At 33.1% G+C, this 144,179-nt stretch overlaps 2 protein-coding genes across 3 annotated transcripts; both read right to left on the bottom strand.

Moving 5' to 3' along the window:
- Positions 1-76,505: 76,505 nt before the first annotated feature.
- On the bottom strand, positions 76,506-116,059 carry LOC143253033 (uncharacterized). Of its 2 annotated transcripts, none has more exons than XM_076506121.1 (4): positions 115,615-116,059; positions 86,294-86,373; positions 82,665-82,835; positions 76,506-79,774 (listed from the first exon to the last, which is right to left on the bottom strand). In XM_076506121.1, the coding sequence occupies exons 2-4, from the start codon at positions 86,346-86,348 to the stop codon at positions 79,578-79,580; spliced, it is 423 nt and encodes a 140-aa protein (XP_076362236.1). In that variant the 5' UTR covers positions 86,349-86,373; positions 115,615-116,059; the 3' UTR covers positions 76,506-79,577. The 2 variants fall into 2 exon arrangements, with proteins under 2 accessions (XP_076362236.1, XP_076362237.1); XM_076506122.1 differs by having other exon boundaries at positions 82,665-82,817.
- A 2,737-nt stretch (positions 116,060-118,796) lies between these two features.
- Positions 118,797-122,337, bottom strand: LOC143251667 (sterile alpha motif domain-containing protein 3-like). The gene is made up of 4 exons (XM_076502923.1): positions 122,192-122,337; positions 121,493-121,654; positions 121,279-121,378; positions 118,797-119,246 (listed from the first exon to the last, which is right to left on the bottom strand). The coding sequence occupies exons 1-4, from the start codon at positions 122,335-122,337 to the stop codon at positions 118,797-118,799; spliced, it is 858 nt and encodes a 285-aa protein (XP_076359038.1).
- Between the last annotated feature and the right edge of the window lie 21,842 nt (positions 122,338-144,179).

The raw sequence follows: 144,179 nt of genomic DNA, 5'->3' as shown, positions 1-144,179 counted from the left end.
ATGCCAGGCCCCGTTATTCCAGGAACACAAAAAGTAGAAAATAAGGCTTCTCATTTAATAGTTGTTTACCAGCTATTGAATATTCCGATAGAAAACTTATAAATTTCATTTGTGTATATTTTGATATTTTTAATTCTTTTTACCAGATATTTCGCTTTTAAAGAAAATATCTGCATTTAAGTAGAAATGCAATTTAAATTAATATGTAAATTTCTATTAGATGTTTAAAAGATGAGCATTGAAGTGTCTGAACGTTTCTAAAGTAGTGATAATGTTTCCCTTAACATTTAGTATTTGTCGTCATTTTTAACGTGACATTTTATGTTTTGAGCTGACACACAATATTGTGGTGCTTTATAAAGTGTCTGTATATAATAGTGTAACATTCACGAAAGTGCGCTGACAGTGCTTGTAACTTCGGTACTTGAGAGAAATTAATGTATTTATAAAATATATATTATTTTTGTTTATTTTACTGAATAATACATGAGTTGGGACATTAAGGATCTGCGAAAGAGCTTACATCATAGAACTAACAAATCAAAATGATTGACCAAACAGCTGCCAAAATGGTATAATAATATATGAAAGATACAGCTTAAAGCCCCCAAACAAACGAGGGTAGTAAACATTAAATGTTTTATAATGAAATATGTCGAACCAAAAATAACTAATTGAAACTATTAAGGAAGCATGGGAACAGCTTACACAGTGACCTAAATATCCGGTCAATTGGCATCGGTGTATATATATATATATATATGACAGTGACAATAAATAGATGCTAACGAACCATAGACCAAACTTTCATTCTACACTTCTTTGACGGTTTCGATAAAATTCCTCTACCTTTTCTTGTTCCTAGGAAGAAAGTATTATTTTCTAATTTCTTATGCCTAAAGTAAGTGGAAAAGACCTATTTTTCTCTTAAAACTTTGCCTTTGTGGTCTGGGAGCGTATAACGAAAACATGATGGGACACTACATTTGAGGGCTGATACGTGAAAGTGATTTACATTACAGTCAAAAATCTCGAAAAACTACTCACTTCTAAACATTTTTGTATAACTTTAGTATAAGTACATGTAAATCTTGATTAATATGTTGTTTTATTCAAACCTTATGTAAATGAAAATGTGCAAATTTGCCCGTTTTTACAAAGAAAATAAGTTAATTTCTAAATATCATTATCCAGGTCACAAAAGCAAAGTTTGAAGGGAATAATGACCATTATCTGTACTTTCACAACATAAGCAATTAAAAAATAACACATACTATCCAAGAATAAAATTTGTGTTACTTAGTATTACAGCTACTGAGAAAATACTAAACCAAGTGTTCGTGAAAGAACTGACAAAAATTACTCAACCAAATATACATGATAGAACTCGTTACCTCTATTGATAAAACGCGATTAAAAGTACACAATATAATTAATCAGAGTTGTTGAAAAAACTCTGAAGCCACGTGAAAATAACCATAGATGTCTGAATTAATAAGAATTACTAATAAATTAGAACTCAAAGCGTACACTAGATACAACAGATTACTTTTGTTGATGAAATAAAAAATAACTGTTTGGATTTGTTTGTTTTTGAATTTCGCGCAAAGCTACTCGAAGGCTATCTGCGCTAGCCGTCCCTAATTTAGCAGTGCAAGACTAGAGGGAAGGCAGCTAGTCATCACCACCCACCGCCAGCTCTTGGACTACTCTTTTACCAACGAATAGCGGGATTGACCGTCACATTATAACGCTCCCACGGTTAAAAGGGCGAACATGTTTGGTGCGACCGAGATTCGAACCCGCGACCGTCGGATTACGAGTCGAATACCCTTAACACGCTTGGCCATGCCAGGCCCGACTATTTGGACAGAATTCTTAAAATCGTAGGATAAGCAGTTAAAGCGTGAACTCTAAGACAGCTGAAAAAATCAGCAACACCGATACTTGGTTACAACTACACCAGCGTTATTATAATTTCATATGTTTGAGCTTCCTGCTCAAGAAAAGAAATATGTGATAAGTTTAGCTTTCCATGTAGTTGCAGTTTATAAATATATTTAAATATGACTGTAGTTAAATATAAAAAAGTAAGTGTCGTTTCTTACAAACATCACATGATTTGCACTGTACTATTTATTTATGTCATTTCGACGTTGGGCTAGATGGATTAGACTGTTAATTGTAAAGTCAAAAACTATCTACGAAATTAGGTATTGGTTTGGTAACATCCATAATATGAAATAATGTTATTTTGGGAAATTTCAGTTGAAAGTTCTTAATGTGGAATGTCTGTGGGCTCACACCACTAGAAATCGGTTTCGAAATCCGTGATGGGCGGAGTACAGAGTAGCTTTGTGCTTAGTTCCAGATGGACGTCGACGTACTCTGTTTTATTATTCTTTATTATCTGAATAATAAACAACCCCAATATTATTTCGTAATTAGTTGCAATAAGGTATATTATTTATTATCCTGGATAGTATGGCAACAATATTAAATGTTTTGAAATCTTTGGTACTTTACAAAACTATGTTCCGATGATTTCAGAAATATACATTATTCATAAATCTTCCGGTTTGTGATAATTATAACTTGACTCTTGAACACAATATTGTTAAAAAACAACAAAAACATGGAGTATGTCAAATGTGTCATTCTCTGGTTTGCATTGGCTTAAGGAAGTAAACTGTGGCTGAGAACTTTTTAAAATTAAAATGTATTTTGAAGCAACTGTTAAAGCGATAAGCTATGCTGTTTCATGGAAAGAATTGCAGTACTTAAGTTTGTGCGTACACTATGTTGCATATAGAATTTATTACCATTCGTTGTTATAAGAAGTGTATTCTTGAGCATTATAGTCCCCACGAACAGGACCTGTAAAATTGTTTGATGTGATGTTTTAACAACATATAACCCGTTTCTAATTTCTGAGTTTTTCAGACAACGAAATGCCAAATTTTCAATCACTATTCTCAAACTAAAATCAAAAGCTCGCTCATTAAATTAACTAGACAGCACACATTATTACAGGAGTTAAATCGATATTAGCTGAATTATTGACCGTAAAGCATTTACAGGATATTTTAAAGAATAAAATAAACACCATTACTTTATATAAACTAATATGCTAAACAAGAAACATATTTAACGATCTACAGAAATAATGCGTAGATAAAGTTCGATAATTTGAATTTATTTTAATCTTCTATTTCAAAATGTAATATTCAATATTTGAATAGAACATGAACAATATTTGACATTTAGTGGAACGAATACAACAACCTAAAGTTAAAATGCTTGGTTAAAGTTAGTGCTCTACTTTAATATCTTCAGAATATTATTATATTTTATCTCATTGTTTATGAAAGAACAGTGAAATGTACAAAACTGGCTGTTGTTAACCATAATACTCCGTTCTCACAGTGTAACTAAAGGATGTTTTACGAAGAACAATATTGATTTGACTTCTGGTAGAGAATAAAGATAGTTCAGGTTCTTCGTTTAAAATTAAACAAAACAGGTATTAAAAAAAGTTAAAAATATCTTGTATTTACATCCCAATGTATTCATCTGGAAGTTCAGGTTCAATACTGGTGCATCTAGGCAAAATTTCTGGGTTTTTTTCTTCTTAAGAGGTCTGTTAATTAAGATGTTCGAGGGTTCGTGGCTCTTCATGTCGTGAGTGGCGAGCACTATAAGAATAACGGACAAACTCTACAATTCGATCTGATAATAGTGGCCCAAGAAATTACGGCTACTGTTGAGCAATTGCCATTTTTATTACCTTTCAGTTCAACACATGTTGCAATGTGACTGATACTATTAGTTACCGTTGGTTTTGGATACACTACGTTCCCAGGTGTGACTTTCCAATACGAAATCAATGAAAAAGAAAGAGCTAAAAACTTCATATATTCACCGTGTCTGCACACACAAAAATGTGGCTCACCTAACAATATAGTCTGAACATTAGCCACAAAAAACAACAACAATGATTTATACTCGCAAAATTATAGAGATACGATTCAGTAACGTTGTAATTTCGTACTTTTATTTTGGCAAATACTCAGCGAGTTCAGAATTTCACTATCAATATATGTAAGACCAAGGAGAATAGAAGCTCATAAACTAAGTGGGTTAGCAACATATATATATATATATATATATTGGTAGATTCGAACGTATGGAAAAGCCGAAACGACACCAGTAACTTTATGTTCGACAGTAATTACAAATATTAGCCAACGTATCTACGTGAAGGGAAAAAGGTTAATTTATCTGTTTAATACTTGCTTTTATCTTCAGCTCGCCCAGTTATATTCAGCTATTAAGTATTATGACAAAATGATATGTAATACCTTTGTATTTAATAAGCTGAAAGTCTTTATATAAAATATCTTGTTTTTAGAGTGGCGTCCTGTAAATATGTGGGAATTTATGCATATCGAATGTAAAACTATGTTAAAATTCAAGTGATCGAATAACCTAATATTTAATAGCGAAAGTTGAGCACGTAGTATGAAAACAATCAAAGAAGAATATTCTTAATACGTTGAACTTACTATTATGAAACTACGAACATTCAATTCACAGTCTTACTAAAATGTTGAAATACATAACTGTACAAAGTTACAAAATAACGCTTACATTCTTGTACCATGGAAAGTAGAAATAGTTGAGAATTATATTGAAAATATTTTGAATAACATAACAATTACAGCGATATGCAGTCGCTGCAGAACAGCATATACCAGAACTACATTTTGACATTGTTTGTGACTTCATCAAAAAAATGATCGCTTTTGAGAAGGCTATGTAACCAACTTTTCAAATGTAAAATGTTTATATGTTCTGATCATAAGAAATGTGTTCAGATGAGGCGTGTATGATTTCAAATATGAAGAAGATATATATAAACTTGGCGTGAAAGAACCACCCAGAAATATACCTGCAACTTGTGTTCTACGCGTGAAATCTTGTAATAAGCGAAAATCCGCGAACAAAAGGTGAATGGCACGAGCCGTTCATGTGTTCACAACATAACCAAGAAACATCTCCGTTTTAAAAGATGGATTAAATTATGTGTATTCAAGCTAGTTCCACATCACATCCCTTCAACCGTCACATCCTCAGTGGCTAGAGAAACATTCATGTTCTTCCACACAAAAACGTACAAGACAAGTCTCTGGATGCAATGCGCATGGCAGTGGTTCCCAAGCAGGGATGCGAGATAGCATTCCAGGGGGTGCGAGATTACATTTTTTTTTCCAAATGTTTCGTTTTTGTTTATATATCATTAATAACTAATTATAAAAATTTGTTTTGGCCACCTTCACCTTTATTCTTAAATAAATAATTACTGTGAGGGATGCGAGAACATATTAAAATTTTTTACAGGTGCAGGGCATAAAAAAGGTTGGGAACCACTGTATTGATTCTCAAGTAATGGAATGTTTTGAGTGATTGTTGGTACACTATCATTAACGTACATCAGATGAAGTATGAAGTTGTAGGGATATGTGGTATGCTTCGGAGATGACAAACGTATGGCATAGCCTTTTACAAAGAAAATTATGCTGCAGGGCTATTTTGGTGATTCTCAGTCGTTTCATCATCTTTATAGCATAGACATTTTTGTATAAAGACAGTTGAGTGTGAAGGGAGTCTTACGAAAGAGAATTACAGATTTAAGCTTTAGAAATGACACGGAAACTTAAAATGGAAAAAAGCTCTTTTTTCAGAAGATAGACTCAATATGTAAAAAAAAAAAATCAAAAATCTACAGGGAGTCTTTTTTTAAAGAAAGCATCGGAAGTGACATAGTCGGTCTTTTGTGAGGTTATAGTTTGTATAGTATGTTTCAGGACACCAGTGAGTCATCATAACGTCATAACTTCTACCTTTGAACATAGCAGGTGGTCTATCAAAGGATAATGAAACTAAACTTATTCGAAATTACGAACAATGGAGTCAGATCAAAGTCAAGTTCATTAGACACCAGCTTCTATCTCAACAAATTAAATATTAAAAAAAAGACGAAAACATAAATGGAAAATAACGCAACTTTGACAGACTTCCGATATATTTCATCTTTAAAAATAATGAGAATACATATTAAAAGAATTTGGCGATCATTGTGACCTACAGTTTGGTTTAAAAAGAGATACTCTCACGACAAGCTAGAAGGAGTCGTATGCTAATTGGAGTTTAGAGAAGAAAATATTGCTTATAGAGTAATTAAAAATAAAATCCAGAAAAAGAAAACTTCAGTTGTATCTAATGAGAATAGCAAATGTAGTTATTATAGTATAAGGGTTATCAGAAACAACCATTTGTGTAGACATTCAAAAACCATGAGACTTTTTAAATAAAGCGAAACAATCAGGTCGCAATGCAAAGTTGGTCTAAATGTCAGAGATCAACGAAAATCTTCTTGAGCAATTAAAACGGAAAAAAATGCAAAAAATGTATGAAGAACTGTTCAAGAATTCTTGAACAATTACAAGAATATTTGTAACTGATTAAGAGAAAGTTGTGTCTTAGAACACATCAATGAAGGTGATTAATAATTAATAAATGTTTGTCTAGTAACTGTTTGATCTGCGTGCCATAATCGTTGACGTCTAGGATGACTATACTGTTTCTTTGTCTGCTGCCAGAATCTTGATGTTGTTGCCTCGTTTTAGACGGTTCAGTACGCTGTATTCGTGTTTAATGATGTTCAGTTTTGCTTTCTTGGCCTTCCTGAGGACGGTGTAACTTTGATATCAAAGAATAAAAATATATTATAAATTCAAAGAATGATTAACAGTTAAGGGCCGTACATTGTTATGAGGAGACTGTTGATATAAAAGAATTATTAATATTACTGAGCATAAGAAAGCTTGAACAACCAAATACATTAAAACACTGTTACTTTGAGGTGAGATATAAAAAGGAAATATATAGTTGTCAATCTGTATACACATATTAATGTCTTCGATTCATGCAACAGGTGCCTTAGATAAAACAGTCAGGGGTCAATAAATTAATACTGTTATTCTAATAAGCATAAGCTATTAGTTGACAGTTTCGAAAACGTCACTAAATTCAAACAATTCAGTAATACCACGGAACTGAAGACATGATCAATCGTTCTTATGCAAGTGGGGCAGCAGTAATCCAGTCAATTGTTTGGTGAATATTGTTCTTCAGTAAAACCGTCAGTGACCTGAAAATTAATGTACATACATATACGTAATCAAATTGACATATCAGGAGTAGTAATAATGAGTGGTTACTTAGAATACAGATATCCTGAAACTAAATAAAATGTTCAAACTAAATGGATAATGCAAGAGCTGTCTTGTAAAGAATTCTTAGAGAAATTATTTCCAACATTTCACAATCTACTGTTTTCTAAAACATAAGCATACTTTGTAACTGCTCAATTTAACCTAATGATCTTAAATCCGATGAGTGTATGTCTAAACAAATTATTGGGTAAAGAATTAAGATTGTTTTCGTTCAAAGATGATTATCAAACATTACCTTAGCGTCTTTATACAATAAGAATTAAACCTTTTTTTTTTTTTTTAGTTTTCTTTAAAAGCTTTATAGTTTATACAATTAATCAACCCCCTTTGGAAAATTTGGGACTGAGCAAATATCTTACAAAAATAACTCTGATTAATATTCATAAATCCAAAGTAATACAGTTTGGACAAAAATCTATAATCTTTGGAGAGTTATGTTTGGAAGTCAATTTTTCATTCAAACTTGGTATTGTGCCAGCCTCAAAAGCGTATAGGTAAGTTAACAAAAATATGATTCATTCCACTCTTCGTTTGAATAGGAGAGAGAAAATACACACAAAATACGCGAAGCTGCAATGCTTCACGTACGAATGTCAGATGTTAGGTTATGTTCGCTAATTGTCAATTAAAGACCTATACTTCTATATTGTATAAATATATACTGTGTTGAAGTTGTTGGGCTCAGGATTCTTGTACGGTACAAGTTTGTGACTTGTTGGCGATAAATTCAAAGATGAACAAGCAGCACGCTATCCACTTGTTTCCAAAATATTACAGACACTTATATACCAACTAGGTACATGTACATACAACAAATTATTTACATAATAGGTATAAACACTATATGGTTCTCTTCTTGTTGTCAAAAGTCTGCTTAGGCCTATTCAAGTGCTTAAAAATTTAGTTGACAAGCCGAACTACTTTTCTCTATTACTGGCCTAGGCATGCCCAAGCGCGTTAAGGCGTGCAACTCGTAACCTGAGGTTCGCGGGTTCGCATCCCCGTCGCGCCAAACATGCTCGTGTGGGCGTTATAATGTTACAGTCAATCCCACTATTCGTTGGTAAAAGAGTAGCCCAAGAGTTGGAGGTGGGTGGTGATGACTAGCTGCCTTCCCTCTAGTCTTACATTGCTAAATTAGGGACGGCTAGCACAGACAGCCCTCGAGTAGCTTTGTGCGAAATTCAAAAACAAACAAACAAAACCTAAACGCCGCCTTTTTCGTCTTTACGTCTGTTAAATTGAGACCACCTTTGTCTTTCGAAGATACCAAAATTTCCTAACACACTTTATATACTCCACCATTCCATATAAACCGTAAAATATCATGTTTAATTGTCAGATAAATTCTGTTTTCCATCGGCAAGACCATCGGATAATACCAAATAGTACTGGAAGCTAACGAGTTCACAACCATAACTTTGCCTTTCAATGACAGACTCCGATATCTCTAAGCAACCAATATGATTGTTATTCTCTGACACAATACTTCTTAGTTCAGATCATGCATTTCTTCCGCATTTGTATGGAACTGAATACCCAAAATTTTTAAAGACCATTTCCAATAGGTAATTTACTCATTTTTAATTCCTGGTTATCAGCTAATGAGCCCAACCACATACCTTTACTTTTTTCCTAGATTACTTTGCTACCAGATGCCCATTCATAATTGTTACACATTTTCTTGTATGGCGATAAGAGTCAGCATGCATGTATACCAGTGAAGTCGAACAGATTATTGTATTTGAGAGAAATATCTCGAATTTGTGGGTTATGTACCAAGGCTTCTCTGAAAGGTTCCGCACAGAGAACATAGTAATGCATATAAAGGGCATCCCTGTCTTATCTCTCTAGAAATAGTAAATTCCTTTGTCAGATATTCATTACATTTAACGAGACCAGTGATGTTGGTATAACATAATTTTATCCAATTGCAATAATTGGTACCAAATCCCATTCGAGAAAGAACTACAAACATGTATGAATGATCAACTCTATCAACTGCTTGCATTTGATCAACAGAGACTAGAATCCCACACTCTGAATCCAAATATTCCATTATAGAACGTGACGTTAGTGGAGTGGTACTGATATTCCTACCAAGAACACAGCATGTTTGATCTATAGAAACGACATTAGCAATAACACTTGACAAGAGCAAGGCCAGAACACGGGATAGAATTTTGTACAACAAAGTTATGGGTCTCCAGTTTTGTAATCCAGTATTGTCGCCTTACTTAGGGAGCAAAACTATTAACCCTATTCTCATAACTGGTAGCAGCTGGTTTTGCGAGTACATCTGATTTAACAACTTAACATAATCGTCCACTATAAGAGGCATAAAAATCTGGAAAAATTCTGTGGTGAAGCCATCGAGACCGGGAGATTTACCACTCTTCATTCCTTTCAATGTATTTAATACTTCGTCCGATGAAATGGGAGTTTCGCAAAGTTCTCGATCGACGGAAGACAACTTTTTAGATAATTTATACACGAATGTAAACAAAGTCTCTGTCAATATCGCTGCATTTACATAAGTTCCGGTAATAAGAATATACACAGTTTAAAATATCTGTTATAGCTCTACAAGGCACATTATTTTCATCATACAATTTCGAATGTATTTTTTACTCTGTCTATTATTTTCTGTTCGAAAAAAGTACCGTGTACTCCTTTCTCCCTCTTCAAACCATTTAACACGTGCTCGAACTAGGACTCCTTCTATACCGGTTAGCTGTAGATCGTTTATTTGTTCTTCCAAGTAATAGGCATACTTAGGATCACGCTGAGCGTCTTTCGACAAGTAACTGTTCTCCATCCGTAATTTTAACTTTAGTCATGCAAGCTTATACTTACGCTTCTAGTTTTGCATATTTACGGGTAACAAGATAAATATCACTAACTGATCGCACCAAGCAGTTAAATCATTTTTATAAGTTTTTTTGCGTTTACTTCTTTCAATCAGTAATTCAATATTTCTAGTATAGTTCACATTCTCTAGCAATTTATTATTAAACAACCACACACCAGACCCTTTCGGAGCACGAGAAAGATTAACTGTACATTCAACTATATTATGATCACTGTAACGAAATGGAACATGTCAAATTTTCGTAAAGCGGAATAGATTTTGTTGAGACACCACTATTTTATCTATACGAGACTAACACAAATTACCACAGATTATTCTAGACCAAGTGAATTCGCGGTCAGTTGGAAAACTACAACGGTAAAGATCAACTATATCAAATGAATTTAAAACTTCATGTAAACTGTTCTGGGTCTGTCATTAATGTGATGAAATAGGTTTTTATCTAACCTTTTGTTTAAAACACAATTGAAATCACCCATTATAATGAAAAGAAATCAGAAGATATATCAAATTTTAAGTTATTGACAAATGAGCAGCGTTCTACAGAATTTGGTGCGTAAATATTAACCACTGTAAACTTTTTAGCACTATAAGTAAATGATAAAACTATCTTACGACTTACTCCACTAATATATATCATATATAATATATATGATAATTAATATCACTAATATATAAACCTCTGTGAATAAAAATCAAAACACCTTTTCTATATAATTCAGTATGGTCAGAGATAACATCCCCTCCCCACTGTAATTTAACTTGATCAACAAAAGCATACCAAAATGTTTCCTGTAAGCAAATAATATCATACTTTCTCTTTTTAAGGAAAGTTAAAATTTTTTCCACCTTAAACATATCAGATAACCCGTTAATATTAACAATGCATAATTTTAACTGGAAAATTACATTGTGTTAGTAATATCTTTCTGATTATGTTTCCTGCTATTCTTGAGACGAACCTGTTTTACTTTTGTATTTTCTTGTGGTTTATTTTCCTCAATCGATAGCCTTTTTCGTGTTGCATTCGCGTAGTTCATAACATTATCTTCTTTTCCACTTTCGGAAGAAATTATAACTTCTGATTTTGTAACAGTGGCGGGAACAATCTCCAACGGTTTTTGTTGTCTCGTGTTCTCAACAAACGATCGTACGTTAGGAACTTGACTAATTAAAACAGGCGATTCCACTTCTACTTCGGACGCGATAGGAGTGTCGGTGAATTAAAGAAGCTTTTCTTTTTCGATATTAGTACGTTGATTATTATCGTTTTTGCAATCTCGCGCAAAATGTCCGCTCTCCACCTCGACATTTACGTTTAGGACAGCTGCTGTACAAATGATCATCGGCCATACATCTATTACACACTTTTACCTGATAGAATGCAGCCTTTCCAACTGGATATATAAGGCGTATAGCATACGGTATAGATGATACACCTGTTAGTAACTGAACGCGTACATGCCTAATTCCTGTATAGATACCATTAATACGTTTCCACACAATCGGACTTTTAAAGTGCAATCTAGTTCGATTAATTTGTCCTTAATTTGATTATCCGTTATGTATTCTTGTACTTGAAAGAAGGAAACAGTTACAACTTTGTTAGTGACACCAAGTACCAGGGGCGTAGATTTTTTATACCCGATGGGGAGGGATGATTTTTGCAACCACTTGTGTGGACTGTTCAGTTTGCAAATTGGTAATCTTTGATTACGTGAACCTGAAAGCTGTAAACACGCACTCACAGAGTAATATTGTTGCCACGATACTTCAAGGTTTCCATGTAGGTTTGTATAAGTGAGGTGTTGTGAACAGTTTTCAAAATGTTAATAGAATAAAGACAAATGTATCACAATTTAACTGCCACCTGAATTTATTCCTGCACACTGCACAGTATAAAAGATGGCCATTATATTTGACAAGGTTACTAATAACTTTCATTGCATGAATTACGTTTTTAAATATTAATAAAATTAGTAATTACCCTTGATAAGTTTATATCTACTGAAAAACTGTTCATGTTGTTTGAAAAAAATAATTAAAATGTCTTTGTGAACTCTTGAAAATTACACATCAATACAATGTAGAACATAATTATTCATACTTTTCATTGAGTAAGATTCATTTAGTCCTCTTATCTACATGTTCCCAAATGTAGACCTCCTTTGTGATGATCTGTTTATGAATTCTTTCATAAGCTCTTCTATATTTATCTTGTCGACCTCATCTTTGTGTGTGTGACAAACTGCCACATGGTTGAGGCGGCACTGAGACATACTTGACCTTAACTACGTCTTCACCCAGCTTAATGCAGAAAAGCTGCGTTCACATTCGCAGCTGGATACTGGAAGTACAAGCAAAATTTTCATGAGAAAAAACACTTCTCTGCTGTCTTGTTTCATGCATTTTACAGTAAGCATCCTTCGCACCTTTCAGAGATACTGCTTTTGTTGTTCCTTTGAACATGGGCAACTGTAACTCGAGTCGTTGTGCAGAGATTTCTGGATAGAAGTTTATAATCGAGTTGTCAATCTTGCCAGATGTGATCATGTTCTCAAGTGCCAGATATTGCCTCAAGTCATTGTTGTCTGCATTGAATCTAGTGGTCAGATGTTTTATGACTGTATCCACACATTCAAAATATTGGCTTCTGTAGTAATCTTTAGCTGTTGCAGAATGATGTGCTGAACCATCACCTGTGATTCTTCTGGGGGGTCTGCGAATGCGTGGGAGTTCAATAGGTTCCAGATCTAGGGAAGTTACCTTTTCCTCAGCTTCATTAAATATCTTGTTGTAATTTTCATCTGTTCGCAAGACCTGCAATTGCTCAACTGTCATTGCAGATGCTTCAATCATGCTAGATACTGTTACTGATTTTGCTTGGAATGCACGGTTTAGTTCCTCTAATGCAGCTAATGGATGCTGAACCATCAACAATCCTAAAACTGTCTTTCCTTTGTCAAATCTGTCCAGAAGACCTCGTGCTTTCACTACTACATCTGATTTTTCATTTGCTAATTCAGACACAGAATCAACAATGTCACTGTAGTGATTATTAGCACATGTAATTGCAGATAGGCGGCACAACCAGCGTATTGGTCGCAGTGGGCGGATGTATTTAACTGGACCATTGTGGCTGTCTGACGATACAATATTTTCAAAGATTGTCTTGTATTTGCCTGACCTCTGAAGCAAGACACCAAGTTCATGTACCCACTGGAAAGAATCTCGAACACATTCACAAGCTTCAACTGCATGTTGCATAATAATAATAATAATTAGCCTTGTGTGCTGTGCAGTGAAAAACAAAGCTCACGATTGCTTCTCTTTTATTTTTGCCTGACATCCACTGTATGCACCACTCATATTAGCAGCTCCATCATAAATTTGTGCTATGAATCCTGACAATGGTAAATTTAGTCTAGTCAGTACATCAAGTATAGTCAAGAATATTGTTTCACCAGTTGTATTTGAAACACAGTACAAACCAAGAAATGTCTCATGGACGTCAAGGTTCTCATCTACGTATTGTACACATATTGCTTCCTGTTCGGCACCTGTAACATCTTGAGTGCCATCAACCATAAATATTTTACTTTGCTGCACTTCGTGTGCTATGTTTCTTAGTATTTGATGGCTGAACATCTTCATTATTTCATTCTCAGCCTGGGATGATGTGAATGTGGTTTTATTTGACAAGTAGGTCGTCAACTCAGGATCTTCCTCTTCCAGGAGCTTCATTAACTGCATGAAGTTCCCCTCTGTATCAGTATGTCCATGTAATGCTAAACCTTGACGCAGTAAGAAAGGTAAACTTCTGAATATTTTGGCTTGACTTCTTTTGCATTCTTTCTGCTGCTTCTTTTTTCCATCATGTAGCTGGACAGTCACTGGAGTTACATCAAGTGAACCTTCTGCAGATATAGCGAATCTGTGCTGAGAGGAGGATTGGTGTTCGTTGAATTTCTGTTTTGCCTTTTTCCAGTTGCAAAAACCGGTGGATATGAAGGTATACTCCACTGGCCTCTCCAATTTCCCTGTAAAAAGGCCTCTATTTTCCGCCTTGGCACAATGAAAGCATATGATTTTTTGAGTCTGATTGTCGAAGTGCAGCCATGGGAACTCATCAAACCGCTTGCCCTGGAAGTTGATATTTTGAGATTTTGCTTTCTGTCGTGGTATTAGTTGTACGTTTGGATGATATGGCTTTCCATACTGTATCTGAGGAGTGTCAGATTTTTCATTACTGCACAAACTTGTTTCACAACTATCTGGTGGTTCATGATGTGCAATAGTTGCACAAGCATTTTCAGACTCGTCCTTTGATGAACATGATATTTTCTCTGTATGGCAAGTTTCTATTTTTTTTGCTTGAGGTAGTTGGATTATCTGCATCTGCATTGTCACTTGTTGTACTGGTGCAGAACTGTCTAATATCGGAAAGTTTCAGACACTTCCTTGTCATATTTGTAATCTGTTTCCCAGATGACTCAACAGGCTAAAATACAGTCTTTATTGAAAAACTCTAACGTACAACGAACGAAGATAGAACAGAATGAAAGTAGGACTGAACTCTACAATGTATTCAAGTCGAACGCGCCAACCTCACAGTGACTACCGAACCGACTGACCGCCTGGGCATCGCTGGGACAATAATGTGTGCTAGTTACAACATAAGTAATTAAAAGTTTCTCGGAAAATACTTAAACAATCACAAATATATTATATTCCTATTGAAGCTCATCAAAAGGCAAACACGTTGTGATATAATGTCATAAGTACGTCTGTGAAATAAAAACACCTAAACAAAAACTAGCAATACAATTCAAGTAGAGGCTTCAGGCCGTTGAAATCGCTCCTTTTGTGTTCTAATTATACAAGAAAATACAATATTTTTACTATCTATGATAAGAGAATATATTGTTCTTTTACCGTAAAGCACCAGTACTTTATTAGAGGGCGGTGATAATCTGAAATTTCATGGATTAATGAGGGCCACAAATACAGGTCTAATGAGCCCTGTTGTAAAATCGAGGCTCAAGACTATAGGGAGCGGAGGGGGGTGATGTAGGGCGCTTCTGGATCCAAGCGGTCCGAACCTGTCATTAACTGTATACTAAACGTACACTATGGTCAGCGTCTTCGGCAGCTAAGGAGAGTAAGGCGTTCGACAATAAAACCGGCTAGACATGCATAAGAACAAATGGCGTAGGAAAACTGCACAATATACACATAAGATTGATGCAGCTACAAGTTACAAATGGCCTGCCAGATCTAGATCACAGGAGTTTACGCTTGGGAGTAATATTTTCGAATTTCATGCTCTGTTCAATCTGTTGTGATGAAAATTTTACTTAATCATATATTACGTACAAGACGTAGGTAGATTCTGTGATAGTGCTTGCAAGCCTTGCATTATACTTAGGCCTACTGACTGATACTTACAAACTATCACTAAGATCGAAAAGCTTAGAAGCACGCCTATATTAAAGATGTACATTTCGGCTACTGAAAAGCCCACATCTAGGCCTAATTATGTAATTCGATTGGTAAGAACACGAAAATCACAAGAACAAACACACAATTTGTAGGCCTGTGACGCAATAAAACAATTTAACTGGTGACTGCTCTCCAAGGTAAAGAATAATAATAAATTAATTGAAAAATAAGAAAAATAAGGTACTACCACTGGGGATAAGTAAGTTAAATATATATATATATATAAAGAGAGAGAGAGAGAACTTTATTTATGTACTTGGTAACTGTCAAGAATTACCCTTAAAATATGTATTGAGAAGAACCTCTGTTGGTAATCGAAACAATCTTTTCAACTTTTGTGAACTTTTTTACATTAAATATTTCAGTGTCATTTATAGGATATATTGATCTCATTCAGTCATCACAACATTCAATGTCATAAAATCTTGGAAATAACTGGTATATAACACTATGTAACAAAAATTCTGTTTTGGATAGTATGTGTTATTTCTTAATAACTTATGTGACCTGCGTAATGAAATTTAAAAATTAACCTATTTTCAATGTTAAAACGGGCAAATTTACACATTTTCATTTGCATAAGGTCTGAAACAACATAAGAATCAAGATTTACATGTGTTTATAATAGTTATACGAAGTAAGTTAGTAGTTTTTCGAGATTTGCGACTAAAATGTAAATCACCTTTACATATCAGCCCCCAAATATATTCTCCCATCATGTTTTCGTTATATGCTCCTTGGTAACGGCGTTCAAAGTTCAATATATCTTGGTGGAAGCGCTCGCCTTGTTCCTCTGAGTATACTCCCATGTTTTTCTTGAATTTATCAAAATGAGCATCAAGGATAAGGACTTTGAGGAACATCCTGCAGCTCATTTTGTCGTAGTTCTTCACCAGAGTCTCGACCAGTTTCACATAATTTTCAGCCTTGTGATTGCTCAAGAAGCTCCAAACCACTGTGACAAAACTGCCCCAAGCTTTTTTTCCTTCCTACTGAGCTTCTTGGGAAATTTTGTGCACTCCAGAATCTTCTTTATTTCGGTCTAGCGAAGACATCAGCTTTGACCTTTGCCTCAGACAGCTTAGGGAAGAAGTTTTGAAGGTACTTGGAGGCTGCAGACTCTTTATCAAGAGCTGTAACAAATTGTTTCATAGGACCCAATTTTATGTGCAATGGTGGGAACAACACCTTCTGGAGGTTCACTAGTGGCTTACACTAGACATTGTGCTTCCCCACAAAGAACTCGGTCCGTTGTGGCTAGTGCTTCCTGTTGTAGTGCGTTGCGGTGTCCCTGCTGTCCCAAATGCAAAGAAAACAGGTAAACTTGGTAAAACCTCCTCGGAGACCCATCAGGAATGCTACCATTTTGAAGTCTACGATAATCTCCCAGCAATACTCTTCAAGGCTTCTAGCAAGGTCTTGACGCTGTTGTATTCCTATTTGAGGTGCACCGAATGAGGCATGGAAAGAGACAGATACGTATTCCCGTTATGGAGCAGCATATCTTTGAGACTTCTAGATGAGCTATTAATGAAGAGGCGCCACTCGTTCGGTTACAGGCAATTCCACTTGCCTCGCATAGACCGGATACCTTGTGGCAGAAGCAGAGCCCATCTTGACGAGTTAAGTTCTACAACATTATTGAAAATTCTTGTAAGTTCTAATCTGCCAGTGTTAACTCATTTTCTTTCACTTATAATAGTAGCATAACCACATAACGTCATCATAATAAACAAGCTACTCCAAGGTGTATAGACAGAGATTCATAGTGGCAGCTAAAAGGCACTAGAATTCAGCAGTTGCTATGAACGGGCGACCTTATGGACTTTATAGTCCATTACTTTCTAACCAAAGATTAAGATAATTCTTCATATTTCCACCAACATATGATAAATATAACGATAGTATTAATGCATGAGATATTTTTCTTAGCCTATGTTCATAATTTTGAGACATTCATTTTGTCTTCTTACTGTCTCTCAGCTTTCATCATCATCTTTATAGTTTTTGTCATTCTCATCTTGAATGACTTTCTTTAAACAATCAACATTTCATGCGTACATCAATATTATCATATATAGATATTGAAATACACGCTACCTCCTTTACAGTAAGATGATTTTAAAATTTTCGTAGCGTTATATGATATATTTTATTACAAATAACTAAACATAACATTTTCTACGAAACATAAAATAGTTATAAGTGATTAGTGATATGACTACAGCTGGATTACTTACACGAAAAATGTATGTATTAGATGAAATAACTTCCTGAACCATTTTATAAAGTGAATTTTGGCGCAATGTCGATCTTTGTTCTGACTTCGATTGCAGCATCTTAGGCATATAATCGTTAATTTATCGTCTACATAAAAACTTTATGCACCACATTCAAGCTTATAATTTCATTAAAAATAGCCATAAATAAACACAATTTTGAGTGTGTGAAAAAATTATATTTTATTCTCGTCCAATCTTCACAGTAATTGGTCTTCATATTTCGTGATTAACCATGTAGCGAAAAATCGTCAAAGGAATGCGTTATCTTGAAAGAGAGTTTCTTTACAAATATGTTAATTCTTACGTAATTTAAACACCCACTAAACTTATCAAATGGATTAATAGTTAATCAAATATGCTCAGTTGTATTCTTGTATTTTTGATTTAATGCAATCATTTTCGATAAAAATGCGAGAACAAAAGAAAACTAAACATACAGCAGATTGCTGTTACATTTAGCTATTATAGCTTTTGTTACTGCACATTAAAATGCATATCAAATAACGTAATTTTTCAGTATATACTTATAATGTAAAATGAAACTGTTTCAAAAATCACCCACAAAGAGAATCATTACTGACCTGTTTCATAATATACTGGTCCTACATGGAGTATGAAAACCTGGTTTCTCTAGTTGTAAATCCGCAGGAGGATTCCAAATGAGGAAGACTGGCAAGTTGTTTCAAAAGTCTTGTTTCAAAAGTATTTGTGATAGACAATTTGTATCATATATATATATATATGTGTGTGTGTGTGTATTATATATACTCAAAGTTGGAAATACACCTATTGCACGTACATCTACAATTATAGTTAATTACAAGTTTGGTGAAAACGTTTTCATATTTAAATACCTAAAGGACTATGTAGGACGGACAAATGTTTTTAGAATTAGAATAACATTAATTGCTTTGATAATTCAAGATTTGTCTTTACGTATTTGTGCATTTCATGTATATATTTTCAGGTATAGTAGCCTCAATTTTATAAAGCTATGGTCTATAATAATAAATACTGTTAAATCACATTGTTCACCAAACACTAGCTTCTTTAACTGATTCACTATTATTTTTCTCAAACTAGTTTTAATCACCTTTACAGTACTATCCAAAATTAGAGAAACTTCATTGTAACTTGTGACGAATAATTAGGGGATTGCGTGTGATCGTGAAATTTGACCTTTTAAAATATTAGGCTAAAACTTTAGCAAATATTTTTTTCTCCTCAAGTAACAATATATATTTTTTTCAATTATCATAAAATTTTACGAGAAATCAGTATTATTAACCTATATTTTCGAAACCTTTTACACGTCAGAGTACACGTTGTACATTTTTTTGCAGATTCTCATTTATACTTTTTTGATGTTTGAAAAATATTTTCAGGGCTGATTGTGCGCAATTTTAATAGAATACAAACAAAACTATGGTTTAATGTGTGATCTGACATCTATTATATCTATTTCTATATCTCGTTTATTTTATAAATATATTATACTACTTGCATGATTAATAGTAATCTTATTAATATAAGCATATTAATTTCAAAGAGCTAAATACATTATAGAAGTATATAACTGGGTAATCCATTTTTCATATATATAATAATAATAAACAGATAGTATGCTTATGACCAAGTGCAGCTTTTCACTTCCAAAGTCTAAGTTTATTACTTTTAATATTTATTCCATCTACTTCTAATGCTATCATTCATCCATTTAAATATACATGCGAGCTGATTACCTGACTTAAATACAATGAGCAAAACTACTAGAGATAACTGCGCAAGCCATTCTTAGTTCAGAAGTGATAGACGTAAGGGAAGGCAACTACTAAATACCACCCACCGCCATTCCTTGGGCTATTCTAAGCAAATAGTGTGATTGACCAACGTTTATAGTGCCGTCAGGGATGAAGGGACGAATATGTACAGTGGTGGGATTCTTCAAATCTACGACCCGTAGATAGCGAAACACAAAATGGATCATACGTATTTAAATATGTTTTGAGATAACATAACTTTGAGGCCTTATCTAATGGATTTTGTGTTGTAAGCCCATACGAAAAAAATATCTTTCATTAATCATGGTAAGTTTCAAGAATGGGACAAAATTGAAAACATACTCGTCATACAAGTGATCAAAGTAAAAGACTGATAATTAACAACTTACATTTTAAAATGGGTTATTATTTAATATATATTAATAATAATTATTATTACATGTGAGTGTAGTGACCAGAGCCCATCTATATGGACATTATTATTATGAATTTCCAGAGGAGGCTTTGCAAAACATCATCTGTTTTTTCTGCGATAATGATACCTCCACGAGAATAGTAGAGAGAGTACTTGCTATATTTCTTGGGTTTAAATGAAAGCTATTGTCTTTAATGGGCAGTGACCCATGTATATATAACTAATATAGATTTATCTGCAAATATATTGCTCGAACTGCAGACTTCTAATACAAAAGAAAATCCATAACCATCATGAACTGACATCCCTCTCTTTTAGCTCGGTTTGAGCGAGATTAATACACAACAAAAAAACACTAGCCATCGAAATGCTACTTGATGCAACCACAGTAATGTCTCACTCGCTATATCAGCACTTGATAGAAAGCATGGATAAAGCTGTAATAAAAAGTCTAAAAGTCGGTATAGTAATAGGAGTGAAGTGTTGGCGAAAGTATGTGAAAATATAGAAGCTACTTCTAACCCATTGAATTGGCATTATTTTTATAGCTTTAAAGAGATTACTGGAGGAAAAAGAGTCCAGCTAAAGCCTTCCAGTATATGAAAGTGACTATATGAAAATCATTGTCGTTATCTAGTTTTTGTGTATATATATATTGAAAATATTAATAAAACTTACATCTTATAATAAAAAGTTAAAGTGTTTGCTACCGACTGACGTTCTTCCTCTGGCCTACATTCAGAATTAAAAACAATATCACTTTACATACGGTAACGAGACTGCAGAAATGGATGAAGGAGAGCCTCTGTTTTAACTCCTCGAAATAAAAATAAATGAAATAACCAAGATCAGACACTTTTCGTGGAATTTCTTGATGATCGCTTCTGAAACAGCAAGTCAGTAATCTAAATGAAATTATTAGTGAAAAACTTTTATTCATTTTTACGACAAATAGTCCCGCTTGTCTACTATTGGTGGATTTTACTTGGTCCATTCTGCATTAGTTGTTAGTCATCACTCATTATACAGTGTCTTCCGGCTTACGACTACATCAACAGAGATGTTATTTTATTTAGCTTAGTTTGTTTTTAACTCAATATTATTATCATATCCTAGGAGAATACTTTCTGTTCGAACAATTTCAGTTATATATCAAGCATACCAAATATAAATTCAAGCTTCAGTGTTCCTATCATGAAACATTTATAGCTTAAGCAGTCATGTCCGATTAGATAAATATTTGATAATCATTTTGCATCCATTTTTATATTTAATCATCTCGTTCTGGTATCAACTGTCTCCAAAGTAGGTTAATATAGATTTAAAGAAAATTTAATTTTTTTTTTTAGTATATGAAAGCTACATTGTGGTACCTGCTTTGCCCACCAAGTGGAATCAAAGCCCTGATTTTAGAGTGTAAATCCGAAAACTTGTCGTTTTCTTAGTGGGCTTAAGAAATTTAGCAAAATAGGGTAAACAAGTCAAAAACGAAAGTATTATTTGAACCTCATTCTTCAGGTGAATAATAAAATACTAGAAACACGTTAATATCAAGAGGCATTTTTAATTATGAAAGTTTTGGAAAAGTTTCAAATTCCGTTATTAGCATTAAGAACTCAAAAGTTAAAACAAATAACGAAATATATAGAAAAAACGTATCAGAAATATGTTTAATAATAATGTTAAAAACATTGTACAAAAAGATTTACATAGGAGAATAAAGACATTTTTTAAAAGTAATAATAATTAAAATCTCTGAGTATCTGGAGAATAAAGACATTTTTTTAAAAGTAATAATAATTAAAATCTCTGAGTATCTGGACAATACAGACGAAATTATGTCACTATGTAGTACTGGGTGATCGAAAAAGACAAATGGTTTCTTTAATACGTATTTTGTAAGCTGTTGCTCCTGAGTCAAGAATTTTAAAGTTTTAAGGAAGTATAGTGTGAAGGTTCGGCATAGCTAGATGGTCAGGGCGCTCGACTCGTAATCTGAGAGTCGAGGATTCGAATCTCCGTCATACCAAACATGCTCGCCCTTTCAGTTGTGGGAGACATTATAACGGTACGGGCAATCCCACTGTTCGTTGCTAAAAGAGTAGCCCAAGAGTTGGCGGTGGGTGGTGATGAATAACTGCTTTCCCTCTAGTCTTACACTGCTAAATTATGGACGGCTTGCGCAGATAGTCATCGTGTGGGTTTGCGCGAAAATCAAAACAAACTAATCCATTGCCACCTGATTTTTCTGACATATTTTAGAAAAACGTTGATGAATTCAATAATGATTTAAACTAGAATTGAATTATGATTAGACATTTAATATAAGTTATATATGGATAAATATTTTCATGTCTTAGAAATCTAACAGATGTTTTTTAACATTATTAAAATTATGTTATAGAAGGTTCCAACTTCATCACTGTAATTAAAGGTGATGTGATAATTTATAGAGTTTCAATTATCATAGGTTCGTGTGTAATGAGCTATAATATTAACTTTGGTATAAATTTTGTCAGTGTAAAAGCTAATACCACATTTTCAACGCGTAATTTTGATACATTACTTACATTAAAATACTACCTATTTGATCCACATTTCAAATAATGGCTGAATATTACAAAGTTTTTTTTTTAAAACTCACGAGATATGGGAAACATAATTTTGTTAAAGAGAAAAATAAAAAAAAATCTTTGTTTGGATTTCCTTGTGATTATCTTTCGTCTGTTGATTGTGGTGGGTAAAATTAAACTGGTTGAAAAATATCAATGTTGTGAAACAGTTTGTTGAATTCGATTATTTGTTGCATCACCCTTGCCTTCCTACCCTATGGCATAGCGTTATGTTTGCGGACTTATAACTATAGAGAACAACAGAAGTTGTTCAGGCGCGTATTTTTTCATATATTTAAAAGTTAAATGTATTCAAAAAAGTAACTTTGAGATATTGATACGGACATAATATATACCCAAAGATGTTTTAATTGCTCTATATTTTGTACACAGACGTTTACAATGGATAAAAAACAATAACAAATAAATATATCAGACTGTGCAGTTCCACCATTTTCTTTAAAATTTTTAAACAATTGGAAAGTATAATATTAAGTTGACTCTCTTATTACAATATTTAGTATGTTGCTCTTAACCTAAATTTAACCAATATAAAAGCAGATGTGTGTCACGTCACGTTTATTTATCTTGATTTTGCAAAGAAGGGGGAATCATAAATGCCAAAATGCATTTACCACATCGAAATTTTCGATGAATTGTTGGCCGTTACGACTTTAGCGCAAAATACAGTAAAATGCTGTTGCCAACTGAACTTTCGAGAACCTCGTTAAAGTTTATAAATCGACAGGCCAAGAGACAGTTTTCATATTGTTGTTGGTTTGCTTCAGTTAGTATACTATAAACCTCGGAAGCTATAACCGTGATAAATACTTACTAATCAGAAAACTGCAAATATTTGACCAGGAACGTTTATAGATTTCAAGCATTTTTAACAGTTTAACTTCAAAACATTAACTTCAAACGTTGGTAATTCTACTAGGATATTAGATATTTTCTTCAGTGAAAAAATACGTGTGCTTAGTGAAGAAGCTAGCTGGTGGTGGTGGGTTCGGCGTTTTATGGCGCAAAGCAAAAAGGCTATCTGCGCCAACATCTGGTATAAAGTTAAAAGTAAAGTAAAAGTATTAATATTCGTAAAAAGAAATGAAGGTAAAACAAAAAGTTGAATTTTTGTTTTAAAACTTAAACAGCATGAAATCCAATTTTCATATCTAGTATACAGTAGTAAGAGATACAAATTGACAGACAATTACATATACATATAAAGATAGAAATATGCAAAGGAAGACGCATACGAAGCTATTATGCGATATTAAGGAGTGTTTTAAATATTATGCGTTGCTAAACAGTAGCTTTAACTATTATGTGATGCTAGAAAGTACTTTTAAGTATTATGTGATGTTGTAAAGTGGGTTTTGACTATTATGAGATGTTAAAGAGTGTGTTAACTATTACAGGTTGTTATACAGTAGTTCTTAACTGTTGTGGAATGTTATAGTGTTTTAACTTTTATGGAATGTTATAGAGTAGTTTTAACTATTATGGAATGTTATAGTGTTTTAACTATTATGTGATGTTACATTCTCTATACATTTCATTTTAAACTTTCAGTACTAGACTAACAACAATATTAGGTTATACTTTTATTGGTAAGCAACATGATATAAAAGGCGTTGTTGTAACGTAGTGTTACCAAAATGCACTGAATTTTCTATATGTTATAAGTTGTTAATGTAACAGATTTTCACCAGTAATTATTCTATGAATATAACACAAATTCATTTCATGAATGATCGTTATTTTGTTTGGCTTACAAAAGAATTTACCGACGTTTAAGTGGCTCGACTGCACTTTTCTGCCTATTTGTTTGTCAAGTATAATTTTGCAAAATTTATTTATTTCTGTTGCTATGAAATGTGAGATTAGGGAATACTATAGGGCAGGGGTGACCAAAACGCGCCTTGCGAGCCATATGCGGCTCTTTAACATATAATTTGCTGATCGCGGAAATATGTTGGCTGAGCTATTTTTTGCATCACAATTAATATAAAAGGTAAATAAAAAAATTTCAAGCTTTATAATTATTTACCGGTAATAAACTGAGAGTCCACTGGATTAAAAGGTTAGTTTAATTTCATGGTGAGTAAATATATTTAAAATTTTAAATTCTAATTTTAATGCTAGATTTGAGTTAGAGATTAAAGAAATTCCGGATTAGCAAGGGTTACAGAGGAATTGTGCTGGAGAATCAGTAATCATACAAGCCAGTGCTGATAATATTAGTTTTAGTGGGCGTGGCTTGCGATCGTGTGATTGTGGCATAATACTCTGTCTAAACAATCTATCAAAGAATACCTAAAGAGCTGTTATGGACCAGCCTCTATCAAGAAGATCAACGACTACAATAACAACTTTACAAAGTTCGCACACTGCTCTAATCACCTGACCTTCCTACTACATTGCAGGTATTCCAATGTCATCTTAAACTTTCACCAGAACTACCAAGGTAAGAAAAGTCCTCGACAATACCAGCAGATACTTCCTAAGACTGCATATAGAAGAATATAGATGGAAGAAGCACCATCTAATCTACACAACTGGAATACTGAGCTTTAACAAGATATCTTTAACCTCTACATCAAACTTTATACAGCCAACCTAGAAAACATCAAGAAGAAACAAGTTCAAAAATTGAGCAGACTGATCAAGATGGATAATCCTACATTTATAAACATAGTTCACAATTACAGTTCAAGAGTACTAAGTACTATAGAAAATTAGATCCTTTACCTAGGTCTAAACTTCGCCATCCAACATGGCACAGTTCCAACTGTTGACATAGTTGCAACCTTAGAATCTGCTGCACAAAGTATCCTGAATTATATGGTTGAACAATTCCGACATCAAACTTACACCATCCTCAGAAAGACTAAAAAACCAAAACCGAACATCACTAAACATGAATGCAGCGTACTGAACCGTCTAAAACGAGACAACAACATCAAGATTCTATCAGCAGATAAAGGAAACAGTATAGTCATCTGAGACGTCAACGATTATGACACGAAAATCAAACAGTATACATTGTGTTATATGTTTGGACTTAAGTACGTTGTATTAAAACCAATATGGATCCAACTGATACTGATCAATTTAGTTCAACAAGGTCACCCAGCAAAAGACTTGATAAAGCCACACCTATATTAAGCAAAACGTGACGTCTTGTAATAGGTAAACATCTGCAAACAAGACAGTCAGTGGTAACTCTACACAACTTAAACAAAAGTTTCATCTAGAATCAACGTTAACATGATATGGGTTTACTTAAGTAAGATTTCTAGTGTTATAATGTATTAAGATGTTACATCCCACAATCAGATGGAAAATGATATGGATATTTATGTCATATCATACAATAACACATCGATTATGAAATTTGCTCGTTAACCCTGTCATCCCCTTATACTAGATAGATAGTGGGAATCTAAGAAGGAGAAATGGCGTGTTTTGTAAATACAGCCTTTTACAGTAGAAAGCATGAAGCAGGGCTACTGTCGTAACCCATAGAATTGTGAACGTTTCAGAGCAAACCAATCCGAAGATGAAAAATCATAACAATTTAAGAATGATTAAGAAATTTAAACTGCGGTTTGAGGTACTGCGATGGTCCAAATACAAAACAAATGACCCAAACAGCAAGAATAATCCCTGATCGTCTGATGATAAGTTAGTAGTGTGATTTATATACAGATTCAATAGTTGAAATATTGTATTCAGATTACTTTACATGTAACTTTATCTATGATAAATATTTCAATTAGTTTAGTAATATTAGGACTATTTCATTCTGTCAAGTAAACTAATAGTTTTTAAATCAGTCTAAATAACACAAAATATTTAAAAAGCGGAACAGTTAAAAATACAATAAATCTGGTATATAACTTAAAATTAACTTTATTTCAATTAGTTTAGTAATATTAGGACTATTTCATTCTGTCAAGTAAAACTAATAGTTTTTAAATGAGTCTAAATAACACAAAAATATTTAAAAAGCGGAACAGTTAAAAATACAACAAATCTGGTATATAATTTAAAATTAACTTTATAATCCAATATTAAATAAAAATTCCTATCGAAATTCTTAATGACGAGTAACCCACTTGAAATAAAAATGTATCTCTGAACGGCTGGTATGGGTATTAACACTTTTACTAATAAAGCAGAGTAAAAGTGTTAATACCCATACCAGTCGTTCTGAGATACATTCCTATCGAAATTAATCTAGTAAAATTCATTAATAATACATAAATAGTAGTTAATATCAACACGACAGTAAAAATGTCAAAATATAAATCACAAATTTTTTGTTTCTTAAATTTTTAATGTTCATTTGCAATGCATAAAGAATAACCGTTGATTTTGAGATGGGTCTTGGACCTCTTCATTAGCTCCAAATCTTTGTATATTATCTTGTTAACCTCCGAGTAGATATGCCTGTTCATTATAACGGTTTTTTGAATTTTTATTTATATTCTTAGCTACCTCTTTGTGAATGAAAGAATGGTTTCAAAGGCGTTGTTGTTTTACGCCCTCTGATGTGCGAGTTTTTGGCTTTAATTGAGAATATTGAAAGCTTCCTTTTACAAATTTTGTCCTATTTGGTTTCACTTTATTTAATAGTCTCGCTGCAGGAATATCCATCCTTGATAATGTCTGTGACAAATATCTCCAACCTTACCTCTGCTCATGGCGGCATTGCAACATTTAATTTGTTGTGAATCAAATACATGGATGCTAAACTTGTCTAATATTGCAACATGGCTCTTATCCATAGTGAAATAAGTGTGCATTAACACATACAAGGCGTTTCTTATAAGGTGATTTTTGAATATCTTCAATAAAACATATTTTAAAACAACAATGATAGTGAGATTATATTTTATTGTTTTTTATCATGTTATACCTGTCATGTTGCACACAAATCAGCATTGCTAGGTTCCACAAAATGAAAACGTTTGTTTTCATATTGAAAAGTTGTTATAATTAGCTCTCAATATTTATTTTTAATTTTCAGAGATACACTGAAGGAACAAAAAATTACGCAGTATTTGATAATTTAATCAATTGATAACATTTAAAAAATATTACAATCAATATTTTGCTAAGCTTATTATAGTGTCACTGGGAAATAGACAACAATAGTTATGAATACTTTTATTTAATATCAACAACTTTTCAAAACAGTGTTTGATATGGACACACATATTGAATAGAACATTGAAAACAAACACCTTGTTTAAAATTAACATTGTTGAAAATAATCCGTTTCTACTTTACATGTATATTGAATAGAATAATGAAAACAACTGGTTGTTTATTGACGTTAGATTTTAAATAAAAAACAATTCTTTTCCATTTGATTCATTTTGTTCATACTCAAATACTTGAGCGGGATTAATATTCACCCTGTAATCTTGGCATATTTACAGAAGAGTGGAAGTTAACGTGTTCATTGTTTTGTTTACTATCGAATATTTAGATTTTTCAATGTAAAATTCGTTACACTTACAGTAAAAACAACCAAGTTGATATACACAAACATAATAACTTCTCCATGGATTTCATGTAAATGAAGACAACTTCTGACATGGTCAGTAAATGTCACAAATATTGTAAAGTTTTTTGGAATTATCAACATATATTCAAGAACTAAATAAATGTCTATAGCTAGAACAAACAAAACAATCCGAAACCTAGTGAACATGCATAAGCCTAAAAACTCAAATTTTTGCACAATATTTCATTTTTGAGGACAAATACATTTCGTGTTGAAGTTCGTTGGCAAAAGTCTGAAAGGGGTTTGGAATTTGCGAAATAAAATGCCAAAGTATATTGTGTGAAGCACAGTTAGCATGCAAAACTGTTGTGCTTAAAGATACAATGTCAATAATCAAATAAATTTACTTTTAGTGAAGTCAGTTCTTTGTTGTTGTTTTTAATTAAGCACAAAGCTACATAATGTGCTATTTCTGTTTTGCCCACCACGGGTATCGAAATCCGGTTTTTAGCGTTATAAGTCCTCAGACACAACTTTGTGCCACTGAGGGGCTTCAATTCTTTACAGGATTGTTCTATTAGGAAAATACCAGAAACAATGTCTTGGTTTGGACCTTGCAAACATACAGAGGTTTCTTTGATATAGTAAACGAACATTGTAAAGCTGTTAAACAAAAATGTATTCTATGGTATCCAATATTTTTAGATAACCTATAGCATTTTTATTATCTTCAACAGCCTAACTGACACTAACATTTTAAAATTATCATCTGCGTCCACACGTGAATTAAGAATGGATGACATAAATAGACCCTTTCTCAACCTTCAGTATTCTCAACCCAGTGCACACGTTAAGCAGTGGAAAACATTATATGTTTAAAAACGGCTGGTATGGATAGAGAAAGCATTTATAGAGGAGCGAACAACGTTTCGACTTTCACCCATACTGGACCATACATTCCTTGGGACTCAGCACATGAAACAAAACAAAAACTCAACATACTAAGAAACCAAATAAACACGACCACAAAACTATGCTCACTCGATAAAATTAACGATGAAATCAACAAAATAAAACAACACTTCATTAACATTAACAAATTTCCTCATAAAACCGCGGAAGAAATTGTACGCACACACCTAGACCAACAACAATAAATCCCATGATACAACAAACTACAAAACCTTATACTGCTGCATACCATACGTTCCCGACATCAGCGACAAAATAACCAACATTTGGAAAAAATTTAAAACAAACACAACATTTCAGTAAACACCAAATTTATTCAAAAACCGGGTACAAAACTAAAGTCCATAATATGTAAAAATTACACTAACAAACACAACACCAACATAATTTATAAAATACAATGCAACAACTGCCACGATTTCTATATTGGAGAAACAAGCAGAAAAATAAAAACTAGATTTAAAGAAAGCAAAAAAAAAAACACTTTCACACGTTTTTGAATACTGCAATTCAAATAAAGGCAGCATAACCATAGAAAATACCCAAATACTAAGTAGGGAAACGAATATAAACAAACGCAAAATCAAAAAGCCCTACTTATACACCAACTAAAACCAAAATTAAACCAATATAAAGAAACATCTTTATACCTATTCTAATTAATAACCTAACACCCAATTGCAACGCCCCCTACAATCCTGTACCCATTTATACTCTTGTCTCTAAGACGTGTCCGGCAACGATCACTTGCAAACTTTCTCTTTCTTAACCTGAAGATGACCTAGGAAGGTCGAAACATTGTTCTCTCCTTATCAATAAGTGTTAATACCCATACCAGCCGTTCTGAGATACATTTTTATTTTAAGTGGGTTTCTCATCATCAAGAATTAAATAACACTTTCTTGTCGACGGGAGACACAATGTAGGGAGAATTTAAATCTGGTAAAAAATTTAATAGTGATATGTTAAATGCGAGGGATACTGCGCTCTACTATGGATCTGCCTTACATGTCATACAGGTTAACATGCATGTTAAGTGGGTGGAGCAAAGTAAACTCGCAAAATCCTAATTTGTCCGTTAAGTGAATTAATATTCACATAATGCCATTGTGAGCACTGCCGAGTTCACGCTACAAACTGGAACTACCGTTTTCTATCACAGGAATGATTCTGGTAATAACTACCACTTGATGGCTGACGAAAACGATACAAAAATTTGTATGTACGAATTTCTATTTTAAATGAAATTTGTATTAAGTATATATAATTAAGTTTACAAGTAAATGTTGATATCAGATTAACTTTTTGTTTCTTGAAATAAACATTATTATTGATTTTTGACATGTAGTTAATAGCAAGCCCCTTGCTGGGACAGTGGTAAGTCTTCGGATTTACAATGCTAAAATCAGGGGTTCGATTCCCCTCGGTGGACACAGCAGATAGCCTGATGTGGCTTTGCTGAAAGAAAAACACACACACATAGTTAATAGTAAAATATATAATCGTGATTTTTCATATACATAAAAATGATTTGACTGGATTGCGGGATTCACATCTACAGAACACACACTTAATTTTTTCAATCACATTAACTCTATACATCCCAACATTAATTTCGTATGGGAACAGGAAGAAAGCAATCAAATATCATTTCTTAACCTCAAAATTACAAGAACCGATACACAATTTGAAACAGAAATCCACCAAAAAATCACCCATACTGATGATTTGGGACTCAGCACATGAAACAAAACAAAAACTCAACATACTAAGAAACCAAATAAACACAGCCATAAAACTATGACCACCAGATAAAATTAACGACGAATTAGATGAAATAAAACAGTACTTCATCAACATCAACAAGTTTCCTCCACAAACCGTAAAAAAACATTATACGCACACACCTAGACAAAAAGCAAATTCAACTAACAAAAGTAAATATATCCCACGATTTAATAAAATCATGAAACCAAATACGGATGCATACCATATATTCCCGACATCAGCAGAAAAAATAACCAACAATTGTCAAAAACTAGCAACAAAATATGACATCCCAGTTAATACCAAATTTATTCAAAAACCAGGTACAAAACTAAGGTCTATACTATGTAAAAACTACACTGACAAACACAACACCAACATTATTTATAAAATACAATGTGATAACTGCCACGACTTCTACATTGGAGAAACAAGTAGAAAAATGGAAACCAGATTCAAAGAATACAAAAAGTCGCCTTTACACGTTTTCGAACACTGCAAATCAAATAAACAAATTATAACTATAGAAAACACTCAAATACTAAACAAGGAATCAAACATAAGCAAACGCAAAGTTAAAGAAGCCTTACTTATACTACTCAAGCCCAAAATAAACCAATACAAAGGAACACCTTTATACCTGTATTGATAAATATCAAACGTCTAAGCACGCCCTCTACATTCATACAGTCAATTACACAACCGCCTTTAAGCATGTGGTTAGCTACCGGTAACTAACCCTTTCTTTCTTCGGGAATCTGACGATGACCGAAGAAGATCGAAACGTTGTTCACTCCTCTTTTAGTGCTTTCTCTACCCATACCAGCCCTTTTTAAATATATAACACTCTCTACACGTAGGTTTTCTCGTCATCACGATTTGTTTGTTTTGCGCTAGCCGTCCCTCATTTAGCAGTGTATGACTAGAGGGAAGACAGCTAATCATCACCACCCACCGGCAACTCTTGGGCTACTCTTTTACCAACGAATGGTGGGATTTACCGTAACATTATAACACCCCCACGGCTGAAAGGGCAAGCATGTTTCATGCGACTAGGATTCGAACCCGTGACCCTCGGATTACGAGTCGAACGCCTTAACACACTTGGCCATGCCGGGCCTTCGTCATCATGGAGTGAAAGACATGCTCCATGCTGGATGATTTTTTTGAAAGACTAACTTTAATAGTTCCACACATTTAGGTCATGATTTCATGCAAATATTTATTATTTTAACTTGATCGATACAATTTCTTATTGGTGGAAGTGAACACGAATTTATTAAAGTTCAACACAAAATCAGTTTATAGTTCTGTGAAAACCATGTGTAGCTGTTAGATATACACGACTGTTTCATTTTAAGCTTAATATTAATGTTATGGTTTGGATAGTTTCATTTTGTGCAGGTGTCATATTTAGTTGTTCTTAGAAGCGAGAGTTTATAGCGAGTTTATTTATATAATTGCTTATAAATCATACGTCGTGTAATGTGTACGTTAAATTATTATGAGTTTCCAATTGTTATATTGTTGCGTTACCAGAACTTTCTGAATTGTTGTCAATGCTTTAATTGAGTGTTATTGCACCAGATTATTTAGTATTACGTTGGATATCCTAGAGTTCTGTCGGGTATGAATACGCATTGAAAGATTATAAGTTTAGCAACAAGAGCGTATAGTAGCGATTTTTAAAGCGAAATTATCACATAATGTATTTTACTAATACAGCAGAGAATAACAATTCATCTTCTCAGAGGGTGTTTTAAAGTAACTGAACCAGCCTTTGTGGATGTTGATGAAACACACGATTATTCAAAGCTGTGATAACTAACAATGTAACAGACATTTGTATATACGTTTGAGTTGATTTAATACAATATTTTAAAACAGTTGGATTGTGTTTCTGTTTGTTTATTGTTGAAATGTATCGCCAATAAGTCACACGTACCTACTATAAAGAATCCGACCTAAAAAACCTTGACAATAACAATGCAACTTCATGATTCCAGTTACAAAGTGTCAACATAAACCATTACATACGATTATTTCAAGCCAAAAATGCTACTGCTTGATCACAAAATGTAAACTGTGTATTTAACGTTAAATCTTAAACACCTACATGTAAGTATAATAAGCCTTTTTTATATATATTACAAAATACTTGGTTCAACCAAATCCATTTAAATTCATTCTCCCGTGTAGATGCTTAGTTTTCGAAGTATTAGAAAAATTTAAAATGTCTTCATAATTGTGCATTTAATTTTGCATAATGTTACTAGAATAATTACTTAAGAAAAAATAGAACTTTCTAAATAATACATTTCTTTTATTTGAGAAGTAGAAAGATAAAACATTAAAATGAATTCATCATATCATCCTCTACGTATTTTATGATACTTTGAAAAAATCTGAGAAATGACTGCATTAAATAATTATATGCATTTGTTGCACCGCTTTCATCATTTGTTAGCTTCACAAACTTAGGTATAATAAACGTTAAATGCACAAATTAAAATTAACTAAACCTATGCAGGTGGTAATTTAATTAACTCTTACTTTAATAACAGATGTCATTGATACAACCTCTTAGTTAAAGCAACTGTTCCAAGCCAAAAGTTAGATGAGTTTCACTATTTTAAAATCACCATCAATTATTTATAATATGTTTATAAGCAAGGTGATATAAAATTAAAATATTGTAGAACATTTCTGAGAAACGAAGAAAAACTAGTTCAATTCATTATTTTACGAATTTTTGGAGTCCAATTTCTTGTATCAAGTCTTTTCTGAACAGCTTTTTCTTCTTTTCCTCCTGTTCTAGTGATATGTATCAAACATATAATGATTCTAGTATAACTTTGAACCTGAGTCACAAATTATTTTGAAGAATTTTTTTTTACATAACTAATATATGGAAGTTAATCAAGATTAAGACAACGCTTGCGTAGGTTTTGATACAGAGGTAAAAAGATGTAAAATGAACTTTTATGAGTACATAATAGATATTTAAAATATAAGACTATCTTAAATAACTCAATAACTTTATTATATAAATATAAAATTAAATATTGTGATACTAGAAACAGTTTCATACACTCTATGTGTTTCGATGTCTTATTGCGTCATCAACAGGGGTGCAATATTTTGCATAAACTAAGGCCTAAATAAAACCGCGTGATCAAATTTAGATTCAATATAGCTTAAATAATTCATCATACACACACTGACACAGCGGTATGTTTGCGGACTTACAACGGTAGAAACCAGGTTTCAATAACAGTGGTGGGCAGAGCACAGATGGCTTTTGGTGTAGCTTTGTGCGTAACTGCAAAAAGATTTTAACAACATTTCTGTCTGGTCCATCGTCCTTATTTAACACTTTAATGTTGTTTCTATTACATTTGATTATCGTAGTCGATTCACGGACATTACTGCTTTTAATATTTGCAGGTTGTGCTAAGATAACTTTTTTTTCACGTTGTCTAGAGTATTCAATTTCATTAGCATAATTTGTGTATAAACGTGTTTTTTTCCGTAAAACAATTTTATCTTTAGTTATTTAAAACCTGAGCAGTCTTGGTCATCGTTCTATATGCCGGAAAGATATTTTATAGTTGTTGTTTTCTAATTGTTGCATTATTTCTAAAGATCAGCCAAATATAAATCGGAATACAAATTTTTGTTCTTAATTTTTCAGCAAATAAGTTTAATGGTTGTTTTTAATTTTTTGACAGCTCTTTCAAAAAACTTTGGCTTTTCCGTTTGGCAGGGGTCGCCATCTTTCTTGCTCTTCTTCAATCGTCTTTATTCATTGCCATAGTTTCTTTACTTCCATCTTTCCAATACTTTACTGGTCATTCCTATCTTCTCTTGCTGGATAAAGGAAGCTCTGATGCTCTTATCATTGCTTGTTCTTCTTTCCTTCACGTGACTGAACCACCTCAGCCTCACATCTTTTGTCTTTTTCTCTATTCCACAGACTTCTTGCATTTTCTTGATTTTCTAACAGCCATTTCAGCATTCTCATTTCTGCTCTTATTAACAAGCCTTCTCATTTCTTCTTCAGGCTCCAGGTATAGGGTCACTGGTTTAACCTCCATATTATACACTTTGGTTTGAATTCATTAATCTTGGTAACTTTATGTTGCAGATGACTACAGCTACTTCCTTCCGTTTCCTCTAACCCACCTGAACTCTTACAGATTTCTTATTAACTCTGGATTCTACTTCTCAACTACCTAAAGTTTGCTACCTGTTCCAGCGGGTTCTCATTTACATCTATCATATTCAACTACTTCTTTCTAAATTTTCCATTCACCATGACTACTGGTTTTCTGGCAGTTCAAGCCTCTTCTTTCTAAATTTTTCTGCCACATTTCAGCTTGCGTTTGTAATTGCTGCTCACTTTTTAGTTGTTAGAACAAAGTCTTTAGCGTATAATAGTTCCACAGAGTTCACTTACGACACTCTTTACTCAAGACCTCATGACCTTTAAATTAATCTGTATTCATGATTGTTGTCGCTGCTTCATAAGAGGCTCCCACTAGTCGAATTAGCTGTTCTGGCAATTTTTTTCATAGGCACCAAAATATTAATTCTGAGTTACTCTACAAATATATACTATTGCTTCTTGTTTCTGTTTAAATTATATTTATTTTCTTCAGAGCATTCTGTCTGCAGACCATCCGTATTTATTTTCCAAAGTTTTTTACATCCAAGTTTCAAACCCTGACACAACCAACTACGTTTGGGACCACCTATGGCGAAGTGGCATCTCTGTCATCAATATCCTGGTTAAGATTTTTTTTGCTATATACTTAATTAATAATAATTAATTGTTAGTATTGTCCTGCTCACAGTATAATTTTAAAATTGTACTCACATGAAAATAAAAAAGCAGTAATATTTTGAAAATCAGTGTTGCATGATTATTCATTGCTGTGGGAGCATTATAATAGAGAATGATTTACGGTAAATAGCATTTTACAATTTTCCATTATTATTACTTAATAAAACGTTTATTAAAAAGTAAACGTTTTTTTTCTCAATTTCATATGTAACTTTAATAGAAATTTTAATGTAAGTTAATTAGCATTATATAACACTACTTTCAGTCACACGCTATTTTATCTTTATACAGTAAAACTGTTCTTATTGTATTTTGAGACAGTTTAATTTCGAATATCTATTGTGTACTACCAAACGTCAGTTTTATTTCTTTAATACTTCTCTATCAAAGGTGGTACAGGCACTCGACTCGTAATATGAGGGTTGCTCGCCTTTCAGCCGTTGGGGCGTTACAATGTGACGGTCATTCTCATTATTCGTTGGTAAAAGAGTACCCCAAGGGTTGGCGGTGGGTGTTGATGACTAACTGCCTTCCCTCTAGTCTTACATTACTAAATTAGGGAGGGCAAGTGCAGATAGCCCTCCTGTAGCTTTGCGCGAAATTCAAAACAAACAATGAAAACTAATACAAGTGTCGTCCTTATCTTAATATGAATGGAATACCCAAAGATTATTTTTGTAAGACAAAGATTCAAGTTATAAATGCTTTAAACAACTAGCTTTTTTAATGAAATGCAAGAGAAATAAGGTAATACACGTGTTCATAAAAGTGAATCATAACATCAAAAATAAGAATGTAGGATATCAGCTGAAGAAATTAAAGAGAATAAACACAAAGGATTATCTGGGCTTTACTCACTACGGGTATCGAAACCCAGTTTCAAGCAGTATGAGTCCGCAGAGGTACGACTGCACCACTGTGGGACAGTTATTGGAAAAAAGGAGAGAATCAGAAATAGTACAAACTTGATACATTACCAAAGTATAATAGGTTTATGAAAATCCCTATGATAAGCAACTAGTTATTTTAATCCACTCGTCGATAAAAATAGTACAAAGAAGACATTACAAGAGAAGTTAAGTTGAAATTAGTTTTTTTAAAAATATCAATCATATAAAGTTCAAATTGAGGGTGAATGTTGTAATCTGGTTAACAATTTTAAATCTATAAAAAAATATATAAAAAAGTTTAAGATCGATGTTGTTTTGAATTAAGCAGAAAGCTACACAATGGGCTATATGTGCTCTGCTCGCCAAGGGTATGGAAATCCGGTTTTTAGAGTTCTAAGACCACAGACATACCGCTGAGCCACTGTGAGGGCAACTTTTAAGAATTAAAAAGAACAAGTTGTGTTTATTTGTAAGGCCAATAAAAAGGTGAAACTATTCTTATTAATTGAAGATATTGTGATATAAATATTGAAGAACTGTTAAAAGAAGGTTACGTACCACAACATAAAATGTAATCCAATAAATGGACTCCATACAATGGTAAATTAAAATTTAAAAAAATATATAACCTTAACATCTCAATAGAGTTCAACGCATAATGTTACAAAACGTTTATCAAAATATAACTCGTTTTTAAGAGATAAAGCTAAATATACGTTAAAATTCGTTGAAGAAATTAAACATCAGATTATTTTCTTTTATTTTCATGGCGTTTCATTATTCACAAAAGTACCTGTAGGAAATGAAAAAAATATTGCATGAGTTGAGAACAGATTAAAATAAAAATAAAAATTTGGTTGTGTAAATAACTGATTATTAACATGTGTTAAAAATTGATTTTTTTAAATAATGTAAAATTTATAGGCAAATTTAGGATTCAATTATGAGTTTCTCCTTATCTACATTTCTATGTGATTTGTTTACGGACAGTTTTGAAATGAAAAATTAGATAAGATGGAGAGGTTATCAGAAATTTGAATATGGTATGTTGTTATGTTCTGAAATTAGGGTATGCTCAAACAAACCTAACCGATTTTGCTATTTACCTTAATAACACTGACAATTCTGTTAAATTTTCATACGAAATTGAGGAAAATAGATGCTCACCTTTTTCGATTGTTTTAGTAAGTAAAAACAAAGGAAAATAGGAAAATACTCTTTACCAAAACCATTCTCGGTATTCACACCGATATCAGAAACCAAGTCACATTATTTCTAAAAACTCAATGAATTTTAAAAAGTAAGTTTTAAGGAAGAAAATATTCATAAGGAGTTATTATTAATAAAGTATGTAGCAAAGAGAAAGGTTTTAATGCTGATATTGTTAACAGAAGTATCAATAAATTTAAAAACAGAATAAAATTATCACGTTAAAACTAACTGCTGAAAAAGTAATAAAAATGGTTACTCTTCATACTTGATCTATCTTATTAAGTAATACAACAATTTAAAAAAATCAATATATCCTTCTCATATACAGATAATCAAATATAGACAAATACTTAATATAACTAAGGGTACAAATGATTTAATGGAAAACATGCAAATATGCTAATATTTATATTTGAAAAATAGAATACATTTAAAATATAGAATAAATAAACACAAAAAAAGTGCTAGAAATAACACTACTAAAATATTGCCTTTAGCTGAACATACTATTGAAACTAAACACTTATTCAATTGGAAAAACAACTTAATTTAGCACAAATCTGTAAACCTCAATTGTGATAATATTCGTAAATCTTTTGAAAAAAAAATCAAGTGTACTGAAAAACAATACCAAAATGTTAAATATGAAAGAGCAGCTATATTATACGTAAAGTTGATCATATATTTTAAATCGTGTGTAGGTGTAGGTCTTAATGCATGGCAAAATATTGCATCCTTATGATGACGCAGTAAGACATCGAAATATTTTGTTTCAGTCTCACAATAATTTGTTTTATAGATTGAAAGTATTAAGTAAAACAATATTCACTGTATTTTGAGACTGCAAACAATCTCATTTCAAATAGTTATAGCGTACTATTAAATGTTACTTTTATTTCTTTATGTGTAGATTCGTACAGATATATGAAAATATTTTCTTCGTTACTATTTCATCACAATTCTATATTTATAGGGGTGAGAATAATATTACTTCATCCTGGCATGTTTTATTATTTTATTTATAATTGTTTGTTAAATACCTGTATAACAATAATGTCACCATCCACATTGCATGAAAATACTTAAAACTCTTATTTTATGAATATAATATACATATATGGTTAATTAACAAGGTAGGGAATTTTCTAAAATTATTAAATAATTATTAATTATGTACCTTTCTTTTTAACTAATCATAACTCTGCACAAACATACACACTTTACTGCAGTAATGTTGCATTGCTTCCTAGTAAACACGCAAGAATGTTGCTGCAGTGTTACTTAAAATATCGCAATGCAACATTACTGCAACACTAAGGTAATATTACTAAGGGCACCAGTCATATTTAAAATGTCTTTACCATAAAAGCAGACAAATGAACAAATCTAATACATGTTACAGCCTTTTATTTACAAATATAAATATCACTTAGAGTTAATTGTAAAGTAATAACTAAATCAGTCAGATTCTGAATCAGCAGACATGTAGCTCATCGACAGTTGGTGCGCATGGTGAAGTCTTTGTAGTCCCATTATCCTGTAGCAAAAAGTGGACTAACATCAGAAGTAATTAACTTAATGAACACAATTATTAGATATTTTGCCATAAAAGTCTAAAATATCAAAAAGTTTCTTCCCCATAATAACGAACAGTTTATAATTATAAAAGGCATATATGCATTTTTTTTACCTTGAGCCTGCATTTTACTGGAGCATTTCTAAAACACTCCGCAATGGACATACTTATAAAATACCAACCTTGATCGTCCTAGTAATGGCTAATTCACTATTGTTGTAACGAGTCTGAGTCTCTAATACGTGATATCAACACATCGCTTGTCGTTCTGCAGAGTGTACGCATGTGTTGAATGGCGTCCAAATCAGACTGAAAAATTGCTGAGGCAGATTTTAAAAGCTGTTTTCGATTTAATGCATTAATTGACTTATTGTATATTCTTTTGAATGTCTTGTCGTATTAAAGATAGTTATTTATATTATAATTCATAAATGACTCATATACATACATATATATATATATATATATACATATAATTATACGAAAACAAATATGGCCACACTCAACGGCCTCTGGTGTCAGCTGCCAGCACAGCCATATACTATATATATATATATATATATATTATTGACATGAAACATATCAAACAGATACATATGTCATATATATATATTATTCTCTGTGCTGCTAGCATTGATATCCTAATTCGGATTGCAATTTGCCTATTTATATATTAATTTAATTGTGTGTTTCAAAAATACTATATAGCAGTAACTTTCTACTGTAACAACACTGCAGCAACATTTCTCTGAAATACAGTCTTTTTAAAATTTAACAATTAGAAAGTCTACAAAGAATACTGCTGCAACAGTTCTCTGAAATACAATCTTTAAAAAAGTACATATAATACTGAAGCAACATTGCACCAACATTTCTTTGTAATACACTCAGAACGTAATGCACAACATTTAATATGTGTAGTCTGTTTCATATTGAATCAATATTGCTCAAATCAAAACTTGTAACTTGTAATGTTGCAGGAACATTATATGTTTGCTGGGAAGGTAAATGTATTTAGCGCTGTTTCTTATATGTGATTTTTGCCCTTCAACTTACTCAAAACTAATGTTTTCATATTAAAAACTGCTGTTTCTAACTTTGTTTAATGGTTTTTCTTGAAAATGAAATAACAGCGACGAAAATAAATGCACACTTTTGGTAGTCAGCCTTCTTGTTTTCTTCATACTTTCGTCAGATATTTCAAATGTTTGGAAACAATACGGTAGAATGATTGTTGTTAATAAAAATTAATTGATATCACTCTCTTAAGCACACAGCTACACAATAGACTTTATGTTCTGTGTTTAACACGTGTATCGAAACTAGTTTTTTTGAAGTTATACAAGTTTTCAGACTTACCGTTGTGCTATTGGGAGGCAATTAATTATTCATAGCAAAAAGCCAATAGATAAACTCCAGAAATGTCTTGGTTAAAAATGTTTTAACTTTTATTTTTATGTCTCCTGGTAGAATAATAGTATGTTTATGGAATTACAACACCAGAATTCAAGTTTCTATTCTCGAGTTACACATAGTATATAACCCAACGTAGCTTCGCTTTACAATAAACAAAAACGTTTTACATAATGTATAATATACCTACCAAAAGATGGCGCCACAAACCTATGCACTCTAAATCTATAGTGCTTCAGTGTGAAACATATGCAGCAAGTGCAAAAATCTTACTGTAATGAATATAGCATGTATGTCAATATTTATTTATGTAACTAAAACACTTGTACCGTTCTATTGAATAGCCCAACCAGTAAAAACCATAAAAATTTCACACTTTGATGTTCAAGTTGCAGATAATTAGAAAAATAACTATGTCATGTACAACAATAATTTCTTTATAATAGAACATAATTTTAAATAAAAGTATTTTCCTCACAACAGGAACACGTAGTACAGAACAACCTGGAGTTTTTAAAAACTATTATTTTTCCAATAAAATTATTTTGATATTTAAATATGCTACATTTACACGAGTGTAAATTACGAATATTTTAAGTTCCATACGTTGAATCATTTTGATGCAATACATTGTGTATGTCTAAAGAGCTCAATTCGAGCGTTTACCCCGTAGTACTTAATCCTTTTTTCAAAAAATATTCACTTTTTCTAATTTTCTTCAACGAGGTAACAATAGTACGGTTAGTAATTGATACAATAAATAGATAATATTATTCCTATTCAGTTTTCTATACACACGTATATATTTCAGTATAAGGAAGAGGAGTTTAAGGGACAGGATTTGAAATACTTTTTTTATTTTAAGATATGCAATTAAAATAATTCTCTACACAACTATTGTTTTTGAATATTAAGAATCTAATGACAAATAAAACTAGAAACATACTCGTAATTTTAGCGAAACATAATTCCTGTTTACCTTACTGCAATGCGAGAATTTGATCATTTTTTTCAGCAATAGCTCCAAAACGCAAAATAATCTTTAAGTTGCAAATATCAGAAACTCAAACAGAAATTGTACGATAGGGTGTTTTTCGTATAACAAAGCCACATCGGACTATCTGGTGAGCCCACCGAAAGGAATTGAAGCCCTGATTATAGCATTGTAAATCCGTAGGGACTCAGCGCATAATTATGATGTCTATCTCAAGAAGACACAAAATTAGTTTATTCTTGAAATAATTTTATTCAATGGTTTATAATCATAGTAAATAAGCTAATTTAAAAGTTAATACATCTTTTAAAAATCACACAACTTTCTGTTTAGTTACAGAAAGTTTAGTTATATGTTACAGATTTGCGTTTTTCTTGATTGTTTGTTTTTTAAATTTCGCACAAAGCTACTCGAGGGCTACCTGTGCTAGCCGTCCCTAATTTAGCAGTGTAAGACTAGAGGGAAGGCAGCTAGTCATCACCACTCACCGCCAACTCTTGGGCTATTATTTTACCAACGAATAGTTGGATTGACCATCACATTATAACGGCCCCAACGGCTGAAATGGTGAGCATGTTTGGCGCGACGAGGATGCGAACCCGCGATCCAGATTACGAGTCGCACGCCTTAACACGCTTGGCCATGTCGGGCCGCATTTTTTCTTGTAATGACTGTGTTTCTGACAGAAAATTGATAACTAATACGAAATAGCTTTGAATAATAGTCGTGCTTAAATAATTGTTACACATTTTCACAACCTTGAAGAGTGTGGGTATTTTCTTATAACAAACCCTCATCGGATTATCTGCTGAGTCCACCGAGGGTAATCGAATCCCTAATTTTAGTGTTGTAAATCAATAGATTTACCGCTGTATCAGCGCGGAATCAACAGCAAAGAAAAATGAAAAAATTATAAGAACCAAGTGAACGTTTTAAAAATAATTTATTCAATGTAAATATTATTTTTTAAGGTTTTAGTCAAATAAATGTGTGATGACCATACACTTTAAAAACTTAAACATTTAACTTCGTTTTGAAAAATTCAGACATTATTTTTTTATAAATTTTTGTTCATTAATGGCAAATTACGCGGAACTATTATTAAAGTTATTACAACCGGTCGCACCAAACATGCTCACCCTTTCAGCCGTGGGGGAGTAATGATGATACGGTCAATCCAACTATTCGTTGGTAAAAGAGTAGCCCAAGAGTTGGCGGTGGGTGGTGATGACTAGCTGCCTTCCATCTTGTCTTACACTGCTAAATTAGGGACGGCTAGCGCAGATAGCTCTCGAGTAGCTTTGCGCGAAATTCAAAACAAACAAACAAACAAATATTACAACCGTCAATAGTTTGTTGTTTGTTTGTTTTTTTTATAGCAAAGCCACATCGGGCTATCTGCGGAGCCCACCGAGGGGAATCGAACATCTGATTGGAATGTTGTAAATCGGTAGACTTACCGCTGTACTAGCGGGGGGGGGGCGGTCAATAATACTGTGTCGCATTCTGTAGCTTAGTACAGCAATTAAGATATTAGTGGTCATCAAACTGTTCGAATTACTTAAAGAATAGTCAACAGAAACTTAAACCATGTGACAAACACTACGTTCTTTGTGATAACACCTTTTATTGTTTATTTGTTTCATTGTTTTTATTGTTTTACTAAAATACTTGTGAAAGAATATTAAAAATGTGTTTTGTAATATATTACAAAATTCTTGTCCTCGTAGATTTAGCTACAAAAAGAAATTTATTCTTTAATGAAACATATCTTACTAAGTTATATCTTTAATGAAACATATCTTACCAAGTTATATCTTTGATGAAAAATGTTAATACATGTTTTATTTTTCGTAACAAGTTGTAAACATGCTGATTAAACAGAAAAGTGCATTAATTGTTTCACATTAAGCCACTCTTTGTCAGGATAGTACAATTTAGTTTTTTAAACTTTTCTTTCGAAAAATATTATAATAATTCTTTTAAGTGGGCTACATAAAGGCCTGAGCCGTGTCAGAGATGACACTGTTTAAAAAGGAGGACTAATTGGCTGTGATATTTTTAATATCCAGATATGTCGGCTGTGTTAAACTGACACTATCTGAGATTACATCATCGTCAGTGTAAAGGGTTGTGTTATTCAGTCAAATAGGTGGACGAGTAGTATTCTTCACAGTTAATTCGAGTGATATAACTTGTTGAAAATGCAAAATTTGAATTTTTCTTATGTATAACAACTAAGTAAAAAATATAATTTAACAGATGTCACATTAAGATGGGTGCTAATAGCGGTAAAGAAGGACCGAGTGATGATTGTATACGCCCGTTTTAGTTATATTTCTGATAATACACCATGCGTCAGTAATGTGTATAGCAATAAGTTATAAGGTGTTCATAAATACATTGGTAAAGAATTAAGTAATTTGTAGGTTAAGATACTCTAATATATTTTTTTATTTTAACTCGGTTATATGTGGTTTTATACTCTGTGCTTGAGTAAAAACTAATGTTGTTTTTTTTATAAAACCAGAGAAATCATAAATTTTGATTCCCTCTAGTCTTACACTGCTAAATTAGGGACGTCTAGCACAGATAGCCCTCGAGTAGCTTTGTGCGAAATTCCAAACAAACAAACATAAATTTTGACACTACAGCTGTATGGCTATAATGCTAATATACGACCCAACTGACAGGTTTGTGATCTTAGCTTAAATAAATACGGATTCATGTTACTTAAGAATGTAGACATGGCTACAATAGGAATTTACAAAAATGTGTTACAAGAGAAAATTTTAGTAACATACTGGCATATTTATTTTGAAAAATCTCTAGAGGTAGAAACATAGTATTCTGATGTGATTCATTTGTGTGATGCTAAGGGTTATTTCCTTCCTGCTTTGCAAATGTTTGAAATTTTTAATTCTCTGATAAAAAAAAAAACACATTCATTGAATCGTCTCCAATGAAGCATGATGAGTGAGTTTCCTGAGGAACCACATTTGGAATTAATTGGCGTGGTCTGAAATCGCTAAACATTTAAAATAATTTTATTACTTACGTAACCAAAACCTGAATGAATCATTCTATCTCCATTATTTTTTACATTTGAAAGTTGACTTATATGCTGCCTCTTTTAGAGTTTATTTACAATGATAAACAAGTATTAATAATTTTTTTTTAATTTTTCGCTAAGCTAAACGCGGGTTATCTGCGCTAGCCGTTCCTAATTTCGCAATAGAAGACTAGACGGAAGGCAGCTAGTAATCACCACCCACCGCCAACTCTTGGGCTACTCTTTTACCAACGAATAGTGGGATTGGCCGTTATAACATCCCCACGGCTGAAGAGGCGAGCATGTTTAGTGGGACAGGGTTTCGCAGACTGGGAGTAGAACTCTCTAGTCACCAGGCCATTCCAGGCCCCTATCATTAAGAAAATTACTAACTAAACAGAGTAACAATTAACAGTTTCTGCTGAAAAATTGTGATGTTTCAGCTGTGAAGAGATGAGTTATGTTTAATGTTTAGTACTTCCAAACCATGTAGATATCACAATGTTTTCTAGATCTAAGGTGAAAAAAACTTTAGTACGCCATATTCACTACAGTGATCAGTCAATATGTATATCGCTATATTCTCAACGACGCCTATGTAAAAGCGTGGGTTGCATAGAAACTTGTTTTGACCATTTCTGTTCTTTTTCTTTCTTGCTGTAGCTGAAATGTATTTTTGAAAATGTAAATTTCTAATAAATATTTAATGCAATAACTACATTTAATCACAAGAGTCTTGTCAGTCTCAACAGAATATCACATGAAAAAGATAATCACATTAATCTAATCAACGAGTATTCAACAACGCAAGCTCAAAACTATTTTTATTTGTTTGTTGAATTTTATTAATCATCAACTTTGAATAATATTTAAAAACAAGAACTGAAATTCATTATTATCTCATAATGTCCCAATGACTGAAAGTTGCTTCCAAAGTAAACCCGGGAGGTGCACTTTTATTGTGAAACCTAACATACTATTTGAATGCATGGATATATGTAACAAAGAATTGAAGATATGCATATTAAAAAATTATTGTTATTATCATGTTATATGTGGTGGTGAGGAATCATTTTTGTTTACAACTTACACCTCTGACATAACTAGGACTGGACATTATACTAATGTAAACATTATATTATATATATAATTATTTTGGGGAATATCTAACACCAATGAGGACAGACTGACGTGGTCATGTTTAATTCAAATAAAAATAAAAACTGGGAAAACCAGTAATAAAAAATTTACAGAATGCCGATTTTCGTAATCTGTCCTTATTAGCTTTATTTTCAATTTAATGAAATTTTACTATCTAATATTATTTTGAGTTACAAATGTTGTAAATGGCATGGTAAAAGATGATGTAGTATATGGGTATATTAAAATACCTATTACAGAAGAACCGAAGGCCTGGAACAACACAATCAAACCCATTTTGAAGTGTATCCAAAATCAGTTATGACAGTTTAGTTGTTATTATAGAAATAAACGTGTCTTAATTCACTTGTTTAAGAAATTATTTATATAAACCAGACGTAACAATAAATCATCCATAGGATTATAAAGCTACCACGAATCTTACTTTCTTTTGTGAATGAAATATATATATATATATCAACTTTATGTCAAGAACTAAAGTTTAACCATCAAAAACTTGACCCTTCAGGTAACTTAAGAGGTTTGTTATAAATATACTGTCAGGTGGGACATGATTAGGCGGTTACTGTGTCCATAATCTGAATTGAAAATTCATTACTCGTATCTCTTTTCAGCAAAAATGAGCTCTGATTGATCAGATGAGAGTACTCCAAGAGTTTGTGGTGGGTTGCTACTCCCTCTTTAGTCTATCAGTTCAAACTTATGATAGTTTTAAGTAGATAAATTTATGTAACTTTCATGCGAACATTTCGAGGGAGAAATTTGCTTAATACTCATAAAGAAAATATCGTAAAGAAACATATTACTTTTTATTGAATTTTGGTGCTCTTTCTCTAGACAAAAACACTTATAGTGTAATACATAAACTATTTTGAATTCCAAGATTATATAAATTGCCATAAAATACAGGTTTCTTGCTGGTAACAATAACTGAGAATCAGTCACTTGTAGTTGGTGAAAGTTTGCAATACATTAAAGAGCTTACAAATAAATAGTCCTCCGATGGTAAGTTTATGGGTTTACAGTACTGAATTTAGGGAATCTTTAACCCACGTCGTACAGAGCACAGAAAGCCCCTTTACAGCTTTACGTTAAACAATTACAGAATAATATAGAAAATACTACAATATTATAAAAATATATCAATTGATTTTTATCATCTGTCATCAAGTTGAATGTAAAAACGAAAGTAAACATGTTGAGGGAATATACAGTTTAAATTTTGTATTGAATCTTTATATTAATCTTCCAGTTGATAAAACTAAAAAGAAACAGAAAAGGTTTTCATTGAAAATTTCGCGATATTTTTAAAATATGATAAATTAAAGACTTTGTTAGTAAATTACGAAGTTTTCAATCGAATTTTCTGAAAAACTGAGTATTTTTCTTGACAATATATTTGCATAGCTCTAGCACACGTCTTTTAACAAATACAGGGGATACCTATAAGTAGTAACTTACTTCAGCCCACAGATTGTAAACTGGAATTTATTCGAAGTTAATTTTCGTTCGTAACAACTCTTACTAGAAAAATTATAAAAACGTTGGTACTTTAGCTGCGTTTGCAGATATATTAATTAATGGGGTTATTTACAAATAATAATAATAACATAAAATAACTGACTGCTTTTAGATACAGTAATTTTTTCCAAGAATGCTTTATTGTATAACTAGTGCCTAGTATAATATTATTGAAATATAAAATTACTGATGTATTTAATATAATAATTAAAACTCATTTAGTATAAGTAGTTAAGCTAGAATGGGTATCGTAGGCAATTTGCCAATTGCACGCATTTTCTTCTGCACCATAATTTAATAACCACAACAATTTCCTTATCAATTACTATTACATATGCTGAAAAACAACTCAAGAAAGCTAATAGGTAGGAAAGCTAAAGGTAGACAATGAAACAAAGAATACAAAACCAACCCCGTTGGTAATGTAGAGCAAGGAGACAATTCGTCAAAACATACACTGCTGGCCAAAATGTTAAGGCCAATGAACATAAAGAAAAAAATATGCATTTTGCGTTGTTAGACTCAACCACGTATTTGAGTAGAGCTTCGAAAGATGAAAATAAGAAAAGGAAAAATAAAAAAAAAATTTTTTTTATCATTTAATAGGGAAAATGTAAACACTATGGAATTAGCCTAAATACTAGCTGGTCAAAAGTTTAAGACCATACCAAAAAGAAGACCTACACAGGGTAGGAAATGCAAAACAAGAGGTCTCAGTAGTGAGTTGCACGGCCGTCATTGCGAATAACTTCAAACATTCGCTTTGGCATGGTCGATATAAGCGTTTGCAGAAAGCTAGCTGGAATGCTATTCCAAGTGGTGAAAATGGCTTCACGAAGATCATGCACTGTTTGGAATTGGCGTCCATTTCAATAAATTGCCCTTGCTATCCACCCCAAACATTTTCAATGGGGTTCAGTTCGGGCAAACACACTGGATGGTCCAAAAGAATCGCATTATTCGCCACGAAAAAGTCCTTTGTTCTGCGGGCATTGTGGATTGCAGTGTTGTCCTGCTGAAATATCCAGTCATTTCCACACAAGCGAGGGCCGTTAGTCAATAAGAATGCTCTCTCCAACATGCCAATGTAGCCAGCTGCTGTTTGACGCGCCCGTATAACCTGAAGCTCCATTGTTCTATGGAAGGAGAAAGCACTCCAGATCATGATGAAACATCCTCCACTGTGTCGTGTAGAAAATCTCTCCAGTGGTTTATCATTATCGTGCCAGTAACGTTGGAAGCCATCTGGACCATCCAGGTTAAATTTTCTCTCATTCGAGAACAAAACTTTCTTGTACTTTTCAACGTCCCATGGTTGGTGCTTTTCAGCAAAGTTTACCCGAGTTGTTTCGTTGTGTGGAAGAAGGCGTGGCCTGTGAAGACTTTTATGGTTTTTAAAGCCTTTCTCTCGTAGATGCCGTCTTATTGTTCTTGAGCTGCATTCTACGTCCGTAAGGGCCTTAATCTGGTTCGACGATCGGCTGGTGTCTTGCCAGACAACCCGTCGAATCCTTTTGCTCAATGCCGACGAAATTTTCTTGGGTCGACCACTTGAAATTCTCGTTTCGTATTCCATCTTTTAAAAAATTTGCAATAGCAGTTTTACTACGCCCAATTTCACCAGCGATGGCACGTTGAGAGAGACCTTGCTTTTGCAGATCGACAATTCTGTCACGTTCAAATTTTGTCAACTTTTTAGTCTTTTCTATGTTTATACCATGTTTTTCAATACGGTCTTAAACTTTTGACCAGCTAGTATTTAGGCTAATTTCATATTGTTCACATTTTCCCTATTAAAAAAGTTTTTTGTTTTCCATTTTCTTATTGTCATCTTTCGAAGCTTTACTCAAATAAGTGGTTGAATCTAACAAGCTAAATGCATATTTTTTTTATTTATGTTCATTGGCCTTAAGATTTTGGGCAGCAGTGTATGAAGTATGCTCGTATACGTATATTACCCAATGTGGTGGCAGGCAGAAGTCCTTAGAAAAATGCAGATAAAGATGAATTTTGCTTGCCCCTTACATGAAAGAAATGTTCTATTTTGGAAAAACCTTACTTCACTAAATACGTCAACCTAATAAGTGATTACTAAAATGCTGGACCCTCAAACCTACAGAACGTTTTCCTTTCCATTTGATTCGTGACATTTTTCACTGCTGACTGGTGTGTGAGTTCGTGCTAACTGGACATATGTTTCTTTTCCTTGTTTCTGTTCCGTTTGTTAAGTTGTACCACTCTTTATATAATTTTGTGCATCAGTCATTTGTTATGGCTTCAGTCATGTTCCTTCTTTTGTTTCATTCTTTTCTGTACATTCCTTTAGGTCTCTGACTCTTCCGTGTTTTATTTTTATTTTCTCCTTTTTTTTTCTAACCGTTTTAATTAATTTAGTGAGATCCACTTTTTCTAATAGTGGATTATTCCCCTTCTTCCTTACTTCTTTTGTCAAGTGTTTCTATTCCTCTGCTTTGTTGTGAGAGTAAAATGTTACCATTGTTTTTACCCTTTTTCAGCCAGCTTGATGCCTTATCTCAGATGTTATTGAGTTCTTTACATCTTTCGCCTTTGGCCCGGCATTGTCAAGCGTGTTAAGGCGTGCGACTCGTAATCTGAGGGTCGCGGGTTCGCATCCACGTCGCACCAAACATGCTCACCCTTTCAGCCGTGGGGGCGTTATAATGTGACGATCAATCCCACTGTTCGTTGGTAGAAGAGTAGCCAAAGAGTTGGAGGTGAGTGGTGATGACTAGCTGCCTTCCCTCTAGTCTTACACTGCTAAATTAGGGACGGCTAGCACAGATAGCCCTCGAGTAGCTTTGTGCGAAATTCAAAAAACAAACAAACAAACAAAACTTTCGCCTTTTCCATTTGTTTGCTCTTATGTGTTTGAAATATCTTTTGATGTTTAGTTGAAAAGTACCCTTACCATATTTAAGCACTTGTAAATTCTGCTTTCATTTCCTATATTATCTTAAGTCTGACTCGTGTTTCGCATATTAGTTTTTTTAATGTTTTATTCTGTGGTCACTTCCAACATCCACTTTTGAGATAACACCATAGTTTTTTTTTATGATGTCTTTTTGGTTTTTGCTACAAAGTCTACTTAAGTCTTAGGTGTTTGGTATCAAGTATCTGTTTCTTGCTTGTTCGTAACGATTAGATTTTCCTTCCATTGTAAATGTTAACATTCTGTTGCCACTTTCATTTCTTTCTCCCATCCGAATAGGTTCATGTATGTAACTGACTCTTTTGGTTCCTTTTGTTAACTTCCATCACTTTCTGTTATCATGATTTGTTGTTGTTGTTTTTCAGTACTTCACTTATTTTTGCGTCCATTATCTCTACTTCTTCATCCTGTGTTGGTGCTTAGAGTTGAAATAACGTCACGGTTTATTTTAGAATATTTAATTAAGAGATGTGACTGTTTGAATATTTCTAAAATCCGTTAATACATTCTTTTTTTTTTTCGGATGAATTCGAAAACCTGATCCCTAAATTCAGCATCTTCCTCTGTTTCTCCACTCTATGAACACAGATAAACCTCCTTCCTCTTCGCTTTGTTTTGCTGAAGCCTATGACTATCCAGTTGAAATTCTTTAATACTTCAAGCAACCTCTTTGAGTCATCATCTGTTCCGAGCGTTCTGGTATTATAAGCGCAAATGTTTTGGGTTTGCCTGTCATCCTTTCATCAACTCCACGGCTCCCAGTGTGGTTTAATCTTAAAACACCGTAAATATATTTTTTCTCTGAATTTCGATTTGATACCGTCTTGTGCTCCATACTGTCTTGAAAATTTTGATCTTTTATCATATGTATTATCAGGACTTTTTTCACATACTATTTACACACTGGCAAAACAATATGTTCACGGGTTTTCTTGTAAGGTTTTTCTTCTCCTCGTCCTCATTCTAACATCTAACTCATAAGATATTTGGGGGTTAATGTTATTGAAAGCCTCTGGCTCGCTCAGCAGTCTTTCCATCAGGTATTTTTTATAGAGTACAGCACCACATGATTATTCCGTCTAACATTTTACGACGCTTCCAGTTGGTCCACGGCTACCTATTGGTTATTCAAAATAAACCTTCTAAATTTATCAGTTTTTTTGTATTAACAATTTTGTCAGGCTATTTCACGCAGGAAGTTACTGTTCGAAATCTACAAATAACTCAATCGGTATCTTTACGCTCAACAACAAATAAACACACAACTGTCTATGCTATAAAGAGCAAATCCTGTTTCTTGGTATTCTGTTCTCTAATCTGGGTATCTTACTTACACCTGTAGTATGAGGTAAATATCAATTCTCATTAATATAAAATAGAAAGCTTTTACCTTGGCAAAGGATCTTAAGGAAGCACGAGAGGACTTTATGCTCTATTAATGTCCAGCAAATTGACGATTTCTAGATATTAACTTCATATATTATGTTTAGAATACATTAAATGATATGCTTTCGTTAATAGTTAGCAGATGATGATGCTCACGTTCCAATTAATTCACTGTAGACGCAACAATTTCGGGTTAAAATACTTGAACCGAGAAATTGTAATTTACATGTATAACCTCATTTCAGTGCTCTAAGACAAAGTTTACTTGTAACAATACACATTTTAGATAAATTATTTAGCAATTAGAGCAATGATTATCTCACATTCATATATATGTACTATGCTAGATCTTCACAAAAGTTAATTTCAAATAACTATACTTGAAGAACGGATGAATGATGTAATTATAATATTGACGTCACAGGCTAGAATTTATTTTTGATCATAGTACTATTTTTGGTGAAATAGACGTAAAGTACAAAATAGCCTATCAACAAGTCAGACAACTAGCTGTTAATACTTGTAATTGTAATTGTGTGTGCGTTTGGGTTGATATAATAAAATTTATTTTTTAAAGAGTCCATTTACCTCTTTTTTTTTAGGGCGGGTTACATAGAATTATTTCAAAATGTTTGTAAAATATTCCCGTACTCCCAAAAATGGTGGAGAGTGATATTAAAGATTAAAATACATACATTCTAGGCTTACCTTATTCAAAAAAGTTTAATTATTGTGAAAGAATACATTTTCTTTTCACTTATTAATTCTGGGGTAAACGCAATTAAAATATTTATTATTGATGGTATGAAACACATCACTTTGTTTGTGTGTTGGAAACACCGTCAAAATGCTTGACATTGGTGTAACTGAGCGCCCTGTGTTCGTGAGGCTCAGACAGCTTCAGAATGTGTTATGTTAGAATACAGAAAACCGATTCTCCACTCTCGTACAGTCGACTTACGCAAAGTATATATTATTATACATCTTAAATTTCACGAGCGTACGACATGTAGATTTTTGTTTGTTTTTTTAATGTTTGTGGTGGCTAAATAAATAAGATAGTTTTCTTGTTGGACAGTCATTTGCGATATGTCAAAAAGGAATTACAACCATAACAAAAATCATTTACTATGACTATAACTTCTATATCTGTAATTAAAAACTGAATTCGACTTATCAGTTGCAGTAATAAAGAACTAAAGTGGTAAAGAAAGATACAGCACTCTCCAAACAACTTTGGCATAATTCACAGAATATCGATCTGAAATAACTTTAGTCTTACTTTTGTCAATTCAGCTCTCTGCAATTCTTGATTAGATTCTAGTTCCGTGTTCACACTTCCGTTAAACGACTCCAGATAATTGTGGTGGAATAACTCAAAACTAAGAGGAGGAGAAGCAGACGGAAGGAGCTGTGATTTGGCTGTTTGCCAGAACTACATAACATATACTAACCTGTCTAAAATTGCAAGTCGTAATTACTCTAGATAACCAGATGTATATATTGTAAATATTGAAACATAACAAATAGTTTAGTTATTCTTAATTTTCACACAAAATAAAAAAGTGCAGAGAGTAACAGTCCCTTCATAGTTTCATGTATCTTTTATTTACATTAAACAGCTCAGCCAAGAATAAAGACAAGCTTTAACGTAAAACAGGAAAATAAAAACTGGAAACTAGTTTGAAAACGAAAGCTGTACGTGGATAATGTGGTACACAAATAGTTTCTGGAAATGAACATACATATTTGTGGAAATACTCCTTTATTTAGACTTATTTAGATATGCAAAGCGTATATGTAAAATAAGATTTAAAGTTATTTAAATTTAGGTAATTATTTAAGTAATTGTTATTTTATATAGAAAACCGAACTTCTCTGATCTTAAATAAATAAGTTCAATGACACCTGTATACAAATACATTATAAAAGTATATACAACGTTAAATAGTTGCACAATAAATATTTTTAAAAGCAGGGTACAGCCTTAAAAAGATCATACATGTTACTTTGAATTTCTACGCCACCATCACCAGGATAGCAGTTAATGGTAGATACTGAGTTATATATCCACATCGCCTCCAATTTACATAATTTTGCTTACATCTTCTGTGCCATCTCAACTTGAAACATAACTTAACATGTTAAAATTAACATGTTACTACCTTGACTACTGTAGGTCAAATTTGGGTGTTTCATTTTTTTCTCTCCTGGACCTCCATCTTCATTCAAAATAATATATATATATTTTTTTCAATTTCTGCTGATTGTCTAATACTTAGATTCATCAGTGTGACACTTTTCTAATCTGTAACGTGCTTTCCAAATGTTCTGCTAAAGCCGACTCATTTACTTCGTATTAAACAGATAATACTAGAATTACCTATAACTACGTATGTTATTCGTAACTGGTCGTTCTTTTACAACGTAGTGAAAGCTGTAACATCTAACATCTAGATGTCATCTACTTGGACAAGGACAGACATTACTGTCATTGAACTGTTCTAAGTAATGTGTGCAATTACAACAGTATATTAGTATATCTAGTAGAGTACGGCAAAGGAACAAAGGCCACTACAACAAAAATAGTTTAACCGTTTTCTGGACGATATGTTTATATGAAAACTGCATAGAATCAGACTGAAAAAAAAAATGAAAATGTCTATATTAAAAAAAGAAGTCTAATAACATATACTACACATTTCCTGCTAATGATACTGTGCATGTAAGACGAAGAAAATCGCTAAATACTGTTATAACAAATCGTAATAAACCTTCATTTATAGAAATCATATTTAACTCTTCATGTAAACACATCTTTCTTTGTGTTTTTTGCAGAGTATTTGTGTATCATAAAATATTTAAGTTATTTCATAAACAATCTTGGACAATATATATACTGTTCCCTATTGATGTTATTGTCTACATGCATGGAGTAGTAATTGAGTAAATGTCCTAGTAGTAACAAAGAAAGTAGTATATGATCAGACTAACATATACGAATTGTTATTTGGGTGTTTATAAATCGTTTAGAGCATTTGTTCATCAAAACACACAAAAACACCTATTTTGCATAAAAGGGTGTATTTTTGGTTTAACCTTTCTAATTACCGGTTTACTCAGTCAATTTCTCTCTACTTGGTGTAGTCATGCTTTGTTACATGCTAAAAGTTATAAGGGCTCAAATTGTTAAACAGTCTGGAATTTGTATGTAGCAAATGGATATTGGCAGAACAATAAGGTGCCCCTAGTGTACTGTATTCAGAATCCTGAAGTGTTTGGTTTGTTTTGGAATTTCGCACAAAGCTACTCGAGGGCTATCTGTGCTAGCCGTCCCTAATTTAGCAGTGTAAAACTAGAGGGAAGGCAGTTAGTCATCACCACCCACCGCCAACTCTTGGGCTAATCTTTTACCAACGAGAAGTGGGATTGACCGTAACTTTATAACGCCCCCACGGCTAGGAGGGCGAGCATGTTTAGCGCGACGCGAACCCGCGACCCTCAGATTACGAGTAGCATGCCTTACGCGCTCGTCCATGCCGGGCTCCTGAAGGGTCATCTGATTATAGGGAATGTTGTTACAGGAAAGTCTACTGGTAGACACTAAAAGACTACTACCCGAGATGACTTAACACGTCAAGGTAGAAAGAAGTTTTATAACATCTTCCAACAGGAATGACATTCTAAGATGTCCAGAAGAACAGAATTTCTACGCACTAGTTTTGTCATCAATTACGTTGACAACAACTGTAACGGTGTGAAATATTTTAATTAAGTGAAACGTCAACCTGAGCAAAGTATATTAGTAATTTTCCAAGTATTTATGAGTGAAAAGAGTTTTTGCTCAATAACAGAGCTCATCAGACCGGTTATGTGTAGATAGCAATGTTTATAGCTTTGTTCAAAAATGCGAAAACAAACAAAACCTTGTTCTCTGGCCATAACAAACTTTCTCCGCTTGTGGTAACAAGGAGTTTATTACAGAAAATAAACAGATTTAATAATTATAGAAACAATATGAATATTTTAGGTCAGTTCCAAGTTTTGGTTTATTGTGGGGATTTTCAAGAAGCAATACTTCAGAATTTTCATGGTCGAATTACTCTGTCAAAACTCGAAAATGTTTTTAAGTATTCACCAAATTAAATTTGAAAAGTGCAAAAATCTGTTACAAAAAGAGCTAGAAGTGTGAACGTTTAGGAACATTTTTACCTATTTATGTAACAATTTTTAATATTAGATCAGTCAGTAAATCTGACACGGATTTCATATATTTGAAGCTATATAAACATTATTTGTTCATTTTCAAATTTCAGTAATTGTTTCATATACGAAATATTGCCTATTAAACAAAATACAAAATTATTATCACTACTTACAAGAGAAGGTTAGATGAGTGTATTTTTTTGTACATGGTTGGTGGGCATTGTGATTAACGTGAAGAAACATGAATCCGAGAAGTTATGGTTCACGTCAATTTCGGAAAAAATCCCAAAACAAAAGTGCTGTTCACTTTGGGTCTGTAGGTACATAGCGCTGTTCACTTTGGGTCTGTAGGTACATAGTGCTGTTCACTTTAGGTCTGTAGATACATAGCGCTGTTCACTTTGGGTCTGTAAGTACATAGCGCTGTTCACTTTGGGCCTGTAGGTACATAGTGCTGTTCACTTTGGGTCTGTAGGTACATAGCGCTGTTCACTTTGGGTCTGTAGGTACATAGCGCTGTACACTTTGGGTCTGTAGGTACATAGCGCTGTTCACTTTGGGTCTGTAGGTACATAGCGCTGTTCACTTTGGGTCTGTAGGTACATAGTGCTGTTCACTTTAGGTCTGTAGATACATAGCGCTGTTCACTTTGGATCTGTAGGTACATAGCGCTGTTCACTTTGGGCCTGTAGGTACATAGCGCTGTTCACTTTGGGTCTGTAGGTACATAGCGCTGTTCACTTTGGGTCTGTAGGTACATAGCGCTGTTCACTTTGGGTCTGTAGGTACATAGCGCTGTTCACTTTGGGTCTGTAGGTACATAGCGCTGTTCACTTTTGGTCTGTAGGTACATAGTGCTGTTCACTTTGGGTCTGTAGGTACATAGCGCTGTTCACTTTGGGTCTGTAGGTACATAGCGCTGTTCACTTTGGGTCTGTAGGTACATAGCGCTGTTCACTTTGGGTCTGTAGGTACATAGCGCTGTTCACTTTTGGTCTGTAGGTACATAGCGCTGTTCACTTTTGGTCTGTAGGTACATAGTGCTGTTCACTTTGGGCCTGTAGGTACATAGCGCTGTTCACTTTGGGTCTGTAGGTACATAGTGCTGTTCACTTTGGGTCTGTAGGTACATAGCGCTGTTCACTTTGGGCCTGTAGGTACATAGCGCTGTTCACTTTGGGCCTGTAGGTACATAGCGCTGTTCACTTTGGGTCTGTAGGTACATAGCGCTGTTCACTTTGGGTCTGTAGGTACATAGCGCTGTTCACTTTGGGTCTGTAGATACATAGCGCTGTTCACTTTGGGTCTGTAGGTACATAGCGCTGTTCACTTTGGGTCTGTAGGTACATAGCGCTGTTCACTTTGGGTCTGTAGATACATAGCGCTGTTCACTTTGGTCTGTAGGCACATAGTGCTGTTCACTTTTGGTCTGTAGGCACATAGTGCTGTTCACTTTGGGTCTGTAGGCACATAGCGCTGTTCACTTTGGGTCTGTAGGCACATAGCGCTGTTCACTTTGGTCTGTAGGCACATAGCGCTGTTCACTTTTGGTCTGTAGGCACATAGTGCTGTTCACTTTGGGTCTGTAGGTACATAGCGCTGTTCACTTTGGGTCTGTAGGCACATAGCGCTGTTCACTTTGGTCTGTAGGTACATAGCGCTGTTCACTTTTGGTCTGTAGGTACATAGTGCTGTTCACTTTGGGCCTGTAGGTACATAGCGCTGTTCACTTTTGGTCTGTAGGTACATAGCGCTGTTCACTTTGGGTCTGTAGGTACATAGCGCTGTTCACTTTGGGTCTGTAGATACATAGCGCTGTTCACTTTGGGCCTGTAGGTACATAGCGCTGTTCACTTTGGGTCTGTAGGTACATAGCGCTGTTCACTTTGGGTCTGTAGATACATAGCGCTGTTCACTTTTGGTCTGTAGGTACATAGTGCTGTTCACTTTGGGTCTGTAGGTACATAGTGCTGTTCACTTTGGGTCTGTAGGTACATTGTGGTAACGATAATCAAATCCTACTATTCCATTTGATTAACCTAAACTTTGGTGGTGGTTGCTTTTGAGTAGCTTTTGGCGCGCAAACTTTAACTCGGGAGAACTAGTGCGTATGTCAACCCTTGTGGAATTACTTTATCGTATAACAGACTTAACAGAGTTCCTGAGACTGAAAAACAGAGACCAGGATATTAATAATAAATAGATCTTCTTTTGTTTTTCATTTTCTTTGTAATATAAAATCATTGGCAACCAATTTATAGAAAGTAGCCTTATTTACTTTCTCTATGAACAAAAGCTGAATGAGAAAGTATATCAAATAATATTTTGACTAGCCATTTCAGTCATCAGAAGCAGTATCAGTTGTTGCAGTATTAGAGTAGTGTTATTACAGGTTTGTATGGCAAGGCACATATCCATCTGTACTAGTTGAATGTTAAGTACTGTAAAACATTGATGATGCTTAACAAATAGAGACTACGCATAACAATGCTGCAAGAATAAACTTTCTTGTTAAGCATTTTCTGGGACAGCAACATGCAAATATGCGTGGATTTTTTTTCTAGCTAGTAATACTAGATTACCTGTTTGTAAAGTGTCATGATAAAGGATATAATGGTGTTTAACATACCACTATAAAATGAGTAACAGCTAACCATGAAGGATAATTACAACTAGAAAATGGACACCATATCTCATAGCACATGGGGTTGTGAGAGACGCGTGAATGAAATAATTTGAACGTAATTGTTGCTTGCTTTAAAATAGGCATAATCATCCAACATCTAACATACGTGTCATTAATCAAATGTGCAAAATAGTGTGTTATACTAATACTATAATCTATAAACCTACAGAGTGAAAACTGGGTTACAAAAAAATGGTCACAAGAGGTGATTCAGGATTTACATGATATAAGGACCAAAGGACAACTGTGCAAATCATAAAATACGTTCAATTTGGCAAAATACTCCTGCTGGCTACATTTAAGTTATAATATAGAGCAGTACGAAAGACGAATACAGTACGTTCTCTTAAGAAGAAACAAACAATTATATCAAGGAAATTCCGAACCCCGTTAATATTCTCTTAGTAAGTATAATTGTTCTCAAAACTCAAGTTTCAGAAATGTTATGCAGATAATACAATGAAAAGGAAAGGAAGTACAAATACTCAGAATGAAGAAATGAACACAGTGTTTATCTACATTTCACACTGGAAAATGTTTAACTAATCAAACAATTGTTGCTTTTCAATAAGGACTATATTAGACGAAGGAAAGATTTAGAATTAGATAAGGAACCATACCAGTGAAGGAGGTCTGCACATCTCTGACTACAACATGTAATTTTTATATTTTATTTATTATGGCCTTAAAATGTAAAATAGGAAGAAAGAAAGGGTATTTGATAAAATGTCTTGATTTTATAGTAACTAACTGTGGAAAAATATAAAAATTAAACTAAATTTCATCCTTACATTGCCCGAAATGTCTTGATTTTATAGTAACTAACTGTGGAAAAATATAAAAATTAAACTAAATTTCATCCTTACATTGCCCGAAATGTCTTGATTTTATAGTAACTAACTCTGGAAAAATATAAAAATTAAACCAAATTTCATCCTTACATTGCCCGAAATGTCTTGATTTTATAGTAACTAACTCTGGAAAAATATAAAATTAAACCAAATTTCATCCTTACATTGCCCGAAATGTCTTGATTTTATAGTAACTAACTCTGGAAAAATATAAAAATTAAACCAAATTTCATCCTTACATTGCCCGAAATGTCTTGATTTTATAGTAACTAACTCTGGAAAAATATAAAAATTAAACCAAATTTCATCCTTACATTGCCCGAAATGTCTTGATTTTATAGTAACTAACTCTGGAAAAATATAAAAATTAAACCAAATTTCATCCTTACATTGCCCGTATCAATTATCATTTCATATAAATATATTCATATAACATTTGCCACTCGCTAGAATGGCTACAGCAACATTTTAGAAAGGAATGTTACAGAAGAAAAATGATCAAGAAGGTATAAGTCTATATAATAAGTATTGTAGAATTTAACTACCTTAAATAAAGGAACATTGCAACATTTTACTTTACTGCATCCAGTTTATAAACATATTGTTAACAATGCTGAAAATACCTGCAAACATTTTTCGATTACTGAATACACCAAAAAATATTAGATGAAGTTGTGCCTACTGCTTGTTGAGATGAAGAATTAGTTGATACAGTTTGTTCACTCTTTAACATAAATTGACAATATTCTAAGTAGTCTTGCACACACTGAAATAAATGAAACTGGAATTATTTTTCATATTCTTGCAAACAGTAACAAAAAATGTTATATTTTTACACATCCTAAGATATATTACACAATCCCTCCATTAACATGCGGTATGTCTGCCGACTTATAACGCCCAAATCCGGGTTTCTATAACCATGATGGGTAGAGCACATATAGCTCAGTGTATAGTTTTGTGCTTAACTTCAAACAAACAAATACTACACAAAAGTTTAGTAGTACAGTTTAGTAGAAATTAAAAATATCTTGCAGATTTCGCGCGCCGATTAAAAGTAACTATCTGATATCGTAAGTAACATTAGTTAAGCGAAGAAATGTGACACAGGATTTACAGCTGTAATAAAACTTAATTTTTTTTTATCTTCCGCTGAATGATTGAAATCACTTTTTATGGATGAGAATTTTTTTTTACTTAAGTGTCAATGGAATTTAAGAATAATAATCTGAAGAAATCAGTAAAGTCCTAAAACAAATTTAAATATTGGTCTGTATATTAAGGTATTTGTCAAAATATAAGATACGGCGCCTACTAATAATGGTCCTATAGATAATGAGCCCTTAACCTACTGAAATTGTGTCATAATTAGATATTCGTGTAATGCAACACACGAGAATTCTGTTCCACATTTTTGGGACAGAATAATTATGATAAAAAAATCCAATTTTTTGTGACAGGAAATGTATCACATCAAGATGGGGTGAGCAATTTCTTATTATTTGCTTACAACTTGTAGAGAAAAAATCGTAATATTCCTAAATCAATGTCTCTTTCTTAAAATTCTTTTTGTATTTTTCCAGAGTTAGTTACTATGAAATCAAGACAATTTATCAAATATAATTTCTTTCTTTCTATTCCACATTTTAAGACCATAATAAATAAAATATAAAAATTACACATTGTAGTCAGAGATGTGAAGACTTTCTTCACTGGTTTTCGTACATTTTCTATTAATTGTTCAATGTGTCTCCGACCTGCTCTGAGATGGATGGGTTTTACTTCTTCAAGTTGAGTTAATATATCTAAACAAAACTTTTAAAGATTGTTTGTTTTGAGATTTCGCGCAAAGCTACACGAGAGCTATCTGCACTAGCAGTCCTTAATATAGCAGTGTAAGACTAGAGGGAAGGCACCCACCGCCAACACTTGGGCTACTCTTTTACCAACGAATAGTGGGATTGACCGTCACATTATAACGCCCCCACGGCTGAAAGGGCGAGCATGTTTGGTATGACAAGGATTCGAACCCGCGACCCTCAGATAACGAGTCGAACGTCTTAACCCACCTGGCCATGCTGGGCTAACTTTTAGGGAAAAAAATACACAAAACTATGCAAACTGAAGCTTTGTTGTCTACAAATATGCAGCTTTGTTCACTATCTTGTTTACAAAAACCTGTTATTTTCAAGAGTCATTATCACATTGTGAGGTTTTAAAACATAATACTCAGTCGTTATTATTTATTACCTGTATATAATATTTTGTAAAAATGCTGTTATAATAATTTGAACATTGTTTTTCTTTATTTGCGATATTTCAACAAAACTCTTGTTCTAATATTGTTTCGAACAGGATGAAAAAACGAAATATAAATTAAATTGACTTTGATTGTGCAACTCCAAATGCACCAAACTTTATAAAAACTGTTGATATGCTTAGTATTTAATTAAAAGTAGGTGGCAAAGAATGTGATGAAGTAGATAAACACTTATGAAACTAATATAAATATGCATAATATATCTGTATGTTTTTCAGCATATTGCAATATCTACTTCCATAATTTTCTGATTAACTCAACCATTTTCCAATTCAGCAGAATGGTTAATATTATAAGTCATCAAACAATAAACTGCACACGTCCTTAAAGGGTGTTATTTACTTTTGTTTAACCTGTTCAGTCCCCGTCTTTGTGAAATGATACTTTTAAAATACAGTTTAAAAACAATCTTAAGAGACAATAATTAATCTTAACGTGACAGGTTAGACCATTTATTAAAAAAATTCACGAGCTGTTGGTTCTACAGGAAAGAGCAGTTGATTGGTAAAATTAAATAGAAGACCACTCTTGCAACAAATATATCATTTCTGATACATATATATATGTATATATCTATAGAGAGAGGGAGAGAAATAATGAATGCTATTTATATGGAAGTGTAATATTAAACTAAAAACTATTTATGTGAGTTTCTGTTTTTTAGTTTTACGTTTTCTTTTCGTCAAAAACATAGTAAGGCCAGCACTAGTGGTGAAAAACAAACTTTGCCCGTTTATCTGTTATTAAGTACAAAGCTACAAAATGGATTCTCTATGCTCACAATGGGCATCAAAACCCACAATTTAGTGCTATAAATCTTCAGACTTAACCCTAAGTAATTAAGATGCACTAAAGAAAAATAAACTAAATCAATTAAGTAAGTTTGTGGTATACCATAATAAAAACCTTATGAACAAAGTTACTAGAACCTATTAAAAACAAATATATCTATGTAATTGGGCGTTCTACTATGTAGTTTTTAATTTACATAGTGTTGAGTATGCATTTGAGTTTGTCCTATCTAAAAATTGTCAAGTACCTGATTTTTTTGCACTGTCAAAACGTAGCGGATAATTTTTTATATAACTGAACTTCGTAGCTGTTTTTTTAAAACCCACAAAAAAGTTTGTTTGTTTATAGCTAATCACAATGGGCAACCTGTGCTCTGTCCACCACAGGTATCGAAATCTGGTTTTTAGCGGTGTGAGTCTACTAGGGGGAATGTATAAAAAATGCAGCTTATAAACTATTTATTGTTCTGTATGTACAGAGACAAAAAATGCTGATACACTATTTTTTATATTTGTGTAGGGCAATATTTTACCTAATACAGAGTACACCTGGTGATTAGGGCACTCAACTCGCACTCTGCAGGTCTCAGATATTCTCTGTAACTAAAAGCTTCAAAATACGAGCCACCATAAAACAGCTGTTATTGCAGTATTATGAAAACAGGTTAAGTGGTCAAAATACCCAATTACAAAATGTGGACCAGTATGAAACAGTAGTCGTGTGTTATATAAACATAATATTTAATTTTAGTTTAGTTTCTTAGAAACGCTTGATATTGTACGAAATCAGGAGTTGTACATTTTTTACTTTCCTATTAAAAGTTTTTAATAACTTAGTCAATTACAAACCTAGTCTTAATATTACATCAACTGTACCTTATTATAGGGTTTTGGTAACTAATTGTTAGCAATTTATTATTCTTAAAGAGATGTTATTAATTAACTAAAGAAGATATTGCCTAGTGTAAATAATGGTTGATATTATAGACAAGAGGTGGGCAACTCCATAGCCACTGACACATGTAACCAGTGGACAGCACAGTTGTGACCAGCTCGAGTTTAGGAATCAACTTTTTCCATCATTTATTTTTTATCGCAAATTTGGTAATCAGCAACTGCACTGCCTCACGTCATCGCTAATGTAGCGCGCTTCATCACTGCCACACACTCCGCCCATTTTGTAACTTCATCCTGGTTTAGATGTTTGTTATAGAGTATGTGTTGTTTTGCATGCGCTTGCAAACATATTTTTATTGTGCAACTTTCAAGTGTTTGAATATATTTTGTTTTCAATCCCATAATATAGATAATTGGATAATTCGAAAACGAAAGAATCCAGATAATGGTGAACACTCAGAAAATAAAGACAATTTAATTGATTCTGGCATTACTGCCGCAAAGAGAATGGCGCATGACTAGAAAAATGTGAAACAAGAATTTAATGGAAGTTGGGAGTTGAAATTTGCAATGATTAAAGCAAATAACAAGCCAGTGTGTCTTTTGTGTAAGAAAGTTTAAAGGAGTAATAAACTACACAACCTTAAACAACACTTTAACAATTTTCATAAGGAATTTGAAGTAAAATTTCCAGTTTATAGCAAAAATTGTATGAATGAAATTAGCCGTCTGAAAGCACAACTTCATTAACAAAAGGGAGGACAAAAAAGATTTTTATCATCGATAGAACTAGTTATGTCAGCTAACTATAAAGTAGTTTGGATTCTAGCTCAAAAAAGAAATTATTTTCTGATGTTGAACTAGTAAAAGCAATATTGATTGTGGTCAGTGAAACTATCTCGAAGAATTATGCTTCATAAATGAAAGACGATATTCGTCAAAAAGGTAAATAATTTGCAATTAAGTCGAAGAACAATTGTCTGCAGGATGCTAGAGTTAGCGAAAGACATAGAAAATCAGTTGCTTGAACAACTAAAAGACTATTTTATATGTTTCTTTAGCACTAGATGACTCAACAGATGTTAGTGACACTGTATAGTTAATATTGTGGGTTCGATATGTAACTTCAGATCTTCAAATGAGGGACGAAATGTTTGGGGTTTGTGAATAACGAGATCAAACATGTGAAAAAAAACGTCTTTTAAAAATTTCTTGAAATATCAAAAAATCCAACCTGGATTAAAAAAAAACTGGTTTCTATCACAACAGACGGTGCTCCCGCTATGACTGGAGCGAAATTAGGATTTGTTTCTCTTTTGAAGCAGCATTTAATTGAAAATAATGTAAAGTCCACGCGACCATCTTTCCATTGAATTTTGCATCAGGAAAATTTATGTGCTCAGATATCTAAAAGTGATGAATATAAAAGTTTGATGGATATTGTTGTAAAAATTGTGAATTATATTAGAAGTGGAAGCTCTCTCATCCATCGACAGTTTGTTGAGTCTGTGAAGAAACGCAGTGACTGTACTTTTGATGATCTCACTGATTTTGAAAATGTAAGATGGTTAATTAGAGGAAAAGTCTTGGAACGATTTACTTGCTTATTTTCACAAATAAAAGAGTATCTTGTTGAAAAGGTAAGATTGAAAATTTCCTTGAAATCGAAACTTTTTCATGGCAGTGTGATTTGCGATATGATGGCTCACTTGAATAATTTGAATACGAAGCTTCAATTAAAGCTAAATCTCCTTGTGAACAGTTACAAAAAAATGAGTTGACACATTTTGCAAAGTTGAATAATTTTCTATAAAATAATAAGGACTGTAATTTCTCTGATGCTTATGATGATCTCTTTGTAAACTGGATCAAAAATCTATCTCAAAAACTTGAATCACGTTTCTCCGAATTTAAAAATTTGAAACTGATATTTGAATTTTTGAATGATCCATTTCAAGTTGACTTAGGGAATTTCAGTAAAGAAGTTACATCTTTCTTGTCTTTGGATAAGTGTGGATTTGAAGACGAGATGCTTACACTGCAAAGTGTAGAACACATAAATGGTAAATAAAAATGTTCTATCAGAGAGATGTGGCTCACTATTCTGATAAATGAGAGTCTTCCAAATTTAAAGATAGCAATTTCAAAATTACTTTCCATGTTTGGACCCACATGGGTGTGTGAGTCAATATTTCCTACGCTAGATTTTCTCAAGTCTAGATACAGATCTCGGCTTACTGACATAAATTTAGAGACAGAGCTAACGTGTTGACGAAAAATATAATCAATTGAAATGCAATTATTTTGATTAAACTAACATCTTTCTTTCTTTTTTTAATAGTGTGGCCAACGTTGTTTTCTTTAGCCACAGTTGTGGCCACTAAGAAAATAAGTTGCCCACCTCTGTTATAGATTAAGCAGCTTATAATGACCATTTCAGCGATGATGTTTTTCTATGACGTGTGAGAAATTAAACATGGTTAAGAATTAATTATTGGTATAAAATATCTTAATATAATTGATTTAATGTTGAAAAAATGCTGTAATTTATACTAAAAAATATCAGAAAATTGACATAAATTGAACAAATTGTTTATAAATAATAATTTTCTGGGTTTGTCAATGCATTTTCCGATGCTTGTCTTGAATAATAGTTAGCAAATTAAGGTAACATTCTGTTGTTTTAACGAATGATAGACCTACTATTAAAACCGGAATTTGCAACCGGAGTAATGTAATGCCTTAGGTGGATATGGCCTAAAAATCCTGGAATAATGTTATTTATTTTGGATAACTGAAGGAAACTAACCAGTAGCACCACCCCAAATGTTTTTCCCAGCTCTTTGAATTGAATAAATAAAGAATTATCATTCTTATAACACCCCAAAAGCTGAAAGTGTGGAGTATCACTTCTCGGATTTCGGACCCTTTGTATTGCTTTCCGACACTCTAGGTACTATATTAGTTTCAGATTGTGAGAAAAATAGCCTGTTATCTTGTTTTAATGCATATTTAGAACAGTCTTATAAACTTTTTTATTTCAATAAAAATTATGGGATATTTTGTATTTAAAAATACATAGCTCGCAAAATTCTAGTACAAATAAGATTTAAACTGAATTGATGAGAAATCTTGAATGTGTACACGTTAGTAAAGTTTCAATTCTTTGATTAGTGTGAAAGGTCTTTACAAATCGTTGGAACATACAGCTTATTGCGTTATGGGTTTCTGTGTCTTAATATTTTTATATAGGAAGCCTAATGAACTCCTTAAATACTATGTTGATTATTATTATTATTACCGAATGAATGAATTGCATTGCAAAATGAAAGAAAGCGTGAAACTTAGTTTCAGGGTTCGATCATCAGAGAAGTGTGAACGTCATGTTATGGTTAATTTTGGATATTGGTAAGAAACACATATAACTGTTAGGAATTCGCGATGACGAGAAACCCAATTAAAGTAAAAACGTATCTCAAGATGGCTGGTGTGGGTGTTAAAACTTTTACTAAAATAAAGTATAGAACAACGTTACGACCTTCTTAGGTCATTTTCAGGTTAACAAAGAGAGAGTTTACAACAGATCGTTTCCGATCACGTGTCTTAGGGACGAGAGTGTAAACATGTCTGGGATTGTAGGGGGCGCTGCAGTTAGATGTTAGATTATTAATTAGTATAGGCATAAACATGTTGCTTTATATTGGTTTAATTTTGGTTTTCCAAATTAGTTGTTAGTTGTTCCAAAAATAGGGCTTCTTTAATTTTGCGTTTGTTTATATCTTTCTCCTACTTAGTATTTGGGTGTTTTCTATGGTTACATTGTGTTTATTTGATTTGCCGTGTTCAAAAACGTGTGAAGGTGTCTTTTTTTTTTTTTGTTCTTTGAATCTGGTGTCTAGTTTACTGCTTGATTCTCCAACAGTTTGCAGTAGTTTAGCGTCATGCTTAAATCTAGGTAAAAAATTGATTAAATACTTTTAGTGGAAAATTCATGGTTAGGTTTCTAAACGTGAAACAGCCTAGTGCCACATACTTAAATTGAGTAACAAAGTGATTGAAACATCTTAGTGCCTTACTGAAACTTAGTTTGCTAAGTAATCGTTTGCTTGTTTTTTGAGGGAGGCGGGTTTGAATCCCCGTGACATCAGACATGCTCACCATTTCAGCCGTGCGGACGTTATAATGTGAGGGTCAGTCACACTATTCTTTGGTAAAAGAGTAGCCCAAGAGTTGGCGGTGGGTGGTGACGACTAGCTGCCCTCCCTTACAATGCTAAATTAGGGACGGTTAGCGCACATTGCTCTCGTGTAGATTTGCGCGAAATTAAAAAAAAAAACAATAATGATAATAGAATTATCAGCTTCAACAAACAGTACGTGGTGAGTTGTGTTTGATACATTTTCTGATCTGATTAATATGTATTATCTTACACTTGAGGACATTCACCTCAAGTAGTGGAATAAGCATACATTTTTTTAACGTCAAAGATGATAAACTTTTAAATAGCAAATTAACATGTTTCCCTTGGGAATTCTATTTTAAGATGAAAGAAGTATTAGTCTTAAAATAGGTTTTAAAATGGGCAGGATATATCCACGGATTTGCGTAAGATGTTTTTCAAAAATAGTTTCAGAATAAACACTTCTTTGTTTATTAAAATCATTCACTTTCTATTTACAATTTTTTTATTCTGTACTGCTAAATAGAAAATCCGTGATACACCAAAAATTGACCATTGTCTATTACAACAGAAGTTTACACAGCAGTAAAAACTGCCATTTCAAAATCATCTATAGAAATAACTAGGATTTGTGATAGATTTATAAATACTCCTAAGCTAGTCTGAGATCACAAGTTAACCTTGTACCATATATGTAAAGTAATTTATAACTGGAGGTAAAATTAATTCTCTCTTATGGCAACATGAAGTGAAACATAAAAGTGGAACATTATTTAGCAATGAGCAAACCCTCTTTGTCTTAGTGTTAAGAAACAAGTCGTTTGATTCGCAAATACAAATTTGAAAATTTTGCTTTCTGAACAGTTACATTAGCTTTATGTAAACCACAGTATTTGATTACTAAAACTGAATGCAATAACGAACTAATACATTTTATGTTTTATTAATAGAAAATAAAATAGTATCTAGAAATAGTAAACTATTTTGGAGTAAGAAACAGAAAGTTACTTATGAGCTTGATTAGGTTATTTTGTTTAATCCGATTAAAACTATGTTTAGACTTAATCAAGGTTATTAGTATTTATGAAATACTCTCCTGGATTACTTGTACTAACAATTTTAAAACAGTTTTATCTGTTTAAGCACTATTAGAGCATTCCTGGGCCCAAAACTTGTTGATATGTGTTTATTCACTGAGTACACATGTATAAAAAAAAATAACCTAACTACAGGTGGCAGCACTTATCTCAATATTCTTAACATTAATCAGTTTTAATACTCATACCAGAAGTCTTGAAAATACATTGTAAAGCTTATTTTTACTATTATACGTTTCTCATAAATTGAGACATTTTCTATTGCTCGTTTCAGAATTCTTACTTGTTAATAAAGTAAAAAATATCAGGACGTATCAGTCTGCTATCTTTAATACAATATTTGCGAAATGTACGTAAATGACTAATACATACTTTTTACAGTTACAAATCTATTTCATAAATACTAATCACCTTGATTAAGTCTAAACTATCAAAAGTACTGGGTGATTCGTTTCCTTGTCTGGAAGCTATTGTGAAATACCAAGATAAACTGTAAGTAAAATATTGATTGACACTCTATTTTCTCAAGTCATATAAAGAGAGAAATAGATCTAAATTAAAGAAAGGAATATTACAGTTGTGGTTGAAATAGTTTTACAATGGAAGATAAAATATCAATTGATAAGTTGGGAGAAAATAATTGGGCCACATGGAAATTCCAAATGGAACATTTATTGAGAGGAAAAGGCCTATAGGGCCGTGTCACTGAAACAGAGGTATTGGCAGAGACAGCCAATGATCAAACAAGGGCAGATTTCAACAGGAAAAGGGAAATAACATTTTCAACAATTGTTCTGAATATTCAAGGTGCACAACTCTATCTTGTCACCTCATGCACAACTCCTAAGGAAACATGGAATGCACTGCGTGCTCACTTTGATAGGAACACACTAGCTAATAAGCTATTCCTGAAAAAGAAGTATTTTCGATGTGAGATGAAAGAAAGCATGACGGTCCAGGAACATTTGAAACAAATGAAAGAATTAACAGATCAGCTTCCTGCGGTTGGGGCAGAAATAGCAGAAGAAGATCAGATTGTTACCTTACTTGGTAGTCTGCCAGCTAGCTATGATACAATTGTAACAGCCCTGGAAACCAAAATTGGTGATATCTCAGTAGAATTTGTGCAACAGGCACTGATTAATGAAGAACAAAAGAAGAAAAGGACTGCATCGAATGAAACATCATCAACTGCATTAGCCACTCGCAGCAACTTCAAACCACATGGAACACAAGAAACAAAGAAAAGGGGTAATAGCTTCAAGTGTTACAAGTGTGGCAGAGAGGGACATATAAAACGCAATTGTCCAACACTGAAGGAAATGGTCCACAAAGCTAAGAATGTGTTTATTAATGTGGCGGAAGATTATACTGATAGAAACAATGATGTTGCCTTTGTAACAAACCAGGATAAAGGAATAGGAAATGGGGAATGGTTGGTGGAATCTAGTGTGTCGAGGCATATGACACACCAGAGGAACATATCAAATTATCACAAGTTTAGCACACCTCAGCAAGTTAGGATTCGTGATGGAATGATTGTTGAAGCTCTTGGAGTTGGAAACTGTAAACTAGAAATGACATTTAAAGTCAGTAATTCAAAGAATGTCACAATGCAAAGTGTCCTTCATGTACCAAAATTAACTAGCAATCTATTTTCAGTAGAAGCTGCTACTGTAAAAGGAAATATTGTGCAGTTTGGAGTTAATCGCTGTTACATTCGAGGTAAATCAGGAGAACTCCATGGCATGGGTACAAGAAAGAATGATGGTCTATACCAACTGGACTGTAAGGCCAGTGTTATTGAGAATGCCTCAGTAGCCTCAAACAGCAGCATGAATGGCTTGGATACATGGCATCAACGACTAGAGCATGTCAGTGTTTCACAGTTACAGAAGCTTGTCAGGAGTGGAAATGTAAGTGGAATCAAATTCCAAAAGTCTGATGAAGCCAGTTTCTGTGAGGGATACACTGAAGGTAAAATGCACAGGAAGCCATTTAAGTCAATGGGAGAAATCAGACCAAATGGAAGACTGCAACCGGTAAACAGTGATGTCTGTGGTCCTATGCAATTTCCATCTATTGGAGGTAGCAAGTACTTTGTTACATTTATTGATGATTACTCAAAATGCTGCAGAGTGTATTTCTTGAAACAGAAGCCAGAAGTCTTTGAGAAATTCATGGAATTTGAGAAGTTGTACTCAAATGAATCTGGAGAGTGCATAACCCCCCCCCCCCGCACAGATAATGGCGGAGAATATACGTCAAATGAGTTCCTGCAATATTTGAAGTCAAGAGGCATTCATCATGAGATGTCAGTAGCATATTGTCCAGAACAAAAAAATAATGTTGCTGAGAGAAGGAACAAAACTCTTGTGGAATCAGCAAGAAGCATACTGTCACATGTTAAGTTACCAAGAATGTACTGGGCGGAAGCTGTAGCTACTTCAGCGTATGTGGGTAACAGAGTATCCACATTGGCAATAAAAAGTGGTAGTACACCATATGAGAGATGGTATGGGAAGAAACCAGATGTGGAACACATGAAAGTGTTCAGATGTCTTGCATATGCTCATGTGCCAGATGCGTCAAGACAAAAATTAGACATGAAGTCTATGAAGGTACGTTTCATTAGATATGATAACTGCACTAAGGGGTATCGACCCTATGATGAAAAATCCAGGAAGATTTTCATACGGCGAGATGTTATCTTTAATGAAACAGAATTTGGTCAAGAGCCTGTGACAAATGAGTATATCTCATCAAGTGAACAGGTAGTGGACCAAGAAACAGAAATTAAAGCTAAAGACAAAGCTGAATGACCAGCAAGAAACAGGAAACCCCCCCCATCTGCTGTGGATATGATGAGTATGCTGATATGGCAGCAGGAAATGAATCAGTTTGTCACACTGCAAACTTATGCAGTATGTTAAAGCCAAGCACATTAAGTGAAGCAATGTCAAGTGACAATGCAAAGGAGTGGAAGTAAGTCACAGATCTGGAATTTGAGTCTTTACAAGAAAATGACACCTGTGATCTGGTGGAATTACCAGTTGGAAGAAAACCTATAGGTTGTGAGTGGGTATTCAAAGTTAAGTATGGAAATATTGGAAATGTAGAGAGGTTCAAGAGTAGGCTGGTGGCCAAAGGTTACTCGCAGAATTATGGTCTGGATTACGAGGAAACCTTCTCCCCAGTGGTGCGCTATGCATCAATTCGCTCCTTGATTGCATTTGCTGTGCAGAACAACTTGAAAATTCACCAGATGAATGTCATAACTGCATTTATGAATGAAAATCTGGATGAAGAGATATACATGGAACAACCAGAAGGCTACGCTGTTCCAGGGAAGGGAAACCTTGTGTGTAAACTGAAAAAAAAATTATTGTATGGATTAAAACAGTCACCACGCTGTTAGAACAAATCATTTCATGAAGAGATGATGGAACTGGAATTTGTTCAGAGTTCAGCATATCCATGTGTTTACATACGGAAGGGTGAAAATCTAGCAATAGTTGCAGTATATGTGGATGATATTATTTTGGTTGCTGATAGTAATGATGAAATAATCACTATAAAGGAAGCACTGAAGGAAAAATTCCGCGTAAAAGACCTTGGAAAGCTCCATTACATCCTTGGACTCAGTGTTGTTCAGGATGAAAGGAATGGTTGTGTATGGTTAAATTAAAGACAGTATATCCAAACTATGCTAGTGAAATTTGGAGTGACTGAGTGTAAGGCAGTTGCAACTCCATCACATGTAAACGTGAAACTGCAAAAGGATGATGGTGTTAGCACTCAGGTTGACCACAGTTTGTACCAGTCGTTGGTAGGCTGCCTTCTGTATGCTGCAATGGGAACAATATTAGATATTGCATATGCAGTGGGAGCAATATCGAAATATTGTGCTCAGCCCAACACAGCACATTTGACAGCAGCAAAGAGAATCTTACGTTACTTGAAAGGAACAGCTGATCTTAGTCTTAAGTTTGAAAAGGTACCAGGATACGTCATTACTGGTTACTCAGATTAAGATTTTGCTGGAGACCTGGATAATATGAAGTCCACATCAGGAAATATCTTCATTCAAGCAGGAGCAGCTGTAAGTTGGATAAGCAAAAAGCAATCCACGGTGGCCTTGTCTACCTCAGAGATAGAGTATATAGCCTTGAGTCTTGCAGCACAGGAAACAGTATGGTTAAGAAGACTACTGCAAGAAATAGGTTCCGAAGTTGATGACCCTGTTTGTATCATGGAAGGTAATCAGGGAACAATCGCCATGGCACAGAATCCAGTGGGTCATGCAAGAACAAAACACAGTGATATTCGTTACCACTTCATTCGCCAATGTGTGCAGAACGAATCAGTAAAACTGGAATATTGTCCCACAAACAGTATGACTGCTGATATTCTTACAAAGCCACTTGCTAGAAATGTATTTGAAAGATTTAGAGATAATGTTGGACTGGCACCAATGGATAAATAAACCAGATAAAGTGACGATTATAATAATAGATTGAAAGTAATTGTAAAACATTTAGAATAACTGTAAGATTATTGACAGTAATTGTAAGTTTGTGTAAAACTTAAAATTAAGTGAGAGTGTTAAGAATATTGAGATGCACTTTACAATGCACGCGTGAAAAATAACAATATATTTTTACTGTAGTTTCGTTTCCAGTAGCATCCAAAGTGTTTCTATTAGATAATAAAAACTATGAAATAACCAAAACTACCTTTCAACAGCTACACCCAACATACACTATAACTATGAAAATAACAGAATAAATTATAAGCTATCTTTGACAATAAACCTCAAAAGTCCGTCCGTAAATGTTTTCCTACGACAAATAAATACTGTCAGTTTTCGTATAAAAATATGAATCACGAAAACGCGGTAAAAGATTAGTGTATATATATATACAGTCATATGAAAATGTTAGAACATCCTATAAAAGCCTGTGTATTTTTGTAACATTTTTGGATATATAATCTCAATTTTGGATATTTAATCTCAATTTCAACAATACTGAGAAATTATAGGAATATAACTAAACAATTAAAACTGAAGAAAAGACTTTTCAAGATCTACTGTAAATGTAATTCAACAAAAATGCATATTCTAACTGAGGAAAAAGTTAGAACACCCCCACATTTATTCCCACTTAAAACGGCTCAACTCACACACAAGTGTATCACACCAGGTGCACATGATTAAAAGATCGTTACTCAGAATTTTGAATGAGGCTTGTCCTATTTAAACCTCAGACATTTAGTTTAGTGCGCTCCTGACTGTTGAAGTAAGAGTGAGCACCATGGTGAGAGCAAAAAAGCTGTCTGAGGCCTTCAGAAAGAAAACTGTAACAGCTTATGAGTCTGGTAAGGAATTTAAAGAGATCCCAAAAGATTTTGAGATCAGCCATTCCACTGTCCGGAAAATAATCAACAAGTGAAGGGCTTTCAAAACAAGTGTCAATATGCCAAGATCTGGTCGTCCAAGCAAGTTCACCCCGAGAGCAGACCGCAAGATGCTAAAAAAGTTCTCCAAACACCCTAACATGTCATCACGGGACCTACAGCAGGCTCTGGCTACTGTTGATGTGAAAGTGCATGCCTCTACAATCAGAAAGAGACTGCACAAGTTTAGCTTGCATGGGAGGTGTGCAAGGAGGAAATCTTTGCTCTGTAAGAGAAACATCAAGGCTAGACTGAAGTTTGCCAGAGAAAATGTAGACAAAGATCAGAACTTCTGGAATAATATTCTTTGGACAGAAGAGTCCAAAATTGAATTATTTGGACACCAGAACAGAAAACATGTTTGGTGTAAACCAAATACAGCATTCCAGGAAAAGAACCTCATACCAACTGTGAAGCATGGAGGTGGAAGTGTCATGGTTTGGGGCTGCAGCAGCAGACCTGGTCAGCTCACAATCATAGAATCCACCATGAATTCTACTGTGTATCAGAGGGTGCTTGAGGATCATGTGAGACCATCTGTAAGAAAATTAAAGCTGAAGCGGAACTGGACCCTGCAACACGACAATGACCCAAAACATACCAGTAAATCCACAATGACTGGCTGAAAACTAAGAAATGGAGAGTCCTGGAATGGGCGAGATAAAGCCCAGATCTTAATCCCATTGAGATGCTGTGGGTGACTTGAAACGGGCTGTACATGCAAGAAACCCCTCAATCATCTCACAGCTGACAAAATTCGGCATTGAGGAGCGAGACAAACTCTTCAGACCGATGTCAGGGACTGGTAGATGGCTACAAGAAGCGTCTCACTGCAGTTATTTCAGCCAAAGGGGGGTAACACTAGCTATTAGGAGGTAGGGTGTCCTAACATTTTCCTCAGTTAGAATATGCATTTTTTGTAGAATTACATTTACAGAAGATCTTGAAAAGTCTTTTCTTCAGTTTTAATTGTTTAGTTATATTCCTATAATCTCTCAGTATTGTTGAAATTGAGATTAAATATCTATATATCCAAAAATGTTACAAAAATACACAGGCTTTCATAGGGTGTCCTAAATTTTCATATGACTGTAGCCTTCTCTATGATATTTTAATGATTACATATAACATTATGCTTGTTTCTGTTTTCTCAGCAAGTGTTTATTCATTTAAAGGTAGTTGCTACCACTAATACCATGTTTATGTTGTTTAATATATATCTCTAATTTCAGTTATTCCAGTGTAATATTTCACACCTTTATACAACATGGTTTAAAGATTTGCCTGTGAAATATCCATAGTGATTTTAATAGTTTCGTATAAACACAGTATTATTATAGTATTTGTTAATGAAATATCATAATTTTTCATGGCAAACAATAAGTCGTACTTGATGTTCTTATTCTGAAACAAATTGTTTCTAGTGACATTACTATACAAAATAAGTTTATTGTTGGATATTTGAGGTTATTTAAGGAAAGTGACGTTTCGTGAGTACATTCGTTTCAATAAAACCAAATTTATTTCATGCTGTTATATAGTTTTTCTCAAAGGGAATAGCTTTTTCATTGTCTTTTGAACTTACATAGAGTACCATACATATATATATATATATATATATATATAGTTGGTTTCAAACTAATTTTCAAAATTACGAAGGCCAGGAATGGTCTAGTGGTTAGATCATATTACTTGAAATTTGTGGATCGCAGATTCGAATCCTGCCACTGAACATACTCCCCATTTCAGCCTGATGGTGCCATAATATGAAGGTCAATCGTACCGTTTATCGGGAAAAGGTAACTCAAGGTTTGAATGTAGGTGAAGTTTACTAATTGACTATTTTATTGTTTATCATTTCTAAAGTAAGGACATTCAACCCAAAGTCCCTTCGAGTAGTTTTACACGAATTTCAAAAGCAAACCAGTTTATGAAATTATTTTTAAGTTAATGCGTATGAATCAAAGTTTTTACACAAAAAACGTAGAATACAGCATGAATATAATTGAGACCTTTATTTTAATATATATATCCAGTGAAGTTTAATTAAATGTGAGTTTTATTTAAATGGTTCAGAAAAAGTACTTATTTTCATGGCAAATATCCTGAGATTTATTTCATTCGTCGTTTTGCTCCACCGTTAAACACCCTGGATAAAGATACAAGTTTATCATCTAATCATCTCTTCTACATAAACTGACTCGAATATTTAGAACAGATCCCTTAGGCAAAAATGTAGTCTAATAATAGCATTTCAATAATAGTGACGAATAACAATATATATGCATGGAATATTTCGAAATACATATTTAATTTTCATTGAATTTCTACAATACATAAAAAACAAACTGTAATTGCAAATAATAACTTGGATGTTGAAGAGAATATTCTACAAAGATAAACATTTCAAAGGGAAATTTGGAAACTCAAAGAGGAGAGAAGGATTGCAAAAACCAGCAAATGAGCTTGAAATTAAATAAATGAGTGATTTTTTTATATATTGTTAATGATAAAGAATTAAAACAATGTTTAACTAAACAAAAGTAGAATTATTATCTAAACCAGAGAACATTTATTTAGTAAGTGAAATTTCATAGAATTGATAATCCTTATCTGTGAAGGTCGTATCTAAAACTTAAACTTTAAAGTCTGTTGTTGAAGTTTTGCGTCCAATACTTTACTATGTTTGGTTAAATAGAAAAAATTAACAAGGATTACAGTAAGTTTTTTGGTTGTATTCTTCATCATTATACATTCAGAAGTTTCGTTTACTCGTCAAATTGTTAGTAACTAAGCTTTTCTTACATATTCTTTTATTATTAATACCACGATATGATTAGTGAAAGATATAGCTAAAGATATTCTTTTAGACTGTTAAGTTAATGAATATCTTCGTGAACTTTAACAGTAAAAATATAATGAACCATCAAATCTGAGTTTCGTAATTCAAAGATTCTAGCAGTTTCGAAATCAGAAAGACAGTAAGAAAGATAAACTGCTGCTTACGATTGTCGGCCATGGTTGTATACATATTTTTGTTACACTTATAAGAGTCTTTTGGTAAAATTATTCGTATCAATGTTACGCTATAAAAATGAAAAGCAACAACATACTTTTAGTAGAAAACAAATTAATACTTGGTGTTACTTATGATATATTTTTACAGGTTTGGAGAAAAAGAGTTTAGCATCACTACTATATTCTTCTTAATAATAAAGTAGCTTGGAACTATCGAAGTAAAGAGATATACATTTGGTTTAACGTTGAAGACACAGGATATTATTATTAGTTGCTCTTCTACCCTATTACACAACTTCAATTATATTTCAAAATGTTAGTAATATTACCGCATGCTGCTACTTATCTGGAACTTTTTAAAAGAGAAAATACCTTTTGTGAAGGATAAATTCTTATTTTGTGAATATGTATGACCGGGAAACAATTGTCACACTGTGATAAAAATCAAACTCTGAAAATCATTGTTTGAGGTGATTTAAGAAGAGATACAGAAAGCCAGGCTAAAACACGAACCTAAACATTGGAACTTCGCACGAATAGCAAAGATTTCTTCCTTTTAAATAATACAAAATTCATTTTTCATTAGTTTTTTGAAAGACTTTATTTTCACAAAATTTCAAATTTATAAATAGAAGTTACTTTGTAGGAGAAGCATGTGTCGAGTGGCTAATTAACTGTTTGTACATAAGTTTAGGTTGTATGCTAATGTTGGTCATAATTCCATATTAATGTTTATAGCACAAATAAAACGAAAGTAATAGTTTCTCAAATGTTATTACCATTGATATGCTTTACCCTTTAGCACAGACTTTTGTGCAACACAAATTTCAAAAAAAGAACATATATTTTTGTTGACATATTATACATAAGACAAATCTTGTGAACAGCTAAACTTTGACATTTTCAAACATATCCCATACTAGAAGAACGCAATACCTGTAATACATTTAATTTTTATAACTAATAATATTTGAAAACAGTTACTAAAATATCTCGCAAGAAATAGTTGGGTAATCATAGTGCATTAAACGAAATATGTTCTAATATAATTATTTAATTATTTTTTTTAAAACAAACTTCTATCCACGCTAACACCAATGATTGAAAACAATTCTGTGCGAAGTTGTTGCAACATTTTGAATTAAATAAGTGGATAAGAATTAATTGCTAACAGTTTCAACAACTATATATAATGTTTACATAGCCTGTTATACCCGATTTCAGATAACTCATCCACTTTCAAGAGAATTGATTAGTAGCTCTATTAGTGTTTCTTACTGATCTCACAGCTTACGTCGGGAATTTTGTTGATGCCTATATAAATTCCCTTGTGACTATGTGTATATTTTTATTATGTCAAAGTTGTCAACGTGTTTCGGCCTCAAATTTTACAAGAGCTTAATTTCGTGATAGTACCTAATGGCCAAACAATGGAAACTCTTATCTAACACTAATTTAATGATCCAAGGTAAAACGCAATATTCTGTTCTGAGGAAATCTTACTACAGATTGTTTTATACACTTTGTTTTGTGCTTGGATAAAAACCGTAATAACATAAAAATGAATGAATGAAAAACCTGTTAATTTTAAACTTCTAAGCCGAGCAGTGAACACTCATTAAATATAAATTTCACTTATAATGCCGAGAGAAACTGAGTTTTTCAAATGAATCCTTTATTTATGAAATTTTCGATAAATAATAAATCAATTTTCTATGGTAATAACAGTGGGATTTTGATTTAAATGTCAGAAACTTTTTAAAAACTTAATAAATATTTAAACCCTCTCTCTCTTCTACTATAATTATAACCATGTATAATACTGATGTAACACACCTGACTCTAGTTTAACAATTAATACACTTAATATTCTAATTAATAAAACAAACACAAGCAGCAACAAAACATGATAAAGTCAACAAATAAATTATAATTCATACTTTTGTATGAGCTGGGTTGGGCGTGTTCTTCATGTGATCTACCAAGTATCTATTAACACATATCATGATTAGAGTATGCATGACACTGTTGAAGGGCACGTTAAAATAGAGACTTTATTGCCTTATTTTCTGCAGTGTCATTAAAGTTAGTATAATTGCTAAAGATCCTGATAATCTGGATTCTCTATTACAATAGTCCAGGTTACAAGTACATATTCTCCTCTTCCAGGCGATCTTATTTGTAACTTCGCAATTCTTTGTTATTTGGATGTCTCCAGAAACACAGTTTCTTCTCCAATGTTCCAGGTTACCTAAGAATGAAAAGTAATTAATTAGATAAGAAAATGTTTGAAAGGAATGGTTTTATACCGTATAAACTCTAACGTATCAAACATACGATAGTGAAGTCCCAAGTAATGCAAACTTTTGAACAGAGAAAACGAGATCTATTGCTGCAACTTAAACGTTTAACATACTTTTATTCGTGAAACCAATCAGTGATCTAAAACTTGGGCTAAAAAGATTTAAATATTTCTTTGCTGTGACAACAAAATAGTACAACTAGCAAACTTGTTTTAGGTTTATGAATAAAGCTTTTAGACACCAAAATGTATAAAAAACATTCAAATTAGTTTCATTAATGCGTCACTCATTCTTTGTTTCGTGACATGAGACGTGAAACGTTTTAGTGTGAGTGAAACAAACAAATCTATTAAATACAAAGCTTATTTTAAGAAAGATCAGTGAATGAACAGGTCAATATAAATTCAGTTATAAAACTCAAATGTAGTAACTTTATCTGTAATTTACCTGGTAATTAAATACAAGGTGCATTTTTATGTATGTAATAAATATTCATACAGTTACGTACTTTTAAAACGAAAGTTGTATGATATTGTACCAATAAATTAATAAGCGGTTGTTTGATTGGAAATGAAAAGGAAAATTAATTATTAACAATAGAAAAGATAGAAATGGTTCATTTACAGTATTTAATAGTCGAGAATAACACTTTATTGTACTGGCTGTTTTCTACCCACAGTAGTTACAGCAACAGACGCCAGACAGTTACTGATTCCGTTGACAATGGCTGAGAGTTCTTGATTTTATATTTAGATTAACAATCGCTTTGGGTACAAATATGAGTAGGACGGAAGTATTCTGATGCTATGGTTTCATTTTTTATTACCTTTGGCGATGTAAAGGAAGGTGAAAACCAGAATACAGAAACATTATTGTTATTATGTAACCGAAATTAACTATTTTATTTAGAAATTAACAGTGCTGTCACATCATTCTCTCAAAACATACGAGAAACAACAATATCAGACCCCACTGCCGAATAGCAACGATGGTATAATGATAAGTTTTGTCTAATCACACTCTCGTTACTATGCGTTCATACATCTTGACTTGTGTTTTTAAAACTACACTGGTTCTGCATCCTCAGAAGAGTGCTGCCGATATAACAAGAACACTGAAGTAAATGATGGCTTCCAGCTGGGAACTGTAGTAAAAGCGAACGTATCCAAATATGTGTAACAAAACCTCAGAAAAATATTTAGAAGAGAAGAAAATGTTCAACCACTACATTATATGCTTTGTTTGGTATGTGTTTTGATAGAGTTGCTTTATTTATATATATATATATTCTCTAATTTGTACTTATACAACCTATATTATCACAGAAATGAGAGTGCAAAAATAGTTCGAAACACCAAGAAAATAAATAAATTTTGATTAAAGTTTGGACTAAACGTTTTTATAGAAAACCAGAACATTAAGTACAACTACTGGTTTGATCTTTGTCATTCACACTCTTTATAATCTGAAAATGATATTTATATTCAGAATGAGAGACAAACCATTAGTCATCTATCCAGCTGGATTAATTAGAAATTCAAATTTTTGTATTTTTTTTGGTTGAGTAGTCCATTAACACTTATTTGCAATTATATTACGGATGAAAGTGACAGCTTTGAATCGTAAACTATAAGTGTAAAGTGTGAAATTGTGGATATAAAGCCTAAATTTGTCTGTCTTGAAGTTTTCTCTGGACCTTTAAAGTTACTAGAAATAATCTTGTAAATACATAATACTGCAGTAAATACGTTTGACAGTAGATGCTGTGTGCAGAGGTTAATCAATTTACAACAGCTTGCATATTGAATAAGACATCAGTACTGGCGAAAGGGCGTGATGTGGCAGATCTAGTGTGATTGACATATTATAACATGGTTTACTTTAGTTTTCCTCTTAAGTTGAACAGCCTCTGACGTGAAACTACATCGATTGAAAGCTCCAACTTTTTAATATCAACTGAGTTGAAATTTGATGACTTACAAGTGCAGATGATGCCTCCAAGTCTGGGATGATTACATTACACGGTTTATTGACGTAAATTGTCCTTTTTCATCATTATAAAAGTACGCCTATCGCGAAATGTTAATGTTCCAATGTTGAACTATGCTGATAAGGGACAGATGTGATTTATGCAGAAAAGAAATTCTTGTGTTGCTCAAACTGATCTTTTGAAGTCATCGTTTACGTATGGATGGAAAATGCTAGAAAACGTACAAAATTGGCTTCTGTGTGTTTTTTTTAATTTTCCCACATTAAAAACTGTACAGTGATGGTTGAGGAAGGGGTTGTAAAACCTAGGCAGTCATCTTTTTGGTTTTACTGCAGATCGTGAACACCTTCTGTATCATTTACTTACACTCTCTTATTTCACAAGGAAAATAAATTTCTATATAAAAAAACAAACAAATAAGACTTTTGGGTGATTTTGTAAAAAAAAATTGCCTCTTATACGCTCATAAAGTACCAAAATGCTAGTTAGTTTAGTTTCTATATATTAATCTAATATTTCTTCCTCCTATTAATATTTCTATATATAAACATTCATTTCCTCCTAATAAAATACAAGTACTTCATCAACTATCTGGCAGTCTGTCATGGACTGGTGGTTAGTGTTCTCGACTCAGAACATGCAAGTTGTGAAATCGAATTCCGTCACAGAACATGGTCGCCTATTCGACCGTGGGGAAGTTATAATGTAACGGAAAAAAGTATCCAAAGAGTTAATATTGGGAGGTTTGGACCAGTTTCCTTCTCGCTAGTCTATTAGTTAAAAATTAAGAACGTTTACGAATTTAAACCTCCAATAACTTTGAACGAAAATTAACAAACAAATTTTACCATTGGAATCCCACTGAACAAATGTCTCACAACCATGGTCACATTCATGACTGTACACTTTCTGCCCATTGAAATTGTTGTCTGTGCAACGATCTGTCTGGTTGTTCCTATCATTTGGACTCCAGCTGCAAATGTAACATTGGGTAGCAAAGCCTGGAATACGGAACCAGTCTGAAAATTAAATTATCTTTTGGGGTAACAAATTGAAAATATCTATACACGAAGTACTATAATCTTTCTTCTTTCCTTAAGAAAACTAAATTTATACACCAAAATTAGAAAACAACTTTCTATCGATACTACCAATTTATATTCTGTAAACAAATTTCTTCGAAACTCTTAAAGATTTTCACTGATGATCTTGCATACATTCACACAGATGTTTAAAATGAACTTGACTGTTTTATCCACTTCAATGAACAAATACGAAAGATGTAACGGAAAGACAAATATTAAGAATATGAATTATATTTTTTCATTGCTTAATCAACAAAACCAAATTATTTATGAATTAAAGGAGACATGATAATATGACTTTAGAAATTATAATTATAATCAACTAGAAACTATAATTCATCATCCTTAACGCAGAAACATCAGATATTTTATGTAACAGAACATACCATTTAGATACACATAACATTAACGCAATGAGTATAACCTTTTCACAACATAAAAAAAAACTTGACCCTTGTATTTTAATTATTATTAGTCTGTTTTGCTTTATAATAATAGCTTATTTTATTTTGCTTTTATTAACATTAGATTAACTTAAATAATTTTAACAATTTTCTCTTCACTGTGACGTTGAATATCTTTAAACTGTTGATAAGCATGTCCACTCTCTGTTATGCTTGTACTTGAAATTATGGTCGTTGTTACAGTAGAAATTATCGATCGTGAAACCAACAAACAAGACAGAACCAATTTACAATAATAATTATTCACAAGTTTATTATATAACAATAACAATAATTTTACAATGACAGGCGGTTAGGTCTCTGCGGAAGATACTAACTTTACACCAACCTTAGCAACATTTATATACTATCATACAGCTCTAGAAACTTCTAAACTGTAAAATCTTCTGTACGTGTATGTCATCACATCCTTTCTGAAATGCTCGATTCTAGTAAGTTCGCTGACCTCCAATCTGCATTACAGAAAGTTTCGGCACTTTATAGATTTCTAGGTCTAAGTCACGAATGTTCCAAAATATTCAATAAGTATTCTGTAGTTCGGGAATATTCAGTAAGAATTAATCAAATTAATTATCCAAAGGATTCTGACGAGGTTTGTTTGGCTTTTACATTCTGACCAGTGTAACGGATTTACTATTATATATATATTTTAATATCGATGTTTCTTTAAGTTGAATTTATATTCAGAAATGTGCATAACTTATACCATTAAATGTGTATGGCAAAATTCTTGCACGTTCTCTAAAGTTGTAGAAGATTCTAGAGTATAAGAATCAACAATATATGTGTGTACGTAAACACTAGTGTATCATAAGTATTGTTGTGCGGGCTACAATTTTTTAGAAACTTTCCTCATGCGTATAAATATAACGAACGCGACACACCAAAAGACATGCGACAGTACGTAGTGATTTACTATAACTGATATGCTATAAACCTCGGCAGTTATAAATGCTTATTAATCGCGAACTTCAGATATTTGACCAGAAACATTTATAGATGTTGAACAATACAAACCATTTAACTTCAATGGATTCACGTCTGACATTAACATTTTTGAGAAAACATTACATAGCTTCATCGGTGGAGAAACTCGACGTGTGATTTGTTTGTTTGTTTGTTTTGGAATTTCGCACAAAGCTCCTCGAGGGCTATCTGTGCTAGCCGTCCCTAATTTAGCAGTGTAAGACTAGAGGGAAGGCAGCTAGTCATCACCACCCACCGCCAACTCTTGGGCTACTCTTTTACCAACGAATAGTGGGATTGACCGCAACACCATACACCCCCACGGCTGGGAGGGCGAGCATGTTTAGCGCGACGCGGGCGCGAACCCGCGACCCTCGGATTACGAGTCGCACGCCTTACGCGCTCGGCCAGATCCCCATTTAAGTGAATTGTATCTACATCAACTCGAAATTAATTCACCCTTCGTGAATTCTCATTAATATATCAAGGAAGTCCTAAACCAGATAGAAGCCTCAATATTATTTGTAAGTTTGTAAAACTTTTGTATATAGATCGTTATTTGTAATTACCGCTATTTTAAATTTATTATTGTCTGTGTATTAAAATATTTTCATATTAAAAAGAAATTGTATGTATGAATCTTGTTGGCACACATCATAAATTGGGATATATATTAACCATTATTAAACTTCCAAATATAAATTTACGTACAATCATTACAGTATTATTAACACTACTATATAACACCATGAAAATTAAAATGGTTAGAATTATAGATCTATAATAAGCAAAATGCAAGGACTACGTATATATTTATGCTCGTGACAGCCTCATTAGGTGTATTTAAATCGTGTGTTATGTTACTAACATACTCAATAATACTACGTTAACATTAGCTAAGCGAAGTTTTACTGTATTTTAGCTATTTATAATCTTAAGTTTTAATTTTGATACTTAAAGCATATTGTTTAACTCCAGTACTTGCAGAATGCGTCTTTTTAAACGAGGTATGTTAATTAATTCGGACTTCTAGTTGACAAAGTTTCTCATTTTCTATAATATATGTGTGTTTTTCTTATATAAAGCAAAACTGTCTGTTTGTCTATCTGTCTGGGGTAACATGTTGTGTGAAACTAGTTGAGCCAACTTCGATGAAATTTTGAAGAAATCTTGGGTGTACCCTTTTCCAAATGCTAATGGTTTGATTTTGGGAGATTTTTCAGTTTTGCTCCTTCCTGCCGCGAATAAGATCTCAATTGAGCGACGATAGAAGAATACAAAAAGTCGACAATAAAAGAAAAGGAAGTTTAATTTCATGCGAAATACAGATACTTTTGCATCATACGAAATATTCGTGTACTACAGCTCAAAATAGTGGAATATGGAGTAACATTACATTTTAAACTCTGCATTGCTAAGTACATTTGTTAGCATGTTTATGTTTCTCAGACAGCAAAGCAAGTGAAAGAAGAACTTGACTCGCTTAAATATTTATCGACTAAGATTAGGATACAAATAAATTTTTTGATGTTCTTCTTGGCAATGCTTTTTATATTAGGATTGATGAATGTGGAAACAAATCAAAATAGATTAAGTAGAAAAATATCTTGAAACGTATTTAATTATTACATGTTTTCACTTCTTATTTAAATATTAAGAGGAACCTGATTGCTGAAAGATAATATTCTTTTTAATATATATGTGTTTTAAGAAATCATTACGAATTTCACAACAAAATTATATCATACATTTTGCAGTTAGCATATTAAAAGCTAGCGAGCTTTTTTTTTTAAATTAGAAAAGGAAAATTTTCTGTCATTTTAAAGTATTTAAAACATTTTAAAAGATTGTTTACATGCCTTATTTATTGATGAATCATATCATAATTAATATCCATATCTGGCTAACCTGAACATCAGAGAGTGATGTCTAGATTTGAATAAAGATGAAAGTAGTAAGTACCTTGCATCACGAGTGACATTAGCGCCATCACTTTTAAAGAGCTACACTTGTCCATCCAGCTTATATAGTTTCCTGTATCCCTATGAAAGAAAATAAAAATGAGTACTATAATATATATACGTGGTGCTTGAACTAAATAATGTGTTAATTCTACGAGTAGAAAAAAATCAAGACTTAATAATATGGTATTTCTTTATACTTTTTAGCTGAAATTAGATTTATCTTATTCTTACACTACATTTTTTATTAATGTGATCCAAATATTATCTTACACTCCTCTCCTTCTCGAAAACCCTTAAGAGACTGGATAAAGAACGTCTATATTATTGGATACAAAAACATAATGGTTTCAGAATAACATGTTGGTATTTTAAGCATTCAAACGTTCTTATATATGCAAACTGTTCTTTAGAAATGTTAGACGTGTCATATAGCCTATACTAGCTTAGGGGAAAATCTGAAGGGTTATAACACTAAAACAATGAGTTCTATATCCCTTGGTCAGCACAACAACAGATAATCCATTGTGTAGCTATGTGTTTAATGAGAAACATATCTTATAGGGTTGATACTTTTACGAAGACGATAAAAATACATCATATTCCAACTGAGAAAGAAAGTTTTGTAATAAAGTTTAAAAACACGATAATATCAAAAATGTTTTTAATTATTAAAATTTTGGCATTGTTTCAGATTTAAACAGCATTGCTAAAACCTGAAAAAATTAGTTCAGAATACTTTAACAATATGAGAACTTATGTGAGTAAACAAAACAAAGTTACGAAGAACATATTGAAAGGGTAATAACGGAATGTAAACAAAACGTTTGGCAAACATATGTCCAGTAATAATGTTAAGAGAAAACATTACAATGAAAAACTTAAATATAAGTACAAACTTCTTCATCTTTAAATATAATAATATTAATAATATAAAGATACCTTGGGAATCTCCAAGTGATAAGATTAGTGACAGCATAAAAAAAGTTGATATTATTTAGTATTTGGCGATCAAGAAACCTTTGATTTAAGTGACCTGGAACTAGGAGTGATCCAAACATCTGCTTCAGTCAATTTAAAATAACATGAACCAAGTAGGAAAAATACTTCGAAATTATGGGTGAAACATTTCTTGGACAGTAAAATGGAGACGTAAAAGTAGGGACTTTGTTTAGAAAGAGTTAATAATTTGGGATGAGAATTAAAGATTTAGGTATAAACCTAGTAATTTATGTAAAGATTAGGCTCATTGAATTTGTTAATAGCCTCAACACAAGCCTTAAAACCCGCTTTTGTAACAATCAAATGGTTCTTAAATTACCAAAGTGTGTGCCATAGACACTTGGAAAACTTTCTTTAATAAAAAGTTCGTAATCTCTGGTCCGAAATGAAGAATTTTAAAATTTTCCAGAAGAATGAAGTGGTTATTACTCTCACTGTGTAACTTGATACAAGATTAGTTAGCTTACATCCGCTTTTTCTTGTATTTGTAAGTAACGTGTACTTTTACTAGCACAGGTAACTTTAGAGCTATCACAAAAAAATATTTATGAACGACACAGAGGTGAAGATTAGTTTAAATTTTAAATATTTTTTGAATTCTGAATCTTGTCTTTGATACTAAAAGTGAGCTTAAACCAGTCATTATCGAGAAATTTAAATAATAGAACAAAGTTAAAACACCTCAATAATGAATAGCTTTAGCTTACCTTCAAGCATCAGGAATATCTTCAACGGACTTCAAGATATTTGAGAAACAGTAAACCACTTTTGTATAGATATGTCCTACAGCTTCGCCTGATACAACTTTTATATAGCCTATCTTACACCTCCGCAACTCCGTTTTACCGAAAATACACAAAAATAGTTTACTGGTTTACTTCTCAGTCCTATTGTATTCATTCCTACATACTTGTTAATTATATTGTACCTGCATTAATTTCAATAAGTTATAATGAATTTACTATTAAAGTCTCTCTTCTTCTGATCAAGAAATGTCAAAATTTCTTAATGCAAGACAGTGTGTTAGTCTTGATATTCAGCTTTTAGTTCACTAACATCCCACTAGATGAAATAATTCAAATAATTATTATTCCCAAACAATGATGACATGTATTGGTAACTTTAACAGACAAATATTGAAAAAGTTGTTTGTTTGTTTTTTTAAATTCCCTCTCAAATATAATCACTTCATTTTTACTGATCAGTTTAAACATAGCCCACCCTGGGTTCGACCCTTGCCAATATTACGAATTTCAGTGTCATATTTAATTTCCTTCTTCTGCTTTTCCGTTTGGCATGGGACGCCGTCCTTATCACGTGTGGCCCTATTCCACTCATATCAATTCATTGCCAAGTCTTCTGCAATTCATGTCTCTTACGTAACCCCTTTAATCCTGTCTTTCCAATGCTTTATTGGACATCTCCGTCTTCTTTTGCCGGACAGTGGAAACTCTAATGTTTTCCTTATTGCTTGTTTTTTTCTCTTCATGTGACCGAACCACTTCCTCAGCCTTACTTCTCTTGTTCTTTTTTCGAATTCCAAAGACTCCTTAATATCCTTTAAACTGGATTAGAGAACTTGTAGGCTATCGATAGCTCCTTACGAAGCTGTAATAGCGAAATATTGAGGTAATAAACTTACATTATGGAGACAGTTCACGGTTTTATTTATATTTATTATCAAATACATTTCTGCTGCACGTCTCATTGTAAAGTTAGCTACATTCTCACCATTTAAATCTTGTTCTTCCTAAACTTTTGGTTATACTAAAACTTCTTACTTAATAGTTAACATCATTTGTGTAGTTAAAATATATGAACTAACTTTTTGAAGTTTTAACGTTGGTGGTGAAATTTGAAAGAAATTCGAAACGTCCATAACGAAATATTTTGTTTTGTTATTAATGAGTTTTAATGGTTCGTATTCTATGTTGAAATAGTTTTAGTGGTTAATTACAAAGCATATACATCTAGTAATGCATCTGGTTGGGTAATCTATAAAAGTGCTTTAAATGTAGTGTATGGATTCAAACAATTCTTCGTCCTCCTTACGTAAAATAATGATAAAGATTCAAACTTGGAACAGAATAAATGTTTTGTTTTTAATTGGGTGTCTTATTAAACAATAAACAAAAATGTGACAACCAATCTGTAGCAAAATAAATGCAAAATTTCTTTTGATTTTTTGTTAAGACAAAACTGCTGAAACAAGTAATTTATTTTTCATGACTTATCTAATGTAATACGTCATGCATAAAATTCGGTTTAAAGTATTAATTCCAGTGTTCCCCGTTGGTACAGAGGTATGTCTCCGGATTTACAACACTAAAATTAGAGGTTCGGTTCCCCTTGGCGGGCTCAGTAGATAGCTTTACGTGACTTTGTTATAAGAAAACATTAATTCCAGTGATGCCTGCAAATAGAGGTTTTCTTCTTATTAACATGCACGTGTCCTGCTACTCTGAATTTAACAAACAAGATGTCTAATAACAAAGCTACACTCTGTTTCTCCAATAAAGGTTAAATACTTATGGAAAATTGAACTAACATTCTTTATGAAAGATGTATTTGAATGACGCTAATTCTTAATTAAGTATATTTTAAACACAAGAGAGATGTTTTTTCATCATTTAATTATAAACTGTGTTCTCTGGTCATGCAACAGAAGAGCCAGTAATATTTTAATATAATATAATTTACCAAAAGTTAATGATAGTATACGATACAAGTATAAGGAAACAAAACATCTCTAAGTAAAAAAAGCTGTGTAGGGATGAATACCAAGCTCCAGGAAAGAATAAGAAAATGGGGATGGAAATGAACGTATTGGATAATGATCACATAGTAACATATTTAATACATTCAAATACTTACAGTTGTATGTTGTACAATAAGCCAAAATGTGTGACAACCTCAGAGATGAAATGACATATTTTTTTTAAACTAATTAATCTAGATTCTTTATTCACTACAATAAATGCTTATAAATCTATGACTTTTTTGGACATAGAGTAAAAAAAACAAACTTGTGAAGCACATATAAAAAGGTAACCCAAAGTATAGTCAATATTGCAATTAATCATCCTACTAATTACTACTGGATATTCCTGTGTATTTCAAATGTGAAACAATAGATTTCTTCCAATTGTTTTGTTTGATCTTTAACAGTACTTTATTAGGAATAAACAAATCGACATAATGCAATTTATTATATGAATCCTACCAGCAGTTTATACATAAATGACTCAGTAGTTTGAAGATGTTTTGATCTGGTATTGTTATAAATGTACTTTTTATGTGCCTCAATAAGTACAGCGTAATATTCTACCAAACACTTTAAATGATGAAATATAGTGAACTTAAATGAAAATATTTATATACCAGATGTGGTACATGTTATATTAGAAGCACTGATTTACACACAATAGAAAAATGTGTCCGTATGTCCGTTTATATCAACAGATACAGACCATTTTTGGTAGGACATTGAGGAACAATATTCTACATACGTCTACCAGGTTTCTTGAAAATATGAACATTTTTGACTGAGTTATAGAACAAAAGTAGTGTAAAAACTGGTTCCCATGTTGACATATAAGGATATTTTAGTTTTCGTAACCTTGCTGTGACCTTCACCCTCCAAGAACTATTCACTTCTAAGATGGACCATAATCTAAATGTAGATAAATTTTCGAAGAAGTTCATTAAGTCTTTTTCGAGAGTACTTACTGACAGACTTACAAACAAACACAGAGGAAGAAACATAACCTAGTGCAACTCGAGTTACGGAGGAAGAATAAGCAATATATATACATACACACCCTTGTGTACGTTGTTTCCTAAGTAAATGACACGTTTACTTTACAGTGCTGTCTTTTAACACATTCTATTAAAACGAAAGAGAGAAGCTGTTCTGTCTAAATGCTCATCTTTACTATCTTGTGTATATGAACCATCATGTACGTCACGTGAGTCGGAACTACTTTTGTTATACTTTCAAAGAATGAGGACACACTTCCTTAGTTTTATGGGAAGAGCGTATTTGAGTTACAGCGAATACTGTTCATCGAAAGTGGGTTATTCTGGAAGTGTTTAATAAAACTAAAGTGTCTTCCCGTTTGACCTTTCTATAGGCTGAAACCTTTTCCTAAATGATTACTACGAACAGTTTATGTTATTGAGTCAATCTCTAGGCAAAGCTTCTGTTTTTCCTTTTTAATACAAAGCGCGCCTAAGAAAACAAACAGGCAGCGTTGCTTTTATGTATTAGATTCATAATAAATTTTATTAAAAATATTGTTACTGATGTTGATTTTTTCAAATAACTTTCATTAAATGCATTTATTTATTTTAAAATAAAAGTTATCAAAGTGAATGGCTAAACTTTTATGGCTAAACTAAGACTATCCACCGCCGTTTCTAATTCTGAGCACTCTACCACTCACAACTCACATTAAGGAATTAATTGTTATTGTTATACCACACTCCACAAAATTTTAAGTTCGAGGAATATTTTGTAATATCGCGTGAATTTGAACCTAACATGCCAGCTTTAAAATTCAGAGCTTTACATAGGGTCATCCCGCTCTCAAAGAAATAGCTAAATATTGATTTAAATGGATACGTTAGCGAACAGTTTTAAATTACTGGAAATCGTTTAGTTTGCAACTGTTCATGTATTACACGTTTTTTACAAGGATCTGATTTATGGAGTTAAGCAATTAAAGCTAAAGGAAAGAAAAAAACTACATTTTTTGCAGAAATGTTTTAACATTTATGATGCAGACAGAGTTCTTCAAATAATGCTCATGAATCTCAGTAGACATATGATACCTTCCTCTAGAGGTGCAGCAGTATGTCTGCGGTTCTACAATGTTAAAATCCGGGTTTCAATATCAGTGGTGGGCAGATCCCAAATAGCCCATTGTGTGTCTTTGTGCTTAACTTCAAACAAAGTTATACCATGCTTTATAAGAAGTGTTATGTGTTTTGTGACTTTGGTGAAATATTCTCATTGCCCTAAAGCTTTGAAACAAGATTTCACCTTATGTGTTAAAATGTCTTTTTGTTTTACTGATGATATGCACCATTGCATCATGTCGTTAGCGAAATATTTCTATTTGCAATACTAACGGGGAAAAACATTATAAAATGCATACAAAAATCTAAGACCAAACATCTGAGAAAAAGCCATTTTCTCGTTAATTCTGTCTTAGTATCCAACGATATAATAAAACAGTTAACAGCTCGACTAAAACGTGATCCATTCCATTTGGTGACAACTGATTTGAGTAGGACATTTTGCGACGTGCCTGTAATTGATTTATGGAGTGTTGATTCTATTATGTTATCAGAATTAGATGTTTCTTGTATTAGCGGCTTGTGTGAAACCGTGCATTTGAGCATACCATATTGTCCTATGCCATTAGATTCTTCCTGTCTCATTGGAGTGTGTAGCTAACACATCTTTTGAATATTGAATTAACACGAGGATTCACAGAGAATGTCATTGATAAAAAAAATGACTGTAGTTTGTATTGTTATGTATTAGTAGTAAAACAAATTATTTATTTTTAGAAAAATACATATATATAGACATAGACAGATGTACTGCGAAATCAATTCATCAAAGAATGTAGAAGTAGTTTGACGAAAGAATTACGATACATATAACTAATACGGAAAGGAATCAGTGAAGGACGTCTGTCGCAAATAAGTAGACTATGCGTTCTCTACATTCATATACAAATTTTCAAAATTTGTCATTATGTACTATTTTTACACTATGTTTGTAACTAATGTTCTTAAATGCCTTTCACTTTAGCTGCCCATTGTACGATTTCATTCTCTCAGAGTAGCATTTTTTCTCGTAGAAAAAAAAGTTGTAAGGTCCCCTATAGAAAGTGTAGTACGTTTTGGTTTAGTTTTTGTAAATCACAAAGTTACACAATGGACTATTTGTGCTATGTTCTCCACCTGGTTTTTAAAGCTGTAAGTTTGTAGACTTGCTACTGAGTCTCTAGAGAGCGTACGTTAAGTTGCAAAGATATACTTTTCTTGTTGGCCAGGTGACCACTGGTAACAATGACCTCTCTTGTGTTTATTTTGAAATGACTAATCACGTTTGTAATGCTAGCATTAAAGATTTGAGTAATTAAGTGAGAATTATTCAGTCTATAACGCGATCAAGATAATTACAGTTTTGAATCTAACACCATTAAGTTTGCACTAACTCTCCAATAAACATTTAACTATACATTTACTTATTTTGAATTTTCAGTCTTTATTCATTTATTGGATTTCACTAGTAAGAGAGCATATAATTACTCCAGTAATTTCCAATTTCCCAGTCATTAATCGGACCTGTCTTGACACTATGTTTGGAATCAGTCTTGCCTAAAACTAAAAGGAAAGGTTTGGTGTTGAGACTACAGGATATTTTATTTAATCTAACTTGTATATGCTTTTTCTTAAACTCTTTTATTCAAATTTTAAAATCTTTATTTGAATGAAATGATATTCTCTAGAGTGTGAAGGACCTATGAGAAAAAGGTAGAGTTAATCCCTGAAAAGATGTGATTGTATGACAGGAATGCAACACAGAAAGGTCCATAACTTCTCTCCTTGCTGTTGCATACTCAGGAAGATGAATCTGGTGCATACAAATGACTAACCGAGTTCCTTCCCCCAAATGAGTGACTTCATTATGAGGAAGGCATGAACAGCTGATAGATACTGTGGTGGTATAATGCATATGTTGATCTTCATAGGACTTCCAAGTCTCTGTTAACCAAGACATCCCACCCTAACTCTATGAGAGAGTAATAAAAAAGACTGAGATGAAGTTGACACATACAATCTACTACTAATGAGGGAGACAGTTAATACCCAATGGTGAGGACGATGATTCATGGGTCATTCGTCAGTCTAAGTCAGGAGATATTTTTTTAGAACAACCATAGGTTATGGAGAAGTCTGGGATTGAGCAGATCTGACGGATGAGTTACCAAAAGTAACTTCTCATTCTACACCCCTGAATCCACGATTTACTACTTCTACGAAACTTAGGGTCTTTGTAAATGCTTACTACTATTTACACATGATACCATTGACATATCAGTGGGGCGTTACTTGAAATATCATAAGAGAAAACTAATGATGCTCTTACGGTTTTTACAAACTAATTAATCTAGATTGTTTATGAACTATAATTATCTATTAGTCATAGAATAAAAACTTGTAAAGCACATAAAAATGTAAGGGTTCAGCCAAGAAATATCAGTATATTGATCAAATAGTCTCACATACTTATTTGACTGTTCATGATGAACCAGAAGAGGAAGCACCGAATCTAGAGGTAAATGACAGTTCTGAGTTTTGGTTGAGAAGTTGATAACCTCTTGACTGATACAACCAAGATTAAATCTGATGACTCAACATAAGTTAGACCAACTTATTAATTTAAACTTAATGAGACCAAAGAGTTTGACAATTCTTGCTTTCCGAGCTAGGTAATAATGCTTAAGAGTAATAAATGGTTGAAACGTTTCTGTCTGAAAAGATGTAAGAATCCTTGCTTTCAGGACCAGCAAGTGATACACACTATGCGGTGTATATGTATAAGTTACAATGTATAATGTTTTCTTGATTATCAAAGTTATGATTGCTGGTGTCAGTATATGTAGTGTTTAAAACATTGAAAGTTTGCTCAACTGATGAGAGGAACTGTTTCAACATCACGTATTACTTTCAGTCATTGAGTTTTCTCCTTTTTTATGTGGAGTTTTTCTCACTCCTTGATTAACACGTGATTGAAAGTTTTCACACCTGAAGTGAGAGCAGCAGGACATATGTCGCATATAAACATAATATATATGTGCTACTATCCTTTATCAATATAATTATTTTCAAAATTTGTTATTTTTTGTTTTTGGCCACAAGTTGGTCAGAAATGTGTTAAGTTCCTTTCACTTTAGCTGCCCATACATGATGTCATGAATTCATGTGTTGCAAATGAATCAGTCATCATAACTGAAACCTAGATCTGTGTTTTTTAGTAACTTCCTCAGTTTGGAAAGGGCAAGCTATTATGACTAACGCCTTACTCATATGAGCATTTAAAAAAAAAATAAATTCCATACTTCTGGAAATATCGGATATCAAAATTAATGTTAACCATAGAAACAAATTAATGTGCATTAACTTTTTTACTTTCATCAGAAACAACCAGGAAAACTTTGGATTTATGAGTCATTAATGTTAATCACAGGTGCTGAAAAATAAACTTATTTTTTCATAAAAATATGACGAGATCATAGTGCATAGCTTTGCCACTAGGAGAGCACCATTAAAGACGCGTTGCTTGTTCGCGGTAACAGACAGCCTTGATGGATGATTAACTTATTATTATTACAGTAATTGTAATAGTGCACTTTCTCTAACGTGCAGTCATGATTCATATAATGTATGTCTCATCAATCCTTTGCCCTACACCTGAAGCATCCAATCAGAGCGCAGGATTAACTATTCAGTTCTTTGACAAATACTTCGTATAAAATAATTATATAATAATTCTTAAAATTATGCAGTTAATAGAAATGGTCATCTCTTTATCCAGCTAGCTAAATCTGGAATTTCTTTTCGAAAAGGTTATAACATAAATCAGAATTTCATAGAAAATCAGCTAAATTCAGTTTTAGATATTTAAGGTAATCATATATAAAACAATTTTCTAGACTTCAGTGTGTTTTTTAGTCTGAAATAAAGCCAAATTACACAAAATAAAAACTCTTAAAAACATTAAAACTCTTCTATGTCAACTAAACACTTCTGTTTCATTTTGCTATTATTTAAGCATAAGCTTTTGTCATTTCATATTTTGATTAATGAGCTATTATTGTTATGCCTATCTCAGGTATCGAAACTCGAGTTCTAGCGTTATATACCGCTGTGTCACTGAGAAGCTTTCAAGTTTTTTATTCCTTTCATTGAACATAGCACAAAGAAAAATATTTACTCTATTTTATTGTACATGTTATATTTACTTAATAACAATTACAATTTATCAGAATTCTGGTTTATGGATAAAGTCATACATGTGTCTACGTTCTTACCTTACAGTGGCTGATGTACGAGCTCTACGGCTTATGTGCAAAGATATCAGGGTTCGATATCTATGATGGTCTCAGCATAATACCCAATACTGTAAAATTGCGTTTAAACATAAATATCTTATACATAGGTATGTTAATTTCAAAATTTCTCTTTATAAAAGAGAATGAAACACAAATGATTAAAAAGCCATTAAAATTTAGTTCGTATCTATATTTATGTATATATGTGGTTCTACAAGTAATGAAAAATTTGAAAAAATAGTGATTTAGGGATAGTTATCACCATTAGATTCCATCAAGGAACATAGGCCGCAATCGCTTGCGGATTCTTCAACAAGTATTTAAGTGAGTAGGTTGTTAGCCCACTGCACCGAGCCGTCCCTAATTTAGCAGTGTAAGACTAGAGGGAAGGCAGCTAGTCATCACCACCCACCGCCAACTCTTGGGCTACTCTTTTACCAACGAATAGTTGGATTGACCGTAACATTATAACGCCCCCACGGCTGAAAGGGCGAGCATGTTTGGCGCGACCGGGATGCGAACCCGCGACCCTTAGATTACAAGTCACACACCTTAACACGCTTGGCCATGCCGGGCCAACAAGTAGGAAGAAAAGGTTCTACGCAAGACATATGTCTTGAGATACAAAATACAATTACTTTTTATGAGTACCTGGCTGTCTGTGTATTTATATATCGTAAATATTCAAATAGTTACCATTTCATTGGAGCTAATTGAGTTATATATTGCTGAGATCGACAGTAAAGTTACATAAGAGTAAAATAGTTTCACAAACCACTGCTTAAAAACCTACAGATTTTAGGTTGTGGAGCAGAATATTTTCTATCAAAATTTTGAAATGAAAACATTTAGTTTGTAAAGTTGAGTATGTTTTATTAACTTCATTTCTTAAGTTTGTTTGTTTGTTTTTGAAATTCGCACAAAGCTACTCGAGGGCTATCTGTGCTAGCCGTCCCTAATTTAGAAGTGTAAGACTAGAGGGAAGGCAGCTAGTCATCACCACCCACCGCCAACTCTTGGGCTACTCTTTTACCAACGAATAGTGGGATTGACCGTCACATTATAACGCCCCCACGGCTGAAAGGGCGAGCATGTTTGGCGCGATGGGGATGCGAACTCGCGACCCTTAGATTACGAGTCGCACGCCTTAACGCGCTAGGCCACCATCATTTCTTAAGTACGGTATTAGTATTGCGTAGGGGTGAACCGGGAAAAAATAGCCACCGCTTATTATGTATTGCTCATTATAGTCTCAAATCTGTTTTATAACAATCCAAGAGATTTTTATAAACACGTACTTCTTGATGACGAGAAATCTACTTGAAATAAAATGTATCTCAGAACGGCTGGTATGTGTATTAACACTAACTTTTATTGGTAAGGAGAGAACAACGTTTCGAGCTACCTTCATCCTCAAGATTTCAAGAATCTATAAAGACCTTCAGATTAGTCAAAAACATCGCTAAAGTATAGAATCTGTGAGTACAATTACAGGTAAATGTTATGATTCTGACGTCAGAAGGGTTAGCTCACCAATGTTTGAAGTTGTTGTGATGATTTACGTACCAAAATGATACATTTTAACTTCGGGAGTGTAGAAACACGGCGTTTCACTAAGTTTACCACATGATGTCCATCAAGACAACTCATCACGCCAGGTTAAAACTACTACTTTCAAAGCGACTGCTATTCATTAATACTGATTATTAAAAAAATGATAGGGAAACAAGTAATAAAAAATATCCACAAAAGTAAGAATGACGTAGGGATGTAAGAAATATAGCAATAAGGTAGGTATTTATATAAAATAACTATATAAGTAGCCACTGAGTCAAAGTTACAAACTTATGAGAATTGTAAGACTATATAGAATTATTCATTTTAAATGCCTTTTTCTCCAAACCCGAATTCAAGCAAAGGAAAGGAATTCACCACTTAATTATAGATAAAACTTTTCTTTGGAAAGATTTGGTTACTTATGTAGTGATTTTTGTATGATTTTGTGTATTTATCCGTACGGTATTTCTGTATTTTTAGGTATTGCTATCCCTAGATCGGGCCTGGCATGGCCTAGCACGTAAGGCGTGCGACTCGTAATCCGAGGGTCGCGATAGCACAGATAGCCCTCGAGTAGCTTTGTGCGAAATTCCAAAACAAACAAACAAATCTTCCTACTTGTCTAATTTTAATTCAGTTATGTGGAAAGGTCCCCTCGTAGGACATCAGTAGGTTTATCAACTTACAACACTAAAATCCAAGATTTGTTTCACTGTAGCAAATACTCTGATGTAGCTTTGCTTTAAAACAAAGTGTCAGACGGCCACTTAAAATGATGCAAGTGTTCTATAAACAATGAATATATTAAGTCACGAATATCTGCTGATACATCTGCTTATTTGTAGTAAGAAGAATATTATATTTTACACCTAACTCCTATTAAATGTAAACATTTCAAGAATTTTTATTAACTAATACACAGGCAGCCTTTTTTGTTGTTGTTGATACGTTTCTAATAAAATATGATATACGCTAGAATTTTGATCTATCAGAGATAACAGTTTTTACCAATATTGCCCACCAATGGAGCAGTAGTGAATCTGTGGATGTATACTGCTAGAAACTGGATTTCGATCCCATGGTAGGGAAAGCACAGACAGCCTTTCGTATAGCTATATGTTGAACAACAACAATGTCCTCTGATCTATATCAGGTGAGAAGAAGTGTGACGACTCTTACAGCGAAGACTGACAATTACAGTAAGTGAAAATAACGTCTACAATTGGTTGTAAACATTTTCGTAATTGAATAACGATCGTTCCAGTGATTAAATAATGAAAGTCAAGGTAATGTACAAATGGAAATAAATAATGTTGCTACTTGTGCACACACAAAAATTAGTTTTCTCTTTGATAACATTCGCTGAGCTGTATTAATGTTTCACAATACATTTTACTTCTGTCCGAGTTTGTTTAACCTTCAATTAGACTAGGTTTGCTTCTATCAGGAGTGCTTGTCCAATATAAAAAAACTGCACCATTAGAGAGGAATTTTAGCGATTATTTCCTAATATGGCGTCGTATTCATGTTGGCCTAAATAATTGCTATTAGTTTGTGAGACATGTTCTCAACTTAGATTCATCAATCTTATAATATAATGTGATGACGAGAAACCCACTTGTTGAGAAATTTATATGCAAAAACGGCTCGTTTGGGCTGAGAAAACACTTTACATAGAAGGTCGAAACGTTGTTCGCTCTTCTATGTAAAGTGTTTTCTCAGCCCAAACGAGCCGTTTTTGCATATAATATAATGTGTTTCTTTTGTTGTTTTAATGATGGGTTTGTTGCTGAAGACTGGATGACAGTTAACTGTCCTCTATTTCGATAAATTCTTCTAGGTGGTCCTAGGCATGTTTAGTAGCTTTAAGATCTGAGACACAAATAAACAATTTCAGGTCTTTGATAATTTTACTTCAATACAAGACATGAAGCATGCATGTTTTATACAAAGGTGTATTACATAGACCTCTGAGTGTGTGATACTACACGTATAGGCTCGGCATGGCCAAGCGTGTTAAGGCGTGCGACTCGTAATCTAAGGGTCGCGGGTTCGCATCCCCATCGCGCCAAACATGCTCGCCCTTTCAGCCGTGAGGGCGTTATAATGTGAAGGTCAATCGCACTGTTCGTTGGTAAAACAGTAGCCCAAGAGTTGGCGATGGGTGGTGATGACTAGCTGCCTTCCCTCTAGTCTTACACTGCTAAATTAGGGACGACTAGCACAGATAGCTCTCGAGTAGCTTTGTGCAAAATTCAAAAACAAACAAACTACGCGTATATGTTTTTTTATTACGTGCATTATTATGAATACAGTTTTGTGTGATATAGTTTCTGATTCACTGATCACTGGTGCTATAGCTGTATGCCCCCCGCTAGTACAGCGGTATGTCTTCGGATTTACAACGCTAAAATCAGGGGTTCGATTCCCCTCGGTGGGCTCAGCAGATAGCCCGATATGGCTTTGCTATAAGAAAAACACACACACATGCTATAGCTGTACAAATGGTTTTGTTAAAGTCACTATACTAACGCTTACTTTTTATATAGTCTCTAAATACCTAATGCTACAGATATACCGAGAGTTGACTATGTTATGTCAAAACAAAATATAATAAGTAATTAGAAAGCTACATGACTAAAATAGCTGAAACTATGTAATGATGTACCAAAACTACATTTAGACATTATTTTTCAGTTTTGCAAATAGTTTGATGCTACCGTACTTTGATTGCCTTGGAAAATGGTATATGTCAGCTCGTTCCCACGAAAAATATTTATACAGTGAAATGTTCAAATCGACGATTTAAAACTCCAAAACGAGGTATGTCTCTTAATGGAATTGAAGAAGAAAGGATACGGATCAGTTTGGAGTATAAGGACGATACAGGGAGTGACAAGCAACACGTGGTAAACAAAGTGTAAAGTCGTGTAACAGTGAGAGCCCACTAACACAAACGTTGGTGACAAAACCATCCATGTACTTCAGTAACAATACGCAACATAAAGAAGAATAAATAACCTTTGTCTGGAAAGATGCTAAAAGGGTTCACGAATGTTTTAGTTAGCATTCCCATTCAATCGTTTTATACATAATAGAACCGGAGAATGAAACATACAATTGTGTTATTCCATGAGAGAGAAATGCTATTCACATCACCAACTTATGCATGGTCATCATGCAGGTCACTGGACTCAACAACATTGTCTTTAATGACATATTGAAGCTCTAAAATGATTTTGATGTACACTTACTCAACCTCTGCGAAAGTTAGACTTCGTTGTTTGCACTATTACATATACTTATGTGCATCTGAAAATCAGATGTGACGGTAGAATTGTATAATGTGGTATCGTAACAAGCACTGTTATATATACATTTATGCAGAATTTACACTCTGTATGTTTGATATTAGAGGTATTGAAATGTTTCGCTACATTGCATGGTATACTTTCTCACTGTTAGTAATAAAAATAATTTAATGGCTTTACTAGTCTCGTTTAAGTTTAATTTACTTCTGTTTATGTTCTTATAGATTTTAAGTCGTTTACATATTTACCCTGAGTTATAATTTAGAAACTATTTCATCTGAAGCCAGCATACTATTTTACGACATGTTTTGATTTAAATTTGACGATAGTTGGATCTTTACTCTAAGGATTTTACAGTAGATTCTATTATCCCAGACCTACTTCAATATATACATCTTTAGCCATTTACTATTTTTCTGTATTTTACCTTTAAGTTTAAAAAAAAATCACTAATTCTAACGGGTAGTTTCATAACACACATCTATTTTTTTGAATAGATACCCTTCTTATAAGTCTTTTTTAACTTTAAAACGCAGTCTTCCTAAATAAGCTACAATGATAGCCAGCTTTATTATTTGTTTGTTTTTGAAGTTCGGGCAAACCTATACAAGAACTATCTATGCTAGCCGCCCCTAATTTAGCAGTGTAAGAGTAGAATGAAAAACAGCTAGTCATCACCACCCATCGTTAACTCTTGGGTTACTTTTTTCCAGTTAACAGTGGAAATGGCTTGACAATCACATTATAACGTCCCCACGGCTAGAAAGGCGGGCACGTTTGGTATGACTGAGATTCAAACCCGAGACCCTCAGATTACGAGGCGCGCACCCCTAACAAATTGACCATCCTGGGCAACAAGCTTTATATCTTAAACAATTGATATTAGGGACATCTGTACCTGAACCGCATGTACGCATAAGCAGTTGTTTAATTTAATAATCCAAATAATTTATTTCAAAATATCAGTGACTGGTAAAAAAATTTATGAAAAGAAATATTTAAAACTAAGTAAATGAAAGCACTCGGAGAATTTTTTTTTGGCATTTGTAGTTCCCAATTTCGAATTTAGTGATTCTCTGTGTGAAGCATATTGAAATAATTCTTCATGAGAACAGACGTACAACACACGAGCTATGTATGGGGTGTTTTAAAAATAGTTGTTATTACACTCAATCGTACAACATAAATTACTATTTTTTTGTATTTGTACTACTTAACGGTGTATGTGAGGAAGTAATTCACATTTTACCACTTAAGCTGTTATCTTTTCCTGTGAGGTATTTTTTCAAAGGGAAACGTTTGTTAAATCATTTTGCACTAAATGTATTTTCATCACTACGTACGGCCCGGCATGGCCAAGTGTGTTAAGGCGTACGACTCGTAATCTGAGGGTCGCGGGTTTGCATCCCCTTCGTGCCAAACATGCTCACTCTTTCAGCCGTGGGGGCGTTATAATGTAACGGTCAATCCCACTATTCGTTGCTAAAAGAGTAGCCCAAGAGTTGGCGGTGGGTAGTGATGACTAGCTACCTTCTCTCTAGTCTTACACTGCTAAATTAGAGATGGCTAGCACAGATAGCCCTCGAGTAGCTTTGTGCGAAATTCAAAAAACAAACAAACATTACTACGTAAAGCTTTAGGTGCTCACAATCAAAATAATTACCTTGTCAAAAATTATTTCACAAGAAAGTATTAGCGATAGACGTTCAAATTGAAAAAAAAAACAACTTATAAACTAAACGATTAAATATCCTATTTATGGTTTTGAATACCAAAATACTTACTATCTGTTCTATACAACTGTATATTAAATGGTTGATCCTAATACAACAGTGGTAACAAGATTTGTAATTGATAAACTTTAATAATTTCCTTAGTTATATGTACTTGAACTTTCCAAGTACACATGCAATGCAAGGCACATTTCACTTGCGAGGAAGAAGGAAAGAATAACAAAACCAGTTTGTTTCTTAACAATAGGTTTCTATAAGCTTTATCAAAGATATGATAAATTGCGACAAAATGTTAATGTCAGATTTTGAGCTTTACCTAATTAAGAAGATTAGATCACGCTAACAAAGGTCTGTAATTAATCTAATTATACCTTTGTATAGAATAACGACCTAAAATTACATAATTACATAAAAGTTTCATCAAATCAACATTATTAAACTTTGAGTGTGAACTAAGTACTTATGATATTACTTTACTCAAAAAATTAATAAGCATTAATAAATGTAATTCTGACAAGAGAAACTTGTGAAAGATTGTTTTTACGATGTACTATTGCTAGACGTTGTTGTACAAAACATTAATACAAAACATGACATTGAAATGAACTTTGTTCCAAAGTTCAATGAAGAGCACAATTTGTACACCATTCTTATAGTAAATTACACATTCACTTGAACAGTAAATACGTTTTTATATTACTATCCTGAATTCTGAAACAAACGTCTATGGGATAATCATTCAGACCTAACTTTACCAGGTGGTTAGAGGCGCTTAACTTGCAACGAATAGGTAGTGGGTTTAAATACCCCTCCGACCAAACATGGTTACTCTTTTCACCATGGTTACGTTACAATGTGTGGTCAATTACACTATTCGTTGGTAAAATAGTAACCCAGTAGTTGGCGGTGATGAATAGCTGGCTTCCTTCTAGTTTTTCACTGCTAAATTAAAGGCAGCTAGTACAGATAGTCCGTGTGTAACGTTCCTCAAAATTATACCATCTTAAGAGTGTTTCACAGTACAACATGAGCAGCTCTAAGCACTCAATAACTAAAATCAGAATCAAATAATTATTTTTATATTATGTTTGACTTTCTCTTTTGTTTTATATATAACTAATAATTTGTCTTTATATACATTAATGTACCAAGTTGCATTTTTATACAAATGATTTTGTCTTAGCGTAAACGTGACAAAATACGATTCATGTTAAAATATACTTAAAAGAAACGTATGTGGATGCGAGAATTTTCGGCCCATAGACGATAAAAGCGCAGTTTATAGACTACTTTGTGAGCCTTTGTACGCGTGAATGTGTTAAACGAGTGAGAAGTCAAATCCTTCCATTCGGGCAGACAAGACTTGGCGCTAGGTATCGTTGTCCAGCAGCCTTCCCTCCAATTCCTCAGCTCAAAAATAGACGCATATGTACAGATAAAATTTGTGTAGCTTTAAGTTAATATTCTAATATCAGCGAACTTCTAATATCTTACTCCCTAAATGAAGAAGCTAGAAACATTTAAAAATATTTCTACGCTTGGTTTGTCATACGTTAATTTGAACATGTTTTAAACAAGAACATGTATGAAACACGTACTTCGTGTAACTTAGATAATATTAATATAATAATTATTTCAATGTTTCATTATAGTTACCTTCGAAGGTATTGCACTTAGTTCTGTGTGTATGTGTCTGTCTATTTATCTTTCTGCGTGCGTTTATTGATTTTGAAAATAAATAAACCGATGTATACGAAAAACCTTACACAAGATGAGAAATCAGTATGATATAGACCTCCACAAATCCAAGTCCGGGTCCACATTCTAAATCACTTTGAAACATTTTTTATAATGTGGTGAAAGGGTATTTTCGCGGGTTTGGTTTAATAATTCCGTAAAGTGGGATTGGATTTGTACCACATTTCATGAGCACTTTAAGATTGAGATCTCTATGATTGTGAATAATTCTGGATCTGAGAAGGATTTTATAAGTTTTCGAAGTTGAAATTTAGCTTTATCTAATATAAACGAATCAATCTTGATAAGAGCGGCGGGTCAGGGTATTTCTCTTGTTTTATTGCATATTTATTATTTCTTTCCTTCCATATGCCTCCATATAACTTTCCACAACTGTTTGTATTAAGAATTTCTATTAACACGGTATTTTCAAGTGCCTTTTGTAAAATCATTTTGAGAGAATCAAATTAAGTTAATATTACTCAGTTTAAATTTTATATTTTCAACTTCGCGTGAAGATTATTACACCTCACGTGAGATATTTTCTTAATTATTATTATATTTATACACACATATGATATTGTACATATTTGATTTTTTTTTTAACCACGATTAATTTCTTGGCTCCGATATCGTTACATAAAGTGATAACAGAAAAAAAAGTGAAACCAAAAACCATTTCACCGCAGGATATATAGTTCCAGCAGTGGTGAGATATGCTGTGTATCAACTTGGCGCTGCTACATGGATGATTGGACACACACACGAACGATGATCCGTAACGCGTCTCTTTGGGTGGTTCCTCTGCGTCATATTTCAAACAGGACCTTATTTCGTTAATCATTTGTCTTCCTCAGACTTCCTTACTGGACACCATGCTCTCCTTTTGTCACTGACATTGGTTGCTTAGCAACAGGATATATTTATTATGTTTTCCATTTATTTCAATTACTCTCGTGATTATCCCATCGTGAGAACTGATAAACTTAATCTGTCTAAAGAGATACTGAATTTGTGTGTAAGAGTTACCAAATCAGTGGCTGGGTATTTCTCTTATTGCTGAATCATTGTCAAAGATTACCGTTGTATACTGTCGTGAAGTGAAATAAGCTTTAGATACAGTACTAACCCTAATAAGATATTAAAACAGTGTAAAATTAAAAAAATATATATGGTATCAAATTTACTTCTTTTAAATGTTGAATAATTGGGTTTACTATTTATATGTGTCTGAGGTTTGAACACTTTGTCCCTGTTAACGTAATGATTAAGTTATATGCCTGAAATGTATCACGTAGAAGAAAACATAGCAATCCATCTAGATAAGAGCCACAACTTTGCAGAGTTTTTGATGACTTTTTAGTGTATTTAAAATCGGAAAATATTTAGTCAGTGTGAAGAAAAGCTATTTTATAGTTTAATAAATACAGGATATTTTCACGATCATTTCGTTACACGTTCAGAATAACCATAATACATAGAAAAAAAGTTTAACCTTATCGGTTTCGGTCGTTAGTCATATTGTATATGCCATTTTGTTTTCCTTGTACAGATTGTGTTCTTAATATGCATATATGATCTGTGTTTGTTTTCGCTCAATATATATATATGATCAATAGCCCCGTACTGTTATGGTTTGTTTGCTCTATGAAGATTTCAGTACGAAAAATTATTAAACGTATATTAAAGTAATTACTCCTAAATCACTAATAAATACAGTATAAAGTAGTTTTTCTGTCAATTTTAGGGACTGAAATATGAGCAGCTGCTTCAGTTGAACCTTTGTTTCTTATGAGAGAGAAAGGTCCAGGAAATGACCGTTTTATTCGACGTTTGACAAATCCGGACAAGAAAACTTACTGACACAAGCTGAGAAGCGCTTTATTTGACAGTGGAATTCGTTGAATACTTTCTATATATAAACGACATTGCCAATCACAAGAATAGCCTTGCTGTTCAGTTTTTCTATATTTTTGTTGTTAGAAAGAGTCTAACCCATGTTTTAAGGAACATATCTAAGATAAATCTTTCAGCATCAGAATAATAATACAAGATTCAGTAAGCTGGAAAGTATATGTTTATTTTTTAAGATTATTACCATATATTATTATTACTTTTTTCAATATAACAATAAACAATTAACCAAAATCCCTACATCAAACTGATATTGAATTCACATATTAACGTAATAGTATAAAGTAAATTAAGCTTCTTTTTTATTTTCTAACAGAATCAGACTAACAGAATCAGACTAATGTTTGTTCCTGGTCTCTTTTGGAGTTCTCATTTTCTTATAGAAGGTTTGCCGTCATGATATTCCATGTCTTCCTTTCCTGTGGCACTCCGGCACATCCTGCATTGTCCAGTTGCACCTATTCACATGTCTCTCATCTATTTCCTTATTGGTCTCTTTCTATTGGTTTTGCCTTCCAATAATTTTCCCTCTATCGATTGTTTCCTACCCATATGTTCATAATATTTAAACTTTACTTTTATATATATATTAAGTAACGTTTTTCTAGCTTTGATGACTCTGTCTTTGTAAAATATTAATATTGATCTTCTTTTCCATATCCTTACTGATTTTTTACGTTTTACAAGCATATATAAAAGTAGACACTACATAGCATCAAGTTAATGTCTTCTGATATTCTTGTCCAGTGTTATTCATATCAATTGGCCTGTTCTGTAGCGCTTTGTAATTAAGTACTATAATCTGGAAATATTAATAACAGCTTTTTAACCAAATATTTTTGAGTGTAAAATATTATTGCCAACGTCTACTGTATTCTGACATCTGATTAATTTGTATATAATAAAGAAATCTGTGACTTTATTGTGGATTTTGTTGGCATACTTTAAAGCTACTTGTTCAGTTTTCTAAATTCCTATCTATCTTATGTTGTGGGACTACAACAACCTATTATTAACGCTATAAATACTATCACAACCAGCAGTCAAAAGTTAATGTTTTGGTACAATGACTTATTCAAAACCAGGGAATTAAGTATTTTATCTCCTTAGTATGGATAAAACATTATAATGAAGCTGAAAAAATACATGATGGAACCAAGTCAAGGTTGAATATTTTATAAGAGATGAGAAAGACCCGTACCTTGCTTTAATGTGATTCTACCAAGTGCTTCATTTATTATATATCTAACCATCATCCAAAAGCACAGATCTTAAAGCCAGAACAACTGGCATGACTAATTATGTTAGTCAGCTTAGTTCCTTTTCTATGAATGTGGTTGAAGACAAGAAAATATGAAAATGTTAGCAAGCCAAGATTAATTGAATACATTGTGTTGACCTACTGTTATCAGATACCATTCTTTCACTTCATTCCTGGCTGAAGCATCTGCATAGCTAGTAAAAGAGATGTATTCCATATAAGTACAGTTGAATGATAGTTTGATGTTCTAAATTTGGACCATGAAGGCCACTTTTATCTAAGTGAAGTGATCGTAGTTAATCTTATTGCTTATGAATGCATTTTGAAACCTATTGAAATGACACAGACACTTGATTTTTAGCAGCACTTCTTCTAACTAGTGTTATACAGGTACCTCACATTTGTACGGATATTATTATTTATTATTTCGAACCATTGACTCAGCTAGCGTTACCTGGCTAGAGAAATAATGTAACATCTCAGAACTCATCTGAGAAAAAACAACAGGAGAAGTATTTAATTATGTTATCATGTAAGTGTATTGTAAACTATAAGTTACAATGGTCTCAGAGATGATTAACACAGACAACAGTATGGACTATTAGCCCTAAACAATCTGATATTTAATGTTATATAATGCTTTAAAATATCAATCGTATAGCTAGAACTCATTTGTGGAAGTACTCTATTGAATTATGGCAAATCAATTCACCATGCACAGTTAAAAACTTGACACCATAAATTCAGTGAGTGTCTGGAAGTCCAAGATTACATGGTAAAGCATATACAAACATGACTGTATCAGACCAAGAGAACATGAGCAATAATAAATTCATTGAGGGTATGACAATCATCAATGTTATTTCACTCATAATGGAATAAACAAGTATTGTTTTGGATATGTTATATTAAATAAACCTGCAATAAGTCATATCCCGGCCATTGTACATAAAGTGTGCCATCATACAACAGGTGAGAATCCACGAGTACAAAATCACGGTTAAAATCAGCCTACACGTCTCTGAGAATAGTATGCAACATAATCAGGAAGTATTTATTTCTGCAATTGAAGCCAAGAGAACATGGGTTTTTCAAGATAAGACTTCCAGTCACACTTTTTGTTCAACAACTACATAACTACAGTAGTTACAGAATGTAACAATGGTCCCCCTGTGCTCTGCTCATCACGGGTATCGAAACCCGGTTTTTAGCGTTGTAAATCCACAGATATACCGCTGAGCCACTGGGAAGCAAATAATGAAGAAATATACCTAAATATGACATACACGTGTAGTGTAAAATAGTCATGTTTATATTTGAATTATATTGACTTTGTTGTTTTGTCCATAAATGATAGGAATTAAACTTTTATTTGCAGTGTAAAACGAGAGAAGAAAACATTTCTCTGACATAAGATGGTGCTGGGACCTTTTGATTTTCTCGGGGTTTTTATACGAAACTTAAAACTGAATCTAAGGTTTCAGTATAGTCAGCTTATGCGTGACGTGTTTGATTTTAAACTTAAATAAACATAATGTTATATAATGAACTAAACTATACAGCGCATACATTGGTACTATTTCATGCACTGTGATTTTCATCATACCTAACTGTTTTTAAAACTATTATATACACTCTTAAACACAGTTATGGCTTCAGGAGATCAAAAAATTGCCTTTAAGTAACATGTAAAGCCACCAAGAGACCAGTATTTGCTATAATATTTCTGGTTTACGGCTTACTTACATATATGTTTAAAATAGTGAATAAGACCGAACTATTTTTGAGAATATTTCACAACAGGTTAGATATGACTCGTGGTCTGTCGAGAAGTGTATGCAACTTCTTTCTTTTCTGTTTGATGTAGTGAGAGAGGATATTCCAGTTTTATATCTTAATTTTAGATAACTTTGACTTCAAAAATGCCAGCAAAGAAATTCTATGGTTGTTGGTGATACTGGCATAAAACTAGATAGCATAGACAGATTTTAATGTGTTGTTACAAGTATACCCCGCCCGCGTCGCGCTAAACATGCTCGCCCTCCCAGCCGTGGGGGCGTATAATGTGACGGTCAATCCCACTATTCGTTGGTAAAAGAGTAGCCCAAGAGATGGCGGTGGGTTGTGATGACTAGCTGCCTTCCCTCTAGTCTTACACTGCTAAATTAGGGACGGCTAGCACAGATAGCCCTCGAGTAGCTTTTTGCGAAATTCCAAAACAAACAAACAAGTATACCCTGTGCTAAAACATAAGCTACTGACCAATTACGGACAAACATCCGGTGCTGACCTTCATCTACTTGGAGTTACAAGACCTTAGTGTATGAATTTTAATTATTTCATATTTAACTCGGAATGCAAATTGTGTACAACTTTAAGGTTTAGTGAACACGAACGAAGTTTCTCAGTCTCCCATCGTATACAGACGATTCTGTTGGTAGCAACAACTATCATCATGCTACTGGAAAATATAGATACAATGGAGCAGATACTCTAAGGTAACAACTGCTATAAAGTGAATATGTGGATAATGGTGTAGAACCCACTGTTTTGTGTACTCTTTCTTCTGTTGACTATGTTAACTACATCTCTTCTTGTGGAAGCCGGCAAGATCTACTCACTCACCATAAACAAACCCAAGTTCATTGTCAACAATATTTTTTTTTTACCCCAAGGTAAGATATGACCTATGAACCATTTAGTTTCCACAATAATTTGCTATATAAATGAATGTACCTACTTTGTAGTGGAGACAAGAACAGGGTTTAGCCTATCTTCTTTAAATGTTAGTATTTAGAGATGTATATGTGAAGAAAATACGAGCCGAAGGACCCACATAGTCTATCTGAGTTTAAACTAGCAACATTTAACAAGAGATATAACGTCGCAGGTGTAAATAATTTGTTTTCGTGGTTATAAGTTATTTTGATGTGTCATGTAGTAGCTCATAAACAGAGATTTGTTGTAAAGTATGTAACAGTTACTGATTTGTGTACGAGTATGTTTAATAATGCTTAATAAGCATACATTTTTGTGTGCTATTTTTTGATGCTGTAATCGCAAGCAACAGTGTCAAATACAGTGATATTATATATTTATTTAATATTTTCTAGTGTTGTAGTTAGTGTTTTCATAGTTTTTACTTGGATATTTGTATTATATTTTTATACTTTGTTATTTTCATTTCTGCATTATTTATAACGATTGACCTAAACTGTGTTGAGGTTAAATGTTAAAGTCAGGTAGGTAATAAATCAGATTATTCTGTTTTTGATATCTCTGTGTGTGGTATGCTAGGAATAAGATATTTTATTGGACTAGACCGTTGTGGACACAAAACAATTTGTTTCAGTAAATTGTCAAGTTGTGTAAGGTTACAATTAGAATTATTGTGGTCTTGCGTCGTCAAGTGCAAGTAAAAATCTTCTCTTTGGTGCGTGTGTGTTATTCCATATAGAACGCCCAGTGCTTAAAAGTGTTTGCATTTGTTTTGTCCCACTAGGTATCGAGATTTACATAAAACAATAATTTTCGTTTAAGGCTTCGATGTGGATTGTAAATTTAAAGTAAGGTCAGTTATCTTGAAATAAAGAGCGATGAGTTGGTGCTTTTATTGTTTCTAACATTCTTAAAATGAATATATACATATGTTAAACATAAAATGTTTAACCTATCCGTGTTCCTGTTTCAGTCATAGAAACATAGACATCTGTTGTCAACATGTGTAAAGTTTTTAAAGCTCTCCTATAGGGCTAAGTAAATGATGTACTATTTTAGTATTATCTGGGTCATTTGAGTTAATGTTGTTCATCCTATTTGGTGTTTACTCACCGTAGAGTTGCCACATACTTATGGAAAAATATTACAATCAGATTTTAATTTTTTGATTCTGACTCTGCACTTCAGTGGTTGGTTTAAGAGATTTCTCACTGCATTTCGGCTTGCAAAATTTTGTTTTAAGTGAAGCCGTTTAGTATTATTTACGTTTGACATCCAGTTCAGCAGTCAATTTGTTTTACACAGTTCTGAATTTACGTTCAGTAAGATATCAACATTCACATCAGATGTATTTTGCCAATTGTTACATAACTGTCAAATATTTTTATTAAAATCTAATACACTATGTTGTCTCTTTCAAATGTGCATAATAAAGATGTGTTGTCCTGACCAATTTCTTCTGCTATCCTCAAGCACAACTTGAACTTTCACATTAGGCTTCCTGGAGTTTTGTTCCTCTTGTTGATTGCTGTGCCTTACTCTCTATTCTTATTTCCATACATATTATCACAAGAGAAAGAAACCGTTGGATAGAGGCATGTAGACATTTATGAGTGCTTTTCTTAATATAGGTAAAAAAGTGTGTAAAGGATTGATAAATTAGTTTATTTAATCAGTTATCAATATATAAAATAGTAATTATGACGTTTAAGAAGTGGAGCTGTTAGTATTAGCTGAAAATAGGAATGTAATTAAAGTTTCTTTAAAATTTATATTCCGCTAGAAAGCATCGATATTTTGGTTGAAATCGTTTACGTACATTGTTTACAAGATATAAATAAGTAGGTGAGTTTCTAACAGTATATATATATATATATATATATTTTAATTCTCAAAAGAGTCAATGACCTACAACTAAACTAGTTCTCCAACATTTCTCTGTTTAGATATTTTGTAAAGGAATACAAATTAGGTGTTCATATAGTTACTTCCGCCATTTTATATTTAGAATTCAAAAAGTTCTTCGATGCAGTTATATTTTTCACATTTAACGAGTTTTAAGATAAAAGTCTAGTAATAAAACTTATATAAACAAACTATTAAAAAACTGAAGCAGTTATTGTCTAATAATGCTCATAAAATACAAGGAATCGTAATTTATTTTACTTTATCAAAATGTGCGGTTTAGTGAAATATTAAAATATAGTATCTACTGGATTCAACTTCCCAAAATCTCACGCTCGATAGAACTTAAATTATACACATCAAGCGGTGTTTTGTTGTGAAAACAGCGACCAAGATAGATAGAAAAAGAACAAAAGCAAATTCACCGTGGATTAAGGCAAGCACCGCAGTAGACGGTAATATAATTTTATAAAATTAGCTAAAACTGTTGTTTTAAACATTTTGACAAACGCGTATGGAAAATATAGCATCTTAACGATAAAATAAATATTTCTTGAAGACTGACCTTATGAAATATAAAGATAATAAAATTATTTAAGTAACAATCAAATAACTTTATTCTTCAAAATATTGCAAACCAATTTTTAAATGTTTTACAAAGATAACTTATAGCACGCTAATGTAAAAAAAAAAAATTAAAATGAGACAGACGTAGCCTCAAGTTTATAACTAAGTTTTCAACCGAATGTAATTAAGGAAGGATATGGCAAAGACGTGAGAAACTACGCAAGGTCACTCACCCTTTTTTGGACCTGTGGATCTCACAAAAGTAGCTCAATAGTTAATGGTGAAAGGTGTCTAACTGCCTTTTCTATAGCTTATGTTTTCAAAATTAGGAACGGCTAGCAGTGACAGCCCGCAGATTACCTATTATGCAACTTTAGATATAAAAGCATCAACACGTGTATATAAAAAAACATGGCTTTTTATAATTAATTACAAACATGTTTCACAAGATTAGATAACGCTTTCATACCACAAAAATCATTCTTTATACGTTGCTTAACTGAAACATGTAACGATCGGATATGACATAAACTGATACATATTCTTTAATTAGTAAAACTATCAGCAAATGCCGAAAAAAACAAAATAAAAAATCTTATCATGCTTCTCTCAGCCACTCTGTTCACTGTGCCTGACACAAAAGTCTTTAAATTACCATTACTTAGAGAAACATTAAAGATAATTTCGTGCAAAGGCAGTAAGTCACGATGTTATTACTGGCATGAGTGTTAAATTCGTTTATAGTAATTCTGCGGTTCAGTAAAGTATTGAGTATGAAAAATTCAGCTGATGCATCAAACCCTAACGTTTTAAACCGACTTACTTACTTTCTACACTTCACTGTATCAAGTATCTATCTACTAATTTATTTGCGTTTAAAATAATACAATCTAATCTCTCGCTAGAATGAATTGTCAATGATTTTTGAAAGTTTTTGTCCTATTCTAAACCAATGAAAAATCTTCAACAGAAAGTTACACCACAACATACAACAACCTTCATATTCATGAAGGTAAAGTGAGTATCTGTGTGTAAAATATCCACACTCAACTGGCTTGAAATTCCCAGAAATATATGTACAAGAAACGTCAATTAAGCTTGGAAATGCTGTTTTTGAAATTATTAATTATTCTATTGAAAAAAGTTGTTTCTTTCTCGTGTTAAATCAGTCAATATTAATTCTAGCAATTGCTAAATTTGAATAGTGTGTATGTGCGTGATAAACTTTTTAAGTAACAAACACAGTTCTTAAAAATAAGGTAGAAAATAAAGTAGGTATTTGAATTCCACGCAAAGCTACACGAGAGTTATCTGTGCTAGCCATTCTTAATTTAGCAGCGCAAGACTAGAGGGAAGTCAGCTAGTCATCACCACTCACCGCTAACTCTTGGGTTACTCTTTTACCAGCGAATTGTGGGATTGATCGTCACATTATAACGTCCCCACCACTGTAAATGTGACATGTTTGATGTGATTAGGATTCGAATCTCCGACCCTCAGATTAGGAGTCGAGTACCTTAACTGCCTGGTCATGTCGGGCTGTCGAACTAGATGTTTATATTTATAAATAAGATCTTGTCAATTGTGTTCTACAATATCTATGTCGCTTCCTATAATACATTTTAATTATTATTTCGATATAGCTGCATTTATGTTTTGTTTAAAAATATCACCCTGATGTTCTTTATTAAAAATTATAAAAAAATAAATGAAGGAAAATAATTGAATATTGTTTTTAAAATCCTGTAGCGCTGATAGCTACTTTATATGACTAAAAAAAAAAGAGATGACTAAAAAGTTCTTCTTTTATGTGTAGAATATTTAGTGTTTCCAAATAATATGGAACTCTGACCAGAATCGCTGTAAAATTTAATAAAATATCACATTGTGCTTATAACATACTTTATTCTAAGTCTCTTTACTACAACCTCTCGAGTGCTCAGATGTAGGCGTAAGGGCTTATAACACTAAAAATGTGAGATGAACACAGAACAGATAGCCTATTAGTGTAGCCTTGCGCTTAATGACAAAAGCAAATAAATCTTATCTATAATCTCTCGAACCAACAGTTAACAACAACCTTTGACATAAATTGGTAGCTCTTATTATCTATCAAAAAACAGTATATCTTCACTTCTATATATTTTAGTTTACTCTCTTTTGGTTTTGCGCAGATAGCCTAGCCGCTTTGAGTAATAAAACACCAAACTCTTTGGGTTTCACTTCACTTCAGTTGACTTGCGTTTTTCATACCGTAATAAAAAAAATATTGTTGATTCTTTCATTCTTGTGGAATTGAAGAAAGTAGAATTAATACACGAAGTTTACTATGTGTTTGCATTATGATAAACAAGCGTCTTATATTAACTGGGTCAGAAGAGTCGCCCGGTTTTACTGACAAACACGTGTTCACCTCTTCCTTGAATCCATGTAGGGTTGACGGAATTCGTTGTCGAAAATAGAGAAGAAAAGGATAAACTTACCTATAAAAGAAGTTGGCGTTTGAGGCGGCACTAGCGGCTGTTTGAGTTTTAGAAGTTGATGAGCAACAGAAACTGGTGAATATTTTATAGTTTTTTTGTTGGTTGAAGAGTCATTCACTCTTTCGACTGAAACCACTCTATTAGCCACTCTACTATAACGTCTAGAACCATCCACACTCTGCAACGAATGGCAAACTCGAAGCAAACCCAACCAGGGACTCTCTGAAATAGTTGTAGGTCGCGCTTTTGATCACGTGAGCGCGATGAGTAGTCTCATGATGAAGAACTTATAGTTGGGTGTGTTTTGCACGAGCGAAGCATGCCAATACTCCGCTAATGACGATTTCCCCGTTGTTTGACATCACTGGACACGGCCACGTGACCCGTGAGACAATGGTGGCCTTCAAAGTGAGCTAAAGTAATTTTTTGCAAGAAAACAAGTAGATTTGAAAGTAAACATTGTGTACATGATCGTAAACGGCGGGTGATGGAACTAAAAGTGTCAGGACTTCTTCCGTACAGCAAAAAAACAATAATGATTGTATATAAAAAAAGAACAAGTGCAAATAGAACTTAAATTGTAGCTTTATGTAACTGATGGTGACAACAAAGACTATTTAGAAACTAATATGTTTTAAAACAAGCTCGAGAAAGTTATAAAACATGAAAACAAATGTCCTTAGAAATACAAAATCGTGTGTTTATATTATATTGCAAATTTCACAAATTAATTTTCTCCTGCAAACACAAAACGTCGTAGAGTTTTGATACAACCTGGATGAAACAGTCTAATATTATGCTATAAGAAGAACAACAACTAGTAATGCAACTTAACAAAAGAAAGAAAAGTAGTAAAACATGTGTAGCTCTTAGTGTCTTTGTATAATACGAATAAAGTCCTCTTAGAAAATCAATAGTTTGCTGGAAATGTCCGGAGAGACAAACATCTACAAAGAGGCCTTAATTCATATATATATATATATATTATCTCACATCTTAAAATTTCACATTTGTGAATTTAAAGTTATGGCTATTGGTTTGATTTGTTCGATAAAACAGCAATACATACCAATATTTGTTAAGAATAAAAATGTTATTTATAAACGAAGTTGAAAATATTTGCAATATTATCATTTCTGTCTTTCTGGGCGTGAGTTGATCCTGTGGTAGAGCTGATCCAGGAGCTCCCTTCGAGCCGAGGGTGCACTATAAGAGAGTAAGTTGCTTATTTTCTGAATAATGGTGGTAGATAACTTTGACATAAATACAAAGTGCAAACACGATTCTCTTTAAATATAAATACATACATGTACCTAGCTTTGTCTCGCATATATTCTGTTGGTAGGTAGAATATAACTCCCAAACAGCTAAAGAAACTGTTCCTTATTGTCTTTATAAAACAAGTCCGCAGCACTTCAAGTGCTACTTCCCTTAACATGTCACATTTTGCTCAGAAATGTCTAAAATTAAGCTCTTTAAAACATATTTCAGACGATGCTATGTATGTTGATAATGAAGTAACGTCGAGCCGGCTATGAAGTTAATCGAAGGTAAGTTGCATATGTGTCACACTGATTGTAGCCCTGAGAAACAAGATGATTACATTTTGATGACCTAACGTAGAGCTATGAAGTTACACTCAAAATAAGAACAAGTCAAGGCAACGACTTTTGAATAGTAAATCAGGTAGTCAAACGGTGCCAAAAAAGCCTCTCCAAGTAGTCGCTAAAATCGATGACTACCTAATATGACTATTAAATATTAGTCATTTTTACTATTGTGTAGTTGGAAAATAGTCAGATGATGGTGGCAGGGATACCTGGCAGGTAATAAATTTGACTGCTCTATGATAGTCATTATGACTTTCGTTAGGTTGTCATTCTGACCGAAGCTGACTACCTGACAATAGTCTCATTGCCTACCTGCAAACCACTACAGAGTAGTCATGACATAGTCAGTGTGACCCTATTCATCCAAGGAGCGGTTGTTATTATGACCATCCATTAACAATGGCTGTTGTCATTATGACTATCCAACGACCATGGAAGATAAGTCATGTTGACCCGGTCAGGACCACCTCTACAATGTCACTGTTAGGCAAAGAGACTATCTTCAGTCAGTTGCGGTCAGCAAAACCATCACTGAGCAGTCAACCCCTCAGCCATCTGATGATTCAACCTAAGTCCCAATAACCTGCCACCATCCTAAAAAATATGAAATGCATTTTAGCAGCACCATTTTTATTCCAAACTGAACACAAGTGTACATCAATATACCTGAACCAAAATAAAATTCAACCTTCAAATACACATGACAAGTTACTATTACCAAATCTAATATAACCTTATGGCTTTGAACACTTTCCTCTTCCTTTACCTTGACGTTTTGATAGCTTTCCTGCTGCTATGTTTTTTGACATTCAAGAGATCGAGCAACTGAAGAATACATCAATCTGCATTTTTTTTCAGATTTGGTAATTTTCCTGGACTCATCATAGAACTTCAGAACAACTCTTTCAACAAAGTTGAAAGTTTTCTTGAGTTTTGTTGGAAATGCAAAATTGAAGATATAAAAACTCCCTACGTACATAGTGAATGCTTCCAAAAAATCTTCAGTGGCACACATATCAAAACCATCAACATATAGTTTGAATTCCTGATCACAAAACTGAGAAATTGAACCACATTGAATGTATATGCCACTCTCAGCGGGTTCCCTAACTTCAGTACCCACCATGATACTTTCACTTTCTTTTAAAAGAAAAAGGATACCAAGAATAGCAATACTAGATGTAACATCAGGCATGTGTGAGGACTGTTTCATAAGAGATGGGCCCGGCACGGCCAAGCGCGTAAGGCGTGCGACTCGTAATCCGAGGGTCGCGGGTTCGCGCCCGCGTCGCGCTAAACATGCTCGCCCTCCCAGCCGTGGGGGCGTTATAATGTGACGGTCAATCCCACTATTCGTTGGTAAAAGAGTAGCCCAAGAGTTGGTGGTGGGTGGTGATGATTAGCTGCCTTCCCTCTAGTCTTACACTGTTAAATTAGGGACGGCTAGCACAGATAGCCCTCGAGTAACTTTGTGCGAAATTCCAAAACAAACAAACAAACATAAGAGATGATAGCAATGGATTATTTTCTGGTGATATGTTTCTGACCTGCAGGTGAAAAGTTACTATGTCCTTATATTGAGAAAGTTGGACACTTTTTTTCTGCATCATTTCTTAGCCGCTTAAATTCATTCGATAGCTGTGGTGGTGATGCCACAAAGAAAGGATAATGCTCTATAAGTTCATTGACAGGAGTGTTGTAAATGGTCAGTTTCCTACGATCATGCAGCGTTTTGTCCATAAGCAAGTCCACTTTACAAAGATCACCCTTTTTTCTGCAATGCAGACGAGTTTTCATCCATTGCTTGTGTTTTTCGGTGGAAGTTTCATCCTCCCCAACGGGCTTTTCACACAAGTGTTGCTTTAATCCATATAGCCTCTGTTCTGAAATGTAGTTTGGAAATGGAGTTTCATCTGTTGCAGTTTTCGTCTTTTTCTTTCTTTCTTGAACTATAGACAATGATGAATCCTTACGCTTTCTATTATTCTGGAATTTCTGACGAAGCCTCATCCTCCACAGCTCCTGCAATTAGAATTGACAGAATTAGTTCTATTGAGAATGAATAACAAAACTGCCCTGGTATAACTATAATTATAATTATTCTAAACAGTATTTCATTTAAACCACTTTTGGCAATTTTCAGGTTTAATCTGAGAAACTGAAAGTCATACACATACTGGTTAACAAATCAGCTAGCTGTACGAGTTCATCTTGACAGTGTATTCTCTTTAGCGTTAAATTTGTTGAGTTTCATTAGGCGAGTCATATTACATCGTATACAAACAAAACAAATATTTCAAAGTATCAAAATAGTATTTTCCACATCACCTCCTTGGTAAATACAGTCATGTGATAAAGTTAGGACACCCTATGAAAGCCTGTGTATTTTTGTAACATTTTTGGATATGTAGATATTTAATCTCAATTTTAACAATACTGAGAGATTATAGGAATATAACTAAACAATTAAAACTGAAGAAAAGACTTTTCAAGATCTACTGTAAATATAATTCTACAAAAATGCATATTCTAACTGAGGAAAAAGTTAGCACACTCCCACATGTATTCTTACTTAAAATGGCTCAACTCACACACAGGTGTATCACACCAGGTGCACATGATTAGAAGGTCGTTACTCGGCATTTTGAATGAGACTTGCCCTATTTAAACCTCAGACATTTAGTTTGGTGTGCTCCTGACTGTTGAAGTGAGAGTGAGCACCATGGTGAGAGCAAAAGAGCTGTCTGAGGCCTTCAGAAAGAAAATTGTAGCAGCTTACGAGTCTGGTAAAGGATTCAAAAAGATCTCAAAAGATTTTGAAATCAGCCATTCCACGGAAAATAGTCAATAAGTGGAGGGCTTTCAAAACAACTGCCAATATGCCCAGGTATGGTCGTCCAAGCAAGTTCACCCCGAGAGCAGACCGCAAGATGCTAAAAGAGGTATCCATACACCCTAACATGTCATTATGCGACCTACAGCAGGCTCTGGCTACTGTTGATCTGAAAGTGCATGCCTTTACAATCAGAAAGAGACTGCACAAGTTTAACTTGCATGGAAGGTGTGCAAGGAGGAAACCTTTGCTTTCTAAGAGAAACATCAAAGCCAGACTGAAGTTTGCCAGAGAAAATGTAGACAAAGACCAGGACTTCTGGAATAATATTCTTTGGACAGAAGAGTCCAAAATTGGATTATTTGGACACCATAACAGAGAACATGTTTGGCGTAAATCAAATACAGCATTCCAAGAAAAGACCCAAAGCACACCAGTAAATCCACCAAGGACTGGCTGAAAACTAAGAAATGGAGAGTCCTGGAATGACTGAGTCAAAGCCCAGATCTTAATCCCATTGAGATGCTGTGGGGTGACTTGTCACGGGCTGTATGTGCAAGAAACCCCTCAAACATCTCACAGCTGAAAGAATTCTGTATTGAGGAGTGGGGAAACTTTCTTCAGACCGATGACATTGACAGATGGCTACAAGAAGCGTCTCACTGCAGTTATTTCAGCCAAAGGGGGTAACACTAGCTATTAGGGGGTAGGGTGTCCTAACTTTTTCCTCAATTAGAATATGCATTTTTGTAGAATTAGATTTACAGACGATCTTTAAAAGTCTTTTCTTCAGTTTTAATTATTTAGTTATATTTCTATAATCCCTCAGTATTGTTGAAATTGAGATTAAATATCTATATATCCAAAAATGTTACAAAAATACACAGGCTTTCATAGGATATCCTAACTTTTTTTGCATGACTGTATATGTACTTTTGCGTATTTTAAAAAATATAACTTCCCACAAAAGTTTCACTTGTTTTTTCACTAATATTATGCAACACAAAAAAATGTCATTTAATTCATTTTGTGACTAATGAACATATTTCTTGCCGAATACATTTATACCCTCACAAGTGGTCATATGATCATTCCTGTTATGCACTTTAGGACTTATTTTATTGGGCTCATAAAATCAAATGTATAGATAAAAGAATATATTTGTGATGAAAATATATTTCCCAACAAACATAACATAATGCACATGTGGATAGTACTTACACAAACACCTTGGGGTGTTAGATTTGGGACATCTGACAGCTGAGGGTTGCGCTTAAATGTTTCATCCACTACTTGGTCATACTGCTTTGAAGTGGGATATCTGGAATATAGAGGTTGGGCAGACTAACAAGTACAGATAAAGACATCTGAAGAGATATAATTACACGCTTGTAATCAGAAATGGTACACATGATATTCACTGCACAGCACTTACAAGGTATAGTTGGAAACCTCAGTGCAGATTGCATCCAGTAAATGGAAGCGACCTTCTTTCTCAACAGGCTTCCCTTGCGACAATAGCAAAGCAGTAGATCTAGGCAGACTTGACAAATTGTCTCGCTGAGAAGGTACTGTCCAAGGCTTGAATGCTAAAATGCTGACCAAAGAAAATATCAAGTAACTCAAAACAATCCCAAATTGGGGTTGACTGATTGCAATGAAATACTAACTAAGGCCTAATTGTCTCAAGTGAAAGATGAAACTATTTCTCCAACAGATTGAAAGATCTGTTTGACATTCATTAGGACATATCCTACCATGTTGATATGAACTGAATTTGCTCAGTACTGGGACCGGGTGAAGATGCACTCTGCTTGCTTGAAGGCACTTCAGGGTTCGGTGGATTCTGGCCAAAAATACATTTTTAACGGGTCTAAATTTGTCATAAAAAAGTAACAACAGTAATTGTGCTATGTTGAATAATGTATATTGAACAATTGTACTTCTTTTCTTCGGAATAAAGTTTCCGCAGAGTGATTTCTAATGAATACATAAATGATTATAATCACTCAAATTTAAATGGGTTGCGCATTCTTACAAACGACTTACCACAACAGCTATCTCTCCGTTAGAGACCACAGCATTAGAAATCAGAGAAACGCGCAACTTTGCTCATGGTTTTGGAATGTCAGACCATTGAACATCCACCCAGTCCTGCCAGTCTTCCATGTACACTTGAACTGAGAAGTTGGTAGCATCTACATCCAGATTTAGGTTGTCAGAAATCTTACTGGGAAACAATCCCAGACCATCCACTGACACCACAATTTTTTTTTCCATTGTAGGTAATGTGGTAGGATAAAGCCATTTATTTAAATGGAATTTAAAAGTATGGTACTGATCAAAAATGATTTATATGTATACACATGCAGAAAAGTTGTTATTGAAGAACAATTACAAAACATCAAAAAGATACATTAAATTTCCATAAATTTAACATCAGCAGGACTGGTATAAATCAGCTAAATAAGTAATTTGTTTTTTCCCTAACAAATAGTAGCCTTTAAAAGGTGAAAGCAAATATAAGTAGTCTGACCTCAATAGATGGTGATGATAGTGGTGATTTTGGTGCAAATATGCATAATACATATTAATATGACACAAGTTCTCTCTGTTTGAAAATTTTGACGAAATTTGTCACAAAAAGACAGAAACAAATTCACATAAAATATGTCAAATCTTTTGATGAAATTTGACACTGGAAGGTACACACCAAATTACATAAAATAGGTTAAAATTTACCACTGATTACCGCGTTTTGTTTAAAATTTGTCATCATTTATTCGCCACGAATGTAATGATGTAGGATGATCATATTTTCACCTTTGTACACATAACAAGGCAATGGGTAATGATCATAAAGATCTGGAATGCTCAGGAGTTCATAGCTTTTCATTGGCTCTACAATGTAAGCATGAAGATGCCTGTGACAATTAACAGTTTGGTATCTTTAAGAATACAAATAGGTTTTCCCCAAAGAACAAAGCAACAGATCACTGAAGAAAATTGAAGACTGTCAAATTCATAGCTACTGACAACTATTGTACCTGTATTGTATGTGATGCAGTTGACTGTACAACCTGAGGCTTTAGTGACAAAATCGCCTTCCCCTAGAAATGCACTGACAAGGTTTCGCTCTTCTTCGAGTGAATTCACAGGCAATCTGACAGGATTAGTCAGGTCAAAGGCATCTATTCCAAGAAATCCATTGCTTTCCAAATGTGAACAGAGTTTATACTGGTGTCTCACTGCCATTGTTTTGGCTAGATTCCTCCTGTTTTTGGTGCGTCTTGCAACATCAACAAAAAACTATGTTTGGCCTCACAGCTCATGGTCCACACATCCCTCAGTGGACCAAAGCTGCGGGTCATCTCTGGGTAATGCAAAGTAAAATGTCCCTTTGGCTTGAGAATTCTATTTAAAAAGACAATGGAACTGACACCAAGCCAGGTTCAAAAAGGTCATGGAATATATCAGGTGATAGAGCATTTGCCACATGAAATTGCTGCAGAGCGTTCAGGGGCGATCTTTTTTAACCCCATATGTACTTGACAAATTCGGTTCAGTTTCGACCATTGCAACTTGGTAATTATACGATGCAATAGATCTCTATGGACATTTTGAAATATCAATCAACTTTCGTAATTCATCCCGAGTTACCATGCAGAATCTACATGATCTGAGAACAGAAAATGATTCAAGAAAATCTCCAATAGTACGGTTCCCCAAATTATCTGCAACAACAACAAGAGGTGCACCTCTGAATTCGAATGTTTCCTCTGGTTTGACAATGCCAATGTTTTCAAGAACAGATAGTTCTTCAATCAAAGGTTTCATCACTGTATTTAGCCCATGTTTTTTTTTTTTTTACATTTTCGCTCTTCACCAAGATTGCTAAAAATATTCAATGAAACTGTGATCTCAAAGCAGGTTCAATATTGCCTAACTGATAGTAGAAAGCAGCATATTTGTAAGCAGGAGCTCGTATTCCAGCTGTAAACTCATCAAAATAGAGAATGATTTGAAGGGCAAGGGGATTTTCTTGTAAGAATAGATGGTTTTTGAAATGTTTACCATCAACTACATCTCTAAGACAATCATCAGCTGACTGGCGAGGATAAACAACCTGGCTAAAAATATCATTATGTTTAAGCAAACACTTTAGAGTATCTAATAAAAAACATACTGCATTGTATCCTGTTTCCCATCACCATCAATTCCCAGGTCATACTCAACAGGTTTTACAAATGTCATATTATCTTCAATGTAAGACTGGAAACTATTGTGGTCAGTGAAATTTTCCATCATGGAATGAAAGTTAAGACTTTCTTTCTTGCAAGCTTCCATCACTGTAACTATACTATTTCTAGGAGCCCCCTCACTGATCAATGTTCTTTTTATGGTTTGGAATAAATGTTCATCTTTGGCAGCCATAATAGAACAGGACAAATTTAAAAAATTACTTGTAGTTTTGTAATTTTTTTCATTTTCACGCAGCTGCAGAATTGTTTTAGCTAAGGTTCTTCGCTTGTCTGTGACAACTATCTCATTATTACCATCAACTGCCTCATCACTGTCAGAGTTTTTATACCTCTGTTCCATAAAGTACTCGGCACCTTCACCACCAGCTTCATTATCATGCATACTGGTAGTAGCAAACCATCCATACTTTTTATTTATATGTCTTTTAAAACATCTGATGCTTTTAAATGGTCTTTCACATCCATTAACCCCACATGGGACAACAAATCCAGGCTCATGCTCATGAACCAAAGAAAAATGTGAAAGAAGCCTGCTAAGATGCCTAACCTTATAATAACATTTAATGCAAGTGAAAATATTGAAAACTTCTGACTCTTTTGCCATGTTTAACTCCAAAGTTTACTAAACTTCACAGTGTCTATTAATAAATATCATGCAAGATGTGCATCCAAATGCCATGGTTTTCATTTTGGAACGTAAAATGTATCATTTATTTAACTAAATGTAATGATAAATTTCAACAATAACAACTAGCAAATGTCGGTCGCCCGCGAACCGACGGTGTATCCTCGGACTTGCCCTCAATCTAGCGAATAAAAATGTACTTCAAAATACAAATTCTTGCCACAACCCACCCACGGGGATGGCCAAAAACATTCATTGGTCAGACCTCAACCCAACTAACATATTCAACAAATTAAACAGAAATGCGAAAGGAATTGTGGACTGTAGAGTGAACACAAGAAAATCTCTGCAGACGCATACCCATGCTGATACGTGATCCATAGTATCCCCCAATCCGATTTTCGTAAGGGTATACAATTTTTATTATTTTAACTACACAACTCGGTTGCTCATAACTCAATGTAATATCCCTTGGATCCTACATTTCTCTCACCGGTATGGATGTGGTATGAATTATGAGAGGGACCCAAAGTCTTAGAAAGTTCCCTCGGAGCAAAAAAGGGAGAGGGGTTGGGGGAATATTTTGCAGGAATTTGCTGCAAAAGAAGGTGCTGCCTTCTATTCATAGTGTACGGCCTGGCGCTGGCTCCTATCTCGCACAATTCAATTTCAAAGTATAGAGTTTAAAAATTTAAATACATTTTATACCTAAAGAGATTTTTAGATAGTTTGTAATATTAAATTAAAGAAACACACATTAAACACAATATATATTTCACTTTTTCGCTGTTTTCAAATTATTTGTCTTGCCACCCCCATTTGTAACTCCATTGTTGGCTTGTCAGTGGATCCCGCCTTAATACACGCGTCGCATAGAGTGTGTACGCTTTAGCATTTGTAGCTCTGCTGATTTATTAAAAATAAGGACTTATTATTTACGTATTATCGTATGTCATCTTTTATTATCTAAGGTCTATAAAACAATAACAGGCGAGGTCCCTTTTAATGAGTATACAACTTTCATCTGTGTAGCGGTGGCTGTAACAAATCTTTTCAGCAGCGGTGTAGTTGGCGCTAAATTTAACAGAGCAGCAACATGAATCATTGCGGGCTTTTGATTCTACCACAGGATATGTATTCAAGATACCAAATATGTGCATTTGTGATGTCAAGACTGGGGAATGTTTTCGATTTCATACTTGCTTCAAAGCATTATCTAAATATAAATATTCCTACTCTACTGCTACTAGACTACCATAGTACAGACCTACACAATGTAATGGGCAACCATCCTTGTTTACACATAACGAGTTGTACACAATATACGCATGGATCCACTTCAGCTAATCTAGAAAGTTAAACATTCGTATTCTTATATTGTTTTATTGAAACATAGTATAGGAAAATAAGACATAAACGATTAATATTCACCCGGATTCCTTCTTTCCGTCATCTGCGCGGTTGCATGGCAATTGTGCAATGTCAGTACAAGTTTCGGTCATTATAAATTCTATAAACGTCATATGTAATTCTCCAATGTGCGACAAAATATTGCTGTGTGTGATTTCTCCCCTCCCACCCTCTTTGGGTTTATAATGTCATCACTACCTTCGGCTGCCGCTAAGGAGTAGACCGTGCCGTTTTTACTCCGCCCCTGTGTATGTATTGTTGTATGTGAGCCCCTAAATCCCCCCTCAACCACCTTGAGGAACGATCAACATTTCTCCACAAATAACACCTACAGCCCTCCTTGCACAAGGAACACCCGCCTTCAGATAAACTCGACCTGGTACACCCCTCTGGAAAAGAGATAGTCTCTCTCGCGCTTAACGTAGACGCTTTCCATTTGTACTCTATTTGCGCTGCGGACCACTAGACGAATCGGATGCATTTCCCCGACGAGTTGTGTCAACGCGAGTGTTAACCACGTGGGGAAAGCTTATTTCAGTCATAGCTTAGATCATTGTGGATTGTAATAATAAATGTATTGATTATTGAATTTCATATTCGAATATTCCAACACACGCATACAACAATATAAAAACACAACTGTCAAGTAAAACAGTGAAGAAATAGTAGTGGTCGATAAATAAGATTTATTTAGGTAGGATTTATTTTGTGTGAAAGAAATTTATCCTTCCCCCCACAAATAAAAGTAAATAAATAGATTCTTGCAAAGTTTAACCCTGGTTATATTTCAATTGTTGTATTTATGGAACAAAACGTATGTATACAGTCATTTGTTTGAACTGCGCCTTAATGATATAAGAAGCATCAAGAGTGTCAATTCATGAGTTAATGCTGCCTATGGTGTTGGTCTTTCTGACCACAAAGCAGTCCTTAAGACTAGCATGGCAGTGCTGCTATGAAGTTGTCAAGGTAACTGGGAAGTAGTCAAACAGACTGGGTAGTGGTCAAACTGACTAATTGCTCAAATTGACTTAGAGTCAGTCAAACTGACTAGTAATAGATCTTCGTTACTACTTAATAGTCAATTTCATATCCACGACTACACAATCATAGTCATCTTGATTATTGATACATTTTAGAGAGTCAATTTGACAGCGACCACGATATCTCTAAAGCAGAAAATAGACGTGACTATGCCCTGGTAGTCGAAATGAACAACTTTTATTTAGAGTGTAGTTGGATATGTATTATAAATGTTGTAGCCCTAAAAATGTTTAGCCTTTCAAGGTAACTGGTGATGCATGGGGAACAGCAGAGTTAAAACGAAATCACGTTCACTCAATGACAAAATCTGACAATGATTGTCAGTATTTCATACTTGTAACCCATTGAGCTCAAAGTAATATTCCAGTTATGTAAAAACTGGAAAGCTAATAGTGTAACAGATCAAAAAGTTAGAGAACCAATTCGCTAATTTATATATAATTCTTACCTATAGAAGTTCTACAAGTTAGTAATTCCTTCATATAACAGAATGTTCAAGGTATTTTGATTAGAATATAGGAGATGAGTGTTAGTATGGCTGGACAAACTTGGTGTGAATGATTTATGAATTAAAACGACATTGAGACAATAGACAAAACTCAGTGATAAATACTGTGACACTTACAACAAAAGTAAATATTAAGCTAATATAATAAAACATTCATGTGACTAGACACAATAAACGTTTAAAACTACCAACAGCACTTGACTAGATTACTCGCTTTTAAGAAAACGATTACTCTGACCTGAACTCATCTGGAACTAAACGTTTCTGAATGTGGCACAAAATTAAACAGATAGTCACACACAGACCGTCAATTACCGAACGATGTTGAAAATTATCCCAATCTGCTTTCCAACAAAATAATGTCAGTTTAAGAGGGGCATAAAAACTAGTACGAAAACAGATCGTCAAATATTGAATGTCACCAAAAACGTGTGACTTTCACCAGCTGAAAGTGGTAAAGAGAGATAACCGAAGCCCAGAAATATTGTATTCATTATTTCTTTGTTTTGCTTTTTTAAATAATAATTATTAACTATGCAACTTTCAAATATGTTTACAAAATACAAAATATTAATAATTCAAAATGACTAAAGCCTTTCCCTTTTAATATGGTAACTTTAATAAATAACTTAATAAAATAATTATTTTAATTTTCACTTTTCGTGATTCTACAGTTCTATGGTTGTTTTATTAACAGTAGTTTCACTTATATGTATTACTTTAAGTTTCTAAATTGTACTGGTGAAGTATTAGATATATTTGATTCCTTGTTGTTGTTAGTTGAATTTCGCGTAAAAGTCGGCCCTAATTTTGAAATAATAGACTGAAAGTAATATACTCAACACCATATTCAGACATAACAACTCATGGCTGCTTCAATTGAACAGAGCATTTAATCATCTCTAATCTTTATAATACCCTAAGTGTGAACCGCGGTTTAAGTGTGGGTATAGCGATAACAGGACATGGACGTCGGATCCATAGTCCAACACATAAACCACTGTGTCGAGTTGGCCCATTAGGTCTTTGGAGATAAATAACGGTAATATATATATACATAATTCGTGCTGTGTTAAATGTAGACGCTAGTTGAAGTAAGAGCGGTACGTTTAGTACATTGTCTTCTTTATATTATGTTTAACATAGTTATACTTTCGTGCCATTCAGGCTCAGTTTCGGTTGTATTATTGGTTACTTGTAGTGTATTTATCATAGATGCTACTCTTCTCTAAAATTAAACTGTCCAAGTTGCTTAATGGGGTTTCATTGGTTAAAAGATGCTAGGGAATTATTTAACCATATTAAACTGATGTTATTACAGTATGTCAAGCCAAGAGCTAATTCTTCTATGATTTCTGTGTAAAGTACACTATATTATATCTTTCATTAATAGTAGTGGTTAGACTGTTTAATATATCTAATTTTATTTATTATTATTATCACATTTTTATTATGGAAATTATTTTGCATTGTTAACGTATCTATTATTATATTAAAATACTATTAACAACAAGAGTATCTAAATAATATGAAATTATAAGAAGGAATGTTAAGAAAGTACATTTAATTACTGTACTGATTATCAGGTGGATTTGTAGTTTCGTTCTAGGTAAGTAGCTTGCTCTGATTGAAAATTATTTTGATTAATAGAATGGAACTAATGTAACGGCTGGTTTAATATTAATAATGCCACACCTTTCATTGTTCAGCTACTTTACAATTAGCAAATTGTTCTTGTATGTCTACACACAAAATTATATCTATCATGGATGTCAAGACACAAAAGAGAAAGCGGAGCTAGCTAGCTGTATGATAAGTGAAGGTAATAAGCCCAGGGTTTCTCTTGATGTAGGAAGACATCGAGGTAAACTGATACTCACATCAGGAATAATGGTACTGTGAATGTTTTAATGATGAGATTCTAATAATACTGTGATGATTTTGCCATTTAACATATTCTTCTATTAATATAAAGGGATATTGCTCAATCGCTTCGTCATGCGCACTCATACAATAAAAGGTTACAATATAAAGTGTGAGCCTTGTACTTTTTTATAATAGTGTAAGTTAGAGTGTGGCACGTCAAGTGCCTCTCACTCTAAAATTGTTCTGTCCGTGTTGACAAATTGGAATTTTTAAGGTAACTTAGAAACACTTGAAGTACGAACGAGGCTGAGAAACATAAATTTAGCTTTGACTATTACTTTGAGATTTTAATAAGGTCTAATTCTCCATACTTGAACTTGTTAACTTTATCTAAAGTACCGGTTTCTAAAAGTTATTTTGTTTGTTTTGAATTTTTGCGCTAGCCGTCCCTAATTTAGCAGTGTATGATTAGAGGGAAGGCAGCTAGTCATCATCACTTACCGCCAACTCTTAGGTTACTTTTTAACAAAGAATAATGGGATTGACCACACATTATAACGCCCACACGGCTGAAAGGACGAGCATGTTTAGTGAAAGGGAATTCGAACCCGCTACCCTCAGATTACGATTGGAATGTTCTAACTCCCTAGTCATGTCTGACATAAAAATTACTATCACAATACCCAGTTCACGAAAAGAACAGCAGAAAACAAGAAATGTGATTTAACATTCGTGATTTGTACTAAAAGTATATGAAGTTCGCAATTAAAAATACACTTCATATAAGAGCACAGACAGATTCAATAATTAGCACTAATAAAACATTATTAATATATTTTTAACTGTTATACATTACAGAATAAAGTAGATGGTTACATCATTAATAGACGTTTAACAAAATCTAAGGCATTTCTAGTATGTGCATCCCTTTCTGTAAAATATTTAACCATTTGTTTGTTTGCATTTTATAACAAAGTCACATTAGGCTATCTACTGTGTCTACCGCGAGAAATCGAATCCCGGATTTGAGTGTTGCTTGTCAATAAACCAACCGCATTCTGGACAGAGGACATGGGTAACAGTGGAGATTTCTTGTGGTATTTAAAACTGATTAAACCAGATGATGAGAACGTGTCTATCCTGAAGTCCGTATAAGACGAAGTAAGAACAAGTATGGACTTTTTTATTGCTAAGCTATTCAGATATTGATCTAACTGCTGTTACGTTACATCGAGATTAGTTGACAACCATAATTTTGACCGAAAGGTAAAATTAGCTTAGCTTTGTCAGCAAACCCCAACCAACCTTTCATTGCACGTTTTAGTTGTTATTCCCATTTAAAATATCATTATAGTTAAGTTAGAGAAGAAACTAATGGAAGGTGTGTAAAATATAAAGTGTTTCGTAATTAGAAATAGCAACCAGTTTATTCTTTCTATTAATGTGATGAATAGATGCATTCGTATGCACTTTAGAAAAACATGAGTAAATCATATGTACTGTAGTGTTGTGATTTTTCCTAATACTTTAAGTAAAAAGGTAATAAACTTATTGATTTTTAAACAAATTGTTTCTTTATAGTCACTATGCAAAAAGACTATACATTGGATAGGTTAAGTGAAGCAACGGTGTCATTGGCCACTGATCAATTCTTCACTTTATATAGCCTTAGTATTCCAAAATTTATTTAATCTCAAAGTCTAAGTTGGAAGGAAGTCCAGTTCAATCCACACTCTGATCAACGTGTGTTATTGCGTTATACTAGTTTCAGAGATAGTTTTGGGTATACTAAGTTTATTTTGATTTACTTCAGTTTATTCTGTTGAATCAAAATTTCAAAATCAAGGTTTAGCAAAACTGTTTTTGAATTAACAACTGTCTTAGTTTGTTTTCTGTAAATCATCATATTTTTAATTATTGTTTGAGATAATTAATACTTCATGTTGTTCATGTAAAATCAATTCTGAACCATCCCGAATAATTACTTATCTTATTATATTACTTATAGTATTATTATTTATGGACTAATCACTCATACAGTATGCCGCCGCTTTTAACTATACACTACTAATCTGAGAGAAAATAGCTAATCAGAAGCACTCCATTGTGTTACGAATTATAATTTATCTCGGACGAGTCTCCTATTTCTTATGTTACGTTACGTATTACGATTTTAAAAAGACTGAATTTTAACTTAGAAGTTAATTAAATATTAGTATGTATCGAATATATGATATTTGCCAACAAGATTAAAACACACAATTTTTTTTCTGAACACAAATATATTTTAGTATACAAACAACAATACAGTTTATAATATTGGTTTATATACAAGAGTTTTACAAACTTATAAATTATACCGAGGCTTCTATCTGGTCTAAAACTGAATATTTTTTCGATGGCCCAAGTCCACGACGAGCAAATTAATTGTAAGTGTATATTGTTACACCTAGTTTAAACTAGCTAGCTTGGTCTCATGCTGCTTATAAGTTGACTTTTACCGACGAAGATATTTAATGTCTTTGTAAAAATGCTAAAGTTCGAAGTTAATTCACTAAAGTTGAACAGTTTGTAATGTTCGAAATCTATAAATGTTCCTGATCAAGCTATGTAATTTTCCGATTAATAAGAGTTAACCAAAATTATAGCTTTCTGGGCTTATTGTATACTGTCTGTAGCGACCAAACAATATTCTATTACTGTCTCTCGGCTAGCTTTTATACTCATTAGGTGAGATTCTCAAACGTTCAATAATACTGGAAGACATGCTAGTGTTTTCTTAATACCTCTATTGTTCATTCTTACTCTCAATGATCTACAAATTTAGGGAACAGTTGGGACTTGCGCAATGCACATCCGACAATATACGTCACATGTATCAAACTGAAACAAACGCGGATATTGAAATAAATTTATAACATTAAATCCGTTACAGTTCTCACTCTTGAAATGGACCCACAACACTAAGTGGTACCATAAGGATTTTTATCTTGAGTTTACTGCAAGATTAATTTGCTTTCGGACCACTTACAGAAAAGTCTTTACCACGATGTGTCAATAAATGTTTTTTTCTAATTTACTGGGGATTACGAGAGGTGTGTCAGTGAGTTAATACAATACTATAAAATTATATCTCATAATAATTATTGTTTTATTTTAACTTGTTCTTATTAATCTGAGATATAGATCCCTGGCCGGGGTAAAATCAAAATAAATTTCTGGATGACAAACCAGATTCAATAGCAAAGTTTTCTTTATGCAACCTTATATGTTTTTCAACAAAATGTGGTATATTTGAAAGAGTAATAATACAGGGGATTAAAGATGTGTAATATTATTCTACTGCTAAGGAGTTGAAGTTTATTTTGTTAAATTCTGAGATCACAAATAATGCGAACTAAATGCACTCATTTTAACTTGAAGGAGATATGCCAAATCATTTGTCTCCAACTATACCAGATGGTGGCGCACTGTGTTTTATTATGTCTCTGTTCGTGTTTTATAATACATGACTGTTGGCTTAAAGAAACATTTATTGCTACATCTTCTGCAGATCGCCTACGTATAAACTGCACAACTATTCCTTGTATTAGCTGATTATGTATATACTTTTGTAAAACTATAATGTTGTTATTTAATAAATAAAAAAGGAATAAATTAATATTTTATTAGTAAAAGAGAGAAAATCTATAGTTAATATTTAATTGAAATAAACTTTAAAAATAATTGTTATTTCTAGTAATTATTAATATATTTAAGAATATTGTGTTTACGTTTACATTATAAAATATATTCTTAAACATTCAAGTATACACATAGAATAAACAAACGAAAACATTATAAAACATTTTACTAGATCTTCCACTGTTTAATAATATGATAACTAACATATCTATATTCAAAACAAAACAAAAATAATTTGGAAATTGTTTGAGTAACAACAGGAGTAGTTAGACCATCACCACAAACATATAACGAATATCAGGAAATAGCTGCGTCTGTAAGTAGCTAAAACACATTAAAATGAAAATATCTAGTATCAAAAAATATCGAGAGAAAAGTAAATCATCTTCAGAGTATCATAAATAAACAATCAACAAAATAAAATGAGTTACAAATTTGTGTAAGAGAAACACTTCTGTGAATTCATGGTGTCTGAATCGCTAATGTTTAGCAAGAATGTTTAATAGTTAATCACTACAATGTACAAACTGTTTCTTATTGACTGTCTTAGTGAATGTCGTAATAGTACAGATATAAGGCACAAATAACATAATATGTCGATCGTTATTTTATTGGTTACTCAATTGTTTCTACGCTTTTACACAATCTACACCACTAATAACAAGGTTAACTTAAAACAGTAATTATTACACATTATTGTGAAAATAGTGTAAGCGACAAAAGGTAAAATAAACAAAAAGAATAGTTAAAGCAATATCATGGTCCTAAAGTAATGTAGAAGTGTGTAGGGAAGTAAATCGTTATAACACTAAAAACTACAAGAGATACTCATACCTTGGAAAGTTACAAGCAGGTGAACAGTGAAAGAATTTTCGATTTTTTTTTCAGCAAAATGACAGTAGAGATGCAACACAACTGTTGTAGGCTTATGATAAGATGATATATGTTAAAATGCAAAGTTTAATCCTTTCCAGCTTAGACAGTAATAATTGCTATTCTCTATTTTGTTTCTCATTCTAAAAGTAAAGATACTTAAACGAATTACATGAGACTTAATATAATATTTTCATATAGTGTAAATATCGTTTGAAAGTAAAGTTTGAACTTGTATCCGTTTGGGGTGTAAAATAATAAAAGCTAGATTATGATACGCTGTTTCGAAAGAAAACGACAATAATGAAAAGCGGAAGGTCGAAACGTTGCTCTCTGCTTATCGATAAAAAATATCTCCTTTCTATTTTTTATTACTGGTCAGAAACTTCGCTATTTTTGCATTCAATCAGTTTTAGTAAGTTTAACAACCATCGACATAATTCCTTTAATAGTTTTTTTATGGCAACTATTAACCTTTCACTGTAAATCTTACAAACACCGTATGAAGAATTAAGATTTATCAGTGAACAGTCACCTAACCTTTAATAATGATGACTCATAGTAGCATAAAGTTTTGGCAGAGATAAATTTAAATCTATAAATATATTTGTTTTTAAAAAGTTATTTTTTGTAACTAAAGTGTTTTTGAACTGAATAATTTTTAATAAAATTATACTTTTGTAACCTAAATAGTTTGTTTTCACAGGAGGTTTCAGTTTATCATACACATTAAACTGTAATAACGTTCCCCATTGTGTTGTCATAGAATAATATATCTGTAACTTTTAAATCAATATAAAATAATTTCATGAACTAAAAGAACATGGCCAGAATCTTTATTAAGCAAATATCAAACCTCTAATTTAATTATAAAATATTTGAAAATTTACTTTAAAGCTACTTCATTATGCTTGATCAAATTGTACTTCACCACTTGCAGCCAAATTCTACAGAAAAGTATTAGAGTTTAAATTGAATAGTATTACAGTTTATGAACATTTTGAGCTTTATGCCGTATTCATATTCAAAGCTCAGAGACAGGAAAAGTTTTCGAGTCTCCTCTAGGAAGTGCAATAAAAGTGGTTTCACCCAAATAATTTTAAAGTTGGGCAAGTAGAAAGTGTAGAAGCATGAAATATCAACCCTAAACTAATCAAATAAATGGAACTCCTATTGGTAAAAGCGTACCATTAAGGTTATCAGGTAGAAGGAAAGATAGGAAATGCAATATTTAAGGTCAATATACCTATAGATACAACAAAAATGAATGTTTGGACATTTTGATATTTTGTTTATTGAAATAGAATTATAATATAATTTCATATGAATTTGAAAGCTTATCTTTGATTGTGCAATTGGAGTGACTTGAACACTCAAAAGTTACAAAAAAGATTGAGAAACCTGCTAAGGAAGATTTGGACCACTTCCCAGGACACTTTTTAATCCGTACAATGTTCTTAATGATAAGTCGATAAACACATTTCACACTCGTGAGATATGCTGCTATTATTTGGTGATTTAAATGGCAAAGCTATAGTTTCAAAGTAAAGAAAGGTTAAAAACTGCCAGCCATCACATTACTTTGTGGATTTGAACTAAACCACTTTCTTTAAAAGTAGTGACAGATGTTACTCACCCAAAAGGTTTCATAAACTTTGTGTTCACTACTTGAAATTGTCTTCTGACACAAGTTAAATGAGTAAAAATGTGTCTATTTATTAAATAACCTCAGACCTATATTTGTTTAATTACGTTATAATAAAAAACTATATCTTGGTAACACATACAAAAAATAATTACTGGCTACTTTGTTTAAACATAATATCAATATACAACATTCAATAATATATGATAAATCCAGAAATAGCTCATCTTTGCAAATTGAATATATTTCTAAATCAAAAGTAAATGAAAATCAAAAGATTCGTCAAAAGCACCAATGAAAACAGTAAATCATTCATTTAGTGTTATGTAGACTTTAACACAAAGTTATTTGTATTTCTTTTAATGAAAGACATCACAAAGTTACAGATATTCAACTGGAGAACTGTTTCAATTCATTCTATGTTAAACCCTGTGATCTTCACAAAACATAGAAATCTCAACTTTTTAAACCAAATACCTAAAACATTGCTGATTATGTACAATATTCAAGTGTATAATTATATATGTATACTAACTTGTTCATATAATTTGTAATGTGCAATATCTAAGTACTATCATACAAACATATCTATCTTAATGTTGAATATTGACCAGTGTAGGTCTGTAGTGGCACATGTGATGACAATGCAAATGATACCAGTGTTAGTCATGCCTTCCAAACATGCTTCAGCTTAATTCATCTTTCAGCCACTGTAGTGAAATTACTTCAACTTAAATACCATATATCCAGAATAAAAGTAATCACAAAAGAATGTAAGCCTTAATTGTCCTTTCTTCCATAATAATCTCTACAAATAATATTCGTGCTGTCAAATACAGAATACAAGCATATAGATACATTCCTATGCAGAGAGTTCAGAAAGAAAATAATAAATTTTCTTTAGTAATATAGCAACCAACTAGTCTAAATTACTATTTCTTTGAATTAGTACTGCCATCTAAGAGTAATGAAAATTCACTGCAGAAGTAATAGTTCAAAATACAACCTAGCAACAGTTACACACATTGACTCATTTTTACAGTTTTTATTCAAACACAACTGCCTTATAAATCTAACAAACAATCTGTTAGTATCTCACAAGACAATACAACACAAGATCGTGTTAACTTATATACAACATTGCTACATGGTTCACAAAGAAATATACCTTGTATGTTTCGGGCTATCACCACCTAATTCTCTACAGGCACGTATGCAATCCATTGTTCTTTGGTCCATTCTAGTTGGCACCTGACTTTTTTTTGCTCTAGAATTGTAATTCACCCGTTACAAAGGTGAGACTTGTTGACAATCTCTACTGTATAGCCATATTGAAGGCACCATTGGATGAATCAAAGCTAGATCAATGACATAGCGAAATGAAGTTGGAGATGTACCTCATTATTTATTTGTCTCTGGCTTGTTACTATTTGATAAAATAAAGCTAGTGTTGTCTCACTGAACACTGCTTGATACTCAGTAAGGTCAAATAATATCCCAGCCACTCCAGTACCAACTAGAAATTCAAGCTTATATTTATATATTAGTCTTATCACATATCATATGTGAGCAAGTTCATGGTGTGCAGAATTATCTAGAACAATAAAAGCTGCATTGTAACATCTTTGGTATAGGCTGTAGTGGAGCTGGTGGAGCTGATGGTTATGGCTCTATTAGTTCCTCGGAATATAATGTACACTGAAAGTAGCTTTAAAGTATGGTAAACATCTGTAGTTTCTACTCATTATATTTCTTATACTTGTTCAGTAAACTTTGATTATTCATGAAAAAGCCAAGATTTCAGGGAATCCCTAGTTATTGAAATATGAAATAGCCTATACTAATTTTTCAATTGCAAACATAAGCAATTTATGATGTGAAACTGCTTTCAGACAATGATAATTTAGCATCAAGTACTGCAATGTCTCTTCCTGAGTTTATCTATTTCAAGAAAAATCTTGTTTAAATTATTGAGGAAATTGTCCAAATATTTATTGTCATCCCCTTAAACATTGAAAAGCTTACCTATTTCATATCACTACCATAGTTAAATGATGGTGTAAACTGACATCTAACGGAACTTGTACAGTCCTGTGAGATTGAGATATTTTCATCATTAGAGATAGGTCCCCATTTACTTTCAGAAGTATAGAGATACGCACTTCTATTCTTAGTTCCTTGTAAATGTATTATTCATTGCACTTTGTGACTAGATGTATTCTCAGAGTATTGTCTTGCCGGCTAGTAATATTTCTGCTTCCCCAAGAGTCTGTTCCACTTGACATTTTTCTTCCATTTCTCTCTCACCAATCTCCTTTTCTATGGATGACTAGGTCAGATAAGAAAGGTCTTGGAGTTCCACCTCAAAATTTCTCGAGACATTCATGTTCATTGTTGGCACCATAATCTATTCTTACCATCATTCCTATGCTTCTATATGTGGGAGGTAACCAGAATAAGTGAAGTTTCAACAGTTGGAAGTTACCCTAACTTTCTGTCAATATCTTCATCTCAAAACATAGCTTTCTCCATGGCTAGGAAAACAGATGTTGATCCAAGATAGTGCATCTTTTAAATCTTATTACATTCTCAAATTGTTTTCTCCCCTAAAATGCAGTACCTATTCTCTGACATATATTTTAGAGTAATTCAGAAGGTGTCCTTTCGACAGGGTTATAAGTATTTGCATAAAGTAGATTATAAAAATGTTATACTGAAAATATGATTAATAGTAAGAGGAACGGAGTAGCAGTGGGACCTTTCGGTTTTGTTGTCAAGGCTCTTTATCTTGGTATTGGTGCAAGAGAACAGACTGAAAGCAAAATGGTTACACAGAAGCAACATCTAGAATAATGAAGGTGTAACATTGATAAGTAAGACTAACATTAAGTATGCTATTCAAAAATCCTTGAAATATTTAATTCAAAAGCTATTATCATTTACTAACTTTTAAAAGTTTCTCTAGTTCCTATAAAGAAGACCAGTTCATTATAACCAATATGAAACAACAATTGTGGAATGTTGCCATTGTTTAAGGTAGATGATTAATGCAAGTTTATGACTTTCCCACATCCTACTTACTAGGGCTGCCTTACTTACATAGAGATACACATCTGCTGGTTATTAGAAAACTATACTGAAAACAATATACAGAAGAAGAACAAAAAAATATTTCGTGAAAGATTCAATTTTAGTAATATCTATTTGATTTTGTGTTAGGAGTAGATGGAAAACGTTCTTTCTTTCTTAGTTCATTTTAAATGAAATCATCATCCTCATAACGTTCACTTAAAAGTGTTTTTTGTAGTTGCTTTTTTGAGAAGCTATGTCAGAAACTAAGCTTTTGCTGAACTCTGTTCGTTTAGAGTATCAACTCTTCATTATTGTTCCTAGCTGGATCAAGACCGGTAAGTTTTTACTACAGATTTACTGATCCAGGGAAAGAAACATTGGTTAACTACTGACTTACACTTATAATATCTGCAAACAAACGTAGAAACTTTTTCTTTCTGAATATACACAAAGAAAGAAATGTAAAAATACGTTCTGCATATTTCGTGGAGAGCTGAAGTTACCAATTCTTACAACTTGATGTTAACAAAAACAGCTGAACTAAGAAACTTAATGATTAAAAAGATATGGCGAAAATTTTTCTTACATGACAGAAAATTAAAGTGGACTAAAATGTGTGAAATATAGAGGATAAGTAAATTCATTTACTCTTTGCTGTTTCCTTTTTCCTTTGCATGCTGGATCTTTTCATACCCGCAAATTATTGCCTGAATTCTCTTCAAAAACGGTTGTTGCTTACTTCTGTAACAAAAATAAATGAAGTTTTTTGTGCTACAAACTGTACGAATCTCCGTCACACCAAACATCCTCGTCCTTTCAGCCGTGGGTGCGTTATAATGTGTAGTCAATCCCACTATTCGTTGGTAAAAGAATAGCCCTAGCTAAAAATTTGCACTTTCCTTATTTTCTCTTTTTATGCTAGCTATGAATGTCGTTCCTTTTTGTAAATGAAGTATGCATGATCAGGCATCACATGGTTTGTATATTACGTATACGTAAACTGTTCTAATGAATTTATATCTAAATAGCCAAACGAACTGATTGGTTGCTAATTGTTTCGAAGTTTTCCTAACGGCGACCATTTCCTTTTGCTACTAATTCCGCAAGAAGATATAATTTTGCATACTTTGCTGAATAAAGGTAGCCAATACAAAATATTACAAAATTTTTCGATTTCCTTTAATTTCTCTTATCACTGAGCCGATTACTGGAAGGATTCCTAACTAAACCTTATAAATTCTAGAACTTTACCTGCTGTTGTTATATTTACAGTTGACAGTAAATAACTGTATTTATTACTAAAATATATTATGTGAAACGTATATGAAAAATGCAAACAATTGTTTTTAATGTTTGGTTGAAAAGCTGAAATACAGTAGGTCTCTTAACAGAAATCTTACTAAAAGTTAAGAAATATAACTTAATTTTTAAAATAAGAAATTAAGCTGAAAACTCTTATGAACGTTATTGGAAAATACGCAGCTAATGGAAACTTTCTTTTAATACTAGATACAGTTGATTAGGTTGCTTCTAACCTACTTTTTCACGTTCTGGAAGCAATTGAACGATGAAATGGATTCTATTTTTTAAGTCTGATGGTAATAAGGAGCTCGACTCTCAAGCTGTGGATCGTGAATTAGAATCCTCGTTACCCAACGTACTCTCCCTTCTAGCAATGGGGTAGTAATAACATATTGTTCAAATCCACTAATAGAGTAGCCAAAGTGTTTGCGGTATGTAGTTTTGGGCGAAATTCAAAACAAAGCAAACAAATGAACACTAACTCATTTATAGGGAACTGTGGATTGTCAGTTACCCATTATAAAGAACAAACAAAATGAAGCTGACATTTTGTAATAGGCTGTTACCTTCTATTGAACAATAAACAAAAGATGGAAAGCTACAACAATTGTTCTTTATATATATATAGCCGGAATACAATTTAAGATCACCATAAGCAGTTTACTTTCGCTGTGTGAACATTAACTGAACATATTCTCTCGAAACGCCAAATGTACATAATATTTACCGTTAAATAATTACATCTTGAAAGTATAAATTGATTTCATTGGTTTCTTTCTGAATATTATACAAAGCTACACAAAGTCTATCTACGAACACCAACCTTAATTTTGAGCTCATAAACTAGAAGGAAGGCAGTCAACAGCACCAACTGCCAACTCATTCTATTCTTATCTGATTGAAAATTGGGATTTGATCGTCATTAGTATGATGTATTTACGGATTTAAAGTTATGAACACTATATTGCAGCAACAACACGCGAACTATGAACTCTTAAATATACAGTCCGAGCAGGCTACCCCAAGCATGGCCTCAACAACATCTAATCTTTACTAAATAGTTATTATCCCTATACCGTATTTTCTGTACGATCTATTTTAACTATGTATTTGAAATGTTTAAAAAATTTTCTTACGTATCAACATAATTTAAATTTTAACAAACGAATTTTTCTTTTCAAAATGTTTCTGTAACACAGTAATTACAACTAATACAATTATAAGCTCGTACACGGAGTGTGAAAATAATGACTCAGCTAAAACGTTAAACAGCGTAGAGCTGAAGTTATTCAAAAACTGGTTCAGAAGATAAAATGTACTTTCCTTTTTTACAAAACATTAACTTAATGACAAACATAAAAAAGTGATATATGGGAATTTTCGGCACAAAGTATAAAAAGTACATTGATACACAAATAATTACTGCTTTCTAAATAATTTATCACTTTTCAACTTTTCAACTCTTACGACTCAATCTTCAATTTGAAAGCAATATAATATAATTATGTTAAAATAGTTTTACAATGGTTAGGTATTATTACCGTCTCAAGTGTAAAGAAAACTGAAACATAAAAAAACAAATCGATGCTTTACGTATAAGTGTATTCTGAACAAATGATTTATTTTTGACGACTGAAAACATTTCATAACATAGATTCACGTTCATTTTCTTTTATCTTTTACTTTAACAGTGTGACAAAATAACACTAGATAATAATGATTCCAGAAATTCTTAGAGATGACAGTATATAGTTTAAAAGATTTAGCCAAATCAAGAAATGTGTTTAAAAAAAAAGCTGTAAATAAACAACTAATTCTTGTTTTCTCCGAACTATTGGTATAAAATACGTTGTTGTTTTATCGCAAAAGCTATACAGTTTTATGTACATTGCAGGATTTTAACGTTGCAAATCTGTAAACTTATCCTAAACCAATGTTACGTATTATAATTTATCCCGGACGAGACTTCGATTTATTTTGTTTTCTACATTACGTATTACGATTTGAAATAGCTAGAAATTTTATTGTTAATCTAGATGTTAACTAAATTTCGAATTGTATCAAATTTATGATATTTGTCAATGAGATAGATACGCATGATTTTTTTCTAAACACAAATATATTTCAATATATAATCAACAATAATATTTATAGTAACGGTTATAACGGATAGTAATTTATATACAAAAGTTTTAGAAACCCACAAACAATATTAAGTCTTCTATCTAGTCTGTAACTTAATATTTTATCGACAATTCACTCTTGATGGTCTAGGTTCACCTCGAGTGAATTAATTTTATGTTGATACACGAAAACACTTCACTTGGTAGGAATGTTAGCTAGTTCTATTCTTGTTTGGCCTAACAAGCTTACTCTTCACAGAAATACTAACGTCCGAAGTTAATTTTCTGTAGCTGAACGATTCGTAATGATGAAAATATATAAATGTTCCTGGCCAAATTCTGTAGTTGTCCGATTAATAAGCGTTAATTACAATTATAGCTTCCGAGGTTTATAGTATACTGATTGTAGCAGACCAGCAATATTCTGTTACTGTCTCTCGGTATCTTGCGATTGTTTGCTTTATACTCATTACACGAGATTCTCGAAAGATCAACAACATTCGAAGGTACGCTAGTGTTTCCGTAAAACATATATTGTTGATTCTTACTCTCGAGAACCTTTCACAAATTTAGAGAACATTCGGAAGTTGCGCAATGCACATCCAACAATATACCTCACATACATCAAACTGAAATAAACGCAGATACTAAAATAAATATATAGCAATAAATCCATTATACCCACCAGGGACCACTTTCTAAAAGAAACTTTATGATTACACACATAATAGATTTGGCCAATTCAGTGTTTCAAAGCGTGCTCTTAGTTGTGAATATAGTGGTTTAATTACACTCCTCTTAAATGTGAGATATAATGTTTCATCATATATTTCTGAAATAAAAATATAACGATTTAGTTATAGTTTTCTTAGTGACGTCTGCTAAAGGTTGTACTACAATTTCTTGAAATGCAAATTAATATCATCATCTTATTTTATTCTTTGCATCTGATGTTTCACGACTAAGGAGTATTCTATTCTTGTTTTGTGTATGTTTTCAGCTTTTTTTTATTTTTAACATTAGGAGAAGGCCATAATATTTGAGAATAAAAGAGAAATTACCATACTTTAGTTTCCCCGGTGGAAAAACGATAAGTTTGATATACAACTCTAAAAGTCGAGATTCGTTTCATGGCCTTGCTCTGAAACAAACATCGGCCATAGTTTATTTTCCATCTTAAGAGTAATAAGATGATGCATTCACTGTTACATAGTGTTTGAATCTAACAACTGATTTTAGTTCCAGTTCTTTTAATCTTGTGAAAGTTCCATATTTTTCGTAATTTGCAGAACAATTTTGTTAAAATATTATGATTAAACGTCATCGCAATTGTACCTCTGAATTTTATCTAATTTCTGTTTATGACAGGTAGATACCTCCTGATGTTAGCCTAACAGAAAGTACGCAGAGAGAGGAAAGACAGTGTTAAATTATGATTTAAAACCTTATAGAGATTAAACATGTACTTATAAAGGTTAAACATGTACTTTCTTTCTATGCATTTGTCGGTTTTGCTTCTCTATCTTAGAACACGAGTATCACTTTGTTTGGCGATAAAATTGTATGTTTCTCTCATGTTATTCAAAGTGATTTCATTGAATGGAACCAGTCATTGATCTAAACAGATCATATAATATTCAAGAACTTGTTTCTTCAACCTGTGAATTTTTCAAACATGTGTGACAATGAAAATTTAAATATTTTTCTT

Source organism: Tachypleus tridentatus, chromosome 6 (genome assembly GCF_004210375.1).
Source record: "Tachypleus tridentatus isolate NWPU-2018 chromosome 6, ASM421037v1, whole genome shotgun sequence".
In the NCBI taxonomy this organism is placed as follows: domain Eukaryota; kingdom Metazoa; phylum Arthropoda; class Merostomata; order Xiphosura; family Limulidae; genus Tachypleus; species Tachypleus tridentatus.
Note: the sequence above shows the minus strand (reverse complement) of the source record. Positions and strands in the feature narration are given on the sequence as shown.

Bases quoted from the DNA above. Each gene is read 5' to 3' on its own strand.
- LOC143253033 (XM_076506121.1), bottom strand. From the start codon at position 86,348: ATGGACAAGTGTAGCTCTTTAAAAGTGATGGCGCTAATGTCACTCGTG. The intron at 82,836-86,293 runs GTACTTACTACT...TTTAATTTTCAG, and splicing joins AATGTCACTCGTGATGCAAG to ACTGGTTCCGTATTCCAGGC. The intron at 79,775-82,664 runs GTAAAATTTGTT...TTTCATTCTTAG, and splicing joins TGTTCAGTGGGATTCCAATG to GTAACCTGGAACATTGGAGA.
- LOC143251667 (XM_076502923.1), bottom strand. From the start codon at position 122,337: ATGGAAAAAAAAATTGTGGTGTCAGTGGATGGTCTGGGATTGTTTCCC. The intron at 121,655-122,191 runs GTCTGACATTCC...TTCTTTGGTCAG, and splicing joins GACTGGGTGGATGTTCAATG to CATTTTAGCATTCAAGCCTT. The intron at 119,247-121,278 runs GTAAGTACTATC...TTCTAATTGCAG, and splicing joins TAACACCCCAAGGTGTTTGT to GAGCTGTGGAGGATGAGGCT.